This window comes from Melanerpes formicivorus, unplaced genomic scaffold (assembly GCF_026170545.1).
Source record: "Melanerpes formicivorus ecotype bairdi unplaced genomic scaffold, bMelFor1.0.p_v2 SCAF_1, whole genome shotgun sequence".
Taxonomy (NCBI): domain Eukaryota; kingdom Metazoa; phylum Chordata; class Aves; order Piciformes; family Picidae; genus Melanerpes; species Melanerpes formicivorus.
In genome coordinates, this window is record NW_027142353.1 from 27,291,074 (window position 1) to 27,435,252 (window position 144,179).

Below are 144,179 nucleotides of genomic sequence, written 5' to 3' on the forward strand. Positions count from 1 at the left end.
GGATATCTGATCCGCCATTAACCTCCATGGGTATGGTGGTTTTAGGCCATGCCTTTAAAATTTAGTTACCGGTTTTGAGCAGAAAAGTAGACAAATATAAATAAATCACTATTGGGTGTAAAAAGGAAAACAAAATATTATTCTAAACAAATTCATTGGATAAATATCTAGAATAAGGCGAGTTGTACCATAACAATTTTCTTCTTCTGTTCTGATCTCTGGCTGTTTTGCTTCGCTCGGGAGTGATTAATCTGCGTGCTTCAGCTGGCATTGGCTAAGTCTAACCCACTGCTTTTCTCTCTGCTCCTTTCTCTCTTGGGACAGGGGGCAAGGGGGGAGCAGTGGAACAGCTTCCCTGGTCTCTGACCAGCGGAGATTTTATGTTTGCTAATTGTAAATATCTGTATCATGTTGTAAATGCTGTATATCTTGTACATAATCATTGCATTCCATTGTAGAGTGTAGATTTTCCTTGTAAATACAATGCAGCTTCATTTGCTTCTAACTGAGTTGGTGTGGAAAGTTAATGCTGGGGGGGAAACTTCAGCCCACCACAATGGGCTAAAGGGGCACAGGAGAGGCTGAGGGAGCTGGGATTGTTTAGCCTGGAGAAGAGGAGGCTCAGGGGTGACCTCATTGCTCTCTACAACTACCTGAAAGGTGGTTGTAACCAGGAAGGGGTTGGTCTCTTCTCCCAGGCAACCAGCACTAGAACAAGGGGACACAGTCTCAAGCTGCACCAGGGGAAGTTTAGGCTCGAGGTGAGGAGAAAGTTTTTCACCAACAGAGTCATTAGTCATTAGAATGTGCTGCCCAGGGAGGTGGTGGAGTCACCATCACTGGTGGTGTTCAAGAGGGGATTGGACGTGGCACTTGGTGCCATGGTCTAGTCATGAGGTCTGTGGTGACAGGTTGGACTTGATGATCTTTGAGGTCTCTTCCAACCTTAGTGATACTGTGATACCATGGTCTTCACAATAGGCTACAAGAGAAATTTCTCTCCCACACCTACAGCTCCTCCTGCCCCTCCTTATCTTCTGGTTGCAGAGTTGTTTCTCACATACTTTAACTCCTCTATCTATCTGAAGTTGCCATTGCCCAGAGGAATTTTCCTCTTCTTAAATACAATATTCCAGAGGTCCTACCATCACTGATGTGTCCAGCCTTGACCAGTGGCAGATCCATCTTGTAATCAGCTGACACTGGCTCTATCAGACACAGGGAAAACTTCTAGCAGCTTCTTACAGAAGGCACCCCTGTAGCTCCTTCACTATCGAAACCTTGCCACACAAGCCAAATACACGGGTTGTCCCATGTTTAGCTATCTTAGTCGCACATTTGGAGACAGGTGGCTCATTTCCATTCTCCTTTGGGATAGGGCTCACAGTGATACCACTTACAGCTGGTCATCTGTTGAATATGTGTCCCAGAAGTGAGACTTCAGACCTATCTCAGTAGACTTTACAATATTGTTGAGGACATCTCTTCAGAAGAATTTAGGTGGGAGTGCTTCTAGTTGGGTTGTTTTGGGGTTTTTTTTTTCTGTATTAGCTGGCTTGCTGTGCAGCCCAGAAGGCAAGAAACTTAGAGCCAGAGGGAGTAGAAAGGAGTGCCATGAATGGAGCATATAAGTGTTCCATTCATCAAGAATGTGAAGCTCTGTTTTATGGTTCATGCTTGTCTACACATAATGGAAAAGCAGTACCTCACATTTGTCCTGTTTAGCTCTGCAACTCCTGATTTCTTGGCTGCAGCTTGCCTCACTTGAGCGTCAAGTATGTTGTGGTCCTCTCCATGACAGTCTCCTCAAGAGACCTTCAAACCCATACCTTAGGCTAAAGAGAACTTAAAACTTTCATTTCCCAAAGATTCCCAACAGCAAGGCAATTGCACAAAAGGTAGACAACAATTGTCACATTTGAAAGGAAGTGGCTGAGAATACTGAAACCAAAAGTGTACAAAACTATGCTGACATTGTCTTTTGCAGATGGAGGTGAGTCTGTTTTGTTCTTTTGCCAAGCCAGCTGGGGAACTGCTTCACTGTGTTTATCCTGAGCTAATGCAGCTACATAGCTTCATGTTCAAAAGCTTCTAGTTATCACTGTCTGCCCCAGAAAACAAGCAGAGTGGCTCTCAATTGCTGTCAAAAGCCAGAGAAATCCTATGTTCTGGTGCTGTGCACCTCTGGGTCAAATCTCGTTGTTGTGACCCAACAGGGTATGAGGTAGGAAGGGGCCAGACTGTGAAAGGAAATAGGAATAGTTCATCTGTGTAGCCCTGTAGCAGAGCCAATTCAAGATGTAAGACAAGCAGGCTGTTGCTTTTTCTGCCTCCTGTTGCAAAGAAACTCCAAACTAAAAAAAAAAAAAAAAAAAAAAAGCTCAATACCACTACTTTACTTCAGAGAGAGCCCAGTAAAATGAGGCAGAAGTCTGTCCTGGGGCAGTAATTGATGCTTCTGCTCCTTTATTTCCCTGGCAGGACCCCAGCCTCTGTCTTATTCTTCACTGTACCTTAGCATTTTCTACTGCAGAGGAAAATAGGGTCCAGGTCCTCCTCTGCAGGAAGGCCATGCTCTTTTTCATTTGAGCTAGCTGTGGGTAGGATGGTTAGACACATACAGTAGGACTGTACTGGTCACATAAGGAAGTCCCTGCTCAGCAACATACGTGTCTGGGAGTTGCTTAATAGAAATTGACAGTATTTTCTGTGTGACCCTCAGTGTGCACCTGCATTCTGCCTAAATTGCATTTTAGGGACATGAAAACCAGCTTGGGATCATGCCCAGATTCACCTCATAATTCCTTAAAACAATTCTACCTACATAAATGAGACTTTTTGCTTCCTAATCCCCCAGTGGGGGATCAGAGGAAGCAGGAATTATCCTGTGTTGTCTGAATAGCACAGCAGAACAAGAGACACAGAAAAGAGAAGGTAAACTGCATGGAAAAATCTCACCCCATGGAAGCCCATGGCAAAAATTCCACTGACTTCAACAGCTTTCTGTTCTGTAGCTGTGTGTCCTTGTATCTGACCACAGACCCCTTTCAGTGGCACAGTGTTAGTAAGTTATATGGCTGCTACGAAATGGCAGAATGCAACCTTCTCCATTTTTCTCATCATAGAATCACAGAATTGTCAGTACTGGAAAGGACCTCAAGGATCATCTAGTTCCAACCCCCCTGCCATGGGCAGGGACACTTTGAACTAGATCAGGTTGCCCAGAGCTCCATCCCACCTGGCCTTAAAAACTTCCAGGGATGTGGTTTCCACCACTTCTTTGGACAATTCGTTCCGGTGTCTCACCACCCTTATGGTGAAGAACTTCTTCCTAACATCTAATCTAAATCTACCCTTCTCTAGATTGCATCCATTCTCTCTAGTCCTATCGCTACCTGACACCCTAAGAAGTCCCTCCCCAGCTTTCGTGTAGGCCCTCTTCAGATACTGGATGGCCACAAGAAGGTCTCCTCAGAGCCTTCTCTTCTCCAGACTGAACAACCCCACCTGTCTCAGCCTGTCCTCACAGGAGAGGGGCTCCAGCACTCTGATGATCCTTGTGGCCCTTCTCTGGACACGTTCCAGTATGCCCATATCTTTCTTGTAATAAGGGCTCCAGAACTGGACATAGTGTTCCAGGTGGGGTCTCATGAGAGTGGTGTAGAGGGGGATAGTCACCTCCCTCTACCTGCTGGCCATGCTTCTCTTGATGCAGCCCAGGATGTGATTGGCTTTCTGGGCTGCAAGTGCACACTGGTGGCTCATATTGAGCTTCTCATCCACCAGCATCCCCAAGTCCTTTTCTTCAGGGCTGCTATGAAGCCAGTCACTGCCCAGCCTATATTGGTGCCTGGGATTGTCCCGACTCAGATGCAGGACCTTGCATTTAGTCGTATTGAACTTCATGAGGCTGGCTTGGGCCCACCTATCCAGCCTGTCTGCTGCACCACACAGCTTGGTGTCATCAGCGAACCTGCTTGAAGGTGCACACAATGCCACTGTCCATGTCACCAACAATGTTAAACAAGACTGGTATCAGTACTGATCCCTGAGGGACTCTACTTGTCACTGGCCTCCACTTGGACACGGACCCATTGACAGCCACCCTTTGGGTGCTCCTGTTTCCTTTCCGAGGGTCCCACACCTTCCCTATGGCACAGCACATGCACTCTGTGGAGCAAGCAGCATCTTTGTGTATCAGGTAATACAAGAACAGGATTGCATTATTAAGAAAATGTTTTTATCACAATGTAGGATGACTGGCATTGAATCTTTTCACTATTCTGTCATGTTCCTCTCCATTGTGTGCCATACATGTGCTGCATTCTCTGAATACTCCTATAGTCAGCCTCACCAACTTTTGTTTAAATGCATGGCTAGGGATACTGGCAGAGAACTGTGGTGGACTGTATTTACAATTGCATCTCTGATATTAATCCATTCAAAAATAACAAAACAGAAAAACACTGAGCAAAGATAATATTCAGCACTTTGCCAAGAGAGACCGTTGTTTTTCCGCAGCCACGTGCCAGCCATTCGTTAACAAAATTCCACACATCTTCTTTCATGGGTTCAGAGGGCACTTACCAAGTGTAATTTCCACCTGTAGGCACTGCTTTAGTTTTGGTTTTATGATTCCTTTTCCAGGTTTATAAGAGAATTTAATTAGGCTTCTTATAGATTTCTTTGGCAATTTTTGAATGTACATATATTTCTGCTTCTTGATTACGATCCCCTTTAACTCACTGGATGTCCCAAATTATAAGCTTTGCATGGAATCAGTTGCCTTTGGCTATGTTTGGTATTATGTTACCTTCTGTTCAGTTAACGGTGTGGAGATAGGCCATAAGCACTGGAAAAACCTCAAAGCTCTTTTCTGCTGTTTTGAAATTGAGAAAGCAGAAACATAATTGCTTTTGTTGGATCACAATCCTGAATAGCAAAAGACTTTTTAAACATCTGCCCTTCCTTTGATTGGCTTTACATCTTCTCTCTTTTTTTTGTCTACTGTTCATTATTCTGCATTTTATTCACTAATGAAAAATCCTATCCATGACAATATTTTCATATGCTGTAAGATGACTAGGATTCAATGCATTTAATCTGATCTAGCCCTACAGAAAACCTTAATAGAATGTGACAATATATGTTAATTCTGTGAGGTTTGTATTTCCTTCTTGCTTGGGTAATATCTGATCTGTCTTGCCTACAATCTCGGCACAATCTCCTGCAACCTTGACTTTTGGCAGAGCCAGACTCTGACTCCCAGGATGTATTTGCAAGGCCTATTGAAGTCAAACAATACTGTTAGCTATATGTGAAATACATTTTTCTTTCTTTGTTACAGGGGTTCTGTTCCCATTCAGATCTCTGGCAAATCCAGCACCAGCCTAAATTCTGCCAAGATCAGGCAGAATTGTTCTATTTTACATGGGATTCTCTCGGTCAGGAGAACTCACACGTGTCTCCATTTGCTGATCTCCTGCTCCCTCTTTACCATTAATCAAATTCTTGTAATGCGATGGTTTAACCCACCTACATCAACAAACACTTGGTTGAGCCCAGTTGGGGAAGCGAATGGAGCTGTATTTTACAAGCAATAATGGAATGCAATGATATATACAAACTATAGAGTATTTACAACATTGTACAAGTATTTACAAAAACAAAACAAGATGGAAAACCTCTCTGGGCAGGAGGATTCCACCTCGCCCTCCCCCAACCTCTCTCCTGACCCTTTTTCCTCTGTTAATTAGAAGAAAAGAGAAAAGGAGAAAAATGTTAGGGGAATTTCAGTTAGCTCAAAGTGTTGTTAGTAAGTCAGTAGTGCTTATCTCAGGATTTGCTCTCTCTGTCCAGGACAACATGCATGCCAGGAGAAAGACAACAGATGGAGTGAAACTTAGAGAAAGGAATGTGAGAGATATTGCTATGGTGCATCTCACATCTGATCAATGAAATTTGTTTAGAATTAATCTTTGTTTTCCTTTTTACACCTGACTGTAGATTTGCTCAGAATTTTTTTAACTGCACAGCCCAAACTGTCACACTTTATATGTCTCTCTTCCTTCTCTCTTCTTTCTCCTTTTCTCTACTGCCCCACCCCCCCCACCCCCCACCCCCCAAGCTGTCAAATACCTGTTATGATATTAGCATTCATTCCCAGGGAAATGTAGCAGCCAGAAATAATGTCAGTCCCTGCATGGACCAGAAGAATCTGTTCATTCTACAGGGAATAGCTATCCCTATTCAATAATAATAATAATAATAATATTAATAATAATAATAATAATAATAATAATAATAATAATAATAATAATAATAATAATAATAATAATGAAATTAAGAAATAACATTCTCTCTTTAACATGGGAAGACAATACAAATAATTGAGGAATTTCCTGATGTGTTTGCTATTAAAACAGTATCTAGAGGAAATCTGACTACACAGCGAACTGAAATGTGTCCTTTGGGGATTTTTTCCTGGTTGGAGCTTAGCGCTTGACATCAACACCACGAGTATTTTCACTGCTACCTGGGAATAAAGGGGAATGAAGTCTGGAGGCTTTTGAAAAGTCACTTCTGATTTTGCTCATTTAGGAGCTAAGTATTTCAAAAGCATTGAAGGCCAAATTTGTAAGTGTCGATGGTCCCCAGTTGGATCCAGATTTTCGGAAAGATTCCGTTCCCATTTACACTTCTCAGTAGAGTATTTTTCCACAAGTGCTCAGCAGCCAGCAGTTCTTTCTGGCCAAGGAGCCATTGAGAATGCTGGCCCTTTTTTTTTTTTTTTTTTTTTTTTTTTTTTGGTTGTTGTTTTTTGAAGTGCCTAAAAGAGAAGGGGGAGCTCCTTTGTGAATCAGATAGTTTCTTCAGACAAGTTACGCCTGATGAGCCTGTCTCTGAGGCAAGAAGTGAAATATAACTTTCCTCTCTGAAACCTCTAGAGGCAGCTGACATTAGAAAGACCCAGCAAGTGTACTGCTGGGCAGAAACAGCTCCAAGAGAGCTAGCTTGGCAAATGGAAGCAATGGAGAAACACCCATAATTCCTCCTGGAGCTTTGCAGTATATGAGGAAACAAGTATTTCCATGAATACCAGAATTATTCCAAAAGCCTAGTTTCCAATGGAGTTAGTGTTTCATGGCTGACTGACATTTTAAATGAATTATACTATTGCTGCAGTGTGAATTCTGCCCTTATCAGACACTGGAGAAACCATAGGGGAGAGAAGCCTTGGCTGCAGAATAGATTCCCTTATATCTAATAAGGTATAAGCTCTGACTGAAGCTTTCCTTCAAATACATCCAGTCTCTCTCCCAGGTGGATTCACTCCGTGTCAAACAACAACTGAGCGTGGGCTGCAGCCTTTCTGTTTGTAGGAAAGCTCCTCAGCTTTCTGTTTTCACTAAAACTTACAAACTTATCTCTGCTTATCTCTGAAACTTCTAGCTTTCTTCCAGGTTCAGCTACAATTGGCCAGTGGGTTCAAACGTTATTAGTCAACCATGTGCACAAGCACAAACATATTGCAGTTAAGTGAACTGTGCTTCCTTGTGGAGCCAGGCTTAAAACACCCACTGCTAAACTCTAAATAACTGCAGCCTGCTGTATCTATGACTGAATTGGGGAGGCTTTTATAAAGGACTGAGTGAAAAGAGAAATAAAATATTCTTGTATCTCCTGTCCCAGAAAGCAATCAGTTGCACATCCGCCTCCATCCCTAGCCATAGTGTCTCCCTGTCAGACACAACTGCCGCAGAGCTGTTTGGTGTGGAGCATGCTAGGGGGGCAGTCAGGGGAGCTGGAATCTTTCCTGGCTAGTCTACCAGTGTGAAGGATTGGCAGCACTTCTTGCAGTTTCCTTTCCCATGAGCAACTAGCAGCAATCAAACACAATCTAGCCCTCATTATTTGCCGTTAGTTTCTTTGATTGTGATTTGGAAATACGTTGCTAAGGAAAGCAAAAACCATAGTTAACTGATTGACAGAAAATAAGAGTCATAGAAAACATCTGGAGGGCCAGATGAGTACAAGCCATTGTTTAGTTTAATACTCTTGTAATATTTGCTGCAAACAGCCAAGCTGAAGGGTGGATTCTTCATCACTTTTATTATGTGCTTATTCCAAATTACTAGTGAATGGACTTTGACAACAATGTTTGAACCATTGGCCCTTTTGCCCAGACCATGTCTTGGCTTCCTGAAGCCGTGTAAGGCCAAATTATCAGAATATCATACCAAAATATAAGAATGGACATACTGGATCATACCAACATCCCTTTAGATTCTCCCCTCTGATGATGGCTAATAGCAGATGTTTAGGGGAAAATATAAAGCCAAAAAATTCAGCTGTTGTTCTCCAATACACCCTCCTAGCTTCTAGTGACTATAAGCTAGAGAACAAGCTGAGCCAGAGGTGGTATCTTTGTATTTGATATGGGTAGCTGTTTTTTTTTTTTTCTTCTGGAATTCTTCCCCTCAGCCTTTGAAGGTAGAAATAATGAATAGCTTATGTTTTGTCTAGGGAAAAATTCACAAGACCGAAATCCTTCACCTTGAAATTTCAGACTCATCCCTAAGAAATGGGCTCCATCAAGCTGTAGGAACATGTTTAACCCTAACTTGAAGAAAAAGAGACTCAGCCTCTGATTTTCATTCTGGTATTCACTCTTTGGCTAACTGCACAGTTGTTGAGCAGCAGCAAACAAGGAAGAGGGTAGAGAGAGAGGGGGAGTGGGACAAAGGGAAGCAAACTGCAACTTCCAAGAGCAGCTTCTCAGAGCCTCCCTTCAGGCAGGCAAGAGAAGAAAAAACCAGCACATCACCTGATTGACCACATAGCCCACCACCTGCAACCCTGGGAGCCAACACCCTGATTGAAATGTGTTTCTCAGATACCTTTAAGCAGGGGGGTCTCTGTGTACATATAAATAGTTGACAGAAATGTGGTTAATGGCCAACTTTCTGAAGTCTTTCCAAGTCCATTCCTATGCTGACTGTAGTTATTCAACAACTGTAGGAGGGGAGGGAAGAGGAAAAGAGAGAAGGGCAGGGGAGTGGAATAAAGTATGGAAGAAAAAAGAGGAAGAAAAAGAGATAAGAGGAGAAGCAAACTGTGGATGCATTTTATCTTTGCTGATCAAGTGATTTCCTTACTTCTTCAGGTTCACCTACAATTAAGCATGTTTTTTCTTACATATTTGCCATTGTTATGAAGTCATTAATATTCTAGGTAGTTTTTATACCTTAACATGATCAAAATATTGTTTTGCCACAAGTGTCTGCTAAGCTTTTGTTGAGGTCATGGCTCAGAAACACTGATTCATGAGCAAGTTCTCTGTTCAGAGAATATTCAAAAGGGCATCCACTGTAGCCTTTTTTAGTTTTGTGAGGGCTTTTCCTGCCCTTTCTCACATAACATTCATTTCTACCCATAACTGTTGTGGCCCTAAAGTCATCCCACTGAATCACCCTCCAAAACAGAACAGACACAGTGTAGTCCCTGCTCTCCACTATTCTATTAGACCTTGTTCAGCACATGTGAAAGGGCTTGCCAGCAATGCTACACTAATACCAGCAGAGCCACTTCAGTGGAACCATTTTGATGAACAAAATAATAAACCAACAAAAATACTTCCCCTTCTCCCCCCCCCACATTGTTCTGTCTACATCAGGCAACTGTTTTCATGCTTCTGACTGACACAGCAAAGGATGGCAAAACTCTATGCAGGCAGAAAATCCTGAGGGTGGGAACAGAATACTCACTGCTGGTTCTAGCTGTGTCTCAGTTGTCTCTCTGGGTTGGCTGCTGGCATGAGGAAATTTGCATTCAGAACTGTATAACTGAAGATTTGTGGCAAATGTCATTACTATTTCTTAATTTTGTTTATTTAAAAAGCGCTCTATGTTCTAGCATTTCCTCATGCTATATGAAATAAAAACTAGGCAAAAAAAAAAAAAGAAAAAAAAAGAAAAAGGTGCTTTGAGGGGGATCAACAGATAGCCAAAGGACCAGCAGTATTTGACCATTGGGATGTATTTACTGAAAGATCTTTTTTGAAGGACAGACTCCATCTGAGCAATTGTGGAAATAGCCTTCTGGAAGCAAGTCTGGCAGAACTGATAAGCAGAGCTTTGAACTAAGAAATGAAGAGTACAGAGTCAAAGACTTGAATAATCTCCACATGCTTGTGGAACACCAGAGGAGAAAGCCTAGGTACACGAGGGTATGCCAAAGAACAAAGAAATTTCAGTGATCAGAATAGTCAGGAATAGGAAGAAAGAAAGTGAAAACTGTGATGAGAACTGCTTCCAAGTCAGCAATACAGTGCCTGTCAGGAGCAGGTCTGAACAAAGCTGTGGTATGGGGTACAGAAATATTTAACAAAAATATTGGTACCAAAAAAGGAAAGAGCGTGAACTAAGCTGGCAGGACACTAGGCAGAACAGGTATACGCTGGTTACAAAACAGAATTGCAATCATGGCTGGAACACTGGTCTGGAAGCATATGTATTATTCAGAAAGACAGAGATAAAGGTGAAGGTGATGGCAGAGAACTGTGCATTAAGGACACAAAACACTGCAAAGGAAGATGTGCAGAAGGGATAGCATGCAAAAAAGCAGCATTTGTTCCAGTTAAAATCCCTTTGGGGAAGGCTGGTAAAAGGGCTCTTGGAAAATGCAAGCCCTCTCATTTGGCTCTGGTTATGGGTAAAGTCAATGGTAATGGCATTAGAGAGACAGGTTCTGCTGGGTTTGTGTCATGCAGGAAAATTTTACCTTCTCATTTACCTTCCCAAATATGGGTCAAAGAGCAAATGTGAGACAGAGCACTGGAATAGTCTTCCTTGAGAGGTTGTGGAATCTCCTTCTCTCAAGACTTTTAAAACCCACCTAGACACATTCCTGTGCAGCCTGATCTAGGTGAGCCTGCTTTAGTACAGGAAGTGAACTAGATGATCCCCAGAGGTTCTTTCCAGCCCCTACCATTGTGCAATGATGACAGAATCCAAATACTTCTAGATGTAGTAGTCAGCAAATTTCTTAATCAAATTTTCACAGAAACAGTAAAAAGTGATGCTGACTGAGAACTGGGGTTGGTAATTGATGACTTCAGCAAAAAATTGCCTTGGCTTAAGTGGTCAGGAACTGACACTTCCTAATTAAATGGAACAGATAAATGAGTCTGTTAATAAGCTTTTGCATTTCAAAAGGCAAAGTTTGGTAAACTCCTGGAACTGATTAGTAAAGTCAGATGGGTTAGAGTCCAGGCATTAAAATGTGAAAGAGGCTTGGAGCTTCTACAGGTCTGAGCAACTAGAAGTTTGGGGCATCTGCATTAACAGGTAACAGAGAAAGCCTGGTTGCATAACCTCTTCAAGAGAAGTACTAGTACATTAGCTTATGTTTTTTAAAAGAAGAACAGGTGTGAAACAGAGAACAGACTAAAATGTGACAGGAAATACCAGACCAAAGTTTTTCTAAGATTTCTTGAATGAGATGATATCCTACACAGAGAGATTAGGGTAAATACTGTCTATTTAAATTTCATTACAGTATTTGACACAGTAGCACAGAAGACATTATTTGTTAGCTGGAGCACTACAGAATAACTGTGTGTGTAACAAGGACTTGGCTCATAGCATACAGACACCACTGGAAAAAACAAAACAAAACAAAAACCATTTCAAGGCTGGAGAGAAGCAATTTAGAGAGTTCTTCAAACTAAGTGTTGGGACCAATCTTGTTTAATATTTTCATAAATTACATGACTTAAGTACAGACTTTGACATTTTTGATAACGCAATATTGAGAGGTGTTGGTGAAAAAAAAAAAGCAATCAAGACTGAAAGCAGGTAAAGATTTAAAAAAACACCCAACCATTAAATGCAAAATAAGGATTAGCAGTACAGTTTCACTTAGTTGCTCCACGCTTGTGAGAGCAGAAACACTATGCCTACACTATCCAAGGTGACTCCCATGCTACAGTCCAACCCAGCTTTCAAAACAAGTGACTAAAATCCACTGAGACAGAGATCAGAAACTGTTAATGCTTTAGCACAAAACCTGATGAGACCTTGTTTGCAGCTCTGAGCACCTGTGGGCAGGAAAGAAAGCTCAATTTCAGCTGGAAGCACTGTGCTGAAACATGGCTAACCTGACCAAGAGGAAACAAGAAGATGTCTGAATATCTTGGCTTGTTAAGATGGGGGGGGGGAAAGGAAGGGGAAAAAAAAAAATAAATAAAAGGAGCAGCAGAGGGGACTGAGGACTAAGAGGATAGAAGCTGGCCACAGGAAATCAGCAAATTAGAAAATATTTCCTAGCTGCTAGTCATCAGTCTTGCTGCAGGAGGGAGTGAGCACCAAGAATCTAATGGCTTTTATGACTGAATTTGACACACCATTGAAAGTAAATCCATGTGTTTGTGATAAGAGGAGGTATTGCTATTCCAAGTAGCCTTTTCTAATATGGTGACCTAATGTGTCTGAATATCTGAGGGAGAGATTAAAAGGAGAGATTAAAGGGGAGATTTGTCTGATGAGAGAAGACTGCAGACATCCTTCAATGTTTGATAAACCTTTTAGCTGCTTCTCAAATCTAAACTTTTGCTAGTTTGCTAAACATGAACTGAAAAAGGAAGACTTGAGTCTTGCAAAAGAATTTTTCAAGTTTTATCAGTATTCAGGAGTTTGAATGGTGAAAGAGGAAAAAATGGAATTCATACTTAATATATTATGGAGTTCATAAAACTGAGCAGGTGGATATTTTCTCCTCTGTCCACAGGGTCCATCTGCTTCTGCTGCTTTTCCACAGAGGCCCTTGGAGTGAAGTTTCCAATGAAGGTGACAGGGTTTCCCAAAACATGTTCTTGTGAAGAAACCACTTCTTTGTTATTTTCTTGCATCTGCCACTGTTAATCATCCATTCCTTATACCATGCACTACTTTAGAGACTCACCTGCCCAGCCCCAGTCTTGCACTGTGGTTCCAGCAACTTGCTTTTCTCCACTCCAGCACTGCAAGCTGTATCAGGCTAATGACCTTCCAGGATAGATGTGATTGATCTCACCACCACTTCACTCCAGCTGACACAAAAATCCTTGGAGCAAAATGCACAAAAAATGGCTTTGGGTTATGTATGTCTCTCCCACCACAGCCCAGCACAGCAGGTCCCTTGCCTCCATACATCCCAGTTCATCAGGTGTCACTAACGGGGTAGAGAGAGAAAATGTTAAGTTTATTGCTGTGTAAATCTAACTCTATATAAGCTATATGTGCCAGCTCTCAGTAAATAAGTGTATTTAACTCCAGTACAACTACATGAGAAGACATTCTTACGTTAATTTCTGGCATGTTTTCTTTTTGGTTTTTGGAGCTCTTTGTTTTGTTTTTATGACCTGTCTAATGCTATTTGGCATTTCCTTTAATTCCTAACTTCTAGACTTAAATGATTATGCAGGAAATATTTGAACAAAAGGCAGGGTCCAACTCATCCTGTCATGAAGAAAAACTAGAGGACCTCATACATCAGAGAAGCACCATAGCCCGGATGCCAAATAAAGGGGTGCCAAAGTAAAACCGCATTTCAGTTGGCATGATTGTAAATTCATCAAATGAGCTATGAATTGGTGTCATGTTTCCTGCTCATTTTGCCACTGGCTACAGTATAAGTCAGGCCCCCTTCATAAAAGGTTTTGTTTGATACGAGCAAAATGCATTTGCACGCAGTAGCAACAGTTTATCTTGACTAATCCTGAGTCCTGAGATTGTGCTGAATGCAGCTTGTCTTTGTCTGCACTGTCTGCAGGTAGGCAGGACAGTATCCATCTACCCTAACTTCGTCCATCTGGTCAGGTATGCTATAACTGAGCTAGCTGCTTGGCTTCCTGCTATAATAAACTGAGTGATGCAGGCAAACGCAAAAGGCAGCTCATCCTTCCCTTCAATGGGTTCTTAAGCTAGCTGGCATGAATCTCCCTCTGTCTTTCTCTACTGAATACAGAGGGAGCCTAGACTTGGCCTACACATTAACCAGTATATGGCTAAAGTTAGCAAAGATAAATCCCATCTGCAGTCAGTGCTGGATCTGATAACTCAACTGCTAAAGCCGCATTTGAAATGCAGACATTGCTTTTAGAAGTAGGTATCATAAACTTATTGGTATCAGATGTTCTCCATAAATGGGCAGCCATAAAGGGGGGATGGGGCAGGGGGAAGGATAGTAACCCCTTGATTGTGAAATTACATGATTACTAAATGAATATGATTCTTCAGCAGGCTGTTTTTAATGTCTAGGTTGTGTTTCTAATGAAGGAAAACATGTTGTATCACTGATCCATATCACAGTGCTCATGCTGTCTGCTATCAAGAGAAGGCAGGCTCTAAACACAGGATCTCTCAGATTTTTATTCATACCTGCAGAAATAAAACCAGAAGGTTGTTCTTTTTAAAAATCAAAATAGTCTCTGTGCAGTGTATCTGATTCAAACCATATTGCTAGCAAGGTGGAACCTTGAAAACATTAAGATTTTTCTATGGTAAAAGTTCAAAATTAGAGGGCCCTGAGGAAACAGAACACATGGGCCAAAAGTTTTAAACCCAAATATTAAAGACATTCGGCCAAGTCAAAATATTGGCATTGACATGAAGGTGTCGTGAATTACAGAGGGACCAAGAACCCACTGAGTCTACTTACTCCCTAGCACTTCTAAAAACTACTCCAATTTTAATTAAATGCCTTTATGTGGATTAAACTGCTTCAATTTTGTACAAAGGAATTCACGTGCTTCTTGCTTTACTGGAAAAAAACCACAAAAGATTTTGGTCCCTTACCTTACTATAGTGGAAAAGGATAAAAGATGAAAGAAGCTTTTGGGGCTGACAGGTTTTTTTCAGCTGATCAGAATCAACCTCCCCCAGAAAACAAAACACCAAAAAAACCACAAACAAATGAACCCAACATATAATTCACCTACAGCTCAGCAAAAAGGACTTTGGATGACCAGAAACCTCTTCCACCCGAACTTCAGCAAGTTCAGGATCAAAAGCTTAGGATGGGCTACCTATCTGTGAGTTGCACTAGGAAAGGTAGCTTGGACTTGCCACAGCTGATCCTGCCTACAGCCCTCCTGGGACTGACCTGCAAAATGCATTGCCTTTAGTTAGCTCCAGGAGCTGTTCTCATCTTTCAAGTATGAGAAAACTCACAATGCTGGAATAATTTCAAAGCCAAAGATTAACTTTTTAAAATTATAACAAAACCCCCAAGGTACTCTAGATTATAATGAAAGAAAATAGGTGTTGTGTTTTACATCAAATTGCAATTGTTATTTCTCACCAGATAGAAGCAAATACCTGCTACTGTAGAGCTAAAAGTAGCTCTCCCTCATCAATATCAAGAGTTAGAAGTTTCCTGAGCTGAAAGTTATGGCAGCAAAATGTGCCATCTGCCATCTTTCTGGACTCTACACTTTGTGGGGTGACTGAAGAACAACATGGGGAATCCTCCATCTGAAAGACATTGGGCAACTATCCTTCTATCACTCTTCACACAGAAGTTGAGGAAAAACTTTTCTGTCTTAGTTTAAAATATTCTCTCAATTAAAAACAGTAATTCACATTTCCCAATGTAACCACAAGCCTGGGCTTCGCTGCTGTTCCTGTCCTTTGCTAAACAGTATGGCTTTGGACAGGGCACAAAAGATTTGTCTGTACACACCTTCTCCATTCACAGTATAGTGAACCACAGTGCCAAACACAACATCAGGGATCCCAATCTCCGGGTAAGGCACTTAAAATTTAGTTGCCTCACTACTTAAATCTCAAGACCTGTAAATCCTTCACTGGATATACTCATAAACCTCCTTAGCCTATTTCTTCATAGCTGGCTACTGAACTGGAGTATGTCTGATTTTTCATGCCTATTCTGAGACATCCTAGCCTGACTAGCAGAGGTTGTCTATTGTCCATACACTCAAAAACTCATTCTTATTTCAGTGTAGATGGAAATTGCTCTTTCTTCTAATTACTCAACAAGATGAGCATTCCCAGCCTCGAGAATGAAAAACTGTTTCTCTCTGTGGATATACACATTACAATTTCTTGTTTATAAAGCCACTTCAGTAAAAGCATTCTAATTTATTTTTGTTGTGTGAAGTTCAGTTCATATTTACATGCCTTATTTTGATACTGGAATAATAGTGTGTTATTTTAATTATTAGTGCTCATAAGGTGTCAGAAGATTACACGGGACAGGGATTACAAATCACACTTTCACCTCTGAAAATGCAAAAGCCAATAAAATTTGACCAAGCAGCAAAGAATTGATCGAGCAGTTGTTACTGATGCATAATTGTCTAATTTATGTTAGCAGCCTGTGGTGCAGTCCAGTCAGAAAGGAGAAAGTCCTGGTCACCTTGCACTTCATACTCCTTCTGGTGTGTAGGAAGTTTTTGCTCCATATTATAAAGAATACCTAAAAAGTCTGTTTCTGACTGTAAGGAAACTGACTACAGAGTTAAATTTCAAGATGCAGGTTTTTCAGCGTATTTAGTTGTTCTCTTCAGAAGGCATAGGCAACCTAGGGGGATGAATCCCATTTCCAAGTCATGTGGAGCCCATCACAGGTGTTTCAGATGTTACATCAAAATAAAGAGGGATTTAGAATGTAAATATTTTAGTATGGGCTTTAAGACTAAGGTCCACATACAACAAAGGGTTTAGACCTGTAACTCTTGTTTAAGATTTTATCCCCTTGTTGGTGACTGGAGGAAGTCAGGACCTCACACAGGAGTTCAGAGTCTAAACCCTCAGTTTGGGCTGGGCCTTAAATGCCTTAGCAGTGGTAAACTTCAGAGTCAATAAATGTCAGTGATACTTAGGTACCTAATCTGCCAAAATCACCTTGGCTAATGTAACCCACCATACAATTTGCCACACATAGAAGTGATATCCAAGGGCACTGGGTGGACAAACTGGGGCTGAACAATAAATACTATATCAGTGGTTGATTTAAATACAGTTGTTGCTGGCCAAAGGATACACTGCCATTTGATGACTTGAGGAATGGACAGAAAGAATTCTGTGCTTTTTTGGGACTCCCTGCCAGCATTCATGTACTGAAGACCTAGGTAAACACAGCAAAATTGTCATGTGTGTATGAAAATGTAGCTCATATTCTGTATCTGTAACAGAAATATAGAAGCAGAAGAATCTATCCTGGTTCAGCAGAAGGGTCTGTATTCTGTAATTCTACCTGGAGCCCTTAGAGGTGGTAAGAGCCATCGAGGCAGGCCCCTCTGAAGACCAACTGAAATTTTACATGAGCCCAAACTTGTCCCATGGAGTCTCTGTTTCTTTTTTTTGCTCACGTCATGGGCCTCGGGTGAGCAGGCTTCTAATCTAGGTTCCTAATTGGTGCCTCAAACAAAGGGGGTGACTGGGTCAGCTGTCTTCCAAATTAAGTGCTACTCTGGCTGCAAATACAGGCATAGCTGCAGTGCCATGGAAAAAAATTATCATCATAATTTAACCTCAAAAATTAGCATATGCTTAAAAGTTTTGAGAACAGAGAGCTTCCCAGGACACCAAAGAAGCAGCAGAAATGGAGTCTTTAGTCACTTGTAAGATGCAGCATATGGAACCCTCCCTGACCTCCCAGAAAAGGGAAAGAAGTCAAATATGCTGGACTAGGAGGGCCTTCTCTCACCCAGCCTCAACTCTGGCCTTGCTGAGATGCATTCATTCCTCCTCCTGCCCCCATCCCCTGCAAAAAAAGAAACAAAAATAAATTAAAAAAAAGGGTAGTTCTACTGGATCTTCACGCCCACAATGACACTAAACAAGACAAAACAAATCAGTTAAAATGCAGAGGCTAGGGGAAGCTCCTGGGGGAACACCCTTGGCCAAATTAAAAAGCACCTTCAGGGCAGGTTTTATGTAGAGGATCGAAACCTTCTGCCACGGGCACCACCACATTCCCAAGGGCGATCTCCACCCAAGACCCACTCCCCCGCGGGCCACTGTATCCTACATGCCCCTCTCCACTCTGCAGCCTGTGCTACTGAACCTGCAGGGTGTCAGGGCAGCAGTCTGGGACCTGCCATTAAAGAAATCAGCGTGCCCTGCGGTTGGCCTCTGCTTTGCCTAGGACGAGGTGCTTTAAAAAAAAGAAGAAAATTAAAAAAAGGGGGGGGAGAAAATAAATATTTAAGAAGGAGGGGAAAAAATATTAAAAAATGAGAAGAGAAAAAAGAGAGAAAAATTTAAAAAAAAAGAAGATGTTTTTGGGTTTGGGTTTTTATAAGTAAATGCGGGGGGGGGGGGGATATTTTTAAAATGTAATAAAAAGGCAAATAAAAAGTGAGGGAGAAAGGGACGGAATAGGTACCCGAATCTCGGCGTTTCTGAGGGTTGGGAGCATCGGGAGGCCCCGGTAGGAGCCGACAGTGGGGGCAAAGCCCGCTGGGTAGCAGCGGCCGGGCTGGGCCGTACTACCCCCGGTCGTGCCCCGCCCTGGGTGGTGCGGAGCTTCTCGGCCCGGCCGCCTCCCATTAGATGGCGCTACAGACTTACAACCACTGGGGGGGGGGAGGGGGGAGAGGCTGCGGGGGAGGAGGAGTAATTTTAAAAAGTAACCCTTTTATTGTCCGAAACGCGGAGGGCCTGGGCAGAGGAGGAGCAGCGTCCGGCAGGGGGATGGCATTTCCCCGCGGGGAGCGCCCGGGGAGGCCAGTACCCCGGCGCCCGTGCTGGGCCCCTGTGGTCCATCAGGGCAAGACGGGAAGCAGGCGGGAGAGCGAGCGGGGGCTTGAAGGAGCCGGTGCACCTTCCAGGGAAAGATCTTGCAGGAGTCGGGGGGATGGCTTGCCACCGACCGGTGCCCGCCCGGGAGCTCAGCAAAGCGGGCGCGCAGATTCCCCGTGTACCCCCGCGTTACTTTTCCAAAAAGCTGCTCAGGGTATTTGCACCGGCTGCGTGCTCTCTGTTGGTTGATTGTTTCGTTAACACTCCCTCCGCACAATCACACACAATACATCGCTTTTGGAGGTTTGGTTTGGTTTTGTTGGTTTTTTTTTTTTTTTCCTAGAGACCCGTGTTTTCTTCGGGTTTAGGGGATCTCGCAAAATTTCGGGCAACCGGTCAGGGACTATTGCAGGAACCCGCCGGAGCAGGACTGCACTCAGTGCCCGGCTTTGCTTTTCGCCCATCCTGGCCGAGAAAGGGGGGACCCTGTGTCGGGGCTGCGGGGTAAAAGCGCTGCCCCGCTGGAACGGAGTTCCTGGAGCCAGAGAGCTATTCGCCCGCCCTGCTCCACCCGTCCCCGAACAGAGAGGCGGCCGGGTGGCCCTCCGAGGCCCTGCGCTGAAGACTGTAAACGAACACTTTGCAAAGAAGTTAGGGCTGTCCTGACGCAAAGGCCACTCCACCCCCGCACCCCCCCGTCCCGTGCTTGCCGTCGGGCTGTGAACTTTCCAGTGGGGTAAGTTCTCCTTTAAGAAAGCGAACTGTTCCTTATGCATATTTAAGGCCGTTTGTCTTCAGTACCCAGCTGACGCGAGGCTGGAGGCTCACACGCGGGACCTGAATTGTAGGGAAGTAAATCATCCACACTTTAAATGCGCCCTCTGCCAGGGCTCCAGTTGGGAGCCCCTTGCCATTGCTCTAAACACATGTAAGTCAGACCCGGAGGGGCTGGGGAGGAAGGGTGGGGGGAGGATGAGTCTAGTTAGGGAGATGAGTACGGTTTTGTGTTCATTCCCATCACAGGGAAAAAACAAAACAAAACAAAACCAGAAACCTAACTCCCTCAGTATGCGTGTATCCCTAAGGTAGCTGAGCGGTGGGATTTCGGGACTCCCTCCTTCTCTTTGCTGGATGCCCAAGTGTGCCTGTGAGGGTCGGAGAGGAACGCCAGGGGAATGAATGAACCCCTCGCTTCAGCCTTGGGGGGAAGGGGGAGAAGACTTCTGTCCTCGGCGTATCAGAGGGCTTCTCCGCTGTGTCGAGGTGGAATCCCTATCAGTCTTTTAGGTCTGCAGCGAGAGGGGGAAGCCCCCCAGGGATGCGAGCTCTTAGGATGAGCTCCCGCCCTCTATATGCCACTTACAAGTTTCTGTAGGTATACGAAGAGACAAAGTGTACCTGAAGGGCCAGGAGGACGATCTTTCCACTGCCGCTCCAGCGGGAAGGAGCAACTTTTAGTGCTGTACTCTTAGCGGTTTCCTGCCTTTTAAAGTGAACTTGTTTGAGTGTGTTATTCAAAATGTGGTTCAGTAGTTATGCCTTCAAATTAAGTTGCTTCTAGGTCCTTGAGAAAAGCAGACATGTGTCCTCAATTGTATAGTAGGGGAAAAAAATAAAAATCCACTAGGTACTTTATGATTCCATCTGGAGAAATTAAAAGCCCAGAGCTGTAATGTTTATTCTTACATAGTTTAAGGAAAAAAAAAAAAAAAAAAAAAAAAAAAAAAAAGGGAGGGGGTGGGGAATGTGTGAGACACATGTCTCCAAATATAACCAAAGTGCTTTCCCTTCTGGTTAAAAAAGTTGCATGCGAATGTTTTCATTTTAACACTCCCTGCCACCTGTACTTCTCAGGAAACTTTTCTTGGCATTAGTGATGAAGCACCAATAGTACTTATTAATGAATTAATTATTATTATGGCTACTGAATTGACTTAAAGTGCTTTAGAGGCCAAACGCAAACTAATCCATGTTAATCACTTACAATTAATTGTGTTTCAGCTGCTATTTTAAACACAGTTTCAAAGACAGAGGTAAGCAGGCTATGTATGGGGTGCAAGAGGGGGCGGTGTGAGCTCCAGGGGTCCTTCCTGGCCCCCAGCACAAAGCCCAGAAGTTTCCTTTCGGGTTGTGAAAACTGCACAAAGATGCGAGAGGCAACGTCTCCTGCTGAAAGCTGCAAACATTCAGGAACTCGTGGGCTTAGGAATAGTCTCGGAAGGAGATTCCCCTCTGGAAGGGTCCGGAGTTTTTGTGTTATCATTGAAGAAGAAGCACCAGTGGGCAGCGAGGATGAAGGGTGTTCCGCGGAGCGCCGAGGCCTTTCCAGGGGGCCCGGCTGCAGTCTTCACCCGGGGTTGGCGGGGGAGAGGTAGGAGCGGCAGCTGTTGCCGGGCTCTGTGCGTGCTGGAGAGGACAGGCAGAAAGCGAAGACACGAAGGAGATAGTTCCTTCTCCCTCCCTGCTGCTCCTTGGCCGCCCCGCCGCCTGCGGGACCTGGGCACTTGGGGCAGCGGTGAGGAAGGCTGGGGAAGGGCAAGTCCAGCGAAGGGAACTGAGAGAGTTGAGAAAAACTTGAGGAAGACCCCAGGGGCGACGGGCTGGGGAGGACGGGGGCGAGTCGCAAGGCCGCCCGTTTGTGCTCTGCTGCGAGGAAGCATCTCCTGCCCGAGGGGTGCAACAAGAAAGCAAAGCGGGCCCTGGCTCAGGTGGATCGGGCGCTGGCTGGCGTCCGCGCATGGACTGACCGCACCTCCGGCGGGGTGAGAGGGTTGGGCTGGCGAAGAGAGGATGAGGACCCAGCTGGCCTTCTAGTTTTAGGGAAATGGGAAACGACCCGCCTCCAGAAGTTAAGGATAGGAGGGAGAACCTTGGTCCCTCCCGGACGGAGCACCGCGCTCTGCCGGCTCCTAGGCCCCCCAGCATCCCCCGGGGGACGAGCCTGTCCGGGGACACCAAATGTCACGAAGGATTCCTTCTTCTTAGAGACTTACACTTCGCAAAAATAAAACTCTTCCCCCGCCCCAGCCTTCAATGTGATTATTATTATTGTTATTATTATTTTATGGCAGTCTTCAGAATGGAAATTGGGACACTGCCCTTCCTCCCACCCTCTCTAGAATTAGGTTGGTTTTGTTTTGCCATTTTTTTTAGTGATGGTTTTGTTTGTGGTTTTCTTTTTGTTGTTTGAGAATATGCCTCCCAGTCAGGCATATTCTCAGAGATTCGCCCACTTATATCCTTTTTTTTTTTTTTTTTTTTTTTTTTAATTTATTTATTTTTATTTTATTCCATTGACTTTGCTCAGACGAGCAAGCAAAAATACAAACAAGCCTCTTCCCCATAGGTGCAAAAAGACCTTGCTTGGAGGGCAGTAAAACAAACAAGAAACTTTTAGCTGCATGAGAAGGTAGTGTATTAACTCCCCCGCCCCCCTCCCATCCCGTGTCGAATACAGCAGTAATTCAATGAAAATTAAGGGAAGATATACATTTTCCACGTGGAAATTGAAAAAAATAAGGTGGAAACAAGCGTCCAGGTAGGACACCTCGTTCCTGCTCATCATTCGTGGAATCGTTTTTACAGCTGGGGCGGGTGGTGATGGTGTTCCTGGCAGAGGTGCAGGAAACAATCCCCAACTCTCCGTCACAAAACCAGGCTGCGTTGGATGAAATATGCGTGATAAACAGTCCCCGTCCCCCCCCCCCCCCTTATTTTTATTTGTTTCCCCTGGCTGCGGGATCTAGGTATTCGGGGAAAAAAATGCACTACCGTTTGTGATGGCACTTTGTCGTCGGGGCAGCACACCCGCATTAGATTATTGCCGGGGATTTATTTGCATGCAGCTGCAAACCCACAACCCCGCTGCTGACCGCTGCGCATAAAGGGCCGCCGGGGCTGGCCCCTGCCCGGCCGCCGCGGCTCCCAGCGGGAGCGCGGCCCAGGCGGGGGCAGGAGGGGGATCTGGTCGAGGATTTTCTCTTCACACAGCCCGGGGGTAGTGGAGGGTGGAGGGAGCTGTGTAACCGAGCCGGCAGCAGCAGGGTCCCCATCGCAGCCGGAGGCTGCAGGTGCGGGAGGGGCGGCAGCCCGGCCTGCAGCCCTCATTCGCGCCGCCCGGCTCGCCCCCAGAGGCAGCCGCAACTCCCCCTGGTTTTTTTCAGAAGCACCTCCGAGAACAGTTTTCCCTAGTCCGTATGTCCCCCCAAAAAAGAACCAGTGGTGCGTCCTTGGGGGTTCTTAGAGCTATTTTGAGTGTTTTGAAATTTGAAGTAATGTTGATGTTCTGGTTTTCACACTTCTCCGTTCTCTTCGGCCCAGTAGCATTTGACAACGCTTGACAAGGGAGATCTTAAGCTTTGGAACAAGGGCTTTAGGTTCAAAATGCCTCTTTCGCTTACTCTCCTTTATCACCGCACATTTCCCCACGTTGTGAGAATGGATTTGGCTGCCTCTGGGATCCATGCGTCTGTCTCCTAAGACCTCCCTCTACTTCAGGCTATGCCACCAGGTCTTCTTCAGCTTCTCCCACAAAGCCAGGCGAAGGTGCAGGGTTCCCAGAACTTGAACTTTCTCCCCTCCGAGAGCGGAGGGAACAAAAGGTGCCCCCGACGTGGGGCCACCTCAGGGCGAGCCCCGCGGCAGCGCTGCCGTGGCCTGCTCTGTTCCTCCTCGGGGACAGACCAGTCCGCCGCAGACTTGGGGCGGGGGGCTATCGTATCTCCTCCCTTTGCCCGAAAGGCCGGCATGGGGCCGGAGAAGAAGGGAAAGACAAAACTGTATGCAGGAAGCTTAATTACTTTGGCAGAGTAAAGAGGCGTTCACACCCCGTACAGGCTTCTTCCGACAGGCGTGAGCACGGGGTGCTGCTCCGGGTGTTTCTGCCAAATACAAGGGGCTACTGAGTGGGGTCTGCAAGACAGCGAGCAGGAAGGCAGGGCAGCGTAAAGTGAGCCCCTCCACGGGGAAAATCGCCCGGGGAGGGCGACGCTGGAAGGACAATGGAGATGCACACACAGAGTCATGGTGGCCCCCCCGCCTCCCTCGCATCGCCACCGTGGTGTGTGGGGATGTCGCGCTGTCCCTGGGCCAGGCCACGCTACCATGATGGGGTGAATCGCTTGCCTGCTGCCAGGCCGCGGGGACGGTCACGGCTTGGGTCGCTGGAGGGCAGCCCACCTCGCTGGGCCGCCCCGTCTAATGAGGACCGCCCCCGCCGAGTGGTACATGGCCGGGCTGCGGAGACACAGGAGCGCACAGCCCCCTCGCCCTCCGCTTCTCCCTTCTTGGAGCACGATGGATGGCGTCTCCAACACCTTTCGCCCTGGAAACTAGGGAGTAGGGGGACAGAGCTGCTTGAGCAAATTGGGAAGCTCCTGTGGGCTGCAGCGGACAGCGCCTGTTGGGAAGCGGGGCAGTTATGAGAGTGGCCAGAAGTGCAAGGGAAAGGCAGGAGGGGATGAAACCATTCGCAGACTCTGTGTGGAGCGGGGGTGTGCTGTCATCTTTGTTTTGGTTGTGTTGTTTTGTTTTCCAGGGGATTTAGGACAATAGCTGTAGTGGATTATTCATTCCCGTAGGCAGTACTTCACTGTATAGGCTTCAGGATGCAGTTGGAAGCTAGGGAACAAAGCGGGCATCTAATGTCAAGGTAACTGGTCCCCTTCCTTTGTTTATGCCATTGTTAATGACGGGGCTCGCTCAGCCCTGGTTTCAGACTGCTGTATGGCATTAATATGGACTTGAGAGAATAGGTAGGACAATTAAAACCCAAACCCCAGAACAATAATAGCATCGACCCCAAGCCCAGATTTTCAGGTAAAACATTACTCTTCTAGACTCCTGGGAATTATATTGTCATTTCATCTGAAATTCGCAGAAATTCACGTACCCTTCATACAATTAAACAGATTTGTATCCATCATTAATGGCCAGGGGAGACACAACAGCCTTATCCTTCAGTCCAAAATCAGAAAGGAGAGAATTATTGTCAAATATCCACTACTAGAGCACGAGAGGATTCTCGCCACGCTAAATAAATAAATAAATAATTAAATAAAATATTTTATTTACAATAATCTAAAAGTAGCAGAAACCTAAGCATTTACTGACTCATTTTTTTCTTCCTGAGGTAGTGGATGTTATTTAAAGTTCAATATTTCACACAGCTCCTTGTTTAGTTTAATTTCCTCAACAATCTAGGTGATTTCAGCAAACTGACTTAAGAATTTCGGTACACACTTGAGTATGGATCTGCATAAAATAGAGAAAGCAGCAGAATTGGAGAGAGGCTATTTTATTATTTTAGGAAGGGAAGGAAGTGTATGTTTGCATGTATGTGGGTATGTGTGTGAGAGAAATAAACAGGTCTTTGCACCATACAGTTAGTCTGTGGCTTTAATGGGGACACTTAAATAAATGTCTATTAGATTTCTCTGAGAAATGTCCCACTCTGGGCCACTATTTTGAAGGAGAGCTCCAGAAGATGAAATAAATGTATGTTACTCCAGCACAACTCTTCATCAGCCTATTTTCCCCCCTGTTCCCCTCCCCATCCTTTACAAAGATTAGTTTCAGCTCTGCTATCCTGGGCCTGTTTTCTGTCAGGGAAGGAACGTAATAATGATCAATGCCCAGCACTTCTAATTTCTTTTGTATTTGGTAAATATTCCCAGTATCTTGAACTTGGAGTGCAGGTGGAAAGATGAGCGCAAATTCAGCTTCGGGATGTTGCTGTCCTCTGGCTATCACCAGCACTCACACAAAAGGGAAAAAAAAAAAAAAAAAGAAACCAAACAAAACAAAACCTGAACAACCAAAGCAACCCACTTATAAGATCTTCTAGCCCACACCTCTCCTATAGCCATGTGCTTGCTTTTAGTATTTTAGTTGCCAGCTCAGTGAGGTGGTCTGAATACATCAGGCTACCTGGGTTTATGTGACTGACTCAGGGTGTATATTAGTATTCCAGTTGGAAATAGAGCCTGGAGTTGTTGAGCAAACAGTTCCCGCTCGACTGTAGCGCAGAGTGAATGCTGTATAGTCAGCTCTATGGAGCGCTGGCAGGGAAGTAGCACTAACCATTTCCAAAACTAATAACAAAAAGGTTACTATATATAAAACGTTTATACAGCCCACACTGCCTCAAGTTGTTTAAATTTTGGTTTGATGCACATAAATATAGCAGCCATGCAGTTCCCCATTAGCCAGTCCCTGCTTTTTTGCTTTTTTTTTTTTTTTTAAATCAATGCATTTCAATTTGAAAGAATGGCCCCTGACGCAAGATAGTCAACAACCCTTTGGCTTTCTCCTCTCAGAGTGGACCTGAGGAAGAAACAGCATCTGTCTTTGTCATTTCACACCCATATCTTCGAGCCTTGATGTTATATTTAAGAACAGGCCTACTACCAGAGGGGGTAACAATCCCTAGCTGGTTTCCCCATTCTAATCTATTTTCCCCCTTCTTGTCTTAAGCTCCTTCCAAAGAAGAAATGATTCTGCTGAGGCCCTGTGCCTGGACTTTGGAAGGCATGGCACAGTGGTCTGATCTGAAAGCACCTTGCAAGAAAGGCAACAAGAGGACACTTGGAGTGACCAGGTATCTGGCATCCAGGAACAGCAATTCATACTACTGCAGAGGAAAGTTTGTTTCCAAACCAAATATTTTGTGGTGCTCAGTACTGGTGTTGAATCCATTCAAACCATCCCAAGTCTAAAATAAAGACCTCCGTTGTGGTATGCCAGTGAGCTTGTTGTGCTAAACCTTCGCTGTTTGTGGGGAAGGTATCAAGCTGATGTAATGCTGTCTTTACACCCTGCTGATGTGCACAAAAAGAATACTTCAGAAAAGTTCTGTTTAGCTTTTCTACCCTTGTAGTTGAAGAAATGCAAGCTATCAGAAACAAGTCTATGTTTGAAAGTACACTTTTCAACATGTGAGTGGGAAACATATGTGCTGGCACAATTCAGCTGCTCTGTAAGGGCTGTGCTCAGATTTTGGCTTTTAATCTCAACTCTGTTAGAGAGAGAGAGACAGAGACAGAGAGATGCAAAATGAAAAGGAATGTGATTATTTATGCTGTAGCCTTGTGATACACATCCTATAACCGTTTGGGAGAAAAGCAAAATACTCTGATAAAGCTTTGGGTGAACCTGAGCTTCAAGAGGACTCTAGTCTTCACATGCTCTCACTTCATTGCCTTTCTTGCCTTGGTATTTGTTATATGGGATATATTTTATTTTATTTATTTTATTTTATCTTATTTTACTTTTTTTGTTTTGTTTTGTTTATTTTTCCAGTCTGCTGTTCTAGCTTTTAGAGTGAGTAGAAACTAAATCCTGCTGAGAGAAAGCTCCCTTCATCACAAAAGTTTGGAAAATGCCTACCCCCCTTGGTCACCCCCCTTCAAGCCATCCTCCTTCTTTCAGGGGAGAAAAGAAAACCTTGAAAGAGAGAAGGAAAGGGGGAGGGAAGAGGAGGGGAACCTCCTGATTCCTTAGTGACCTGCACAGCTCAGACAGACCTCCAAGTTTCCTTTCCCTTCCTGCAGAGAAGCCCTATCTAAAAACAAACAAACAAACAAGAAAACAAAACAAAACAAAAGAAAAAGACATGCTTAAACTTTCAATGTGGCTTGGGTTTTGCGAAAGTCAGGTTCAGTTTTAGCAGTTAAAAGAGGGGGGGGAAACCAACAAACTCCCCCAAAAAACAACCATGAAAGTAGAGAAGAAAGTTTGGATTTAACTCTTTATTGCTAAAAAAGCACCATAAATAACCCCTCAGCCATCAGTAAACCCCACTAGTGGCCAGTGCCCCATCCTAAAGGCAGCCCTTTTCAAGGGCAGTGGCCTGCACACAAGGGGAGGCAAGGAGATGCCCCTCAGTCCCTGTCTGCTATTGCTCTGTACTGCTGCATGTCCCAGGCCTCCCTCCTGCTGCCCTGCAGAGAGGGGCCACCCTCCCTCCAAATGCTGCGGGGGAAGTCAGCCCTGCCTGGAGGCTTCTGGGCTGGCAAGGAAGTTTTTTGGTACTGCTAAAGGCACACACACACAGATATATATATATATGTCACACACACACATCTTTATATATAGATTTATATGTAGGTGTCTAGTCTATGTTTAAATAATCCTATCTATACACACAATCCTCCTCTGATGAGGTCATTCTTCCATATATACAAGATTGGGTGCATGGTGCCAGAATCTAACACCAAGATCTTATCTCCACCGATTTAACAGCGATATAAAAGTAAATGTTAGCAGAAGGGGAAATAAATTTGGGAGAGAAACATTCAACAAGGTGGCCCGAAGGCTTCTTTCCTGCCCTCCCCAGCCGAAGTACCCACGCACTGTATGCCAAAGAGAGCCATTTCATCGCAAGAGATTTCTGTTTCAGGGCAAGGACAGGCTGCACTCTGATTGTGGGGCTGTGCCTGGCTGGGGTTTCACCTTGATATATTTAATCTCCCCCTTCCCTTTCCTGAGAGATGCTCACCATTCTTATGCTTTAGTTGGCTGCAGATTATATTTTTTTCACACACACACACTCCACCACCACCACCCGCCCCATGGCTCCAAATGTCAACATTTTTTGTTTTCAGGAATCTCAAAACGGAAGAGGAGATACTACTTGAAAGTGTGACTCAAAAGAAAAGGTTTCGCTTTAAAGCCATCAGTAGCACCAGGAGACAGCTCCATTAAAAAAGTAGTTTTCCACTGCTCTTGAAAAGCCGTTATTTTTTACATCACTTTTAGGAAGATAGATTAACAAAACATCACATTTCAAGCCACTCTGATCTGTAATTAAATGGAGGAGCCGGTTTGTATTCTCCTATGGCTTTTACAGAAGTTGCAGTGATCCAAAGTCAGGTTGCTGTGTCAGAGTGGCATTTTTATTAATGAGAATACAAAAAGCTTGCATATTCTTAGCCCGGCTTGAATTTAGTTGCTAAGCAACCGCTGTATGGTAATTCATCCGCGAAATTTAAATCTTTGAGAAAGGATCCTGCGTTTTGCTGAATGGTAGCCACGAGGAAAACAACTTGTGGGACCCGAAGCAGCTGCCGCTGAGGCACCGCGCCGCCCGCCCGCCGTCTCCCCTGGGCTGCCTGCCATCTCGGGACGCCCCACCGCCCGCTAGGAGCACCGGCCTGGCCGCCTCTCCCGGCCCCCTCCATCTCTCGCGCTGCCCTATAGGGGAGAGAGTGCGGCCGGGCATCGGCGGCCGCCCCGGCGGCGCTGCCCCCCACAGACCTTCCAGTCTTGGGGAAATGCGGAGGGCCCGTTTCCCCGTGGCCCGAATGCCCCCCGCAGCCACTCCCGGGAAGGGTGAGAAGAGGTTTGGAGGGCCAGGTAGTCCCGGGACGGCCCTGACCGGGGGGCGGGGAGTGGTCGCCCCCACTGTCCCGGCTGCTCCTTTGGCGTAGAGGAGGACGGGATGGGGGGGCGAACCTTCTCCCGCTCGGCCTTCACCCCTTTGCTTTTTTGTCTCGCCAGAGCCACTCAGTAAGGAAAAAAAAAAAAAAAAAAAGCTCCCTACCTCCCTACTGCTGTGTCATTGATACCGAGGGCTCACTCGCTACCTCTCTCTCCTGCCGCCCATTGAGGGCTGCGCCCGCTCCATTATTCCAAACTGCAACTGAAAATACCGGTGGGGTAACCACCTCCCTGCATCTCCTCCACTACTTCCATCCATCCATCCATCCATCCATCCATCCATCCATCCATCCATCCATCCATCCATCCACCCGTTCGTCCTTCTCATCTCTGGGGACCAAGACCCTCGCCATCCCTTGTTTTAGCAAAATCGGTCCCTGTCCTAAAGCGCTAGCTCCACGCCTGCCTCCGAGGCCGAAACTTGTTGCGTCCCTTTTAGAGTTTGATTAATTACCCTGGAACTTAAGCAAACTACAGTACATGTGGAGAAGCAGCTCACGCCTACGGTTTGGTCCTACAGCCTGCCAGCTTGAGGGGTAATCTTTATGCTCTCGTGCCAATCGGAACCAGTCTCTCTCTACACCACAAAAAGATATCCGTGTGTATTGGATATATAGAAGTATCGATTTTTCTGAAGCTTGAAGATGTTGATCATTTATTACAAAAATAAACGAATAAGTACAACAATATATTGTTGCTTTCGACAGGATATTTTACAAATATATAATTTAAAAAACCAAATTTAATTGTTAAAATTATTTAAAATATTACACTTACTGATAAAATTATCAATAGTATATACTGCATTTCATATCAGAACCAATTATTCTCTGAACGTTCCATTTAAATCCATTCATACAAAACAAGTTATGAGCATTGTAATGTGCAAACACGAATCACTACATTAAAGCATAAGGATTCTGTAAAGATCACTTTCCAATAGGAATCGCGTCTCTTTGCTAAATTTTGGGAATTATGCGGATCAACAGCAGTGAAGTGACTGTTTTAAATACACAGAAAAATGATTTATTATGTACAGACTCGACAGGGGAAGGATGGGATATGAGTGAGAAGGCTGGGGTGTAGTAGAGGACCGCAAGATATGAAAATGTAAACTATAAATAATCACATCTCGGGATTACCCAGACTGATCAAACGTAACTTTGTAAAACATTTGGCTTTCCTTTAGGCAGGGAAAAAAACCAAAAACAACAAACCAAAAGCAAAGCCCAAACCAAAAACAAAACCCAAACCGAAACAAAACAAAACAGCTCAAAAAAAAGACAGTAAATATTATGTGGACTCAGTTACCAAGCAAAGAACACTGATATTATAAATGAATACAATTACTAAATTCATTAAGAGATCTGGGGATATATAACAATATTTTCATTATTTACACGTGTAACAATATAACCCTTAGCGCAAACCATCTCAGTTATTATCTACCTCTTGTTATCTCATAGACTCACAACCCTGAAATTCCTAAATACATTCAAAGGATTCAGTTTCTCGGGGGCGGGGGTTAGAGGGGGGGAGAATGGAGGCGGAGGGGGAGCGCCCATGGCCTCACTTTTTGTGCATAACAAGTCCACGGCACGGGAACATTTTGCCCGTCCTTTCCACCATACGTTTCTCTTCCAGCGTAACCCCCAGCTTTTCTCAGGCAGCCGCCCGGAAAGGTTGCCTTTAATAGCAATCGGTGCGAAGCCTAACGTTAGCTCTTTGTTGCCGTCCAAATTCAGTAACCTAATACCGCTCCTAAATTTAAATAGACCTTCTCCGTGACCAACAAACCGCTCTCCGTCATGTATGAAAAGCAGGACCCCACCTCACGCGTGTGTGGTACCCTGTGCCCCGAGCGGAGCCCGGCGCTGCAGCCCCCCGCGACCGGCCTTTTCCCTCCCGGGATGCAAAATTAGCCACAGCTTTTGCTAAAACGAACAAAAGAAAGACCGTCCTTTACCCTTTCGGGTTTTCTTTCTCTTTGTTGAGTTGTTAGTTTGGTTTTTTTTTCCCTCCCCCCCCCCCCCCCCCCCCCCGTCAGTTGGGCCTTTCGGATTTCACAAATCAAACCGCCGGTGATATTTACTACGAGCTGCTGTTAAAATAATGCATCCCGGTGCACGGTTCTCAGGTTGGCTTTGATTTATGGACTGACACAAGGCCTATCTAAAAGGAAGAAATGTTTGTTCTTCCTACAGCAGTTTTCTGGGGGTTTAACCCCCTGCTTCTATAGCAAGTAGAGAAGGGGGGGGGGAGGAGGTGGCGTGGGGCGGGGGGTGGCGCGGAGGGGAGGGAGAGGAAAGTGAGGAAGGAGCCACAGACGAGATGGAGCATAAAAGAAAACCTTATTCGCCGGTAGACTGTCAGTGGGGGTGGGTGGAGGCGTTAGATGCATTTCTCTAGTTCCCACAACCTCCCCGCTTCAAAATGAAGAGAGTTGAAACGGTCATTCACTTGTCCCTCTATTGCAATAAATTACAGCAGATAAATATGACAAGCCAGCCAGCGCATCCGTGGGTATCTCCAGCGTTACCAACACATGCGTGTGCCTGCAAAGAAGGTACGGCAGCGCTACGGCAGAGTGGAGGAGAAAACTAGACTACACCACTTCACACCCCATAGAAAAACCCTACAACAACAACAACAACAAAACCAGCAACAACAGCAACAATAGAAACGGTGAACTAGGCTGACTGCACGCAGGATGCTGAAAGTATTATTCTAGATATCCTTTGGTGGGGGGGGAAGAAGTGCCTTCTTAAATTATAGAGATAAATTAAATACATATATTTATACAGACATAAAATGCATAAAAAATAAATTACAGTCTGGCCCTTCTCCTACCACCACACACGCCTCGCCTGTCCATCCTTCCCTCCCCCCTCCCCCCCCCCCCCGCAATCTCCCCTTCTCCTGTCCCCAAGGCTCAGTTTGAAAAACAAGACTGAACTTTTGGAAACATCCCTGATGTACCGGTCGTTCTCCGCCGGCGGACCGGCTCCTGCACCTCCCGCCCTGCTTCGCAAGCCTCCATCACACGGGCACGGGCACAGCCTCTTCTGCGAGAGGGTGCCCTTTGCTCATGCCTATTCTCCTCTACCTCCCCTACGATACGGGGGATCTGGGTTGATGGAAGGGGCCAGGGGCATCTGCCGGACGGAGGGGCGGGTGACGAGAGAGCCCCGCGGCTGGTAGCTGGCGGCGGGGTGCCTGGGGGCGGCCCGGCCAGGAGCGCGGCAACAGTGGGGGTGCCGCCAGTGAGTCGGGCCCTCCACTTTGCTCTCATTTCAGCATTTGCAGCATTCCCCTCCAGAGAAGTTTGGTTTTCTTTTCTTTTTCCCGACCACACAGTGTTTATGCATCAGACACAGACTATTTCATTCTAACAAATTTATTTTCTCAATCAGCTCTTACGGAATCACTACTCAAATTAAATTACAATCAAATTATCACATCAAAAGATACCCTTATTACCTAACAACTGTCCATATTTTCATTTCATTTTGATTTGTGCTCGTCTGAAAAAAACACGTAATACAAGATCTGGGGAAAAAATAAATTACCGTTTTGCAGCAGTTCATAGGTATTCTGAATAAAATATTAAAAGAAGTCATTTAATGAAAATATAAAGCAAATTTTTTTTTTTTTTTTTAGATCAACAACGGATCTAACAATTCTATATTGCCGTCTTTTTGAAAAGTCTGTTTATTAAAACCTACCAAAAACACTGCTTGGAAATGGCAGTATTATATAATCACATCCACAGCACCCATTCAATCAAAGTTGGCAACGGATTTAGGAGAGGAGAAGTTCAGATAAGTGCAGCTGCAGATGCTCAGTCCTTCTAAATCCCTTTATCTGAATCAGTCCAGAAATAAAAAATAAAAATATTAATAAAAAAAATATTAGCAGTGGATTTTTTTTTTAATGACTCTTCCATGATGATTGGCAGCCGTCAGGAGCAGGACTATGACAGCCCTAAATTATTTCCCTTTCTCTTGCTGGTTCCCTTAATTCATGCAAAGTCCTTCTAAAAGAGCTCAAACTTTAGGGACCAACAATCTCTCCTTCTTCCACCCTCCCTCCAGTCCCTCCCCTCCCTCCCCCCTCCCCCTTTCTCCTCAGGGTAATTTTTTCGGTGTGCGGGCATTTATTTCCATATTTTTGTTCTATAGCTATACCTATATATATAGATAAATATATATATATGTATTTGCTTCCCTATGCAGTCTGCTTGGTTTTAGTGCTGTGTGCATATTTTATTTATAATTTTTTTCCTGGAAAAAGTGGCCCCTTTCATTTTGCAGAATATATAGATATATAGACATGTATGTTTTCAGAGTGGATGTCTGACTTGCACCAGTAGTCTATGGTTTAGCCAAGAAAAACAGGGTGCTGGAACATAGCAGGCACCCTCTGACTACTTTGTTTCTGCTTCCTTTTTTAATTTTTTTTTTTTATTGCTCCCACTGAAAAAAAAAAAAGAGGGAGAGAGAAAGAAGAAAAAAAGTTTCCATGATTCATAGAAGAGAGCCCTTTTGGGGATAGAGAGAAGAGTGTGGGGAGGAGGGGAGAGAAAAGGTGCAGACATCAGTGGTGTTCCTCACTGTGAGAGGAAGGAAATTTGGAGAGTGAACAATAAAAAAAGAAGAAGGGAAAAAAAAAGCCCAAGCCCACCCATCTAAGCCTTCACCCCACAACCAACCTCCCGGCACATCTGCAGTTTTGGTGCATTACGCATCTCCACCCCATTTCCCCAACGCGGTCTAAATGCTCCGCTCCTGTCGCTCGGATCGACCTTCTCCACCGCTCCCTATTGGTATCGATCTTATATATATATAGATGCACGCATATATCCATATATATATAAACACAAGCAGTCTGAACGAGCCTGGATCGTGTGTGTGTATGTGTGCGTGCGTGTGAGTGTGTCTGTGTGAGCGTGCGGATGTGCGCGGCGCTGCCGGTGGTGGTGGCGATGCCCGGCGGCGGTGCCCGGCCCGGCCAGGCCCGCGTTGCCCGTCGCAGCCCCCGGCCCGCCCGCGGTGCCCCTCACTGTACGCTGGTCTGCAGTCCGTGGTGAGGGGGCGGCGTGTCGGAGTTGACGGTGCCGACCTGGGAGTAGACATCGTCGGGGGTCTGCTGTTGGATCCCCGGGGGGGTCATCCGTTTCTCTTTCTGCCTCCGATTGCAAAACCAAACCCTGACCACCTCCTTCTCCAGCTGCAGGCTGTCCGCTAGGTTCGTAATCTCCTGGGCGGAGGGTTTGGGGCATTTCAGAAAGTGGCTCTCCAAGGCCCCCTTGACACTCACCTCGATGGAGGTCCGCTTCTTCCTCTTCCTTCCCTGGGCGGCGATCTTGTCGATGCTGGTGGGGCTGCCCGTGGAGGAGTCGGCTTCCTCCAGCCACTTGTTCAACAAAGGCTTCAGCTTGCACATGTTCTTGAAGCTGAGCTGCAGGGCCTCGAAACGGCAGATGGTGGTCTGCGAGAAGACGTTGCCGTAGAGGGTGCCCAGCGCCAGCCCCACGTCGGCCTGGGTGAAGCCCAGCTTAATCCGCCGCTGTTTGAATTGCTTGGCGAACTGCTCCAGGTCGTCGGAGGTCGGCGTGTCCTCATCCGAGTGCGGGTCGTGGCTGTTAACGCCGCCGTGGTGCGGCGGGTGATGCCCGGGGTGCTGGTGGTGGTGGTGGTGATGGTGCCCGGGGTGCTCGCCTAGCTCCGGCGTCTCGCCGCGCACCAGTCCTGGGTGCACCAGGCTCTGCCCGCCAGGGGGGGGGCTCAGCATGCCGTTCACCGTGAAGCCCCCGGGCTGCGAGTAGAGGAGCGACTGCTGCTGCTGCTGCCCGCCGGCCATGGAGGGCAGGTGGGCGGCCGCCGCCGCCCCCCAGGCCGCCGGGTGCCCCTGGTGCGGGGGACCCAGGTGGGGAGGTCGGTGGTGAAGCGCCGCGCCCGAGTGCAGGTCGTCGCGCCCGCCGCTGCCCTTGACGTCGGGCGGCGGCGGCGGCTGCTGGGGGCTGCCCGTCATGCCCACGGGGCTGCCGGACCAGGGCGAGCCCGCTTCGGCGGCGGCTGCGGCGGCGGCGGCGGCAGCGGCGGCGGCGTGGGGCAGGGCTGTCACCCACTGGTGGGCATGGCTCAGCATATGGCCGCCGTTGCTGGCGGCCATGGCGCCCGGCATGAAGTCGCTCTGGACCATCTTGGCCGCCGGGTCGCCGCGGTAGCCTCCCGCCACCGAGGTAACGGCCACGCTACCCGGCTGCATGCCGCCGCCTCCACCGCCGCCGCCGCCTGAGTCCGCGTGGACGATGGAGCCGGCCGCCAGGATGCCGTTGCCGGGGAGGTAGGGGTTAGAGGTGGCCGCGGCCATCCCGCGCCCACCGCCCGCCGCTCGCCCCCGCCGCGCCGCCGCGCCGCCGCCGGCTGCCGGGCGCCCGCCGCGAGCGCCCTTGCCCGGCGCTGCCGGGGCCGCTGCCGGGGCCGCCGCCCGCGCCGCCGCCGCCTTCCCAGCCTCGCCGGGGCGCCGGGGCGCGGGGTTCACCTGCTAGCGCTCCGCGGCGCGATGTCCTCCGTCCGTCCGTCGGCCGTCCTGCCTCGGCTCCCCGGAGCGCTCTTTACAGTCGCCGGCTCTTGATGCGCCTTTTTTTTTTTTTTTTTTTTTAAATCGCTTTTCTTTCTTTCTTTCTTCCTTTCTTTCTTTCTTTCTCTCCTTTTTTTTTTTTTTCCCCCCAAAAGGAGAAATATTTAGCTGTACATATATTTTTCCTCCGCTGCCTTCTCGCCCGAGTTCGCTGCTCACAGGGAGGAAACCAAACAAAGGCTAAAAAGCGAAAAAGAAGGGGGGGGGGGGGGGGGAGATCAAAAAGCCCCCGTGCCTTCTCCCGTCCGCTCCCCTAGGAGTACATCTCCACCTCTCAGCCTTCTCCTCTCAGAGTAAAACTTTTCCTTTTCTTCTTCCTTTAAGGCTTTGTGTGTGGGTAAATTTCCTTTTTTTCTCTATTTCTCTCTCTCCTCGGCTCCTCGATCTCCTTTTGCTCTTTTATTTGCAAGTTTTGTTGGTGTCCTAAGAAAACTTCCTGTGATGATGATGGTGGTGATGGTGGTGATGATGCATTTCTCAAAGTTGTGCTGTTGCTGGAGCACTTTGTCCCCTTTGAAACAAGAGTCCTGTCGGAGCCTTCTTGCTAGAGTCACGCTCTGGATAAGACATTTTTTTTCTCTCTACCTTTCCTTTAGGCGGTTGGAAAAGAAAAAAAAAAAAAAAAAAAAAAAGAAGTAAAAGAAAAAAATTTAAAAGTTGAAATTTCTCGTTACCTCGCGAATTGTTTCTCTCCCTCTCCTGCTCGCTCTCTCGCTTGGTTTGTTGTTTTGGTTTGCCTTTTTTTTTTTTTTTTTTTTTTTTTTTGGTGTTTGTTTTGCTTTTTATTTTAATTCCAGCAGTTGGTCGAGGGAGGAGGCGGAGGAGGAGCGCCTTGGTGGAGAGGTGTGTGTATGTGTGTGTGCATATATGGTATCCTTTATACACTAACTCCAGCGGGGAAGTTGGCTGCCGGGCTGGCAGCGCGCACTGGCGGTGCCGGAGTCCCGCCGCTCGCCTCTCCCCGCCTCCCTCTCCCGGGCCGTGCCCGCTCCCTCCCCCCCCTCCCTCCTCCTTGCCTCCTCCCTCCTTCCTCCTCCCTCCCTCCCTCGTGCCGTCTGCCTGCTGCCGCCGCCACCGCCCGCGCCGCCACCGCCCGGCCCCGCCGCGAGGAAGCTGGCCACCGCCGCCCTCGCCGATTGGCTGCCCGCCCCGTGACGGACAGCCCGCCGCCGACCGCGCGGCCCCCCTTCCGGCCGTTCCGATTGGCTGCTTTTTAATTTAGGCAAAGTGGCGTCGGAGCTGGAAGTCGCCCCTCTTCCCTTCCCTCCCTCCATCCCTCCCTCCTCGCTCCAGCCTTCCCTGCCCTCTCTCCATCGCTTAACTCTTCCCGCCCGGCAGATACGCGCACCGTGGAGCTCTCTCGCCGCCGCCGCTCGGGCAGGGGCGAGAATGGGCGGTTATAATTAATAACCACAACAACAGTAATAACAACGATAACAACGGCGACGAAGCCGGCCGGGGGTGGGAGCAACGTTTGTGCAGGGGTGCCACCGCCGAGCACACGAGTCCCCCCCACCCCTGGTAGTGCCCGCACTGACACTGAGAGCTGCCTTTCCTTCCCTCCTCCGCCACTGTGCCCTCGAGGCGCCCGCCCCCCGCCTGCCCCCTTCTCCCTTTGTCCGCACCCCGAGGTGCGCCCAGGCCCCCGGCCGCCTGCCCGCTAGCAGCCGTCACACCGGGAGGCCGGGCCGGCAGCGCCATCGAAAGGCCGCCCCGTCGGCGGCGGGAGGGAGGCGGCAAGGGGAGACAGCGGCCGGGCTTGCCCTGCGAGCCGCGATCTCTCGCAGAGAGCTGGCCCCGCGGCATGAAGCGCTGTATTATTTGTCGTCCAGCGGAAAGAGTTAAGGGGGGTGGAGGGAAGACGCGGGGGGGGGGGAGGGGGGGGAGTGTTGGGGCGGGGGGGGGGGGGGGAAGCGAGGAGGGGAGATGCGACAGAGCGGAAACGCTGCTCATAGGCAACCCCAGTGAACCACGGAAAAAGAGAAAGTGGCAACAAAAACAAGGGCAAATTGAACGCTCCTCAGGGACTGCCGGTGCAATAACACCGTTCGGACATTCAAGGGACACTGCGCTGCTAATGACCTCCGTGCCGCCCCGTCCCACGCCCGCCGCCGCGACCACGCGTTTCCCTAACGGAGGGGCGGCGCGGGGAAAACACGCGGTGCGGGCATTAAAATGGGGAGCGTGTGTCGTGTGTCTGCCCCCCCGCCTAGCGCTGCCCGCCAGCTCCCCCCCCTCCGCACGCTGAATAATTGGGCCCCGGGAGGAGGCGAGCCGCGTCCCTCTCGCAGCGCCTTCCGCGCCCCTCCGCGTCCGCGGAGCAAGCCGCGATGGCTGCACGGCAGCCGGTGTTCAGGGCTCCCGACCGGCCCCCAGCTGTCACGCAGGAAAATACCATGGTAGGTAGGTAGGTTTAGAAAAAACATTAAAGTGAAGCATAGAGACCTGAAGGGCACTGGTAACTAAACCCCAAACATAACGATTATATATATATATATATATATATATATATATATATATATATATATATATATATATATATATATATATATTTTGTTCCCATGCGTCCTCCAAAGGTTTCTTTTTCTTTACATAAAAGATCCAACACAGATTTCATTGAATAAATCTGAGATCTCCAGGTGCAGACGTTTGAATAGTCAGTGCCAGAACCCCATGTTTTCCTTTCCAGCCGATTTTGCTTGGATCAGGCTCAAAAACCGAGTGAGTCTCGTGGTTTTGTTTACACTGAATGGGGAGGATAGGAACGGTGCCATGGGGCCGTCTTTCATTAATATACAGTGAGGATTTTGTCTAAATTACTGCTATGAATTTCACAGTACACGCTTTCAAAAGCCGTCTCAGGTGGCCTGATGAAACGTGATAGCGCCTCTGCAAACAGATCTACTTTCTTAATAAAAAAGGAAGGGGGTGTGTGTGTGCGAGAAAGCCCCCCACCCCCCAATAAAGAAAAAAAGTGTTCCCTCATAACAGCGACAACAAAAAATAAAATTCGTACTGGAGTAATGTCTTTTATTAAAAAAATGAAATAAAATTAAAACCCAACCAACTTAGTTCCCCAACTCTTCCCACCCCCCTCCTTTGCAGAGTGTGATTGTTTTGTCTGGAAAAAAATCCAAAGTATAACAAGGGGAGAACAGTTAGTGCTGATTTTCATTTGCATAAATTTTCATATATTTTGGTGAAAATAATAGACTAGTGGAGAGCGGGGCTTAGTGGAGTCAGTGCAAAGGAAAATCTTAACATGGATCGTTTCGCTGGAGTTGAGAACATGCTTCCCCCCTCCCCTCCCCCCCTCGTCACCTTATAAAAATCAAAAAATTAAAAAAAAACTCTAAATCCTGGAAGTATGATCGGTAAGTGTTTTACATTTTTTAATCTACTTTTGCTTTCTTTAAAGTCTGCTGGACATATATTTTCAAAAGCTTAGGACAGGACAGGGAAACCCATGGCAACTGCCTGGAAGGAAACAGGGGTTTTTTGTTTGATTTTTTTTTTTTTTTTAAAGGGGAAAGGAAAAAATAAGTCCCACCAGCAACAAAAAGCACCTTAGTGAAATATTACATAAAAAGCGTGGATTCATTCCAAAACTCAAGGCAGCAGAGCAATTCTTCAGCGCTGTAAAGTCTTTCTGGTTACTACTTCACTTTTCTGGACACTGTTAATTATTGTAACTTCAGGACTCAGGGAGGGCTTGAGGGGAGGCGGGGGTGAGTGTGCGTGTGTGGGGGTGAGTAGTGGAGAAAAAGGAAAAGCTCTCGAAAATATTACGGATTTGTAAAACAGAGGCGAGACAGAGATGCGGGCTGTTTTCAAAGGCTGCTTCTCGGAGGGGGAGTTGTCCCGGTGGGTGGGGAGGGGGCTCGACCGGTGAAGCGGGAGGGAGCTGGGCCGAGGCCGGGCCGGGGCCGGGCTGGGCTCGCGGGTGACCCCGGGCACCTGCTGGCAGCATCGGTACGGAGAGACGGGTGCGAAGGGGAGACAGGGGAAGGTGCGGAGCTGTGGTGCACGCAGAGGGTTAATGTTGTAACTAGGGAACAGACGGTTAAGCACAACATCTAGAGCTCTGTAGTGAAAGTCCATCAGAAAGAGTATAATCAATCAAAACTAACCAGGACATCCCTTCATTTTATTCTCCAAGGAGATTTGGGCTGGAGGATTACAGACCAGATTTCACTTTGTTTCTCTCTGCTGACAGTCTTGACTGTCTCTCCGCTTTCCCCGAATCCCGTCTAATTGAGAGGTGTAGGCTAATGATCTGAAACTCTTTTATAGCTTTTGGGTCAGTGTGATAAATAATGTGATAAATAATGTAGGATGAAATTAGTAGGCCAGATACTGCTCCTGAAAACTTTACCGAGGCTTAAATATCCCATTACTTGACTTTAATTTATTTTAATATTGCTTTGTAGTGTGCCTTTTTTATTTATTTTTTTAAATTTTTCTTATTTTTTTTTCTACCTCCTCTCTCCTCTCTGTCGCTGCTCTTTTGGGCACACAATAGCTGGTGATCATTGTAATTTCCTAGAATTAGTTACTTCTTTGGAAACGGTCGATAGTCAAATCAATAAAATGGCTTGTAAAACTAGGGAGGTATAGGTTTCAATTTGGGGGGGAGAAGAATCGCTCATTTTCCACTTCTTGTTGACGTGCCCAGCGTCTCTTTTGACTGGGGTTAACTCTGTGTGCTCCATCGGAACAGATGCCGTATAGAGCTGCTCCCTCAAGATCATTTGTTTCCTTGATGGGGGAACATTTCTGAGCAGAACATATTGGTTGCCATAGAGAAAGAAATAAAAGGAAGAACACTAGTCACATTAAGCTATATGTTTGTGCACTGGGCTTTAGATAAAAGGACCCCAGTTCAAGTCAGGGAGAACGGGGGCCAAAGTAGAGCTTCTTAGCTTCACTAAAACTAGCTTTATTTTGGTTTGGACTTTTACGGTTGAAACATGTAAGCTAATTTTATTGGCTGTCGTTAATTTGGTAAGATACGGCTTGCTGAGCAAAAACAACTTTCAGCGCGCTTCGCCAGGCGCCGGCTGCCCGCCAGGGGGCGCCATGCATCTACCCCCATCCCGTCCCTGCTGGTCCCGGGTGGCGGCGGCGGACTTGAAGGGAAGGTCTCAGACTTCTTTCGGTCCCCGGCCTCTGCCTCCTCCCCTCCCTAACGGCATACCCTAGCCCATGAAGCACCCCGGCCCAGGGTGAAAGCCCCCAAACTCCTAGAGCAGGCAGGATGGAAAGTGCCGGGCGACGGAGAGCGAGGGCCCTGCTGGTTCAAAGGCCGCCCCTTAAGTGCCCCAAGTTGTTGCAATACCTCCAACGAGGGAGGGAGGGATTGAAGGTAGCTAAAGAAACACAGGCACGGGCACCGCGGCTCGGGGTAACCTGAGGTGCCAGACGGATTGGTGTTTTTTGTTGTTGGTGGTTTTGTTCCCTCACCCCCTCATCCCCCTCCCCCGAAGATGCTTGAGTCTCTGGAGACGCCATAAAACGACTCGGGTATTTTTACATCACTTAATACTTAATCGCTGTATTAAATCTGGAAAAGGAGCTTCTTTTATTCTCCACCCTATCACCCTAGCCAAGGTGGCCACTCCCCGCTCCCGACTTCTCTCTCTACCTGAGAAAGCCTGAGGCAGAGCTCTCGCCGGGCCCCCTCCGCCCTGTCTCTTGCGCACACCGGCCGCACACAGGGCACCAGTTGCCGCCCTTAGGGACACTCACAGGAGTTAGCCTCAACTAAACCCAACATCGATGGCGGTCGCGGCTCAGCTCGATACAGCCTGGCTTTCCGTCCTTTCCCAAACATGCGTAGTCTCAGTCCCTTACCCAAAGAGTCCTCTTCTTTTTTCCTATTACCCTCCCTAAGGGGTTGCAAGAGGGAACAGGAGTGAGAAATTTAGGGGGGTTATGGTATTCCTGCCTAAACACGGCTGCTTCTCCCATCCCCTCCCGCCGGCGCGTTGCTGGGCAAGGGTTGACAAGCGTGGCTGCAGCATCTCTTAACACACCTGCAAGGGGGATGTTCCGGGCAGCCTCCGGCAGTCCCCGGCAGCGGGGGCAGAAAGTGGCGGCCCCGGGCGGGACGTTGAATCCACTTTGTTCCCCCGCATTAGAGCCCCAGCAAACTTTCGTGTGACTGGGAAAGTTTTATTCCTTTCTTCTAGAAAGGAAAGACCAATTGGAGCCCTGGAAATCACACAGCCCATAAATATGATAGATCCTGGCAAGATGAACTCCCCGCCTAAAACACCCAACACATACACACACGAACAAAAAAAGGAAAAAAAAAAGAAAAAAAAAAAAGGACAAAAAGACAAAAATAAAAAAGGAAAGTAGAGACAAGTAATCAAAGAAAGAAAACAACCTACAAGAAGATACACTCATACACTTTTCATTTAAGTGTTCGTAGGTCTTAATTTGGAAAACAGAGCCAAGTCTCTCTCTGTGTATTGACCATGAGGGAAAATGGTCGAGATATTTACATGAACAAAACTTTCCACTTACTGCATTTGGCAAAATAAACACTAGCAATATTCCAAACTAGTAAAACACATTTCCAGAGCGCAGTTCTCCTCAGCAACGTGGTCGCTTTACTTGAGGTTTGCCGTAGTTCAGTGAACATTTCCCTAGCCTTTGTAGCGGGCGGGATTTAGAGTTGAAAGAGCCCAGCAAAGTTCAGCATCCCGAGTTTGGGACTAAGCGGATTGTCCCCCAGCTTTCGTCTGCTGCCTTCCCCTCCCCGCCTTTCTTTTCTCTCAACCCTTCAAGAGTAACCTGCGTTCTATTTTAAACAAGTCAAGGATTAGCAGAGCAACTTTTCTGCTGTATACTCGAATCGGGCAGCAGCAAGCTTTAGGGCACCCCAAACGGACAGAAAATCTAACGCTAAAACGAGCAACAAGTTAACCCGAGAAAACTTAACTGATGGCTGCCTCGGGAAAAGCCCGGTACAGCCAGAAGCTGTTCCTGCAGAAGCTCCTTAAGTGTAAGAGTACTATAAAGAGATTTTTTTTCCCCCTTTTCTTCACCCCCCCCCCTTCTCCCCCCCCCCCCCCTTCTTTTAATAAATGCCTATTTTGTTTGAATGGACGCCTGTGAAAAATGAATGTAGAAGTGATGCTCTCTCGGAGGTAGGAAAAAGAAAGTGAATGTTTACCGTGTTTAGCATTTAGTTACTTATAGTGGGAAATGATTAGGTATCTACTAATATAACCGTGGAGACCAACTGCCTAATTAGCATTTACAAATTAAAATGTTAAACATAAAGACATATTCCATATACAGTCTGCTATATGTAAAACACATTCGTGCATAATACAGCAGTCAGCTGAAAATGTGAAGTTGACTGGCTTCCAGATATGTAGTGTTCTTGGCTAATGTGATCTGCTCTGGGTTTTTCAGGCTTACTCATAGCATATTTCATAGCTCTTATGACCACGTTGACGGCTGTGCTAGGGATACTAACCAATCTAGAGAAAATAGGAAAATATACAAATTACTTTTAGATAAACACAAAAGGCGGGCAGATAATTTCTCCACACCTTTTATTTTGAAGGCTTCATGCAGAACCTTATTGTTTTGAGCATAACAAAGCATTTTGGGTTCTGTAATAAATCAGAACAACAATACTGAACTGAATATGCAAAGCAGGACAGGTTTTAAAATAGGGGTCCTTTTTTTCCCAGCTGCAAAATTCTGGTATTATCCAATGTGTTGTGCTGAGGGTTCAACTCACACGGACTGTAATGAAAGTTGCCAAATCAATGGGACCTTCTATCTGTTGGCTTGAGCTCAACGTAGACATGATACATATGATGGAAACCTAATGCTCCCACTGACGTTAAAACCAGAGGAATATGTAGTTCCAGTCCAGCTTCTTGAACATGGTGATTTTTATTTATAAGAATAATTGTGCATGTAGTCACATAAAAAAGGGATTTGTAAGTTAGAGTCCTTTAAAAGAGACTGTGAAAATCTTAGCCTCGCTTTTATTAGACATGATATCTTTCTGATTTGCGTGCTTGCCATCTCAATAGCGATTCACACTTGAAAAAAAAAATCCATATGCATTACATAGATTTTCTTTTATGTGCATAAGGACTGGCAGTCTCATAGTGGATAAGAGGGTGAATAATTGTGATACACCAGAAAACGGTTTGTGCAGCTTGGCAGCTCTGGATTTTTATTATTAGGTTTTTTGACATTTGAACTTGTCTATTGTCTGAGGAGCTCAGTGCAGATTGCAGTAGGTCAACCTTAAGGCTGCTCTTTTTGGCACTGCACACAAACACGCACACGCTGTTTGTCCTCCTTGCATGAATGCAGCAGCTACAGTTTTACCATGCATTAAAAAAATGCATATGTATTTATATTTATCTAATCCACTTGGGGTTTTCATGGTCGTGTGGTTAGTTTGTGGTACACACATTCATTATTCACCTCTTCCTCCAATCTATATATTTGTCTGATGCTGGATACTTTTAAGCACTCAGTCGCTTTTACACTGTATAATTCCAGCATCACGTTTGATAAAAGCGAATTCGGTAGCCCTGGGATTAAATGACATATTTCCCCGCAGCTTCGCTCAACTCCTTCCACGACTCCTACAGTCAGAAGTTAACATTATTCGTCATCTCCTCGCATTTATTCCCTCCTCCCTTCTCTAAATTCAGCCCCACCATCAGACTTCTGAAACAATTTCTTGCCGCCTGCTAAAGAGCTGGGGGTAGGGGGAAAGGGGAGGGAGGGGGGAAAGGGCTGGAGAAGAGAAGGGGGAGACAGAGACGGGGACCCAAAACCCCGGCAGGGAGCCCGCCGCCACCTCGTAGTCCCCCTGGGGTGGGGGTGCCCTCTCCGCCGGCCCTTCCGCGGGCGCAAGTTGGGCTGCAGCCGCGCCAAGGGCTCGGCAAACACCCCAATCACCTCCCGGCCCCCGGAGGCGGAGAGCCCGAGGAGATAGAGACTGAGCTGCTGGTGGGAAGGAAAATGTGAAATAGGCATGGATGCCCCCCGGGTGGGAGGGGAAGGGGAAGGGGGAGTGGGAAAACTGGATAAAGCCCGGCTAGGAGAGTCAGTTTGTTCCCGGGAAAATCAAAGATTGTGCCTAAATAACTTTTCCCTGGAGTGATTTGTGTCTCTTCCTCTTTCTTCTCTGTTTTGGTCGGTGTTGTTTTAAATTGAGGCTCTTTCCTCATCCTGCCTGGATGCAGGGACTCAGACCGAACAACAGCTGACTTCTTCTAGCAGACTTTCATTTAAATATGTATTTGCATCCATGTATAAGTACACACGTATGCATATATAGGTACACACACACCTAGGTATGCACAGATGTATATACATCTAGATTTGCTCCTTTCTTCCCTTCACTCCTACCTTCCTTCTTTAACAAGCGCCTGATAACGCATTTAAGGCTTGTTATTTGAACTCTCAGATCAGTATGCAGAAATGTAATTGCATCGTTTTTCATCAGGAAAGAAAAGAAGGAGGAAGGGGGGGGCTTTCCCCCTTACACGCGCAGACACCCAGTGCTCAGTAATCGCTGAGTCACCGTATTGGGGGTCAGTGGATAAACACGAAGGAGAGAGCAGCCTCTTATTGAAAAACCCGGCACAAACCACATCCCTTCTCATCTCCGGCAAGGAGATCCCTCCCCTTCTCCTTCACCTGGATTTATTAATCTGGACTTGGAATAAAGTGGCCCGAGTGAGGCCAGAGCCCTCTTTTGGGGCTGGATGCCCTCTTCAGGCACAGTGGCACTTGCTTTGTTTCAGCAAGGTTGTGATACTGGGGAGCAAATCAATATTAAACTGCCGTTTGGGCTGAGGGTGATGGGCACCTTTTTTGAGGGGAAAGTGGAGAAGGAGGAAAGGGGAAACGTTGGGCAGTTCACCTAGGGATGTAAAGAAAGGGGAAGCTTTCTCTGTGGCTAGGCTCTGATCTGGGCATGTTTATTCCTGTTTAAATGCTATTGTTCCTGCCAGCTTTTGACACAAACAGAAGGGATGGGGGGGGTGGGGGGCGTTACTGCAACAAAGCTGCTCAAACCTAAGTAACCCCCAGAGGCTGAGGGGTACTTTTCTTTGCTTTAAAAATGTATGTGATGAGACTTTCTGTTTGAGGTCGTTCTCTGGATTCCCTCACCTTCCTCTGTGAGCTGAGCAAAGTGCCTGACTGTGATTCACTTACCTGGGCCAGTTTAGTACATGTGCCCCCCAGGTGGGTGCCAGGAAACCTCATAGAGACAGGTTCTTGGGCCCCTGGGCTTCTGGTGGGTTGAAGGAGCAGACCTGAAACTGGTTTGCAGCAAGGCCTAGAGTGGGAAACAAAGAGGCAGAAATGTTGGGAGCCCTAGGAGAGTCTGAAATACCGAGAGGCATTGAGCTTCCCAGAGGTGCTTCAGCTTCTCAGTGGGAGTCAGGACAGCATCCTTTTTGGGCTGGATCAATGCAGTTGAAGGCTGGACTATACAGCCCACACTGAATCAGAGGCATTGTGTGCAAATGAATACGTGCACATTGTTTTGAGATGAGGCTATTGTATTTGGGGCTGGGGGGAGGAGAGGGTTATATTTTTTGTGCATGCATGTGCGCAGGTCTGTGTGCTTTTGAAAGGTGAGTGCAGATTGCAATAGTTACTGCTCTGTTTTTGTTTGTCAAATAGGGCCCTTCTCTTGGGAGAGGGGCATGTGGCGGATCCCAGCCCAGGATTACATTAATCAAAGCATTATTTCCCCAGGGATGCGCAGCACAAATGATAGTAAATCCTAATAAAATTGGATCGCTGAGAAATTGAACGCTTAAAGTAATCTGCTCTGCCTGATAAAAACTTCAAATTTATAAGATATTATGCATCCCCACCCCCAAACACCTTAGTTATCATCACTATGTGTGTATTATACATCTGTCTGTGAGAGAGAAGTCACTGCTCAGTTAAACAGGCCCATCACTATTGAATATATATATATGTGTAGATGTAAACATGCATGTGTGTGCATTTGCACATGTATTGAACACACACACACACATGCAGAGTCATAAAATAAACTAAAATCTATATGCACATAATTAATATGGTCTTTGCATGCAACATCTTTGCTGTGGCAGGTGTGGTACAAGGCTGGGATGGGGCTGTACATGATTGTGTACCAGTGCTGTAATCTTGCCTGGGGACTCTATTTTATCTTGCTTTTTACTGATTCTCACCATGGGGCTACATAATGACACCTGCGATCTGAGTCCCACTAAGAGCAGCTTGACTTTTTAAAGCTGATACCATGGGATTGGTAGGGAAATAAAAATAAATAAAGAAATAAAAATATGTGGACATGAGCATTTGAAGATGAGTTTAGAAAGTCATTGAGAGGTTGAGCTTCAGAAGGAAACTGCCTTGGACTGGGTGGGCACAGTTGAAAGAAGGGAGGGTATTCCCAGGCCAGTTACTTTGTCTCATGTGCACCTTTCTGCACCCACAGCTCCTCCATGCATGCCCCTTGGAGAGGACCAGGGATGGCCAGGGTAACCACTGGCCACTCTCTACCTTCAGACCTTCAGTCTCAGCTACTTCCTCTCTGCAGAAGGAAAGTTAGTTTATAATTGCAGCTGTAGAACATGATGGTAGGCTCAACGAGACCAACTGTCCATCATGGAAAAAAAATAAATTGTTTTTCCCCCCGCCCTCCTCCCTCTAAAAGACTGCTGTGCTTTCCAGTGTGAAAGGGCAAGAGGCATTTCCACTCACCCAGCTGAAACTCTTTGAAAAGCTGCGAGTTTCCCCCGTGGTCAGAAATGCCGATCATTTCTCCTACCCCCGCCCTCGAGGAAGTCCGTCCAGCAGTGGGACCCCGTCGGAGCTGGCCCGGCCGGAGACTCCCACTCGTGACCGTGACTGGTCCTGCCCACTGCCCTACGGTGGACGCGTCCCTGTACACCTCTCCCTGCCCCTTCCTTTTCTGGCAGACCGAAACCGGTTTGTCCCTTCCCTTGGCGTGGGATTTTCCTGCCTCATCTCTGCCCCGGGAGCTTGTGGGGAAGGGAGGGGGGAGGCGGTCCCGGCGCCGCAGCCCCCCGCTGGTAGGGGGACACCTTGCCCTACCGGTTGCTAACCCGCGGGTCCTCACTGAGCGGGGCGAAAGGGGAAGCTGAGCCCTTTCCCAGCCCCGAAATGACGCAGCCCCTGCTCCAGCATCTTCTTCCTTCTGGGCTGGCTCCATTTCAAGCAATCCGTCTCCCCCCACCCCCTTCTTCCCAGCCTTCTTCCTTCCTCCTCCTCCTCTCCTCACCGTCACTCTCAAACACCCCCCCCTCCCGGCTCCCTCGCTCTCCCCCGCCGCCCCAAACTCCTTCCTCAGGACCGTGGGATGCTGTTGAGCTCTGATGAGAGTTGCCGGTCTCCATTTCCAAGCGGGGAGCCGCCGGGAGCGGTGAGGCAGCCGACGGGGCGGCGAGGGGAGGACGACGACGACGTGGGGGGCGGGGGGGTGGTGGTATGTGTGTGCTGTGCGGGCAGGGGGAGAGCAGCGCGGGGGGGTGCGAGAGAGACGATGAATAAAGGAGGGTTTAGGGGTCGGCCCTCAGCCCCCCTCCTCCCTCCCCGTATTTGCAGCACCCTCAGCTCCCGGGAATGGGCATCCCTCGCACCCCACCCGCCCCTGCCCGCCACGGACGCGGCGAAGCAGCGGCTCCGCACCGCTCCGCGCCCCTCCGCACCTCTCCGCGCCCCTCCGCAGGCAGCGCTGCCCGGGCGGGTCTCCCGCTGTCGCTCATACAATTCCCCCCGCCACGCCGCGTGTGCGGAACGTCCGGGAGGGGACCCGCTCAATCCGCCACTAACGGTGCTTCTTGTCCTCTATCTTCCCCTGTTTTCCTAGGAAAAAACCCGACCACTCCCCCCCTCTCCCCCCCGCCCCAAAAAGCCCCAAAGCAACTATTCATTTGCATACCGTTTGGCACCCGCTGTCGGTATTTTCTCCCCCTCCCCGCACTCTTTTTATCCTCCCTCCACCCCCGCCTAGGTCTACTCTTCTTCCCTTCCTCCTCCCGCATCCCGGGTACAACCGGATGACAAAAATCAAAGCTGGTTCCAATTTACCCCAGTTGTCTTCCTTTGAGCATTCGTAAGGTAGGTATGGTGGGATACTGCGCTCCCACTCCCCATGTGTTCAGTAAGGTGCCTTCCTGCTCACCCCACCCTCCTCTCCCCACTTTCTGTTCCTTAATTGGCTCTATCTTGATGTGCACTTGTTTTGTTTAGCCTGTTTTACCATTGCGGACAAGATAGGCAGAAAAAGGAGCTTTTGACTTGGTATGTCTCTCTGATTTTTCCCCCCACTCCCCTCACCCCCCTTTCCAAGGCTAATTTGCATTTGAGGTCTAATTCATATTTCAAAATCCTGGTGTTTGAGAATTGTATAGGAACAGGGCATTAATTTCTGTGTTTTGAGGAGATGGCTCTCCTGTATTCACTCTTCTCTGCATAGTTTCATTGTGTTCACAAGGGATTTGCACCAGTTATTTTGCAATTGATTTTTTAAGAGTTGGATCAAATTAAAAAACATTTCTTTTTTTTTTGTTTGAAATTACAAAGGGAGCAAATACCAGGCATTAAGAAGGGTGGTTACATTACCAACAATGATGCAAACTTGAAGTTTAAGGCACAGACTATATATTCATATAAACATATTAATCTACATTCATTGGAGTTGGATTTCTAGCCCCTGAACATCTGATTTTGATGACAGTGAAAGAAAGTCTATTGTACAAATACTGAGGTTTATTTATAATTCCTTACATTTATTTACAGGTGATTTTACTGCTCTTAACTCTGCTGCTAGTCTTGCTCCAGCACTTTGTGATTGTTTCACTCTGGAAAGGCATTGCATAGGATTAGATGCTGCTTTACTCCTTAAAGATTGCCAGCCTGTCCAGGTATAGCTTCCATCCACATCTCTGGAAGTACCTCTGCGGCCATGTGGACTTTATGGAAATACTATAAAAGATACGTGGCCATACAAAGTTATTCTGTTTTATATTTACATTTTTTTCAGTTCTTTGGATGTGACGAAGAAACCATCTAGGTTTAGGACCTTTATAGGTCCTTTAAGGACTTCCTTCACACATTTTATTCATATCTGTAAACCAAATTTTATTTATATATATAATGATTACATGAATGGCATATGTTGCATAATATGCATATGAGGCATTTCAAGTATTTCTACACATGCACAAATTTATTTTTCACAAATGTATATGTGTGCTGTATACATGCGTGTTTATACACGTGTGTGATGAAATACATGGCGGAAGGGAAAACTACCCAAAATAGAAAATGTTCATAAAGAAAAATCTGTTAAGGTAGTTCACTGAGAGTTCGCATCTGGCACCTTGTAAAAGTCACTTAAGTTACAGACTTTACTGTAAATGTCTACATACGCCCTATCTCAGCATAAAAATATTTGTCCTTCTAGAACTAACTAAACAGGGCTATGAATTATGCCTAAAAAGATGCCACAGAGATAAAAAAACTTATAAAATTATAATGGTATATGGAATTTTATATAATGGTAACAACTTTAGTGTGATTCTTGGCATAAGCAATTTAGTGCAATTTCATTTGTCTGAATCAGAATGATATTACAAAGTGAATTAATAGAACATTAGTACTGAAAAAAAGAAACACTTCTTCCTTTGAAATATGAAGTGCCACTAAGTTGAGATGAAACCTGAAAGTCAGTGAATAATATATGGGGGATATTAATATTTTAAATGTATCATATTTAAAATTGCTGTGAACTTAAACAAGGTTTCATATCAAGAAAAAACAAGTAATTCATTTTAGGTTCCAATTTCGTATGCAACATTTTACAAATGAAGCAATTCACTAAAGAACTGAAGTCAGGTACATCAGCATATTTTGGATTTTTTTTCCACATTAAATGCAACCATTATGGAGTATGAATTTAATTTCAGAAATTATAAAAAAGAACATGACAAAATTTTTTTTCTGCTGCACTGCAAGGAAAACATTTTAAAGTAGCTGATTAATGAGATGAAATGAACGGATACAGCCCATAATACCTTCATGGGCTTTTATACCTTGTGAAACCACACCACAACATCACTTTTATAAAAAGTCAAATAATGCAGTCATATTTTAAATTTAGACCGGGAGTTGACACAGTTCAGCTTGGTGTTGTAAAAAGTGAGCCCTCTGGCATTGGACTTTACATTATTCAAAAATCACTCCTGCGAGGCAAGTAAGTAGAAGGAGTGTGGTGTGGTTAAATCCCAGCTGTAAAAGGCAGGGGCACCTGGCTACCACCTGCCTTGCTCTTGGTTTTAGTGGAGAGAAAGTGTAGCCCTTTCCTTAGTGCAACATCTACTGACTCCCCAATTTGACAGCCCTGCTCCAATGAGCAGGTGCAGCTTAACCTTTAGAAACCAAACCTTGCGCTCCTCAAGATGGGCCAAATATTGCTTGTCCCATTCATTGGTCGCCTGCAGATCTCTCTCATCAGAATAAGCCGGATGTGGTCGTCAGTTCACTCCCTGGTGTATCTGCATTGGACCTTCATATCAATGGATATTTTTGCATTTATTTGTTGTGGATGGACTTTTGTCTGATGGACACATTGACCTTGCCCTTTTGCCTAAGTCATCTAAGGGGCTGATTCTACTCACTTTGGCTCTGGTGAACCAGGCCAGAAAGAACTGCAGTCACTATGTATGATATATAGAATATATATGACTGGGCATTTTGAACAGTTGGGAAAAAAAAAGGTGTCTCTGCACTGATGGGAAGTGCTGGATGTGCATGGGCTTAGTGAAAAGGGCAGTTGCATATTCTGGGAAAGACTCCTGCTGTCATGAAGAGTATAAGTACTTAGGAACTGTCTTGTTGAAGGACAGCGAAAGTCTGGTTAGTCTATAACCTGGTTCCCACCAGGAGCTAGTCACAGATGCTATAGAAAAAGACAGGTTGTTTGTGGTGAGGAGGGGACATGCTTGTCACCTGCCACAGAGCAGATCTCTTTCTGTCCACTTTTGCTCAGAGCCCTGGGACGTTTGCTAGGCTTCCCCCTGTTATCCCCATCAATTTCAGTGGCTTGTGTTTTCATTACAAATGCACAGTGCCCTTCTGAAACTCACTGCAGATACTTTAAATTCAGTATAACTGTGATGGGAAAAAACCCACGCTTTTCCTTTTTAAACAGTTTTGCCACAAGTTGTTTGAATATACACTTCTCTGCTGTGAAATAACCTTCCTTTCCACATTTATACCCATATGCACAATGCTAACTCATAGCAGAAAGAACATTTTAAAACACTGTGTCATGCTTATAGGATAATTATTAATCTTGTCAGAATAAAAAGCATACTAAAAGTACTCTATACAAAGGTTTGTGCCTCAATGTTTTTGAAAGTGGGTTTGTTTTTTTTTTAAGTAATCAGAGATGTCATAACAGTGGGAGAAACTGTACTATATATAGCACGTAGTAAAAGTATATGACTCCTACAGGACTATTTAGAAATACACAAAGATTATTTTTTCTCCTTTTGGTTAGCAGACTACTTGATGAAAAGGTATGCTTTTATTTTTATTCCTGCTTGTATCTTACAGTTCTATGAAGATGATGTGAAACTACAAATTCCAAATTTTAGTGGCTATAAATGATATAAGAATAAGGAAGAGAAATATTCCTGATATGTATCTGGAGGGGTAAATACACAATAATCATGCAATCTGATAGTAGAAAGAATAGCTATTTGACAATAAACCCAATGCTAAATACAAACAGAATAATATCGTTCTAGTGAGAAATATAACAAATAAAATGATACAACAAAAAGGCACTTTTGAAACTCTCTTTCTCTTTAGATCTTTTCCAACTGCATGTTTGTTTCTAATGCTTTGTTACCACTGCAACATGGTTAGTGAACAAGTTAGTCAAAACTTCTCTGTCTTGATTTTCATATCCCACTTATACAAATCCCCAAACACAACCTGTAGCAGCCCCACGTAACTTTAGGAAGGTGGTTTTGCTGTTCTTAGATTGGGTTTTGCTTGAGATCTGATTTTGCGTACTGAGATTCGTGTACTGAAATTGCTGGGGCATGTGAGCAGTGTTTGCAGGGTCATCTACTTATCTTGTGCAGGAGAGACAGGTTTTTCATACTGCGGGTTCACACAGACACGGGAAAGGGGACTACTGCAGGAAAGGGACTATTTTTCAAGGGCGTTGGGCATTTATATTTTCATTTGACTTCACTGAAAACTGAAAACTCCATATTAAAAAAAAGTGCCAATTTTTCTTTAGAAAGTCAAACATGGATATAGAAATCTGACTTCTGGTGTCTATGGCTGAAAAACAAATGGTAAAATGCTATCGTTGGAAATTTCTGGGTATATCGTTGTATAGGTTTAGCTTTGCCTTATGACTATAATGCACAAACCTACCTTTCCCCTTGTGATGACTGTTTGCTTTGCCTTCTCTTTCAGAGAGGTAGGAGAAATGGTTAAATCACTACAGACCTAAGACAAACCAGACATCAATAATAATTGTTCATTACTTAATTGAGAAAACAAGAAGTCTGTAATCTGCATCAGGTGAATTATGATTTTAAATACTGATGTTTTGACTTTCTGAAATTAGGATCATAGTGCTGAACTCTTCCAGCTATTTCTTACTACTATTAGGGAAGAGTAAGATACAAATTATAAAGCCCTGTTAGAGGGACAGCTTTTTTCACTGTGACAAGGTGAAAACTAAGGAAAATATAGCAAACATTTTGAGGAGCAGCCAGTGACAAGGGGGAGGCAAATATGCTGTAGAGTCTACAGTGCCAGAGAAATCTCATAGTAGGTTGCAGCAACCTGGTATTATGGGCTCCTCTTCAGAAGCAGGAGAAACAAAACCTGTGATCAGTTATTGGTCAAAGACCCCTCAGTGCAGCATCACCAAATGTCAGGATTTTGGCTGGGTGGTGTCAAGTCGAAAGTGGGAAAGGGACCCAATCCAAAGCTCTGCACCCCCTTGGCACCCATATTTGGGATAATTTCTTTGTCTGCAAGTGGTGGGTGAAACCATGACATTCCTCTCAGTAAAACCAGGGAGAAACCAGCCCCATGGCCTCTGTCAGGAGCTCGCATCCCTGGAGTGGGAGTGGTGTCCCTCTTTGTTGTACTGTAACTGTAAGGATAGGGCTTGCCTCTGAATCCCAGCCCCAACTTCACTCTTTGGTTTTGTCTCTAGCTGTACCACTAGGTTTTTATTTTATTTTAAATCTTAATCTAGAAATGATTGGACTGCGCTCAGCACTGGCTGTCTTGATAGGTTTAAAATTCCTGAGAAACCTCAATACTGGCATTTTATAAACACAGTAAGCAAAGCACACAGGAATATTAATGAGTGAAACACATTTTAAATGAGCACCACTGCTTTGCAATTTCATCTGTTAAAATATATTGGAAAGTGGCAGTTTAGGGGAGTTGCAGCAAAGCTACAAGTGTTCTTCACAATTTAAAGATTCTGCGTTTTAATGATTTCTTTTTTTCCCCTGTCACTGTGGAAGATCTCTGGAGACAATAGGGGCTGTGACACTGAGGAACAGGTTATTCTGACTGCACAGGGAATGCTCCAACTGCCACAAAATGGGCATACAGAATAAAATACACTACCACAACCCTTTCCAGTTTCTCTATTTTTTGGTGTTTATTATCGTTATGTTGTCTCAGCAGTGGGTAAAAAGGAAAAAACAAATGCAGATGAAAATGTGGTCTCTAAACTGATAGAGCTTCTTTAAATTTACTTGAAGAGCCATCTCAGAATAAATCAAAACCAAAACCAAGCAACCCAAAAAACCCCACAAACCAAAAAACAATCCCCCCAATAAAAAAAACACCACCAACAAAATCCAAACGAAAAACCCAACCCACAACAACATACTACACGGTTCTGGATTTTATTTGTTTAAATGCAAATTTATGGAGCTGGACACACACCAAAAATTGGAGAGTTTGTTGCTGCAGTTGCTTTGGTGTGTTTTTCAGCATTGTAATGGGCTACAGGGAGACAAAGGAGAATATGAATATATGGCAATTGATATTGGGATTTGGGTGACATTTTTGCTTGTTGTAGCTGTCATTTTTAAAAATCCATTTTCCTTCTATCATGCTATTGAATCACAGCAGACACCAATATAGAAAACCTGGAATTATTTAATAACCAAAATGAGGAGGGATTTTTGTACTCTGTTTCCCATTACTGACCTCTTGACTGATGAGGAATCCTGGGGTCCAGGCTAAACTTGGTCATGGGTTAGAATGGGCCATTAAAGAATGAGATGATAGACAGACCTTTCCCTCACCCCCTAAAACTGGTTTATCTATACAGCAGTAGAAAGCAAACCCTTTCATAAAGCATCGAAAGGCAAGCTCAAGCATGACACTACCATCACACACCTTTTTTTTTTTTTCCTTTTTTCTTTTTTCCCAGGAGCCTACCCCTGGTTTTAGTCCAAAAGAACTGGTTTTGGGAATTGTGTGTCCAGCTCTGGCATTTGCCTGTTGAGGAAGAGGTATGCCCTTTGTTCCAAGGCAATCACTTCCCAGTGGGCTGCATTCAGAATGTGCTTTTCATAGCATTAGTACAGAACCAAGTTACAAAAGAATATTAATCTAATACATTCCAAAATTTAAATATATGTGATTAATAAGCATTATTATCTATAAATAAGGCTCTAATGATACTTTGGCAGTGTTGTAAACACAAAAATCAGATGCAATTATTGTGATTATTGTTCTGCAAGTACTTTCCATGAATACCAAATGGATATTACTGTCCAGCTCCTTGGCACATAGAAATCCTGTAAAGAAACAGTTGTCAGTCAGCAAGGTCTGGTCAGCTGCTGTCAACTACACTTGTCTAAAATACAGAGTACCTAAACACAAAGCATGAAAGTTATTGAAAGCAAGACGATTGTTGATTTAAAAAATAATTCTTTGTCTTTTTCAACCCCTCCAAATGATGTTAAATAAAGCCTATGAGAAAGTTTTCACATGCTGTGAGATGAACTGTTTGTGTGATGGTTGTGATTAAAAATGGAAATGGATTCTCTGCCAAAAGAGCTGCCCTTCTTTGTGTGAAACTGCTGAAGGTGAGAATGTCCCAGCTGAAAGCTGGTGTGAAAATAACAACAAAGATCTCCCCAGATGTTTGAGGTAACCCATGGCTAGTTTCTAAGGACCTAGGATTAAAGGGGTATTAGTCCTCGTCACGTTTACCTCTTCCGAGTTTATACAGGTCCCGTAGACCCAAGTCATGATGGTGGCCATGTCCCACTCACTGTGACACCCCCACTCGCTTTCCTTTGTCAGTCTCACCTCCCTCACCAAACCTCACTGCTTAAGATGGCGCCAGCCAACAGCAGCATTTTGTGGTGGGTGTCATGTTGTTCTTCAGATGCCAGGGTGTCATCGTGAGCAGGAACAGTGTGGGTCTGATTCTCTGAATCTGCAGAAAGAATAAGAAAAGAAGCAAACCCAAACCCCAAACAGTAAGCTTTACTTTCCAAATGTGTTCAATTCTTCTTTCCTCTCCTTGATATTTGGGGCATGCAGCACCCTATACCATGTGGTTTAACATTTTGTTCTCTATTTGTAGGTCAACATTTCCATGACTAAACTTCATCCTTTATTCAGCCTGTTCTGGCTAGGCTTTGCAGCACATGTGATATAAGCTGTTTTCACAGCTAGTAGGCCAAATCTTACTCTGGATGAGGGAGCCAAACATATGTGACTGAGTCAGACACTTAAATCAGCTCCCTGGTAAATGGGAGATAACTCCAGGTGCGGTGTTGAACACTGAGAACCTTAAATGTGAGAAGGGTGGCCAGCATTCCACCATGTGGGAAAGTAGACGTCTTATGCACACAGACAGTGAAATCATAGCCCTGCCCAAATTTTGCTCTCCCACGTTTGCCTGAGGGTATGGAGCCCTCCATACTGAAGTCATTGGGAATTCTTACATTGACTTTGGTGGGCTCGGGTTCAGGCCAGCCTGGGGCAGGCTTAGCTGCTGCTGGTTATGGGATGGGCTTGAGCAGGAGAAGGATGAGGTGGGAGGATCAAAGCCCTTTTAGTAGGGCTAGTGTGCACTAGGTGGTTGCTGTGGGGACACACAGCACCCCACTAACAGCACTGTGCTTCTTTCACTCGGCCTCTCTTCATTACTCTTGCATATTTGGATCATTTACTGACGAAGGTTTGTGATCCTTCTTACACTTAGTGGCAGGTGCCAGTTGCTCTAACATGGGGTTGGACCGGGCAACTTCTCCTTATAAATCAGTGGAGCAGTTCCTGGAAGTGCTGGCCACCCACAGTAAGTGTTGCCTAACCCAGTAATACTTGGTGCGGAGGATTTGCATTAAAGGACTCTTGTTCTGGCCGTGTAGCCAGTAGCCTTCTTCTGTCCTTCTCTGCTGTTGTCTGGTGAGTACAGGGAAGCCTATAGGGTTCATTAGATGCAGACAGAAGTGCTAGATGAGCAGGCAGGTGTCATATATGAACCAAGCTGATATGTTATTGCTGTGTGACATTCCTGCATTCACCAAGGCTGGGCTGGTCCTGGCTCTTGGGTTGCTACACAGCAAGTACCAGGGTTGACAAGAATAAGAGAGGACAATGCTTCATCTATTATTTGGTGATGAATTGTGGCATAACAGAAGGGAGAAGGCAATTAACCATTTCCCTTGGGAATAAGCACTTGGGCTGACTCCCTTAGCTAAAGGAAATACTGGCAGTGTAGATAGCAAGATCTTCAGTGATGTTTGCTTTTAACAATTTTTTTTTTTTTTTTTTTTTTTGGTACCTACCCTTTAGCTTTTGTTCATTTGCTTTGATTTTTTTTTTAAGTAGATTTTTTAATTTAGAAAAAAGACGTCTCCTGTCCAGCAGTAAATCTGCTGGCTGGATCTTCAGCAGATAAGCTCAAATAAGGAATACAGTAGCTGCCTGAGCACTGCATTACCCATGGTTTAGAAAAAGAAGTCCTGTTAACACACGTGGTGGCAGTTAGAATGAAGCAGATGCATTATTGTGAGGCTTTGAGGACCTGCATCATGGTTAGGCTAATCCCTGGGCACGCGTGCGCGCATCTGATCAACCTCCCTGCTGTTGCATTGGGAAGAAAAGCCTGCTAGCTACAAGAAGAAAGTTGCTGAGGACTTAGTACAGGGCAGGTGCCTTCAGTGCTTGTCATGCTGTTAGGATGTGCTGTCCTGAAGTGATGCATGGAGGTAGATGATCTGGTCTTGTGTGTCTGGGAACATGAAATAGTGCAAGGCATGGGGAGGAATTCCTGGATACTAACAGGGAGAGTACCGTGATTCCACCCTTGCTGGCATGAAAGTTAATCAAGAATATGCTGAAATAAATTCATATGTGCTTCAAAGACATATTGGTGTCAAATTAGTGGAAAGGAGAGGAGAATTCAGGCCAGCAAGATCTACTGATAGGGTCAAGTGGCCTCTCTGTCTGACTCTGCCTTTTGCAAACACAAACTGCACTTTGGTTTCACTTTTAAAAGTATGAACCAAATCTTGATGCTTACAGAAAGCTAGAGGAGTAGAAAATGGGAAAGTCCTGTGAGCAGGATGAGAGGAGCACACCATAGTACAGAAACATGGAGCTGAGGGAAAGTAAATTCATCCTTTTCTCTGAGGTTATTTAGACAAAGAAAGTTAAGTCACCATTTTCTTATGCTTTTCTGCAGTACAAAAGATCTTGGGATCCCACAGGAATGAATCAGGACTTTGGTACCATATGTAACTTCACGTTAATGAAGAGATAGTGTATTTTGTATTGTGTTTTTCTTGTTTCTGATTGTCCTTTTTTTTTTTGGGTGTGTGTGTGTTTGATATTACTATAAGTAAATATATTTGTCTTTTGTTTAATTTTCCACTTGTGACCTATTTCATTTAATTAGAAGGAAATGCATAAGAGGAAATGAGTAGCATCACACTGCGCTGCATCCAAAGCCTGTGAAATCATCAGGAATCCTTCCTGGGCTTTTCATGAGCATCGGATCTAGCCCAGCAGAAAAGAGGAGCTATTTCCACCTTATCTGGAAAAATGTGTGCTGCCAGTGTAAAAAATATTACAGTCTTCATTTTAAGATCTGGCCCAGATACTAGGGAAAGATTTTGATACTGCATATGCTTCTCTGTGCCACATGTTTCACATCTGTGGCAGCACATTCAAGGATAAAGGTTCCTAAAACCTTAACTCCAAATATACATATAAAAAGAAGATACAAATTAAGGAAAAGATAAAAGATATTGATGGAAGTACAGGAGATGCTCTTTAACATGCATATTATTGACTCGATAGATTGTTACGGCTTCAGAGCTATTAGGGTCTGCTGTGTCAATGTGTACTTAGGGACTGTTTAATATGCAGATGGTTGACATGACAGACTGAAGCCATTACAGTCTATCATGTCAGGGAGGATACATGAGTATGCACTTTGCCAACACTGTAAAAAGTCCTTTTAAAATACAGTTGCTGTGCATACTTTGCTGCTTTTAAAAATAATTTAATAGGGTTGGTTCTTTGGATACCCAGAGTCTGGATTTATCAGCAACAAAATTTATTTCCAAATTAAGCCGTTTTCCATGTGGAATGTGCAGTCAGGGGGACAGGGTGTAATGTCAGATATGCAGCTCCTATCAAATCTTGTAAAATTAGCTACTGCACTTGTGCATGTGTAGAAGAGATCAGAATCTATTGGTAGGCATGTGTCTTTTTGAAGAATATAGTTTTGTCTTTTTGAGGGGTAAGGGAGAATGTAGTTTCTTTTTTCATTCAAATAATCTTCAGTAGCAATTAAATAGCTTATGCTACCTAAGAGATCACTTATTACAAGATAAACAGCATGACAGTTTGAAGAAACTGAATAAGTCTTTGATTATTTACTAAGTTTTGATATCTGCTATTTGCCTCAAAATGCTAAAAAGTGAAGTATAAGATACAAACATGAAAGGCTCATTTGATCATCATAAGGAAAGGAATCAGTAGTTTTGCTTTTCTTTCCCTCAACAACTTATTTTTTATTAAAATGGGAAAGCCAAGTGTTCTGTTTAATAAGATATATTTTTTTCATTTGAATATCAAATGGAAAAATACAATTAAAAGATTTCTGCTTTTACATTAGTCGTAGGCTATATTTCAGCAACGCATTTATCTAAGAAGTTCAGCGTACACATTTGGTATATATTAGATGCTTCTAACAGATGCCCAGACCTCTCCCCCTGATTTTTAATGTTCTTTTTTTATGGCAGTGATCCAGGGACATTTTAATTTGCAAGCCTGTGAACTTGGAAATAATACTTGTAACGGGGCATTACATCTAGTCCATTCCCTCTAAAATTATTGTCATGTGTCACCTAGCTCTGATTTTAGCTGACTTGCTGGACTGAGGTGCACCACGCAACGCCAGCACAAAATTGGGAATAACAGTAACCATGCAACATAGTACAGATCTTTCCTTTTATCTGTGGGGCAACTGAGGGGCAAATCCTGCACAGAACTTCATTTTCAGCCAGATGTGATAGTTACTTTTCCGATGGTTCCTTTTACCACCTGGTGCCAACAAGGAGTCCGTTACGGTAGTCAGGATGTGGTGGTAATGGGTAGGGACAAGTGCCAGGGGCTAGAAAGTGTGGAGAAAGCATTTCCTATAGCTCGTCACACACATGTGCCCCGAGTCTCCTGTGAGTTTTCTGAAGTGATACAGAAAAACCTAAGGTGGAAAAAAGGGATCCAGAAAAACTTACAAGTTGTCTGCTTCTCACAGTGAATGAATTCACCCCGTGCTCCAGGAGAGGTCCCTAATGGGAGATGCCTCTTTCTGTGCTGAGTCACCTCTGCAATGAGGAAAGACAAAGCAGAAGGAGTCAGAGCTGCAGGAAAATGTATCATAGCCTCAAAACCCACCCATGCTCTTGGCAAGGATGCACTTTTCTTCCTCTCTGGCTCTGGGAAGGTGAATGCATCCCCGTGGTTACCTCTTGGAAACAGGTAGCCACAGATGTAGGAGCAGCAGGCTCTGCCCGCTTTCCCGTTCTACCTCTGGCCATCGGGGGTGGTCGGGAGAGCACATCTGGCTCTTCAGGGCTTTGACCTTCTCCTTTCCTGAGGCAGCTCTGGGAGCTCCACATCCCTCTCTGTGTACCCAAGTGCAGAGAAACTTCAGCTGAAACAGGCACGGATGAGAATGTGGCGCAGGGCACTGTGTTACCTGATGCCAATCAATAAAGCAAAAATGTAGCTTTTTGACAGCAGTTGTAATTTTGACTATTGCAATGGTGTGCCATTTCTTTGAATGCAGTACACTTTTGTGCCCCATTAAAGCATAGCTGGCATTGCTTTCAACTATTCACAAATGCTGAGATGTTGAAAAATGTAACATTTAGGAAAGACACATCTGGTGTATATTTACAAGGCTCAGGAATCATCTAAATAGTGCCTGTACCATCACCATATTCAGAGAAAAGTTAGTCCCGGCCTCACATGTAAAATCAGTAGTCAGATGTGTATTGTTTGAAATTCCACTGAAACACTGTTTTGGAGTGTTAAATGTGAATATACCATACTAGATTTAATACCCAATGAGGTAAGTATAAACTAGCATAACATATGTAATAATTGCCTTTATGCATCTGTATCAAACTATAAGAAGAGAAGTGGATTATGGGTTTTGACAGGCAAATGCTTTTGTGGTTTTGTTTTTTTTTTTTTAATTAAAGAATAATCTTTGGGTTATTGCACGAGGTCATCATATTTTTTCTTATTCTTCAATAGGGCTTGTAAAAACTACCAAGGAATCAAGGGCAGACATGCCGAACAACTTCTTTTGTATCACATAACATAGTGAGGACAAAAATGTGTCTGTCTCCTCTTGACAGTGCGATACCTCTTAAGCTACATTTGAATACTATTTTTTAATTAATGCAGCGGGTTGTGTTTTCACCACACCAAGACAGGAAATCCAAGGTAAACAAGATACCCCCTTTCTCAGTTGCACAAATGTGAATCAAACGTATAGCACCAGACTTAATTGCAATTTCTAGGTCTGTAATTGAATCTAGTTCAATGTGAATTTTTTTTTTCTGCCCCATCACATTGATATCTGGATGTTAGTGACATTATTTGAAGCAACAAATCAACCTATAGGACTGTGTTCAGCTATGCTTTCTTTATGTCATTTGACAGTAAATGGAATAGAAAAAAAGTTACTTTTCTCTAGGGGCAGATTTGTTAAAGGGTTTTCATCTTTTGTCAAGATATTTAATCTTGGAATGTTAAAAAGAAAAAAAATTGCACAGTTTGTACAAGTGCATATTTCTGCATGCACAGTTTGCCTGATTGCTAACTTGGCTGAACATGCTTAGGCTTAACACAGGCAAATGAGAGAGGAAAGGAAATTTTTGCATATATCTTCTGAATCAAGTGTGAGTCCTTGGACATTAAGGGAAGGAGGTATCCAATTTGGGGCTGAAGGCCTTCGCCCCATACATCAGTCTCTGTTCATGCATGCCAATGAGAACAAATCCTAACAATGAGCTGTTGAGTGATGCCAGCAGAAGGGAATGTTTCTGAAAAGGTTCAGGAGAAAGCAGCTGAAGCCTGAAGCCTGTTTCTACAGCATTCCATGATGCTGACTGACTTGAGGGAGGGTGAGATTTTGAGGAGAGCCTCCCACGTAATGGACAATTTTGAACACACCTTTATTTACCAATGGGCTGAGTAAAGCTGACGTAGGACTACATAACCAAGCCAAAATGCCCAAACAAGTCATTTCCTCAGAACAACCTATCCAAAATTACTAGCACTCCTAGTAATTATTATAATTAATTCCTATTGGTAAACCTGTCCCTCTGTCACGTTAATGATCACGTGCTGGGATATCTGCTGCTTAGGACACCTACACCTTTGCAAGTGGATGATTGTTTAATTGGTAGATTGTAAAGATGGGTTGACCTATTGCCTTTTCGTGTTTTGCTTTGTTTCATTTGCCTGGACTCTTGCAGCTCCTTAGTAGCTTTTCCAATCCATCATGTCAGACTGGCAGCTGTGCCTCTGCACTCTGCCTGCCTTCCCACCACTAGCCAGATTTTGATCTTGGATGCATGGCATACCCTCCTCTCTTGCTGTCCTCTCACCAGAGAGCTGATTGTGCCTGCAGCTCTATTAAGTGGCTTGATTTTAATGGGAACAACTGCTTTCTCCCACAGGTCCTCTCAATCCAGGGCACTAGGTGTGCAAGGACAGAGGAGGGCACATTCCCAGATGTCCCTAGGTGTGTGCTACGCATCCAAGATCAGATTCCCACCTGACATCTGTGGGCTGAACCCCCCACCCACTGCAGCGAATGATCCTTCTCAGTACTGTAGCCATTTTAATTTAGAAATATTTCTCCCACGCTGTGTAACTTCTTCCTTTACTGAGGACTCCCTGCTTCTCTCAAGTTTGTCTTTTGTGTGGCTAGGGAATGAACTCCATTTTACATTGGTCCACCTGGAAAGTTGTCCTTGGAGGTTCTCCTTCCCCCCCCACCCCCCGCCTTAACACCAGGAAAAATGTTTGACATTTTAAAAGCAAATTGTCAAGAAGAAACAGATTTTCTCAATACCAAGCTGTATAATAGGTGTTTTTGAGAGGTTGTTAGCTTCAACAGTATAGTCAAAACCAGTGTTACACTCCGCACTGCATCCTTCGTTAAGCAATTAAGTTACCGATAGGCTTTTACATTTATTTACCTTGATGGAAAGATATGTTTACTCAACCTGAGTACAAATCAACATGAGGAGGTGGAAGTTCAGAGTAAATTTGACTAACAATGTTGTGTTTTCATCCTTAAAAGAAAGAAAAAAAAGCCTCCCTGCTTTTGATGCTATTTTATCTTCATTGGAAGGGATCCGAAATGATCCCAACTGTCATGTGAGTGCTCGGGTAGGCTCAGATCCTCTTTGATTGCAGCTGAACATCTCTTTCTGTTGGCTCATGCCTTCCTTTATATGAATACAGTGTACAGCACTTCGGGTTGTTTATTGAACAGCTCTTTAACTCTTCTTCTGTGGATGCTCACATGATTATATATCTTTAAGCAAAATATAGGCTGCAGCCATTTTTGCCCAAGGAGATGTCAGTGCTACTGCACTGCTAATGTGAGGGAAGAATTTCCGTTTGGTTTCAGAATAACTTCTAAAATACAAACTTGACTGATATAAGTCACATTTCCTTCAGTGAACCTTAATTATCTCTCCTTTCATTTCAGACTCACTCTCTTCTCCAGTCTTGTTATGTGAATTTCTATTTCTCCAAGTAATTCCTCAGCATCCCCTTGAATGGCATCTACTGCACGTGAGCATCCGCTACTGTCTCTGAGATACTTTTGTTGTTTTTCTTTTTTGAACATTTGTTTTTTTGAGATGACATTGATAGACATGAGGCCTAAGTCTGCAGATGTTCTGTGGGTAGAACTCACATTTATTTTAGTATGTTGAGCACTTTTAAGATCTGATCCATATTGAAGACTAGCATGGCGTAATGAAGCCTGGGCATATAAACCAATATGTGTTCTAACACAGCTCACTCAAAACAAATATGTTCCCTTCTCCTTGCCTGGTACAAACAAACAATCTCCATTGTGTTCAGTAAGGGTCTGCTGCACCGCCTTGCACACAGCAAGAGCTTGGCTTCCCAGTTCAAAGATTCATAGAACGGTTTGGGTTGGAAGGGACCTTAAAGATAGTCTAGTTCCAATTCTGCTGCCATGGTCAGGGACAGCTTCCACTAGACCAGATTGTTCAAGGCCTCATCCAGCCTGGCTTTGAACACCTCCAGGGAGGAGGCATCCACAGCCTCCTTGGATAACCTGTTCCAGTGTTTCACCATCCTTTCTGCAAAGAATTTCTTCCTAATATCCAGTCTAAATCTGCTCTCCTCAGCTTCAATCCATTCCCTCTCATCCTATCACTACAAGCCCTTGTGAAAAGTTCCTTTCCGACTTTCTCCTATGCCCCCTTCAAGTACTGGAAGGCAGTTATAAGGTCTCCTGGAACCTTCTCCAAACCGAACAGTTGCAATTCTCACAGCCTGTCCCCACAGGAGAGCTTCTCCAGCCCTCTGATTATTTGTGTGGCCATTCTCTGGACCTGCTCCAGCAGTTCAATGTCATTCTTCTGTTGGTGGTGCCAGAAATGGACACAGTACTCCAGGTGGGGTCAGATGAGAGCAGAGTAGAGGAGAATTACCTCCGTCAAACTCCTGGTCACATTTTGTTTTGATGCAGCATAGGACACTGTCGGCCTTCTGAGCTGCAAATGCACTTTGCTGGCTCATGTTGAGTTTTTCATCAACTGACACCCCTAAGTCCTTCTGCTCAAGACAGCTTTCATGAAACAGAATCACCATCCTGCAACAGGGATCTTCCCACTGCATGCCCAGACAACCCTGTGAGTTAGGACACTGGCCCTAAATGCTGACATTAGGTTTGGTGTTAATTCCTAAGTGTTTTATAGGGAGAACTTTTCTCACTACAGAGAGATTTGAAGGGAGTCTTTTATCTGAGTTCTGTGCTCTTCAGTCAGCCAAAACTGACTCTGGGTTGCAGAACAGTTTTGCACAGTGGGAAAGCTGAGGATTGGTGTGATAGTTATTGCAAGATACCCTCATGCTGAACCTCAAAATTGTCACTGATATTTAAATATCCTTGTAATAAAAATTGGAGGCCACATGAAAGATTTGTGACAACTCCGGGTGAAAATGCTAGTAGTGGCTAGTTCAAAACTCATGTGTGAGATTCTCTGCCTTTGTGAAGTGCAGTGAGTTTGAACCCAGGTGTTCCTCCTGTGATTGAACTCAGACTTTCATGCCATTCTGTAAAACCATTACCCCTTCCTATAACTTGTGCTGGAAGCAGAGTGAGCTATTTTGGCACTGAAATGATTTCATTGTTAGGCTAAGTGTTACACAGATGGCATTCTTAAATGTAAAATTCTTTTTATGATTCTTTTGAATTCATATTTATTTCATTAGATCATTATTTATGTTAAAGAGACTATCAATATGAAACATGCTCAGCTTGCAAGAAAATGGTGTCTGTTCAGGTATCTGATCCTCAGTCCTTTTGTTTTTTTGTGTTTTGCATTTTCCTATTTAGAGTGGGGATTTTTTGTATCTCTAGGTGCTATATGACGGATCCACACAAACAACAGAGGGGAAAGAGCCTCACTTAACTGATTAGAGGAGAGAAGCAGTGAAAGGGAATATGCACGAAGCACTGCCAAATTCACAGAGCAAACTTAAAGATAAAAAAATAGAATAATTTCACCAATATTTAATTTATTTATTAATTAATTATTATTTAGAGTAATACAAGATATTTCTTATACTAGCAGCAGGGCAACATTTTTTCAGACAAAAAGGTAATTTCTTAATAAAAAGTCTCCAATTTAAAATATACATATTTAATAAATAGTAACTATGTTATCTGCAGCTGCTAATTCGTATCAATAATTTATTCAGAAGTTAACTATATCAACATATTAGCACTTATTTTTCCATTTAATAGACTTGATATAAAATACATGTAAGTTATCATAACCATTCATATCCATATGCTGGGAAAGAAAAGTCACCCTAAACCAGATGCATATTGTAGGGGGGGGGGGTGGGGTGAAGAGTGGGTAAAGATGCTCTCATGCTCTCTGCATTGTAGATGTCAACATAGTGAGGCTGAGTTATGCCAGATGAGATTCTGGTCAGTAATTTTGAAGAACTGGATGTTTTAGAGTTTTCCACTGAAGCATAGACTGATTTATTTCTTCCAGAAGAGTGATAAATATGATTTCTTTCAGTTTTAATCAGGAAAAGGCAATAAATGTGACCAAGAAAATTCTAGTTTGAAGATGTTTATATGTGGAAACAATAGACTGTTTGCCTGAGTGGTAGGTTGGCTCTACATGAGCTTGTGTGCGTGGAGCTGTATTGAGTTTTTCTTATCATTAGTTAGCCAAATCCTATCCTAGCTTGCATCTTTAACTACCCACCTTGTTTTGTCAGTTGGCAGTTGTTTTTATGCTCCCTAATCCATCAGCACTCCCTGAGCAAGCTTTGTTGAAAATCTTTCTTTCTGTCTCCTGCCTGAGTTCTGGGGAGTGGTGTCTGGAGGCTGTGGAACACAGTTGCACTTGTTAGAAAAAAATCTCAGTTTTTGATTTAGGCATAGGGAAGAAACAACGAAGGGCTCAGGCCCTGGTCAGGACATTCTGCTGTTGCTAGAGCATCTCAACTATTTCATGTAGATCTCATCTCACAGCTTTTATTGTTGCTTTTGCTTTCAGTGGGTGAGGACAGAGCTTGTGACAGGGAGTAGCGTGTCATCACCCTGCGTGTTCTGCTCCTGTGTCCAAGCCAGTGCTGATGGCATACCCTTGAGGCCTCATCATAACCATAGGGCCCTCTTGTCCTCTGATGAGTTCAGCACAGCCCTTTTCCTCCCTCACACAGAGCTCCTTGTGTTATGCCTGAAAAAATAAAGCTGCACACCCCTTCTTCCCCTGAATGCTGGCAACAATGCATTCAGAATGTCTCAAGGCAGTGTCTGCAGCCATAGTGCTGTAAGCATGGCATGGGTTAATCCTGCAAAAAGGTCTTTTTACAGCCTCACAAGTGAATTTTTCCACCTGTGAAATTATTGTGTTCCTATTCTAAGGACACTAGCGGTGTTCCAGCAGTGATTTCCCTGTGTGTGTAGTCTGTGGTGCACCAGGATGTAGGGCTACAAGGCAAGAAAGTTAAGGTGACACTTCACTTCCCCACCTTTCCCCCCACCCCCATACTCTAATCTCTGCTATGTTCTGTGCTGTTAACATTCCTCCACAGTTTCTGAGGAGAAAAATGATTTGTGTTGTTTAATTTCCCCCATCCTAATAGAGAGGAGACATGCTTTTTCCCTTCTCTGGTGTGGCTCTGATTTAGCACTGGATGAAGCTCAAAAGGAGGATTAGTGTAGATATACTCCCATATGCTTGGATGCATTTCTGAGCTGTGTCTGTATCATCCTCACTGCTTTTGATAGAAAAAGCTGGGCTATAAACATGATGAGAACAAGCTTCTGTGCAAGATGTTTAGTATTTCCTGCTTCCGTTTGGGCCAGGAATGGCAATCTATCCATCCCTTTTTGGCCTTTCAGCTCTTGGTCATGGGCTTGCCTGAAATTCAGAAAATCACAGCATCAGAAAATGAATGGGGGAATAAAAAGAAGTTGATTTTTTCCCTCCACTTTAATAAAGTCTAGATTAGGGTTTAGTTCCAGCTTTGTCTGAAACTTTGTTGGGGATGAACACAGTTAGAAGGTCTTTATTTTAATGCAATAAGTTCATCCATCTTGCACATGGTCATACTGGAGTGCAAGCCCATTTTTATGGTTCTAAGTAAAAGAATCTGGGCTACTTTTTAGGAGTTGCATCTTCCCAGGAAAGTTAGGGCTGGTAGTAAACCTCTGTCTGTATTGTATTCAAGAAAATTGTGAGCACAAGAAGAGAAATAAGAACAGAAAGAGAGAAACAGAGATGGAGGGGGTAGTTTCCCACGGGTATACTGCTACAGTGAGTCATCTTATTCCTTGGGTCCACACATGGGGTTTTCACTATGCCTAATACCTGGTCATTTTTTTCTAGCTGGTAATCAAATTGTTAAATAGTCAAATACCAAGACACATGGAAATGGACCCAAAACCTGCTGCTCTACAATAAATTGGGGGCTTTCTCCTTTGGCTGTTTTTTAAAAAAGAATTTTCTATTAGTGCTTTCATCAGCTGACAATCTTTTGCTGGTTCTCCTTTTCCCATTGCAAAGGTTTCTGAGTTTATGAATGAAAGGCTGGGGATTCTCAGACAAACGTTTCACTCCTTGGTCTATTAGTAAACTAAAGTTAACTTGTGAGATTTGACTGAAACCTCAGGTTTTGCCAGCTGTATGCTTGAGGAGTCCAAGATGTCTAGGTAAAGAAGCACCTATTTCACAAGGCCCAGTCCAGCTCTTGCATTGCCCCCAAATTTCTATCAGTACAAAGGCTGACATTGTCTGCAAGGAGCAACTCAGATTACTACCCCTTCCAGCTGTGTTGCCCCTGACCCTGATCCTTCCCCAGGCTGCCCATGCTCTGCTCTCCCCACATGCAGAGACTTCAGCTGCAGCCCTGCTGCTTGCCAGTGTTGAGTCTTGAGGGTGGCCTTGGATGCATTTTAAAAGGCAGCACAGATGCTCTGTGGGGATAACATGGAATGATTATTTTAGGGCAGATTTTCCCCTAAAAAAATAATAGTTCTACATGCACGCAGTTTGATCTTCACACAAAGGATTTCTATAAGAACTCAGTTCTCTCTGTCAGTTACAGAAAAAAAGCATGCTGGAGGGATTTAGGGAAGTGTGCAGGCTAGAGGATAGCAGCAGACAAAAGGGAGTTTTTCTTCTGTGAACATCTGCACAGCTGGAGCTCTGAAAGTTCTGCAGTTAGAAATCCTAGGTGTTGCCTGGCCAGGAGAAGAGACAGTATCTATTTGACACCCTTCTGATGTGCAGGTTTGGCCAGCATCTTAAAGCAGTCCCCATCCTCTGCCATGTAAACACAGATGTATACATGTTATTTTGCCATCACAGACCTGTTTTGGGGAATTTGCCACTGTGGAGGTAAACTGTATGTAAATGATCTGCAGGTAAGGGTGGCAGAAGAAACTGTGATTCCTTGACATGCTGAAATAGATGTAAAACAGAAAGTTTGCCCTATATCTGAAGAACAGAACTGCTCCAGTGGCTATAGACCAGCACAAACCCAGCATCCTGACTCCTAGATGCCTATATCTCAGGGTGAAAAGGCTTAGCAATGGGGTCTGCTAGATAAACAGCCTTGGTAACCTAGCAATGACAGCATCTGCACCCCTAAAAGCCTTGCTAAGGTCAGGTGGTCACCAATAAATGGAGCACTGATTAGTCTGCCCTGTATAAGTGTGAAGTTGCCTGGTTTTTTTTGGTGTTTCAGGCTGGTCCCATTCAACCATCTCTACTCTTCCTGCAGAATGAGTTCCAGATACAAAGACAGATCTTAACAATACAAACTGTATGCTTGCTTTTAATACAGCATGATACTTGAAACTGAATATACGCAGGGATGAGGCTTTAGATCTTCCACAAATCTCAGCGTAACTTGTCGGATGGTGCCGAAGTGAGAGATCTAGAGTAGGAAAATTAGTGAACACAAAAGTCATGATATTTACTCAGTTTATGCATTTTCTCTCTTTTTTTCATAAAACCTGCATAACTGGCATGTAATTGTTTTGCTAAGTGAGCCTTGAAAGCAAAAGTCTTGATAGCTGTCACATATCTTCTTTGTAGTACAGTGTGTTGTCCTTAGAAGCTAATCAGTAGAACTTGCTGAGAAGAACTTAATCAGCAGAACTGAGCACATTGTCAGTGCTTAACAAATAAATTATAATAATAACAACAGTTCCTTTTGACACAACCTATCAAACTTTTGCTTTATTTCCAGGAGTGCCTTACTTACCTCTAGTTAGGATTTAATAACTACAGCTCTGCTTGCTGTGGTTGAGAGGACTGGTGATACAACCTAACAGGAGGGAAGTATTGATCAAAAAGAAATTTTGACAAATGGCAGGAAAAGAATCCCTAGAAAGTTATTGGACTTTTCCTTCTCACTTATGAGTTTTCCTTATAAGACTTAAAAATTGACTTAAAGAGTAGATTCAATCTGTTTGAATCTTAAAATATAAACTGCTGTGCTTACAAATGAACTGAATAATATTTGAATTTCCTGGTAGTTTCTTTTTTTTAAATGACAGACTCCAAAAGCATGTTTATTATTATTATTTTTATTACAGGGAGCTTGGATGGCTCAGAGAGTTGTTAACATATCTGGGGCTATCATTTCTTTGTCACCATTGTAATCTGGCACAGGCTAGGAATTGCTGGCGATCAATTAATTTTCTGATTGTTTGATGGTTTATATGCAATTAGTTGGTGAGTTTTATTCACTGTCAACAAGACATATATCCGTGTTATAAAGAAAACCACTGGGTCAGCTCTAAGCTGCTGCTAATTGTCACAGGCTTAAATGGAACTGTGTCAATTTATCCTGGTTGAGGATCTGACCAATGATCACAAGTGGCATTAATTAGCAGATGTGTTATCAGACTCCGTGGAGATGTCCCGGGTTGAGTGACAACAGAGGCGCTCAGTCTCTGTGGCCTGCGGAGCCATGCCAGTTTGGCAGCTGGTGGCACAGTGCCCAACGCCAGCAAATGGAAAGTCCACGTCACCCCCTGATGGAGGCATGGTGGTGGCTTCTGCCATCCGTCCTCATGCAAAAGGAGCCCCAGAGCACTGACTGGACAGTTGTATTAAAACAAGGAGGGAAGGCGGGAAGGAAAGAGGGGAAGGATGCTCCAACACTAATCTGAGTCCTTCCGGGAGTTGGGTATACACCAGAGATTGTGCTGCTTGTGTGAAGCAAAAGCCACCAGCAAGTGTGATTGGGCTCTTGCTTTTCAAGTGGACCATCTGAACTGACATTGTAATGTCAGTTGCACTTGTGTGACAGAAGAGTGGTGGAGACACCTTTAAAAAGAGAGGATCCTAAAAAGCAGTGTCAGCTACTGACACTCACAGTGCTGTTATGACTGTAAACTAGGAATTTGGACCACGACAAGAGAAGTATACTTGAGCAGGTCATATAGGTGAATGAAGAGCAGGAACATACCAAATTTGAGAAGTTACACCTTCACCAGGAGAAAGGAAACACCTACTGTTCTCCCTTCACATTTATTTAAGTGTAGCATAGGTTAAAACCAAGCTGATAACCATGCTTAGTAGCAGACACCTCATCTCCTTTCTCATGCCCACCTGCCACCAAAGGAAAAAGATTGCAAGTCAATGGTATGGGACCTTTGTAAAGACTTCTGGACTCTCAGCATTTACAGGACAAATGTGGATCTCATATTTACTGTGAAATCTTTCTGCTGTAACCGAGGAAAAGAAAACAGCAGGAGAGTAAGAGTTAAGTAGTACGGGGAATGGAGAAGTCTTTTTCCTGGTCCCAGGCCTCTGACCAAGCTGATGGGAAAATGCAGAATATCTGAGGAAGGTACAGCAGCAACCACCACTTGCAAGCATTGCCATTCTTTCTGCACATTTCTCCCACCATCTTAAGCAAGATATGAAAAGATGTTTAGACACTTATTTGCTATGACAAATTTAACTAATCAGTCCTTCTCTAAACAACCATCTCCGGACCCAAATCCACAAAAGGAAGTGACTGAAGAATATAGATGAAATATAGATGTCCAAGTCCAGGATCCCAATCCACACATCCCCTAAGTTCACTACTGCATTTTTGCTAATAAACATCTTGAGACACATAAGATCCTTCTGCTCATGCCTTTTGGACAGACAGACAGACAGACACCAGTTCAGATGGGCTGAACTTCTCAGCAGCTAACCCTGATTCACCTCCTCAAACTATGCCCTCATTTTGCCCCCGTGTCTACAAAGAGTGACCTGGCAAAGCTCATGTAACACATGACCAGGACTGAGCAATACACAAAGTACAGCAGTTTCCTTCAGTGTCATTTGAAGTAACCACCTTCAAAGTCCATTGGAGCTGCAGGGAGTTCGAGCTCTTATCTCTTATCTGCAAAGGGAGCAGGAACCCTATCCAGGAAGCTACAAGCTAAATATTCATAGGGAAAGATATTTTCCATACTTCCCTGCAGAAGTGGTGCTGATATGCATATGGTTCTCTGGGAGGAGTTTAGAGCAGTAAGGTGGAGAATAAGATACCTTCTCCAGCCCTACCATGCTGAATTAGCTTGCTCTACACCTATCTGTTTTGGACTGGTACAAGATAGAGGATCTTCACTATATTCATCGGTGTGTAATGTGTTTCTAAAATATTGTCTTCACAGCCTAATGAAAATACAGTGATTTTTCAGAAAAATCAGTAGAACATAGGATTATTGGAATTTTAATTAAAATAGCAGGTAAAATAAGTATTATTACGGTGTGTTATTATTTCTAAGATAACAACAGAATAAAGGTGCCTATTTCTTTCTGGAGTGTAATTTTCTAAATGAAAAAGTAAACATTAATATCTTCAGAGATCTTACCGGTCTTGTGCGATAATTTAGAAAAATATCTCTATTAAGGATAGTTATATATGCTTTTTGTTGGAAATGCAATCACAGGATATGCACATAGCTGCAATCTGTAGACAGATTAAGTAAATTAAATTACTCAATGTCTTTTTTTCAATAGCTCTAAAGCTCGAAGTAATTTGCAAAGAAAATACTCCGTTTCAATTGGTTTGTAATATCTGTTAATGATCTTTGGAAAAATTTCTGATAACATGCTGGAATTCCCTAAGGGACAGGGTTGTGAATAGGTGGATTTTTTAAAAGTTGAGATGTCATTAACTAGTGATTTTTTTTGAAGTAAAAAGCTGTTACAGAATAAATTGCAGAGGTACACAAGTGAACAGGACAATAATTTTTATGAATAATATAAATATTTTTCACTGTACTTTCTGTTCCTTAAAGAAATAATTTAGTCCAACTTGATGTTACAAACATCCTGGAATCACAGAATGTGTGTGCATTTTGTGCTGATGTTATTTATATGCTTTCACATTGTATGAAAGTGCAGATTGTTGATGTAAACCTGATAGTGTAATGAGCTGATCTGCTCCTTGTAATTTTCCCCTTCCCTTCCCTTCCCTTCCCTTCCCTTCCCTTCCCTTCCCTTCCCTTCCCTTCCCTTCCCTTCCCTTCCCTTCCCTTCCCTTCCCTTCCCTTCCCTTCCCTTCCCTTCCCTTCCCTTCCCTTCCCTTCCCTTCCCTTCCCTTCCCTTCCCTTCCCTTCCCTTCCCTTCCCTTCCCTTCCCTTCCCTTCCCTTCCCTTCCCTTCCCTTCCCTTCCCTTTCCCTTCCCCTCCCTTCCCTTTCCCTTCCCCTCCCTTCCCTTTCCCTTCCCCTCCCCTTCCCCCTCTCCATCTTTTTCCAGTAGGTAACTCTTCCAGTTGAATCAACTTCCCATAACTGCAACGGCTGCAGCACGGCTATTCCCTAGAAGACATCCACTCTGGTTTATTATGGAGCATATAAGATAGCAGAAGCTGTCGGTAAGTGCTATCAAGGAAAAGAGGGCCTCAATTCTTTTGGTATCTTGTTAGCATTTAACAACCTTTTAATAGCTCACAAATGAACAAGATATTTATCATGCATCACCTCTGTAAGGTAACATTTCTCAGGGCAAATGAGATCTCCTTGTCTCTGTCTTCATTTGAGGGCACCTGAAGTAGAAAGAGTGCCAGAAGCACCCTAGACTACTCCTGCCTTTGGGGAACATTGCTCTGCTTCTGAGGTTCAGATATACAGTTCAGCAATGAGCAGCTGAGGAAGTGCATTATGTCTCCATAGGGTCCTGTGGGTGTGTCTGGGTTTAGACAGGGACTGGTGATGCTCTGAAGGGAAGCTGGTCTGGGTAATAGGGTGCTAAATCTCCAGGGCATACTGTCACACACAGATCAAAAGATAAGGCTAGGTGCAGGCATTGAACCTTTGATTTCCTCACCTTTCCCCAAATTCCTTTCGCCCAAGACTTTATTGATTTTGGTCTGCCTTTTTCTGTTCTGCAGACAGGGCTGTAAGGCACACCACGCTAACCTGAATATGACCTCTGCCTCCAGAGTTCCCACACAGAGTTGTCTGGCTCTAGAAAGAGATGTGAGCAGCCACCAGTTTGAAATACTGCCTAATCTTTCCTGATCCTCTGAAGGCTAAATATAGGAATTCATAGCTACCCTGATAATTCATCAGTAGATCAGACAGCCACTCATTTCCCTTACACAGATATTCAATGATGCTCTGCAGTTACTCTGAGAGTAGTAGGACTCCTGCCTGTCTGCTCCTTAGTCGTCACTATCACTGGTCAGTCCTAAAATGCCTTGACTTTGACAGAAGCCAATAGCAGCCAATATGGAGGGACTTACCCTCCTCACTGTGTGTTTTAACAGTGTAACAGTTTACCATCGATGAAGATACCTTCCTGACCCTGTCTATTGACTGCCATATGCCAAGAGTTGCTGGGGTGAATAGGCATTATTATACAACACCAGATAGTAAAACTCAATGATTTTTACATTTTTTTTCTTTTTATTTTTTTTTTCTTCTTAAGGCTAGAAGCAACCATTATTATCATCTAATCTGATCTTCTGCATAATGCATGTCACTGAATTTAACCCAATCTGAACTTTGTGTGAAGATTTGCTTTTATGCCTAAAAATGCCTCCTCATTTACAAATACAATGCTGTTTCTTTCAGTACCATCCATGCAGCAGCAAATTCTATTAATTAATTGCACATTGTTTGGAAAAGCAACACCTCTTACCCGTTTGAAATGTGATACCTCTTCGTTTCACCTTGCAGGATAGGAGAGGTGTTTATTTTTTTTTCCTTTACTACTAATTAGGTTGGAAGATCATGAGGATGAAACATTATTTATATTGTGGTCTTGCTTAAGTAGAGCTCTGATGAAGCCTGAGTATCCTGTTGCACAAAGTGAGGGAGATTATGCAAGTCCTTTGGGACTGAGACAATTTAAATAGACAAATGGCACATTTTTGAGGGAACTGAGTGATTTAACCAGAAAGATTGCTGGCAAATCAATGGATTTGTGCCTCTGAATCAAATATGATTTTCTGAAAAACTAATCCAAAGTTTGAAAGAATGGTATGGAAAAGATAAATTTCTAAAACTGAGACCAAAAAATGATTTTGGGATATAGTCAGTGAAGGAAAAAATGTGTTGTTGATAGGTAGCTCTGTGTCCTGTCTACTCTCCATAGGTCACATTGACCTCCAATAGCTGAAAGTCCTCTAAGGGAACACTGAGGAAAATATCTGCACAACCTGCATTATGTAAAGCCTAAGCCTTTCTAGAAGAACTGTTAGTGTCCCAGGACATCTTCTCGATTATCTCAGGCAGTAGCACTTGTTCCAAGTTTATGGAGAGGCTTCATGTATGATTTTCAGTCCCAAGAGGATGAATCTTCCCTCAGAGACAAGCTGGTGCTTGTGTTCTTTATCTTTTCTTAAGAAATTCCCCTTCTTTTTGACTTTTATCATTTTCATTGCCATTCTCTGGACTCGTTCTATTTCTACTTTCTTTTTTTCAGGGATGAAGTGACCAAATTTGAAGATAGTGTTCAAAGTGAGGGTGTGCTACTGATTTATATAATAGCATTAAAATATTTTCCATATTATTCTCTAAAACTCTTTTCTTCATACAAACCCCATAAGATTCTTTTTAATTCTTTGAACTACCATGCCTTTTAACATCTGTAGTTTACTCTGATCAGATTTTGACAAAGGAATAAAAGGCTCCATTTTTCACATAGAATTTTATTTATTGTTTGAACTTTAGAGGAGAAATTGGTTAAGTTGCAATTTAAAATTCTCAGTAATGCAGACCATTGGACAAGGATTTCATTACAAGTACTCCTACACTTTCTGCGGAATTCTGAGAGGTTGAAAGTTGGTGTATAAGGTCCTGGCTCAACACACTTGTCTTTTGTTTCACAAACACAGCCAAAGACTTAATTTTGATCTGTCAGCATCCTCAGAGGTGTAAGAAACACTGTTCACCTGTACCCCCTTCATGATAAAACAAGCCGAAGCCATGCATTTTACATACAGTGCACATATACAAGCGGTACCTCAGTTCTACAGTCTCCTGTTTACTGCAGCATATGACTCCACACCAGGTCAGGGGAAGACCCTCTGAAATTTAGGAATTTGATGACTGCAAAGGATGAGAATCTTGCTTTTCTGACATAGCTGGGTGTTATGCCTCCATCGGGGTATTAGAAAAGGCTCAGGGAAAACAGTTACATCTATTCTGTTACCTAAGACTCTTCCTGCAGCTGTTACCTTTCCTCAGAGCTACCAATCCAAGTGCTGCTCCTGCCTGACCCTACTTATCTTGTAAAAGCTGACAAGATCACAGCATGAAGCAGTATAGCCACAGGCTCAATACTGGCTACCAAAATGTCTGTTTAGTATTTTCAAGAAACACTGCTCTGAAGATTTACAATACAAGCAACTAGGTATATGGACAATACCAGCACACAGCCCTGACCCCTGAACACTCAGCCCTACTTAAAAATAAATTTGCGCCTCTCAAGGGGCCAACACTGAGCTGTCACAAAATAGTGATTCCTTACCTACAAGTGAGCTGGAAATTAAGCATTATATGATTACATCCCCTGAGATATTGGGAAAAAATACTTGTAAACTATAGTGTTGAGTTCACAATTCATTGTTAGGTTATTTCATCAGCTGCATTACTGTTCTAGCAATAGAAAGAGCTTTGCTATTTCTGTGTTATATATATGTATTAGTTTAGCATAGAGAATCTGTGACCAAAGCAGTTTTTCCTCAGAAATTACTGTAAAGTACTGTAAAGACTGTAAAGTTCTTCCCTAGCAAACATTTTAGATCCACTGTATGAAAGCTAGTACATATTTTTGCAAATATCTCTAAGAATATCTTACACAGGTTTAAATATCCAAAAAATATTAAGAGACTGATCTGATTTAGTTCTATATACATTCAAGCACAATAGACATTAATAGTTCTTGCAGAGTGGTGTTGTTTTTGGTGTTGTTTTGGTTTTTTTCTCTTTTCTTTTTAGAACAGCAAAGACATGGAAAAGACAATGAGGTCCTACTGATCCTATCGGAAACTTCCACAGACTACAGCATGAGTTGGATTTGGCCCAGAGAAACCAAATACACACAAGTAACAATGAGTTGGCCATATAAGCAAGGAAAATCACAGATAACAGGTGCACACAAATTAGCAATGTACCTTTTAGGTCATCCAGTACATCTCCCTAACACCGGGAGATTGTTTCCTATGCCATATTTTCAGTTGTTTTCTGTGCCTAGATTAAATGTCCTAAATGAAGCCGTGTAGCTAGGGAGAGATTGTGCTACCTAGAGTACATAATTGTTAGAAGTGTTTTTCCTTTCTTAAAACCATCATATTTCCCCTAGTTATATCCCATTTCAAATCTTCTTTTTCTTCACTGATGCTTTTTGCTTTCAGTATATTTTAACTAGTGTTATGTTGTGTTTAGTTATCATTATACCAACCTGTAGCTATTTAGCTCATTTAATCTTCCCTGACAAGTCAGTCTCTTCAGTCTCCTGGTTATCTTACGTCTCCTCTTGTCATACTCTGGCCCATCAGTATCTTTTTCTAGTTATGAGATTTAAAAGATATGATGTATTTCTCTGAACAGATCTGCTATAGAGCTGAGCACCCTCAAAATCTCACTGAAAAACCCTCCTGATAGGCCCCGGGGAAAACTGTCAGTGCTGTGGACAGACACACAGGTAGAGTATCCTGCTCAAACCACTTCCTGCATGCTATGTATTCTGTTTGCCCCCCTCCCCCCCCCCCCCCCCCAACATATTAAAACTGTTAACCTCATAGTTCAAAAAACAAGGACATGTTATCATAGATTTATTTTATTTCCCACAATGATGGGACATAGAGTAGCAAAGGTAAAAAAGATCTTTGTTATTGTTGTTGAGATTTTTCTAACTCTCGGTCATGGGCATCACAGTTTAAAATTATGGAAGACATCATTCTCTATAGCTATTTCTGAGTGTTAGGAGATTACATTGTAGAAAGTAATTATATACATAGTCACAAGCCTAGCTGCTCACTTCAGGCAATAAATTCTGATCAACAAACAACACTCCTTTTGTGCTAAATGAGATCTTGGCTGTAATTGAATGTCTTTACCTTTGTGTTCTGTTGGATTGGAGGAATATCATCTTAATCTTCTCTCTTTAAATTTTCATTAAGGAACATTTCAGCAACCTGCAGCCTCATCTGATGATGTTTAATGATATCAGCTAGCTCGGTCTTCTGTGCACCAGCAGGGGCTTCTTTAAATTGGTCTTCTGTATAGAACATTGTTTTCAAATTAATGTACTTGGAATCAACCTTTTAAAATAATGGCATCTCTAAAGGCAGTTTATATACACAGTGCACATGCATACACACATGCATTTAAATGTGCATATGTGTGTATGCATATAGGTACATGTAAGTGCACACATGTACAGTAACACTGATCCTATTTACCTTCTTGAAATCATTTCAGCTAGTATTAGCATAAATGTGTTAAATTGGCAGTGTCATACATTTTTGTTGGAGTTTACTTCTGTAACATAAAATCAAGAAGATAAGCTGTGAAACTCATGCAGCTGATGACATAATGTTAGGATCTTGTGATGCTGAATCTCATAATTCTGGGAGTGTGGGATGGATGTTCCTTGCTGAAATAATTATACTGCCTATTGCAATATATGTTTTCTTACTTTCCTGTGGGCACTGAGATGTCCAAAGCATTAAATGTGTGTGGTATAATGAGTCCTGTGTTCCTTATTTATTCTAAAGAAGACATTTACTTTCTATAGTTGTTTTATTGCATGATTAAGCCAACTACTCTGAGAATATGTGATGAACATAGCAATAATCTGTGACAATATGCATATTTACATTTAATAATGATGTCCAAATGTACATATGTGCATATAAATATGCATATATGCATATACAAACACAGAAAGAGACATATACACAAATTAAATGGAACCAATTAGAATGTGGCATAAATAGATTCAAAGCTTACCTGTTATAGCTGTGTTAGGGATAATTTAAGCTACAAAGACACGCAGGAAAACATAGCTCGATACACTCCATTGGCTTGTTCCCATTATGCTCAACAGTGACAGGCTGTATGCTAAGACGGGGTACCAGCAGACATTCGTAATGACAGCTGGTTCAAAACAGAGCTTTCAAAATAGTGCAACACCCCTAACTTCCTTCCAAATCATAGTGTTTGCCAGCACTTAACTGAAGCTGGTTCTTAAGGTCAGATGTTCAGATAAAAGTTACTCAGAAAGAATCTGTTTCTTTATGTTTGAGCTGTAGCTATATTCAACATATAGGCTCTTTGTTTCCCACAAATTTGCATTTGAGCTCACACATGGATTATGCTTGGCTACTACTTGCAAAACTGGTGGATTTTTCTTCCTAATACCATGTCCTACTTGCTTCATATTGTCCTTTTTTGAGTTCTTCACTCTTGTGGGCTACTTACATGGGAGATCCAGATAGTAACTGTTTCTTCTGGGACAAAAAAAAACAAAAACCCAAACCAAAAACACCCACCCCAGCCTCTCTGTTGAGAAAGGAGGCAGAGTGACTTCCTTTCAGTATCATTCACACCACACTCACTATGCTCAGTCAACTAGGAACACAGCAAAGAACCCCATACTTAAGTTTTCTATTTGGGTTTTCCTAGTGGATGAGTATAGAATCTGGAAATAAACACATTCCTTATTTGAAAAGAAATGCAAAAAGGTTTCATATATTTGTATTCAAACTCAGTGGAAAACAATGAGGCATAGAAAGCAAGCTTGAAGATAGGACATGAATATAAGTAAAGCTAAATTTCACTAAGCTAAATTCAAATGAAATATGCCACGTTGTTATAATTATTACACAGAATGCGCTATTCAATTGCTATGTCATGCTGGTAAAATAGTTAAGGATTACATATGGGGCAAATAGAGGAGTTCACCCTGTAATGCTATTGACTTTGCTGAGAAGCCAGTATGTGGGGAACATGCTTTGAACAACCTTGGAAAAATCAGGCTGGTGAATTGATTTGGTCTTAGAACTTACTTTTCAGGGTGGTTAGAAAAATATTTAAAATCTATGATAAGTTTTAGTTGTAGCACTGGACTAGTAATGGTGTGCAGTGTGTTCAGAAGCAGCTTTTCATTTCCCATATAGCCTGGTGACCCCAAGTGCCAAGTATCAGAACTTCAGAGTAATTCAGGCAGCTGAAAGTGCTGCTGTTTGGGGCTTTTCAGAACTGCCCAGACACATCTCTCCAAATGAAATCAAGGACACCTGGGCATCAGAGCACTTTAGAAAAGCATTGACCATGTGCCTATCAGTCTCCTGGGGAGCTGCACTCATTTCAGAAGTGTTGCCCCTGGAAGTGCCTCTGGGGAGATGCTAAGAGGAACAGGATATGTCTATGCTCATTTTTGGGAAAGGAACGGTTCTCTTGCAAACCAAAGACTTATGGCAGGGCTTCTTCTCTGTGGCAGGCTCGCTTGGCTTACTGACACCCATCCTGCTTGCTCCAGCATGGCCCATGTGAGCAGTATTGGCCACGCATTCTAGCTGGCGATTCTCCTGTTTGCCATCAGCTTTCCCTCCTGGATCAGGGCCTCTGCCGATTGCTGAGGGGTGGCCAGGATCAGTTCCCTCTGCTGAACCTCTTTTGTGCTTTTATCTCTCTCCTCTTGGCAGTAAGCTGCCACTGGCTCCCAGCCATAGCCCTCTCGCCCTCCCCAGTGCCCGGCTTGCATACTCAGCCAATACCTACATCTCTTCCAGCAGCTGGTCCTACTATTCCTCCACAGCTGGCTGCTGCCCCCTACTGTGGTAATTATTATTTATTATGGCTATTCAGTGTACATTATGTGTCCAGAGTCCAGTACTGTCTGAATCACTACCAGGGTCTCACTGTGTGGGCAGAAACATGCAGCAATAGTTATTCCACATTGGTATTCAACAGACTCTTACACAGGGGGAGACTGAGGTGGAAGGAGTGAAGGTGGCTGTTGGCACCTATTAGCACTATCTGATGTGACACGTACTCTCTGTCCTGTGTTACATGACTCCAGCAACAGCACAGCTGAGTGCAGAACTACTTCTCCGCCTTGCTAGTGATAGCAGGTCTCCTGCTACTCCTGCTATCTAGCATGAAACACCTGAAGTGTTTTCCAAAAGTCATGGTTGCTGCTCAATCACAGTTTAACTCCCTGTTGCTATGAATGCAGATATTGCTTGGTTTTCAGATGCTGTCAAGAAATAATGTCCTTAGAACATAGCATAGCTATGTAGGGTGTCATTGAATTTCCTGCTTCTTTCCGCTACCTTCTACTCTGGGATTCTCTGTTCATGCTGATTCCTTTGTTCCTCTCCTTGCATTTCACCCTTCTTCATCTTGCCTCCCTGAAGACGGCACCCTCACTTGAAAACAAAGAAGCTTTAACTTAGTGCACAGGAAAAAGCACCTGGAGGAAGAAGCAGCTTCTGAACATTTGGAAAAATGCAGAATTGTAAACATGTTTTCCACTTATATGTACGTATGTGAGAAGCAGGCTTTCAGCTGTGGTAGCTAGGGTTAGTTCTACTCAAGAAGATGGAACAACACTGCTTCACGGCAGCTGAGGATCTGTCCCAGTATGTAAATATCTATTTTTACAAGCCCTCCCACAGCTTGCTTTAAAAAAAAAAAAAGCTTTCTTTTCAGACACTGAAAGCATGCAAGCAGTCAGAAATGCCCCACTTTCTATATTTTGTCAAATTCCTACTTCTGACTTCCTTTGAAAGCTCTCAAAATCTAATTAATTCAAAAGAGACAGAGTGAATTGAAACTGAAGTAGTTTTGCCTTCAGTGCACTAGACCTGCAGGAACTGAAAAAAGACAGGAAAGAAACTGAAAGGGTATGAAACCATGTAAATCTAGATAATTTAAAATGTTTTTAAGCAGGCTTACCAAACCCAGCAAAATTCCTGCTGTCCTATTGCTCATAATCATAAAATCTCAGAATCACAGAATTTTAGGGGTTGGAAGGGATCTCTAGAGATCATCCAGTTCAACCCGTGTGCCAATGCAGGATCACCTAGGGCAGGCTGCATAGGAACGTTTCCAGGTGGTTTTGAAAGTCTCCATAGAAGGAGACTCCACAACCTCTGGGCAGCCTGTTCCACTGCTCCTTCACTCTCACAGCAAAGAAGTTTCTTCTCATGTTGAGGTGGAACTTCCTGTATTCCAGCTTATACTCATCATCTTCTGCCCTTTCAGCTAGTTTCAGCAAGTTAATGTCAAGAGCAAACACTCATGTACAACAGTCTCTACATCAGAGCACTTTCAGCCACAAGTAACTTTTTAAATTGTTTTGAATTTACATTTAATTGATTCCTTCGCATGCTCTGTTTAGACATGCTCTCCTCCCACCACCCATATTTCATATGTAACTGTCATGTAGGCTGGAGTTACAGTCTTTGGATATGGAGTATTCAAACCTCAGAGTTCCAGGAGTTTGAATACAGGAACTGATTTGTCCTCTTTAAAGATGGGAACCACATGTGTAACTTGGATCCAGATCTGGGGTGGATTCTGGATACATTAGCTTGAATGCATTAGGATTAGGAATTCAGACTCATTTATTTGTGGTGACACTAAGTCCTAATACCAACTACTGTTTACCCTCACAAGAAAGAAAAATTCCCATATTCACTTCCTCTGTACCAATTTGTGGTTAGTTTCAGAAATGAATCATCTTCAAGGTATTTTTATCATTTTTTATTTTTTAATATCCTCTATTATAATTGCTTATGAGTGACCTCTGAAAAAACTGTTGAATGCTTGCATCACTTAGTCATGTTCCTCTGAGAAATCCCGTTTGTCACACTTTCCCTCTGAAGGATGCTCCACTATTTTTTCAAAATACTCTGATACTACAGGGAGCTACTTTCCCCCCTTGTAACAGCCACTGTGGTTTAAGAGACAGAACAACACCTGTCCAACAAACTCTTTCTTAAACTGCTGTTCAGAACAAGTTTCTTGGACTCCCTAAAAATCTGGTAAACGTCAAAGCTATGCAATTCCCAGGATTTCCTTCATCTCCTTTTGAAGACAGGCAACATAACAACATAACAGGGCTTCCCGGCCTTCTTGTGCCGCTGCATTTTTCAAGGGAAGGAGGCATCCCCTTGTCAGTGTCTTGGCTTTTTCTCACTTTATTTCCTCTCAGAACTCCCAGATGAACACCATCCAGTTGTGGTGATTTACTACACTTGAGTTTCTCAAGTTACTCTACAACTTCCTCCTTAGAGACTTCAGTCTGTATAAAGGCCACACTGATTTTCTTTGCAAAGTGCCTTTGGCATAGGAATTTCTACATGACTCTTAGCAGCAGACATGATGCAAGAGATTCATTTAACTCCTCTGCTATCTTATTGCACTCTTCTTCTGACCTATTTTATACGGATTTGTGGGGATCTCTGGGGTGTTTGGTGCATAACCAAGTATAAGTATATTCTCCAGCAGGTGAGGCTTAGGTCTCAGCTGGTATCCTCTCACTGCTCTGCTGAAGGATATTTTTGCACGTGGCTGCAGCCACTGTCATGACATCTTATTTGGAGGGTTTATTAATCCCTAAGCCATTTGTCTGCACTACATCTGTCACAGGTGGGTTAAACTTTATCTCATACAAACTAATAGGAAGACGTTCAGGTGAGGAGCCCTGTCCTCTAAAGCTACAACAAGTAAACCCATGTTGTCCCATGGCAGAGTCTGAGTACTCAGCACCAGAACCCAGGAATATAATATAATATAATATAATATAATATAATATAATATAATATAATATAATATAATATAATATAATATAATATAATATAATATAATATAATATAATATAATATAATATAATATAATATAATATAATATAATATAATATAATATAATATAATATAATATAATATAATATAATAATATATAATATAATAATATATAATATAATAATATAATATAATATAATATAATATATTAGAATAGAATAGAATTAACCAGGTTGGAAAAGACCTTTGAGATCATTGAGCCCAACCTATCATCCAACACTATCTACTCAACTAAACCATGGCACCAAGCACTCCATCCAGTCTCTTCCTAAACACCTCCAGTGATGGTGACTCCACCACCTCCCTGGGCAGCCCATTCCAATGGCCAATCACTCTTTCTATGAAGAACTTCATAGAACTGCATCTGCAACCAGGTCTGTGGCTTCATCCATTAATGAGAAAATTTCTGGTATTGCTGAAGTTGTCCTAGCTTTCCAAAAGCATAATGCTTATCCTTCACTAGCTTTCTTACTTCAAGAGGAAAAATCTGACCCCAAATGACACTACTTTTGCATTGCCTTTTGGGAATAGATGAAAGACCCTAACTTTCTAGCCTTTGTAGACTTAGATGTGTATCAAGATCTATAAATCTAGAAGTTTCTGTCTATGAAATCTATGTCATGATACAAATATGTCCATCCCTTACACATCTGTTTAAACAAATTAAAAATCTTCAAAATTAAATTGGTCCCAAATTTCCTAAAGTTGAGGAATTCACATACAGGACAGGAGTCATTACAACTTGCTGTGGCTGTCTTAGAATTAGCTGTTGAGTTTCAGGCAACTCTTTTCTTTCTCTGTTTGGTGCAGGTGACACCTCCATATCTCACTCAGTTCCAATATTTAATGTCATCATTTCAGGATCATATCTCAGATGGCTGTAGTAAAATAGGCTTCTGCTAGTGGTGGAGTTTCTTGACTATAGAAGAAGCATAGGCAATTGCCTTAGACTGAACAAATAAGGTGACATTATCCCATTGTTATTGTTTTGGTTCAATGCCATTTTTAATTAAAGTTAATTTACTGGTATTCTGATTTGATACATAGTTTTTCTTTTATTGTAGTCCACAATAATGATGATTCCTCCCAAATATCCCACCTCTAATCTATTTTTATGAAACATTTTTCAGATTTTCTGCTTTACACAAAGAGAAATACTCTCATTTTCATCACCTATAGGTGTTCTCATTCTACCTTTCAATATTTTGACTAAATGTAGTGATATGCTAGGATACAACTTAACAGTGCATGAGCAAAATCTCAGCAAATGGCCTTGTAGAGCACTACAAAGATACAGAAAAAGAACTGCAGAGAGACAGCTATTAAGATGTGTCTTCTAACTGATAAGGTAAATTCTGTGCAGTTGTAATATTACAATGACAAATATATCACAACACATTTTCAAATTGGTTTGAGTATCATCTCAGTGGCTAGAAGAAATATGTGGGTATTTATAAAATATTGTTAGCAGTAACTAAGTGAAGTAATTGAAATCTCATAGCATACCACACTTAAGGAAATTTCTACTTGCCATTTTTGCACCTTGCCTTGTCACAAAACAAAGAGGTTACACAGCTCTGAGAGTTTCTGAGAGATTAGAATCTTTCAGAGACCTTGAGGAATGTATACTAAAGGTATACAAAATATTGAAAGAAAAGTATCTGTTCTTGTTAGTAAAAGGAAGACAATGGTCCTAATGAAGAATCTGGACAAGTCTTGATCCTTTATTTTTGTCATGCTTCCAGGGTTTGGAACGCCAGTTACATGGCTCTACTGGTGGCAGAAAAGGACCTCTTATTGATAAAGCTCTTGGCAAGGTGCAAAAGGAGGCCAAGATTAGCCTTGGGTTTTGGGTTACATTTGGAGTCTGCTCAACCTGTAGAATATATGCGCCATCAGTATACAGAATATATGCGCAGTCAGTATACAGAATATATGCACCGTCAGTACACAGGCAGATCCCTTCTCAAAACCTCTGCATTGCTAATTATTTTTTCTCATTAAAAGTTGTATATTATTCTCTTTTTCTATTCCTCACCTTCATCTTTAGGATACTGAAACCATTGTTGCTGGCTCAGGTTCTGGTTTACCTGTTGATAGTCTGATCATCCTCAAAAGAAGCTTTCTGAATATTGTTACATCAGCTAGCCTTCTTACTATACTTTATCCAGGAACATGCAACACCTTCCTCTAGTCTTCATGTGATTTTTTTGCTGGGACTTTACCAAGTTTTGCCTGACTGCAGGACAAGATAGGTAGCATCTGGAAACACTGCCTTCTGTGTCAGTCAGGCTCCACCTTTTCTCCATGTTCTCAGTATGGCTTAATACATGGAGCTATAAGAAAGGTAGATGTGTTTTTGAAGAGTGCCTTCTTCACACTGTATTCCTTTCACATGTGTGCAGAGTTGCTTGCAGTAATCCCTGGTTTTGTATTGGATGTGCAGAAAGTATCCATAGACAAATAACAACCAGCATCTTCTTTGAGGATACCAAACATGGTTGTGTATGTGAACTGGGACAGAAAGTTTATTGTAAAGTGGTGAGAGTTTCAAACCAAGAGAAGACTATTTTGAAACACCCCACAGTTGGGAACATTTGCAGGGATGATTGCCTCATCGATCCACAGTACTCAATATACTGCTCTCCTCTGTTAGGAGGGCCTATTTTCTGGAGGAGTACTACCTAGTGGAGGAAATCTCCTGTAGTGTAAGCACAATTGTTGAAGCAAAATGAGTGATTAGCAAACATCTTTCATCTGGTGTTGAAAACAGAACTATGTAATAAAGGAATCTTGAACACAAAGAAAACTGTTTGGTTAGCGTTCATTCTACCACTGGGGTGATTCATGATTGTCTTGTATGTGCGGAATTTTCATCAACACTAGAGAATTTTGCCAAAAATAAGATGATTTCAAGACCTTGACTCAAAATCTGTTCTTTGCTGATGTATTTGAGTCTGGACAACAGTTTCTCATTTGATGAAAAAATCAAATTTTGTCTGTTATGTCTGGAAATTTTAAGATGTAAGGAAAGTTCTGCCACAAATTTAGATATGGAAATGTGATCTTAATGACAGATGCACATACCTCTGTGAAGAGTTATGACACAACCTCAACTTGCTATTCTATGCTCTAGGAGGAATTTTGATTAAACTTCAGATGTGAATGTCACAGTTTAGGGCCATTTATAAAACCTGTGAGTCTAGCAACTGGCTCTGAATATTAGTGTACTTGGGGAGACCCATGACACTCTGTGTGATCTCAAAGTGGCATCTTAGAAGAGCAGTTTTTTGTTCTTCCTTTTCTCTCTGTAGATCCTTAAAAATATGCAAATCTATGTGATCTGCTTCTCATACAAAGAGTTGCAAATTCAGCTACAGATCAAAGATTAGAGCATGTGCCTATTATTGTGGCTGCCAGTTAACCAATCCAAATGTTTAACTCTTTAAAGAAGTAAGAGGGTGAGAAGCTTTCTGAATAGCTGTTTCCAGACAGTCTTCTATTAGTTGGATTTCTATATCATATTTAACTTCAATTGCAGTTGTAATTTATCTCCACTCTTCAGACTTTACTAAATTCACATGTTAGTATTTGAGTCACTTATGTTTAGACAAATCCAGTGCATGCTCCATGACCATTGTTTGCTTTTTATGGTGACTTACAGATTAAATGAGAAAAAACAGTACTGTCTAAACAACTGTCTCTGGCCTTTTGTTGTTCTAGGAAGTGCAGAAAGGAAGAAAATGGGCCAAAAATTATGTAAAAAATAATTCAAGTCAGGATGTGTACTAATATTTTTGAAAGCTTGTCATCATTTGGGTTTTGACAGTCAGAACAGGAGGTGTTTTACTAACAGCAATGGTTGTCAGTGTAGTGCCATGTTGTGAGAGTACACTTCTTCACTGGATCACATTTCCTTGCTTTCAGTTTGGCCTTGTCTTCTGGACAAAAAAAGTACTTGTTGTCTTTTGTTCCACCCCAGTTGGCACTGTCTCACCCTCATGCCTGATCCTGTGTTGGGGCCAGCAGAACCAACTGTGACTTCAGTACTTTCTCCTGGAGGCTCACTGACCATCATTTTCTGCTTGCTCTTGACTATGCCATTGTGCTTCACCAGCCTCCTTCCATCTCAGTGCAGTTGCAAACTAGCTAGTCGTTATCTAAAGAAAATTTTTACTTTTAGACAATGTTAAACTGAGAAATAAAACACATTGCTATTCTGTTCATATTTTAGTTTTCTTCTGGGCTACTCAATGTTAGTAGGTCCTACTGCTTCAAATGACCAAGCCTCAAGTTCAATATTTTCCTCAACAGACACTTGATTTTGGTGAGGAGAGCATGTGTGAACTTAAAATAAAAATGGCTGAGGGGACAAAATGGTTAAGTACACATCCTAGACTCTCAGTCTCTCTTCAGGAGAAATGATAAACACCTCTCTTTGTCCAGGTCTACTTTCTTACACCTTTCTGAGGAGAAGAAATGGAGAAGGCTATTTATTATGTGTTGGGATGACGGTAGGGAATGTTTTCCACTATTAAAAAAACAAAATCTAGAATTTATGGGAGTTTGAAAAGCAATTTCCTTTTAAGGTGCAAATTCCTAATTTGCCACATAAAAGTACAGGAATTAGGTGCTAAATCCTTCTTTGCCAGTGAGACCTGTGAAAGGAGGTATGAAAAAAGAGTTACTGTTAGGTTCCTATTCATATCTCCTGAAAGCCGATGTATGCAAAAGTGCACTGAAACAGCCCTGATTTTTTCAAAGCCTTCCTGCCATCCTGACTGACTTTTAAAAAATGAACCCTTGTCTGGCTTTATTTGTGTGGTGGGTTCTGATTTTGTTCTGTCTGTACTGTATCACTTTTCTCTCCTCACCATTAATCTTCCATGAATGTTCCCCAGGGCACAGTTCTCTCTTTTCTGCATGGAGAGTTTCTATTGAAATTAATGGACGTTCTTCTCGTGGGTGGAGGGAAGAATACTCCCTTATATTAGCCCTGCTGCAAAAGAAGATTATTCATTGAAAGGAAGTGTTAGTCTCACTCCTGAAAGCCCAAGGTCTAGTCAGGCAGATTATAGTGGGAGATCCCAACAGGAGGTCTGGAACAGAAGTGAGAACTACTCGTGCAATAGGAAAACAAAAACCAGAACAGACAACTTTTTAAATGTTGGGAAAAAAAACCATGGAATGTCAGTGGTGATACTCTGTTATGAAGCATACTGTCCCAAACCTAGATTTAGAGCAGATCTATGCAGTGGAATACTGTGCAGTGAAGCTATGCATAAGTGACCTGCAGAACCAGGCAAGGTCACTTTGCCTCTGCAAAGAGGTATTGCATTTTGGCCAGGGATGCTGGGCCATGCAAATAAGGGTATATTGTGCTGTGCAGATGTATCACCTCATTTGGAACTTGGGCTTGGGAGCTTGGGCATCTCTAACAGAGTTTTGCATTGCACAATATAGACAAGCTAGTCAGTCTCATTCTCCTTAGAGGCTTAAATGGAAAAGTCTTATGTTCCTTCACAGAGAACCCTTTAATGAATTTAAGAGGGTGCTGACAACCTTCAAGCCGAACTGCATAAATTCTCCTAAGAAAGATAGTAGGTGCAATGTGAGGTCTTGAAGCAGGCAAACGACCCTATAAAAAACACTATAATATCTTAGTACACCAAACATAGTATATTTAAGTAGGCTATGGAAAGGCAAATACACTTCAGGAACAGCCCAAAGCAGTTTATGTTACAGTGATGGTATTGTCATGTTTTGGATAGACCATTACTGTAGACACTATAATCTAGGGTTAGGAGATAGAATTTAATTATGCAGAGAAGAAAGTTAAATAGAGGATAAAAAGCACTCTAAGGAAACTTTACATGAATGTGTCAGACTACTCCAATATTTTTAATTCTTTGGGGTATTTCCTAAGAAGTCCTACTTGCAAGGATGACTCCTTCCACCATTCCTGTTTACTTCTTGTGATGCTTTGTTCCATGAAGGAAAGAGTGTTAAAAGTTGGAGAACTACAGTGGTGGACAGAAAGGGATTTCTTCTGTATTTATGGTTTGTTAAACCTTGATTGTTGTATATCAGCATGTTGGTTATCCTTGGATTTATGTTTTGGCAACCAATGTGCTTTTAAATGTTTAAATTTGATTTAAGTGTCACTGCTAAAGCTCTGTCATTCACTTGTGCATATTTGCATTTTGGTTGAAGATTCTATCTATCTATCTATCTATCTATCTATCTATCTATCTATCTATCTATCTGATTACTTTAATCAGTGCTCTATCTGCTCTTTCCACCAAACCTGGAATGATTACTTTAAGATCAGCCTTGTCAAATTTACTTAAAGAGACCAGACAAATACATACAACTAATTTTGTTGTAGGCAAAATTAACTAATGCTCTTTTTCGTGGTGAGATGCTGTAATGATTTTATATAGCAGTCAAACTATTTAAATACTAATGCTGCCTTCATGCTGTAATCACCATTCAAGTCAGATGTCATTTTTAGTAGCCAATAGGGAATTCCATCCCTTAATTATTCTTCAATACACAAACCAAGCATTCTTTAATTGGTGTAAATTGAACAGTGTTCCAAGGCAAACAAGGAGAGGACAAACTAATCAATGATTCTATGCATGTCTATTGGAAAGCTATTGCCATTAAGTCAGGTAACAAATCCTCAGCTCTGTTAGCTTCAGAGGAATGGTGTGGGGAAAATACTGCTAATGCTACTGCTTGCTACCAGAGAGAAAAGGAAAGCGTGTAGAAAAATCCTACATCAGAACATCAGCTTTTCTTGAAAGTGCTCATGGAAATTTAAGATTTGAAGATACTCTTACTTCAGAGTCCCCAGCCATATGTTTTGATGGGAGTTTGTCTGGAAACAATGTGTTTTTATCCTTTCTTGCCTCTAGTCCTGTGGTCTGTTCTTTATTTTTCTCTTCTAAACAAGTAACTCTTGAATGATAACATAACTTTTTACAACTTGCCAGGAAATTTTTGGTGAATTTTTTGTTTCTTTTAAGCTATGCTCCATACATTCAGCTATATTCACTACTGCAGCACAGCAGTCTTTTTTTTTTTTTTTTTTTTTTAATTGTGATTTGGAATAAAGGTGCTGTATTTAAGAAACAAGTGCAAAATTTGTCTCATAAATGTGTCATACTCAGTTTTCATTCTTGCCTCTTTTTATCAGTTTTCTAAAACTGATTATTTATCACTGGAGAAAGAAGAAGAAAAAAAAATTAAAAGGCCCATTACAAACCTCTGGCCCAGATCTGCCAGTTTTACAATTTTAGTTGCTGTGGAAAGTGAAACTGTTTTGGAAAGAAATACCCTGGCTATGGATGTTCACTTTTTAGTCTATTTGTTTTTGATATAACATGCTATTTGCTGTTTAAAGACCTTTCATGTTGGTTTAAATTGAAGCTTTTAAAACCAGTCTAGCATAAAAAGCTCTAAGTGACATAGACTGGGTAGAGAAACACAGGATCTTCTACAGACAGCTTTTGTTCAGCACATTACAGTTGAAAGGAGTGTAGAGCAGGCTCAGGAGATAGCCCACCTTAAAACAAGAGGAATTCTAATTTCCACACACCCTAATCGCAGTCGCAGTACTTCCTTCTCTGTACCATACCCCTCAGGGCTGGCTTTAGGTTTTGCTGTGAAGCCAGATGTGTGGGGCCTGAGGCACTTTGTAAATGTGCCTGCAGCTTAGGAGTGTATGTGATTTGGTTTTGGTGTGGGGTTTTTTTAGTTCCCCCCCCCCAGATTCATATTCTCTAGCTGGTTCAGTTATCATGGGTGGCTGGCTTGGGCAGTAAGGAAGAATGCAGCAGTATGGTAAATCACTCTCAAGATTTCATACTTTGATGTTTGCTATGAGAATGAAGATGTTGCAGTATTTGTTTTCTGAAGGGAAGGGAGATCTTCCCTTTGCCTCCTTTCCCATATAAATGTGTATGATTTCCAGGTAATCAGTTCCCCTCCATGTCTCTATTCTTGCTGCTTTGCTGGTTGGCTCTTGTATGTAAACTATTTCTCAAAAAAGTAAAATGTCCTACCTGATTTAAGGCATCTTTCTTCAGTCTGCTACTCTTTAATATCTTCAGTGTGAGCTATAAAAGTGGTGCTGATTCCAGCAAGTAGTCATGACAATTAGAGTGGGGGTTTTGGAGTACTCAAAGGGATTTTCAAGAGTGGTAAGATGCCCCTTTGCTCCTCACTCTACTAAGACCATGTTCTGAAAAGCAGGGGATACTTTGGAATTTGCATCTGCTCTTCCTTGCTTTGGAGATTTGGACTCTGAAACAAAGGGATATGAAGTGCCTGGGGCCCAAGAGACGCAAAGAAAGCTTGTGGGACCACTTTGGGATGACACCAGACAGTCTGCCACATAATGCAGAATAAGGACCTTTTACATTACTATACTCTGCCAAAGAGCAAACTTAATCAAAGAAGAATGTTAGATAAGATGTTTTTAAAAAGTATTTATCAAATCAAAGTGTTTTGTAGAGCTTGTGAATGACACTTGTTTTAAAAAGAGTTTTAACGCTGTTTATGTATGCAGGATCAAGTCTTACTGGAGTTGAAACAACACAGGAAAGGAATCAGACGAACTTCAAAGCTACTCTTGAGGTCCAAATGACACCACTGGGAGGATTTAGAGAAGCAAGTTTACCTGTAGCCTTAAGAGAAATATGATTTGGACTATAAGAAATGGCAAAAATTTGTCATCTGATATTTACATAAAACTAAGCAAGGCATTTTTATTTTGTTTTTTTGTTCAAAGAAAAACTCCAGATTGCTGGGAGAGGTTCAGTAGAATAATTTCTTAATCACCTTTATATTCTTAGGCATATCTGGCCTTCAAAGTCCATATTAAAACTCCCCACTGATTTCCTTGGGATTATGCCCTTCAGAATAGATGACAGGAGGAACAAATACTTGCCAGGCCTGAGCCATTGCCTGGCAATCCCAAGGGAAATGCCCCTCTGATCCCCACAGGCAATCCTCAGACACCATTTTACAGGATAAGGAAAATGCTGCTGTTCCCTAGGATGACAGAAAGAGAGAAAGACAGACTTTGTGAGGTGGGATGTGTCACTCCCTGTTTTAGACAAAGAGACAACGATAGCACAGAAGCATCCAAGGGAAAGGAAGCCAGCAGAAGGCTTTTTTTTAAAGCAGCTAGAATAATTGGGGTTGCTTCAATGTAAACAGATACAAATGCATTCATAAAATATCTTTTAATGTCCTAATTTTAGAGTGTGACAATATTTCCAGAGATCATTCTATTTGAAAGATTTGTGTTTTAAACAACATGACCTATGAGGCATTTATTAGTTTTGTTGTGTGGTTGTTTTTTGTATGGGTTTTTTTTTTGGTGTGTTTTATGGTTTTTTTTATTCCTAATCTAAAAGTGAAGTGCTCTGTCGATGTGAATTCAGTTTATATGTTTGTGTCAAATAAACAGATCCTATCTGGAAGAAATAATCATTCTCACTTGAACTTACATTGTTTCAGTTTCATTCTGCATATCTTTACCTAATTGCTCTCCTATCATCATTGAGACAGAATCTGAGATTCCTTCGACTTACGCCACTCTGCGTTGTCACAGTTGTAGTGACTGATCTAAAAAGCTGGTGAATAAAGCTCAGGTTCCATGATGGATTTCTGGCATATCAACTTATTTTATTTTATTGAGTTTAATGCCAGCTTACAGATCACTGAAAGCTTTTAACCATTATTATTACTATATTGAAAAAAAATTCAATGAGCTCACTTTTGATCATGCAGACCATTCTATCTATCCTACTTCTACAGGTAAATCTCATTTACTCTCATTCATAATGGCACCTCTGCTGGACATTCATTGTATATTTCTCACTCAGGATTAATTTAGTAGTTTATTTTACACTACCACAAAAGTAGGAGTTCCATCACTGTCTTGAAGTCAGTTAAAAATATCAATGCAATAACTGCTAAGGGTTTTTTTTATTTTTTTCATGAGAAACTATAGTCACATTTTTTGGAAAGTAGTTTGCCCAGCCAATTCTCAAAGCTCTTCAGCAAAAGGGATTCCAAACTATCCACAGACAATCCCTTCCACAGCTTTGATGTCTTCACTGTCAGAAAGGTTTTGCCACCTGACCTGAATATCTCGTTTCAGTGTAGGGCTGCTACCTTCTGTCACATTGCTGTATACCTGAAACACAAACTTTTCCCTGTCTCTTTGCAGAAGGCTTTTTCAAATGTGAAGCCTGTTGTTTACATCCACCCATTCTCTTCTTCTTAAGTTGAAATCACCCCAGTTCAAGTTTTCTTGCAAGTTACATTTCTGATCTTTCACATTCCTCTCCTTCAGACAGTCTTGAAGGCAGCTGCATCTTTCTTGAAATGTGGAGCAACACAAATACAGTCTGTATCTTATAAGAATACTTCTGTCTGCAGATCTCCCAACAGCTTAGCTCTCTTGTATCCAATTACATTTCTCTTTTTCTCTCCCACAGCTCAGGGGAAAAAGAAAGAAGTTCTCTTTCATTCAAAATGAAGCTTCAGCATTGTGTCACCTGCTCTCACCTGCTGAAACCTCAGAAGTACTTCAGGTTCTGCCTAAGATGGAAAGATGGTCCTGGGTGTAACCCTTCAGGGGAGATTGGAAACCCAAGCTTTGTCTCTGTAGGTGAGATACAGAATTTTGACCCCACACAATTCTCCTTTAATTTGTCCTTCTGAAATTAAAGAGTCTTAAAATGGCAATGTTTAGTCTTAACTTTCTTCTGAATATTTTTTTGTGTAATTATTTACATTAATAATTCAATAAACAGTGATGAAAAGGTTACAATTTTGGACATCATCATAATAATAATAGTAATAAAAAAATAAAACAACTATTTTGACTTTTAATTTACTTTATAATTCTCCCATCCTAAACGGCTTGCATAGCTAAGCACAAAACCCATGGTTTGTCATGATTGTTTAAAACTTCATCTTAAGGTAAATACAGATTTTGTAAAAAAATTCTCACCCAATTCTAGAGTGGATGCTTTCATTGCTGACTTGGATTGATTAAGCAAATAAACTGCTAGAAAATTCCACTAGAAATCTATGTCACATATATGAATTTCTCCAGATTTTATATCAGTCTAGCTGTCTGGGTGTGTTTACAGTGGTGTATTTTGAATATTTTCTAAAAAAATGGCAATATTTTAATTATAGAAAAGTTAGACTTTAAGGGGGACTTCCTTAAAGTCAACAGAAAACTCTTCCAAGCTTCCTTTGGACAGGGCTGTGTTTGATTAATAATAAAGTTCCCAAGATAGGCTGTTAGGTAGGTTTCTTTGCACCACACTTGTAGCAATATTAAACACGTTTTTCTTTCTGACATATCCTGGTTTCTTAGACTTCTGACTTTGCTGCCATGGTCTGCTTCTAGTCCTCTGATTTGTCTTTCTGTTTCTAATTCTTGAAGGTCTATAAATATTTTGCAGCATAAATGTGAACATCTCTCTCTCTTTCTCTCAATGAGTAGTTCGTCATTACTTTGCTGTTTCTTATTCCATTAAATTTCACTACGCATGATCAGTTCTAAACAAATATTTGCAGTCAACATTTGCTAAAAAAGTCCAACTCAACCTAGTGAATAAAGCATTAGAAAATATAATTTTGTTCCTTTAACCAGCTAAATCCATTAAGACTTTAACACAAGTAAAACCTAAAGACAAAGGGAATTTCTTAAAACATGAAGGCCTGTAGCACATTTGCATTTTTAAATTAATTGCTGACCTAATTATTTGTCAGTAGTAGGATAAGTTAATCAAATATAACTTACAGTAAAGCTTCTAAGCACCCACAGGGTTTTCTTCCCCAGAGTAAATTGTCATAGTGGTCCAGTTTGACAATCCATTCTCACTGTCATCTTGTGACCAAAGGAAGACTATCTGGGAAATGGTACCATATGGAGACACAAGAGAGAATAAAATACTTAGATCTCCTGTACAAAGGCATGATAAGCTAAAAATCACCAGAGGAAGTCAGGAGCAAAGAAGCTTTGAAAAAAGAGAAATACCCACCTTCTAAATCCATTTAGATTTATTTTTATACTGTGTCAAATTTGGACTAAAATACTCTGATATTAAATATGCATATAAAATAGAAAATGAACATATTGCATAATGTTTCTAGCACATCTGTGGATCTACATTCCTTGCTTAGTATCCATTTGATGGAAAGGGCGGTATTTACTAGGACCTCTTCTTCTTCATCTTAGGGAAAATGACTGGGATAACCACAAATAATATGTTGCAACAAACCACTTGATGACCTGAGACTAAAGATGAACAATTTTATTTCAAAACTCACTTGAAAACAAAATCTGATGAAACCATCAGGTAACGTGACCAATGCATTATATTCAAAAAGCATACCAAGGCATGAGAGTTAGAAATACCTCATCAGCAGTAGCATGAACTACTTCATCGCTTCTCTTATTACAGTACTGCTTCTCTCCTGTCATCTGCTGGCAATGGCAACCCACAGTAAAAGATGTTTTTCTGATCATTTTGCACTCATTAAATACAGCTGTCACAATAGCGGATGCAAGAATGCATACAAAACTTTTATGCCACGTCAAAATAAAGCAGAAACATTTTAAAAAGATCTGAAACCTTTGAAGCCTTTTCTTGAGAAATATTGAAATATTGCTTTTTGTTGTTGTTGTTGCTGTTCTCAACAACTGAAATTGTTCCACAGCGACACGCATTAAAACTCACTGCAGAACAAAACATCATCCATCAAAATTAAAGAAAAAGGAAAAAGAAGAAAAAAAGAGAAAAAAAATCAAGCTTGATCTTTCAGAAGCACAAAGTGTTTGGTTTCTGAGAGTCTGAAGTTCTGGTTCATCACCTGATTTCTGGGGCTGAACACATATTGTGTTCCAAAATCTCAAGGGAGCTGACATTTACTTCTGGACCATGGATGAAATCTGCCCCATAAAGCTTCCAGCTGAGCAAAAACATCTTCCCAAAGTTGCCCATTCTTAGAAACTGCTCTCTTTCAGGCTAAGCAGCAGTAAAATCTGTGTTTGTTTGACATTGTTGTCATAAAAAAATATTTAAAAGGCCAGCCTGAATGACCCCAAAAGCCATTCAATAACTGGTGTGAACAGAAAATCCCCTGTGGGTATTGTTAGTTAATATTCTAGTCTGCATACAATTGTGTTTATAAGACTTGTAACATCCAGGGTGACCCACTCCAGGCTTTGGTCACCCTGAGCTGGAAGAAAGAATTTGTACATATCTTGCACCTCTTTATTTCAGGATTGCATGATTATTTTTGAAAAAGTGTTTAACTATGAAGCATCTCCTTGAGTTGATTACTATCCTGAAACTTTGAAGCAGATACAGATTTTCAAAGATGAAGATTTTTCAAATGACACCCACCTTGTGAGTAAAATTGCTACATGTGAGGAAAACAAGATATTCTGGATGCCTGATCTTAAGCTTTAATCAAGAGACTTCTTCAATGACTGGACCACACAGGTATAAACCTACTACTTCTATTACTTTAATTTCTTTTGTTATTATAATTTAGCAAAAATGGCATGAGCTCCATTTCCATGCCCCGTGTGCAAGTGCATGTGTATATATGCATCTATGTGTGCCTGAACGTACCATTACTACATGCCTAAAATGTTCTTCATGCTCACAATCCTGTCCTAACCTTTGAGGCTCTCAAAAGCTGTCTGGCCTGGAGCAGCCCCAAACTGTTTAATTTCTCCTTTAAAGTGCAAGCAGGTGATGGCTAAAGGGAGGCAACTTCTAGCATCCGTGCACCTGGCACCTGTGTAATGCAAACTGCTCTCATTACGGGAAGCTAAGTGAGTCTCAAGGAGATATGGGGACACTACAACTGTTGTATGGAGATACACTGATGTCTCTGACTTTCTTTTTCCTAATGCCTACCATCAACCAGTACTCCCAGGTCCCTCTCTACCTGGCCGCTCTCCAGCCACTCTGACCCCAGCCTGTAGCACTGCCTGGGGTTGCTGTGGCCAAAGTGCAGAACCCGGGACTTGGATGTGTTAAATCTCATGCCGTTGGATTCTGCCCATCTGTCCAGCCTGTCGAGGTCCCTCTGCAGAGCATCTCTACCCTCCAGCAGATCAACTCCTGCCCCCAGCTTGGTGTCGTCAGCAAATTTACTGATGATCGACTCAATGCCCTCATCCAGATCATCAATAAAGATGTGAAAGAACACAGGGCCCAGCACTGATCCTTGGGGCACACCACTAGTGACTGGCTGCCAGCTGGGTGTGGCACCATTCACCACCACTCTCTGGGCTTGGCCCTCCAGCCAGTTCCTAACCCAATGCAGTGTGCTCCCATCCAAGCCATGGGCTGACAGCTTGGCCAGGAATTTGCTATGGGGGATGGTGTCAAAGGCCTTGCTAAAGTGCAGGTAGGCTACATCCACAGGCCTCCCCACATCCACCAGGCGGCTTACCTGATCATAGAAGGAGATCAGGTTGGTCGGGCAGGACCTGCCCTTCCTAAATCCATGCTGGCTGGGCCTGATCCCTTGGCCATCCTGTAAGTGCTGTGTGATTGCACTCAAGATGACCTGTTCCATAGTCTTGCCTGGCACTGAGGTCAGGCTGACTGGCCTATAATTCCCTGGCTCATCCAACTGGCCCTTCTTGTGGATGGGGACTACATTGGCCAGTTTCCAGTCATCTGGGACCTCACCTGTGAGCCAGGACTGGAGGAAAATGATGGAGAGTGGCCTACTAGCACATCTGCCAGCTCCCTCAGCACCCTGGGATGGATCCCATCCAGTCCCATGGACTTGTGGGGATCTAAGCAGCTGAGGAGAGCTCCAACCACCTGCTCATCCATGAGGGAAACTGTGCAGCTCCCTGGCTCTTTCTGCCAGCTCTGCAGGCCAGCTGTCTGGAAGATGTTCTATTCTGCTAGTAAAAATTGAGGCAAAGAAGGTGTTAAGTACCTCTGCCTTTTCCTCATCCTTTGATGCAACGTTTCCCTCCATGTCCACCAAGGAGTGGAGGTTGTCCTTTCCCTTCCTCTTGCTATTAATGTATTTATAGAAGGACTTTTTGTTGTCCTTCACAGTAGAGGCCAGTTTAAGCTCCAAATGTGCTTTTGCCTCCCTAATTTTCTTCCTACATGATCTAGCAACATTCTTAAACATTCTGTGGGTTGCCTCCCCTTTCTTCCAAAGATGATACACACCCTCTTTTTTTCCCTTAGTTCTATTAAATGTTCATTACCCATCCAGGCTGGCCATCTGCCTTGGCGGCTCATCTTCTGGAATGGGGGAAGATGGGGGGAGCAATTGGCAGCCCTTGTTTTTGCCAGGGGTCCTTGTGTTGTTTATGAATTGTAAATATATGTAAATATTGTATATTTTGTACATATTCATTGCATTTCATATTTCTAGATTTTAGTTTGCTTGTAAATACAGCTTCATTTGCTTCCATCCCAATCTGAGCTGGTCTGGCAATTTTATTTTGGGGGGTAGTTCTCCAAATCAGTTGTGGGGTAATTTCAACCCACCACAATGAAAAAAGTTGAGATGAAGATGGCAGAAGCATGAAACAGTGGAAAACCCCCAATAATATTTTTTACAAACACATGGTGACCACAGCAGGCACAGAGGCTGGTTGAAGATCCAGTGAGATGTCTATACTTCCATGTTCCAGGTAAGGAATGTGGAGTGGGCAGAGGCCCATTCTTCCACTGAATGGGCCTGGAGGCTTACTCCTCTGCTGATCACCCATCAAACGGCATAAGTGATTGTGCAACTGATAAAGGAACAAGGGCTTGACCACAGTTGCACTCTCTGTGCTCTGCACAGTAGTAGATACAAGGTATAAATATCACCCTGATTTCATATCTAAAGTAAGGCTGAGAGGAGAATTTCAGCATCAAAAAGCAGGGACAGATAGATGGTTTTGCCCTCCTTGCTCAGCTAGAAGGGACACCTTTTGGTAAGATTCATGATCTTGGCTATGCAGAGTACTTCCCCAGGAGATTAAGTTTGAGATTGCAAGAATATTTCAGAGCTATAGGGCTATTTTGCTGTTTAGTACATTTATCACTGGCAATCTTATAGAATCTGTTTATGCTGCATGTAAATAAACTGTACTATTTTGTGCACCTGACTCTGTCTTTGAATGCTGCTGGACGTACAGCAGACAGGCTGTTCATGTATCTGGTGTCAGGCCTATAGTCATGGCTATAATTGGCATATCTATTAAGGGATAAGTCCAGCTGCCCCATCCCCTCTAATCTCTGAGGAACAGCTAGAATGCAAGGGGATTCATCTCTTAACAAATTTATTCTTTACTAAATGCAACAGAAAAGGAGATAAAAATGCATGAAACATTCACAAACAGCATCCAACTCCCCTTGCATGAATTCCCTTGCATACATCTTCTCACCAGCCTGCAGAGAGTGACTTTGCTCTCAATGCCAGAGCACTACTGCTGGCTTTGGGCCAGCCAGGACATCCCACTGATGTCCTAGCTCCTGGCCCTCCCTTCTGGGACCCGTGGTGCTCACTACTGACACATGATGACAAGTCAGTATACTTGAATGCCTGGCCAGAACCTGTTTTATGGCTTTTAAAAGTAATTTTCACACTGGTCTGTAATCTCAAAATCTGCCTGACATGGTACAGTATAATCCCAGCTCAATTTTAAAGGTCAAGTTCCAGGTTTTGCTCAGTTTTGACTTATTCGCACCTTCCAGCAACTTAAAAAAAAGAAACACCATGACCTAGATAAGGGAGGGCAGAACTGGGGCCACAGTCAGATTTCCAGTATAAAAAGTGACTTTATTCTCAGATGTCTTCACTGTACCTGCTGAAAGGTTTCACTGTTCTATTTCTTTCATTGAAATACATGGTAAGTTCTGTGCATCAAATACATAAAAGATATGACTTTTAATTCTTGCCATGTATTTTGGTAAGAGGAATTAAATGTCAAAACACAAAAGCAATTATATACTTAATGGTAAAAAACATATAATCAAGTTGGGTTTTTTTTTATTTTCAAATTGCAGGGATTGAAATAAAAGGGCAGGGGGGTCTGGCTTTGACATTACGTGAGATGGAAAGGCACATTTGTATCCTTTTTTACCTTTTACAAACTGAATATGGCTGTAATCAGACCCATTCATTTGGAGAAGGAGATTGTGCTTTAGATCTATGGTGTATTTGTGAGGGTGTTGAGAAAGTATCTAAGTAAAATGTGCCATAGGAAATCAGCTCTGGGGAAATGCAGTTATTCTTCATGATGATATACAACTAGCTGGGCATAACACTAGGGGTGAAACAAAGCCTGCTGGGATGGGAGAGTCATTGCTGCGTATTTTACCTGCCATCATTACAGCTAGGTAGGCAAATTTTTCTAGCTTGGGAAGCCCATGAGCTGCAAATTGCTGGAGGCTGGGAGAGTTGTCTAGAACATTCTGTTATGATATTGTTCTCTTCTGTAGCAAGCTACTTGTGGCCACTGTTGGAGTGAAGAGCCTGGTTCTTAGATCTACCCTTGTCAGGGCAATTTTTATGTTATGCTCCTCTATGTACCTAGAAAATTCAAAGGATGGAGAAAGCAAAGTCATGTTGCTGCCTCTATATTTCTATGATATTAGAAACTAGTGGCTAGCTGCTAGTGTATTTGCACAATCCTTAATGCAGCAAATCACTGGTTCTACCACAGCAAACCACTGCTCCTAACACTAGGATGGTATGTACCTCTCATATTACATGCAGCCAGCTATATAGGTCAGTGCACCACTTGTGGCAGCATGTCCCACAGTCCCAATGAGCTGCTCCTTCTCACTGGGCACAGAACAGTGTGCATCATAGCTCTCTCTGGCTTGAGTTATGTGGATCTCCTTCCCAGAGACTGGGGATGACTGTTCCATGTTTTCAGGCTGATCTGTCATTTCTCTACCATAGATGCCTCCACAGCTGAGATAGACTGAAGGTGCAGAAATGGACTTCTATGAACTTAGTGATAACATAGTCCTGGAATGGCACTTTTCCACTTCGGTGGTGGTTTATGAAGTAATAGAAGTTCTAGTAGTGACAAATATTGCTACATTACTGCAATACAGCAATTGCTTACAGTCAGCATCAATCTCTGTGAATCAGTGGAGGAAATTCCTTTCTACTGCTTCAAAACCTAGGAACATCTTAACCAGAAATATACCAGATGTAAGGTGTAGGATCATTCTTCTGTTCCACAGACTAGTGCACTCAGATTTCTTTGGAGCAAGATCTGATTCTTTCTTATGATAATACTGCATTCCTGAAGCCGTGCAAAAGGGATAATTAATATGAATGTACCTGCCATGTCAGTAAAGATATGCAGCTGAATGGCTTTGGCATGAGCTAGAAGAAAGCTCCGACAGTACAAATCTGAAAACACGACTTAAAATGCTCCAGAAAAGAAATTCAAGATGAATTACCTACCAGTTCACTGTTCTGTCATTCTAGATGGGAAATACTTCTGTGGAATGTGGTGATTTCCAGTACACACAAAGTTGGAAGCCTTCTGAAACCTCATCCAAATAGTCAAGTTACAGGAAAGATTTCCTTTCTATGGCATTACACTGGTAACCTGTCTCAGACAAAAAGTAGGTTATTTGCCATGAGGCTGGGCCATCTAAGGCTCTCTTTCAGTGTAAGCTCTAATTCTTAACTTAAAAAATAATTTTGGCACATTTATTTCTCTGTAAATAATTATGTATTTTCTCATTGCCTTATACAGTAGTAGCAGAAAGACTGAAAAAGCAACCTGCAACAAAACCAACAAAGTAATAGCATTAATCAGTTGAGGAAGCACAATAACATTAGCCAGTTCACCAGGAGAACTACTACTTATTTATCCCATTTCATGTGTATAGAGGTCTTAAGAAAAAAAATAATAAAGATTTTAAGAGAATATTTTTTGGTGAATATTTTATGTCTAAGAAATGTAAAACATTTATTTTGTGTGCCAAACCACTATAGTATATCTACATTTAGCTTTTACCTTTAGTGGGTGTTATCTGTCAATGTCTATTTTGGGGAGTTTGGAAATCTAACAATAAACTGTGGCATTTTTCACTTTCTGAAAAGAATGGGCTTTTGATAACAAGAGAGGTAAAAAAAGACAACTTGCTAAATGATACTCACAGAGGAATAAGATTCTTCCAGGGAGGAAAAAAGCCATCACACATTTAAATTTTACTTGTGGAGCTACAATTTTACAGGGAAGAAAAAATAAATATTGAAAATTAATTTCTCTCAAATGTGGAGAACTGAATCCCACCATGTCACCTTTCCATATAGTGAAATTAATGACTGGTATAGGAATTCTCTGAAACCAAATTTTTTTGATGAACAATGCTTTTCACACTTTTGCCATCATGGCATACAGTTTCCTGCCACATAACATGCAATAATTGTATGGGTTTTCCCCTATCCTTACTGAGGGAATATTTCCTTACTTGAGTGAAGGGGCCACAGACTACTAGTCAACCTAAAAATTCTGTTAGCATTACGTTACGTCATATATAAAGAATTTGGATCACTGCCTTGTTAGATCACCTTTATTTCTAGCTTGCTGAGTAAAAAGAGCATTTTTTTTTCAGCCTAGTTTGATAAGTAAAAGGTGTCTTTCTTACCTGCGTACACTTGGAATTGTCACTCTCATTCTTTGTTCCTTTGCGTGTGGTTGTTGTCAGCTCCTGAGTCACAGAACCACTTGCAGGAATGGCTCAGGAGAGTTTTGGAAGAAAGAAAAGAGGAAAAATGAGCTGCATTTTTATTTAACAGGAGAAGGAGAACATAAAGAAAAGAAAGGTGTTCTCAAGAATGTAGCCCACAGCCTTGTCAGGTAGCATTTCCTCAGATGTTTTTTTTTTTCTCTCCCTTTCCCTCACCAAGATTTCTCTTCATCATTTTTTTAAACATCTCTTCTGGGACAGGGACATGAAAGTGAATTGTGGGTCAAAGGCAAGAATTAGGGGCTGCTGGGGCTGCTTTCTGATGGCTTTACTTTATCTTTGTGTCCAAGCTTTTGCCAGTCAGCAGGTACTGCAGGGTTATCCATTCCAGTCACATCATTTTCTGCCTGATGACAAGCATCACACCTTCATCCATCACATTTACATTTCAAACTGCCACACTGTTCTATTGATTAATTATTTAGCAGCTCTTGGCCACTTGTGAGTGTTTCTGCACTCATGTTTCACGGAGAAGGTCTGTTCTTTTTATTTATGTGCAGTTTTGTAAAACAAAAAAAATATGTAAAGCCTTTAACATACACACATCCTAATAACCTGTTCGTGCGTGCCAGTATATATGCATACATGTGTGCATATCTACCTGTGGGTGTATGCCTGCACTGGTGCAATTAGGTGCAAACAGGGAGCAAAAGCAGGTAATCTGATCAATAAGCACATGCTTGCACTGATAATTGATTTCTGAGTTTTCAGAGCACTGAGCAGCAGATCAATGAGACCTTGCAGGTGTGCTGGAGCTTGGAATTGCATCAGCTACTTCACACTCCCTACAGACTAGTGGGGAACACGCACATTGTCCTTTGGGCTCTGTCAATTTGAGCTGGAACAGGTAGAGGAGCTTTTGCAGGTGCTTGATAATGGCTATGTTTCTTCCACATCATAGGCAGGAAAGGGTAGCCCCTGGACAGGACAGAGGATCCAGTTGCACCTAGGGCTCTACTTGCCCCAGCAAACTGCTTCATCTGTCTTTTCCTCAGTTCTTCTTTGGTGAACTAGAGAATTAGGATCTAATATTATAGACCTTTTTCATACTCGATTTTACCTGCAAAGTACCCTAAATCCATTGTAAGAATAAAATCTGTCTGGGCAAACTAGAAATGAAAAAAAAAAAAAAAAAGGTTAGTTTAGAAATATTTGTTTGGAAGAGTACTGTTTGGCTTAGCTTTTTATCCCTGGGGTGCTCCTGAACACTCCGTTTTGGCTGGACATTTCTCTGATCCACCAACACTTCCCACTCATCAGCTCCCATGAGAGCAATCTGGCATTCCTTAGTGTATAGGTGGTGGTGTGCTCCAGACAACTCTCTGATATTTATAATTGATTGCCTAAATATAACCTGTTTGTAGAAGGAACAGCTGCATGAAGAAAGCAAACTGAAGTATTCAATGATGGAAAGAGGAATGTTTCCAGTAAAGCCTTTGAAAAAAATGTGCTGGTGTTTGTGACATCATGTAGTTACGCTGGAGCAGTAAATGAGGTCATCTTGAATTCTAAAATAAAGCTAAACATTTGGATCTGTTTAAATGTTTTCCACTGTTTTCATTTTTTACAAATCTATTGTGGATATAACCCATCAAATGTAAACAGGGTGATCCTTTTTCCTGCTATTAATTTTCAATAATTTCTGACTTATGCAAACCCTATTAAAATCAAAGGGAGTATGTACATCAACTTAATAGGCTCTGGATGAGACTCTCGAAGAGGAGGGACCACATGTTTCTTATTGCTCCATCTCTTGCATTTCTTTCCTCATTCTTCCAATTACAAAAGCAAATGTAATGCCACTGATTTTTTTAATGGATGGGATTTGTGTCAGAATTAAGCTCACAGTCTGAATGGTGTTAGGTTAAGATTGGTTACGATTGGTCAATAGTTTTCTGTCTGAATTACTTCTCTTATTATCAAGTACATTGGGAACTTGTATAAGGCAAGGGAATATCCTGCATATATATTCACAGTAAAATATTATAGCAATCAGTCAATAAATCAAAACCATCTGTTTGGTCTATTAGGAATGTTACCACACTACTTAAAACACAGAGAATATCTGACTGGCTCCTTTCTGTGAAAAACAGTGAAATAAAAAATGAGGTCAGCCTCAGACCTGAATTAGGGGGGGTGGGATTTTGTTGTTCTATCAAACGTAGTCTCCATCTCTGACTACAGTTGAAGGAAATATGTAAGGTGTGTCATTTTATCATTTCTTCCCCTCCTTCCTCATTTAGTATCTTTCTGTCTCTCTCTCGTTTTACAGAAACTTCCATGAAGTGCAATTTAATTTGCTGAGTTTTCCTGTCTTTTTCCAAAACCTCTGCACCTCTGATATTCAGTGCCAGTACTTTATGCTGAGAAAGACCATATGATGTGGACAGACTCAATGTCAGGCAGACTGAGCTTTCCAGTTTATGTGTGTATTTGGCCATCAGGAACAGGCCTGAAGAAAGGCAAGATGATAGCTTCTGGGCCAAGTGCATTTCCTTGCCTTGGGTAAAGGAAGTAATGGAAGACAGAGCAGCTATTCCAGACATTCCAAATATCTTCTCCAAGGTAGCAGTCTTACATGGCACCAAAATTTATGCCTGATAAAAAAGACCACTGAATCTTTAATCCCTGATAATAATGGAATCAGTTTTCTTGCTCTGGTATGTAAGGGAGGAAGGGTATTTAGCATGGAAGTCCATGGGCGGGGGGGAAGAAGTGGAACAGATATTTTTTGTCAAAAGTCCTGGCCTCTCAGCATACTATGAATATATAGAGAAAATCTGTTATTTTTTGCCTCTTATCCCAAGTGGTTTACACTGATGTAATCTCTGCATGTGAAATGTCATTGAGGCAGTACTGACTAATAATCACAATGATTAAAACTTAAAGTAATTTGAAAATCAGCACTCTCATGGTTAAATAAAAGTGATGTTATCTGTTACTTCTACAATTAAAGAAGTATTTTCACAATGCAAACTACGCAACACTGAAAGATGCCACAATTTTCATTAACATTGGAATACCCAGACCTGGTTCAAACACAAAAATGAAGGACCTTTAACTTGCATGATAGAGTGGTTTCTCTCACATGAGTAATCTCAACAGGAAAATGGCAATACTAGTGCTATGACAGTACTTGATAAGATCAAGAACATCATTATCTAGATCTCTGTTCCACTGTAAAGATCTGAAATTAAAAGACCAAATTAAGCTGCTTCTGTAATGGTGGCATCACATAGTGTCTGAAAAGGTATTTACATGTCTTTTAAATGTTGTTTCTTTATTTCCTTTAAAATAATAATGTCTCTCTTGCATGGCTATTCACTCATCAGTCCTAAAACTAGGAGCTATTACAGTGTCATAGATAATACAGCTGCAAAGCTCTTCATGCTTCTCTTTGTTTTGTTTTTTTTTTTTTTGCTTGCTTCGCATCTTTACATTCACAGTTAACAGGTTTGCTCAACCCCCCTAATAATTATTTTGCCATAGGTGTGTTTAATTTCTATTGTCACAAATAAAAAGAAAAAAGAACACTTCATCTTTCTTTTGGGGCTTAATAATATCAGAAAAGTATTTTTATAATTGAGAAGAGAGACTATTTTAAATAAGATACTTCTTAGGAAGTGAGAACAATGTAAAGTAGGTACCTTCCAGTGAACTATTCTATAAAATGGCAAACATGATAATAAACAAAACCAATTAGATGATGAGTGGACTGCTTACTGTACAAAGATTAAAATACATAAGCATAACAATTCTGAATACTTGACGCGATTACATAGGCACTAATTCTATGTTTCTGACTGAATAAATACTAACCAGCATGTTGTGCTACTGTCAGTAATGAGAAGGGTCCCAAGAAAGCAGTGATAAGAGCGAAAAAATAAAATAGATCAACAAGTGGTTCTTCACTTTTTCTGCAAATGCAGCACTACTTTACCATTTCAAGAAGTACAAACCTGGCTATTGCTGAGAAGATGGTCAGTCACACCAATAAGTGATCTGATTTCCACTTTGGTACCTTGTGCTCATTAAAGATGAATATCCACATCTTATTGTAAATTTTTTTATCAAAAGAATTATCGTTAATCAATTTTGATATAAAGGTCAAAGAAGAAGAATGCTACGTCTTCTGCCCAAATCTGGTCATTCAGTCAACAGAGAGAGCAGGTACAGTATTTTCCAGAGGAATTAAAGAGACAGACAAATAAACAAATAACCAAGCCATGAAATCACAATTCATAGATCAAGCAAATAGTGCAGTGATGCTGTCCATGGAGAACAACATTCCTGCCTGACCTCACAGAGTGTGGATCACTCCTCCTTACTTTATTAGCCAAGCATGTCTCACTTCTGCCTTCCCAGTGTACACAGGAGTCCCAGGAATAGAGGATTAGTCCCATCTATTATGGTAATATCCTTAGCAACTACTCTTTCCAGCCAAAGGACCTTATTCATCACATGGTCATCTGTAACAAAAAAATCCCATAGGTTGACTACATGCAACACAACTAATTTCTTTTTATTTCCTCTAAATTTACTATCCTACAGCATTTAAGTTCCCTGACTACCCTCTTGTTCATAAGTAGTCTGACAGTAAAAAAAGAATGTCATGACTTGTGGTTTAATTAATCACACCTTATTAATCACACCCTCAGGAGCCTCAAGTAGGTACAATATTGAGAAACAGACTTTCCTGTCTTTTACATGGTATCACTGATACAGAGAAAAGGGAGTGTGCTCCTGTCCCTCAGGAGTGTAATTCCCAGCCACTGCTTTGCTGGGGAATCACTGCAGGAGGTATCTTTGGGAAGCAACCATCCCACTAGACTGCACATTTCTAGTACATTCTTGCCCTTTTGAAAGAAATGCTGGAAAAACCTGCAGAAGCCATTGATCCATAGGTGCATAAACCTGTTCATTTACACAGTCTATAGTATAACTAATGGGACTAAAACAGGTAGGCAATAACATGCCTAGACTTGTGGGATGAGTTCCTCTCAGGTAACTGCTCTCTACCTACACAGCAGGAAAAAGAAAAGATAATTATAGTACCTCTTTTGTTTTTCCCAGCCCAATAAACCTTAAATTACCTAGACCTTCAGGGAGCTAGCTGTCAGTCTCTTCAAAAAATTCTTTTGGGAACAAAGAAAAAATAACTGGCACCATAGTTAGCTGGAGTGCAAGGTGCATGGGTTCAAGTCCCTCTGGTTTACCTGTCCCTAGAAAATGGGAGCTTCTGGAAGAGGGAAAGTACTCTAGACTCTACTGATTCTTTCATTGCTTCATTTTGATGCAAAAGTGAAACATCCTGCAGTCCAGTATTCTGATGGGATGGGAGAAATTTTTCCTCTTGATCTGGAGCTCTTTTCCCTCTTCAGCTGGAGTTCTGACTAAACTCTGAGCTGAATTTCACACTCAAAGCAGTGATCCAGTAAGATAGTGACTTGATGTTTGGTGGTTATCTTGATTTGGTAGTGCATTGGAAAATGATTCATACTTCACATGAATGACACAGGCACAGCTATGTGAAAAACCCTGTGGGAGCAGCAGTAGATGCATACAGCTTTAAGGCTAAGGATTAGCTTCCTGTAAAGCAGGCTGTTCTCACTAGATTGAGAACTGATTGAAGTACCTTCCTGTCTCTTCTTTACCTCAATCAATAATTTTTACAGTTCAAAATAATCAGAGTGAAATATTCATGGGAACAGTCACACAGTGATGAATTACACACCTTAGCCTGTGTAAGTATGAAAGAATAAAGAAAAATTTTGAACAAAACTTGCTATACTAAGGAAAAATAAATGTCTCTGCAACAGACATATGTGTATCTTTGCTGCTTTGCAAATCATAATATTTACTGGGAATAAACTCTAGTAGCACAACAGACTTAAAAATCAAACAAACCAGCCCAGAACTTGGTGGTATGTGTCCTGTGTGTGCCTTTAAATACTGCCAAAATTGAATTTGACTAGACTTGCTCAAATTAGACCTGTTATCAACAACACACTCTCTCAAGAGACCAACATTTGTCCAGTTAGGGCTTCCTTCATTAATCGTCCAGCATCAAGCAAGCCAAATCCAAATCTGTGGAGGAAAAGCAATTAGATATTTTAAGCAGTGATAAGAACACCACAAATAATCAATTTCTATGGCATTAGCAGCTACCTAGCCTAGCAAAAGTCTATAAAAGCTAGAATTTATTGCAGAACACCAGACAGCTTACAGAGCATTGATTCTCAGTAGTATGCATAGATTGCTAGATATAAAGAAAAATCCCTGATGGTTCTTGCCTTTATTTTATTCCCCCACCCCCCACATTTTAGAGGGAAAACAAGGGAAAAAGTGTTCATAAGGCAAATTGCAGCAAAACAAATATCCAACGACTGTTAAATGGAATATGTTTACATTTTAGGTAAACAGAAGACTACCATACCATTTGATAGCAATTATATGCAATCTGATGCATAAACTTCATAAGAGATGAGAAGCGAAATGCAATCATAGTATTCTGTGGTTGGAAAAAAAAAACCCTAATTGTGCTTATTTTTAAGACATTTATTACACCTGAGAAGCCAACAGACTAGAAATCATTTTTGTGTTTGTTCAGTTTGTGAATCTTTAGACTTTAAGTCCTATTCCTCCATAATGATCTCATACTGGTGTATTTTAATCTGCAATAACCTTTGTGATTTTAAACTATTTATAAAAATGAGACAAGAGGCAATGCAAAATTTTATTGTCTGTAGTGGAAAACACAATTCTGAAAAATATTTCATGTTAATATTCCCAAAAGAAAAATTTTCTCCGTAGAAGTTATACCTGATCTTTACATGTGAACCAAAACATAGCTGAACTCATATTTCTAGGCCAGCAGACTCAGAAGTTGAAAGGGACTTTGGCAATCATCTTGTTTGACCTCTCATATATATATATATATATATATTAGAATCTCTCCCCAGAAGCTGGATTAAATCATGTCTTTCAGAAAGATGTCTAATCTCATTTTAAAGATTCCAAGCTATGGTGAGTCCATCTTCTCCCTGGGTAAGCTCTTCCAGTGTTTAATTACTCTTAGTGCTAGGAAATGGTGTCTTCAAGGTTGAATTTGCCTAACTTAGCATTCAAATACTGAAAATGCAGAGTATTTGAGAGAGAGCAAATATAAGTGACATTTTATACTAATCCTAAATCAAAAGATTATGGAAATACAGAAAACATGACAACTAAAGCTCTAGTCTGGCAAACATTTATGCAAGGGGGTAGCTTCCTGCATAGGAAATAGTTTCTTTCAGTTCATCAAGCCTACACACATGTGTAAAGTTACACCAGGGCTTGAAATACAATTTAAAAAGAGACACTTAGAGTGACTTTTGCTGTGAAAAATATTAGGCATTAATTAATAGTGACAACCTCCCTCTGCCTCTATGCTCTCTCAGAGCAGCTTTTGAGGTGGGATACTGTAAATTACTACTAGAAGGTTAAAAAAAAAAGTGAGAAAAGTTCCTATTGCAGAAATCTGATTGCTGCTATACGGGGATGACTGCTGAAATCCAAACACAACCCAAGGGGGAAGGAAAGAAAAAAAAAAAGGAATCAATAAAATAAATAAAAAAAGAGAGTTGTCAAGATAATTAAAACTTTGCAACAATTCAGTGGTGGTGCTGATAAAAACAGCACTGCTGGCTGAATGCAAATAAGATGGTAAAGGCCCTGTTTGGATTATGGTAATTACTCAGTCTGAAGTTAGCTCCAGCCACACACACATATGAGCACACACATACACACACAGCAGTGGAGTGGAACCTGACAACCATACTTGGCGTGTGATCATAAAATTCCCTGGCACGCTCTCAGGGTGCCATGTGGAGCTATTTGTACAGTTAGGTACGGGACTCTGAAGCACAGGAAATACCAGCGGAAGCATAGCTGACTTGCCTGGCCTTCAGCGAGAGCCTGCCCCCCTACTTATCGCTGGCCTGGATTCAAAAGTGATCTCTAGAGAAGGCAAATCAATCGAACACATGTTTGGTCTAAAAATGTCATTTTGGAATATGCTAAGATATTTCCTTACATTAGACCATTTTGTTTGCCCCAAAGATTTGTCAAGTGCAATTGAATGCATACACATCACAATGTGTGCCAGTGCCAGAACAAAATAATTTCAATGTGTCCTTTAGTACTCTGATAAAATGCAGGCAGTCAGTGTTGAAACGAGATGCCCTGTGAAAGTCTTGTGCGCACTGGCATCTGCGTTTCTTCTAGGAACTTGTTTCTTTAAAATTTGGGATCTGTCCAAATGAGCAGATTTTGTGTAAGAATGAAAAGGGGGACCAGCTCAACCTCTCCTCTTGCCCTCTAGACGGAGGAGTTGAGGCAGGTTTATTTATGTGACGAAAAATCATCAAAGAAAGTACAATTTCCAACTTAGATTCCTACATAATAAAGGATTTTAAAGCATTTATCATTATAAATAACCCTATTAATCCATTGATTCAGCTTAGGACAATTCTGATATGTGACAAAGATGTGTTTCTTCAACAATTTTCACAAGGTAATATTAAATAATATTGGCACACGCATAATTTTTATTACTGAGTTCTCTGATTTGTTCACCCTGTGCAGCCTCTGCAGCTGCATGTGTTATGACATACCCATTACAGGAGAAACTCCCATTAGTACCAGCACACAGTAGAGGAGATGTGAACTTTGCAATCAGCCTTCTGATTCTCATTCTGATTTTGGTTAGCAGTGAGCAGATCAGAACAGTCACAACCTGATCACTGTGGCTGAAAGTGCACCTGTATCCTAGAGGGCAAGCTTCCCTGCCTAGCACCTTCAAAGTCTGCAGAGACTATAACTAATCCAGATTTATGCACGACTCTGGATGCCAAGATACACTCCTTCCTGAGGGAACATACCTATGCCCTTTCCCCTTCCCCTTCCCCTTCCCCTTCCCCATCCCCTTCCCCGTCCCCTTCATAGTATCATAGTATCATAGTATCATTCAGGGTTGGAAGGGACCACAAGGATCATCTAGTTCCAACCCCCCTGCCATGGGCAGGGACACCCCACACTAGATCAGCCTGGCCAGAGCCTCATCCAGCCTGCTCTTAAACACCTCCAGAGACGGGGCCTCGACCACCTCCCTGGACAACCCATTCCAGGGTTTCACCACTCTCATGGTGAAGAACCTTCTCCTCACCTCCAGCCTGAATCTCCCCACCTCCAGCTTCATTCCATTCCCCCTAGTCCTATCACTACCTGAGATCCTGAGAAGTCCTTCCCCAGCCTTCCTGTAGGCCCCCTTCAGATACTGGAAGGCCACAATGAGGTCACCTCGGAGCCTTCTCTTCTGCAGACTGAGCAGCCCCAACTCCTTCAGTCTGTCCTCATAGGAGAGGTGCTCCAGCCCTCTGATCATCCTTGTGTCCCTTCTCTGGACACGTTCCAGCACGTCCACATCCCTCTTGTAATAGGGGCTCCAGAACTGGACACAGTACTCCAGGTGGGGTCTCACCAGAGCTGAGTAGAGGGGGAGGATCACCTCCCTCGACCTGCTGGCCACACTTCTCCTGATGCAGCCCAGGATCTGATTGGCTTTGCGGGCTGCAAGTGCACATTGAGAGCTCATGTTGAGCTTCTCATCCACCAGCACCCCCAAGTCTCTCTCCTCAGGGCTGCTTTCCAGCCTTCCCCTTCCCCTTCCCTCCTTCACCTCCATACTCTTTCTGTCTGGGCATTGACCTAGTGTGGTTGCCATAACACCCACAGGAGCATCCAAGTGCCTCAGTTTTGAAATCCTGTAAGGTGCTTTGGTTGCTATACTTCAGCAGGGACACTATTTAGGTGTGCTTTGACTAGCTGTGTGCCACTTTGGTGATGTTTTTTTTCTGTTTTTCCAAGGAATGCTGCCTTAAAAGAGTACTCTAACAGCTGATAGGCCAAAAATCAGTTCTGAAATTATGGCAGTGAAATTTACATGATGTTTGCATGGAAATTTTTATCTTGATTAAAATAAATAAGTATAAAAGGGGGGAAAAAAAGGGGAAATTAAAAACTGTCAGGATCTCAACTCTTACAAATCACCTAACGGTATTAATTCCGGTCTAGTGACTGTACTACAGGGGGAAAAATAATTGGTTGCAAATATGTAATTTCATCTTAGAGATTCAGTTTGATGGGGTTATCATGAAAAGGGTGGTCAATATAAATTACACACATATGACCTTAACACCATCCTTTCCACTTTCCCATATTTTATGCATATTTAATCACCTGTGGTTACATTTGACAAGATGCAAAAGTTGGGCTATGATCTTAAAGCAATCAAGAATGTTGAGCAGTTCAGAAATGGCACAGCATTACTTTGCCATAAAAGGTGGACATTTATGAAGGATATAACAATGTATTATAAAGGGAAAAATGAAATAAAAATCCATAAAATATTGCTAGGTGTTAAAGGAAGTCTGATAGAAATGCACATTTATTAATTTGTTCTAGGCAGAAAGCACTTTATAACTATATAGCATTGCCATTGTGATAAGTGCAGTATTTGTATCAAAGCACTCAGTTCTTCTCACTGCTAAGAGATATGGGATTATGTGTCTTAAAATTGAGGAATAATGATAAGACTTAAAAGACAAACTGAGGACTCACGAGATCTTGAATTTGTGTATTATATATACATTTCCAGAATGAATAATAAGTTTCTGGACCCTTTAGTGTTTTGTACTGCATGAATTTTATTTTATTTTTTTTATTAGTATGGACAAGTAAATTTTATTTGATAGCTTGTTGTATTTAAAGACAGTGTAAAACTCTCGTTGCAAACAGTTGTTTACAGTGCGCTTTTCAGCACAAAGCTGTTTTAAAGCTCAATTGTGCATTTTGCAGATAAAGTGGGAAAACTAACTGAAGGCTGTATTGTAAGCAGTGGTTGCCGTGGAAACCCCAGTTTCAAGAGCTGGTTCTCCATTACCACTTAATTTAGGCTTCCTAATTGCATTCCACTAAATCGGTAGCGACAATATCTGCAGAGCAAAACTGCATGCCCAGTCTAGCGCAAACCTCTTTGAAACAGGCTTTTTGAAAGCCAGGAGCTATAAAAACTCAGCATGACATGGAGCATATGAGAAACCTGTAGTTCAAATGTACTGCTGCTTGCTTTCTCATCCTTAGTAACTTCAGTGTGCTCCAGACCAATCTATTAGTTCAGTCTACCTTAAAGATCATAAAGCTCTGCCATGTGGAAACTCATCTGTCCACCAACACATTGGTGCAAAATAGATTTAATTGTACTCCCAACCCAGTATCATGTCCATCTTATTTTACTACACACCAGCAGGTAGCCGGTGCAGAGCCTTACTTTCCTTGAACTGCCCTTGCTCCATAATACAAGGAGAACAATACTTTCTCAGTTTAAATCATTTGCCACTGTTCAGCTGTGCAGCAAGCCAGACCGCCCATATGTGACCTAAAGAGAGCCTTGTCAGAACCACTAGACATAAAAGCATTCCAATTATCGACCATACTGCTTTAATAGAGGAGGCAACTAATATGATAGTGTAAGTGATTCTGCCACTGAGAAGCTCTTCGTCACTGTCAGATTAACACTTGAGTTAAACTCTTGTAAATCAGTCACATTATGCTGTTGGTTGAGAAATAAACACAGACCTATTATGCTTAGAATTTCAGAGGGATCTCCCTACTATCCGAGTTGTGCAGGATGCCCCTATTAATCTGAATTTTGTCATGTTTATTATTTTGCAATTACTAATGTGCATAATGTTGGAAAGATTTAAGTTGTCTATGATTAGATTCTGAAATGGATGTACATGAGTAGCAAAACCTCCTGCAAGAGAAATGGGGAGAAAGAGAGGGATACAGGAGACAGCTTATGTGTAACTTCTGACTGGAAAAAGCCAACAGACTACCAATTTAATTAAATCCCATACCTTTTTTTTTTTTTTTTTTAATTTATTTTTTTTTCTTACAAAGAGCATTTAAAAGCAAAATACTTCAGTGTCTTCAAGCACAAGACCTCCCACAAGCTCACAGCGAAATGCATCTCCTAGCCACTAATGTGGTTGCATTTGAGTCCTCTAATATGTATCAAATGAATGTTGAAATTGACAGTAATAAGTAAACAACTTCTTTTTCAACCCTTTCTTCCCTCCACCATATTATTAAATGCCAGTAAAATATCTTTAAGTCACACATTGTCTGCTCATCATCAGCTCTTTTATTTCTGCAGATTTTTCTCAAGTTTCTGAATTGTCTTTTTGTCTACCTGGGCTGCTTTGAAACCAAAAGTGTCTTGGATGTGAAGCAGTGCACAGATGAAGAGTGCTGACACGAGCTGTGTATTTATTTTTAGTGACACATTTCTACCTGTTCAGTGGAGCCCCTTCAGGCAGGTATTGAGCAGGGGGTAAAAGACTGCCTGTTGAGTTTGTTTGGTCTCAGGTTGCTTCAGCCAGATAGACACTCCTCAAGGTTTACAGTCAGATCATCTTTAGATTTTAGGAAGCCTATCTGACACTGAGACAGATTTCCAATCACCAATGTATACAAAACTTACTGAAAATGCTGATCTGCAACGACATGTCAGTATGTACCAGGGCAGAAGCAGCAGCCACAGAGAGATTTTAGGCTAAATAACCTTTTCATGCTACCATCTTTCCTCAGCAAAGTAGAGAAATGAGCCTTCATGTTACTGTTTTTTCTTGTTTCTGTAAAGATCTTCTGGGGAGACAGGGAGTAAGTGCTGTAAATAAGAGGGATAGGAATAGGAAGGAATGGGCACCATTCAACTAAAACTCTGTAGAAAAACGTTTGTGAAGTTAATGTGGTTGGAAAGTATTAATCTCTATATTTCACTTTGCTCTTCAAAAGTGCTTTAAAAATGGTGTGATAGAAGCCAATAGAAAGCCAGTAAAACTACATTGTAAGCTGAGGAAAGCCAGAAAGGACACTTTTACACCGTGTCTATCCTAGAATCAGAGAATGGTTTCAGTTGAAAGGGACCATAAAGATCACGTAGTTAGAATGCAGTTTAGCTTCTAGTCCCTGGAAAAGTGCAGCCTTCAAAAGGTTTTGTGGGAACATGAGAGTGGAAATCCTTCACTCCTTGTCTCCGGTGAAATGAGTTGGTGCAGAACTTGATCAGGGACTTCTCTAGGCATCATCCACAGTAGAGTAATCTTTCCTTGGGTAGGTCTACAGGAAAAGATTGTAAACACATTACTTTCTCTCTAAAGTGGGATTTAACAGATTTAAAAAACCCTAAACCAACCAAACAAAACCCCAACACCCCCAAACAACAACAACAAAGCAAAAAATTGCCTGTCAGAGACACATTATATTGGGGAGAAGTTTTTCAGTTTAGGTAATTCATGTCCTAGAGAACAAGAGAGAAAAAAATTAAAAAGCTGTCAAGAGACAACGGGTTCTATTCTGTCCTCACATGCATGGTTTATCTACAAGTGGGCTTTGAGCCAGCTTCTGTGATTAGCTACACACATGTGATTTCCTTTAACCTAAACAGAACATGTATTTTAATTGGTGGAATCTGTCCTTTTTTGGGAATAATTCTGTATGGGAATTACTACAATTTATTATTTGTATGGTATTATAAGGATCAGGGACTCATTGTTTTGATCTTTGAGAAAACAAGGCTCCATGCTCTTTCCATCAGAGAGGTTACAGTCCAGGAGAGCCGACAGTATATGAAGAGTGTGGGCAGCCTAACCAACAGTCCTCTACAGGGTAATATTCTACCCAGTTATAAGGATGTGTAAGTAAATTTTAGTGACCTAGAAAATAATTTGCTTTCTTGACATGGAGTGAATTCAAATGACTAATAAATTCTTGGCGTACCTTTCCAATCACTCCCTGCCCCCAGCACAACACTGCTTCCCGTACCCGACTTGCTGAACTAAACTTCATTCTTAGAGCTGATTTACTCTGGACAGGTTCTTGGTCTTGTTTCAAGTACCTGCTTTCAACAGTGTCTACACACATCTGGAGTCAACTTCTGTGCTCAGCTATGCATATGTGGTTTCCTTTGACTTACAGTGTATGTTTTTCTGTGCAGACCCTTTTCTTCTGGGTATGGTTTTACACAGACACTGAAGCCTGTATGGCTCACCTTTGCTTGAGGCTTGTAAATGACCTGGCAGAGGCCACAGAGGGAAGGAATTTGAAGGAGCAGAGGGCAGTGGCCTTATTTCTCTGTTCAGGGAACATCCCACATGGTGCTGGTAGAAATAAGAGGATATTGGTGGGTGGGAATTATGCAAATCATCTCTGTCTCTGAATGCATCTCTGTATGCCGTGCATGACTGTTCAGGGATCAGCACAGTGCAAGCAAGAAATCAGATGGACTTGTGGGCTTAATCCCCCCACTCCTGATGGAGGTGAAAGAGTAAGGTTGGGACAGAGGACTTCAAGCCCTCTAATGTGTTTAGTCTACTCTGTGTGTTGGATGCCTATTTACACTGCAGTAAATGCAACTTGTCGTCTTCGGGTTTGGGAGGGAAGGGTTTCATAGGATCATAGGATGTTAGGGGTTGGAAGGGACCTTCAAAGATCATCAAGTCCAATATCCCTTCCAGAGCAGAACCATAGAATCTAGCACAGGTCACACAGGAACACATCCAGATGGGTCCTGAGAGTCTCCAGAGACGGAGACTCCAGAACCTCTCTGGGCAGTCTATTCCAGTTCTCTGTGACCCTCACAGTGAAGAAGTGCCTCCTCCTCATGTTGAGGTACTCACTGTGTTATAGTTTATATCCATTTCCCCTTGTCCTATCACAGGACGCAAGTGAGCAGAGCCTGTCCCCTCCCTCTTGACATGCAACCCTCAGATATTTATAAACATTTATTAAATCCCCTCTCAGTCTTCTCCTCTCCAAACTAAAAAGCCCCAGGGCTCTCAGCCCTTCCTGACAGGGCACGTTCTCCAGTCCCACAATCATCCTGGTGTTGTCTGCTGGTATCCAGGGAAAAAAATCACTCTTGCAGAACTTTTTTTTTGTTGTTGTTAAAACTTGTTATCTTGATCTGAAAAGCACAGATTTCCAACCAAGCAAAATGATATTTATGGAAAGGTTTTATTGTAATAGCCACCATTGTGCTTTATTTCATAAAGTATTGGTGGGTTTGTTCTTTCTGCATGGAGGTAAACAAACCATGAAACTGCAGTTGTGCATTATGGAAGATTTATGGAAAATAAAGTTATTTTAAAATCCCCTTCCTTCACCACCACCTCCCCTTTCCCACCATATCTGCCTGTTTTCCACCCCACTCACACCATTTCCCCCCTTTTTCCCCTCTAATCCCAGAGCACCTGGGCTCTGTTAGAGTCTCCTCCCACCCCAGGTGTGGCCACTTGGCCCTCCCCACCCACTCCCCTTTTTAATATCCCCCAGGGAAGGCAGAAGCCCTAAGCTAAGCCCATCTGGGCTGGGGGATCCTCTGTCATCACTGGTGAATCCCCATGGTGAACACTAGCTGGTGGTGGTGATGATGATGACGACAAAGGCTGGGGGGCCACTAGGTTAGGTAGGACTAGGGTTGATGGCTACTCCAATATCATCCATGGGTGCCAGCTGGGCCTCCTTACTGGGGCTGAGCTCCTCTTTGTGGTGTTATCTTGGCTGGTTGAGGGTCTTGCCCCTGGCTTTGGGATGGGTGCATAAATGGGTGGTGGTGGAGCAGAAGCTGTTTAGGCAGTGTGGAGGATGGTGTAGAGGGAGCAGGAGGTGCTTTGGAAAGATGATGTGGGGTGGTGTTGGGGGACAAAGGCCTAGTGGCCCCCCGGTTAGGTAGAAGAGCTTATCGAATGGAGAACTTATTGAATGGTTTCAGGTCAGGGAAAAGAGCCAGGGAGTGACTGCTTTCCACTGCTCACCACCCCTGGCACTTTTCCTAGTGGAAGTCAGAGTGGGACCTAGCACACATGGAACTGGTACTGTTCCAAGTCCCCAAGAAGAAAACAGCATTTTTTTCAAGCTATATGACTCTTGTTTGTAGCTATGTGACACATTACTTAATGACTGTGAAATTTTGTGTTGTTCTGATTTTGAGGATACATAGAGAGGTTCTCCTAAGGTCTCATTTTTCGAAATGCTTTTTAAATGTAACATTTACAAACACCTTAATTTTCTTGTTGTTGCTGGCTCACTCATTGACATTTTGAGCTAAACAGCATATGGCTTATAGTGTTGTACAAGAAATTGTATACAATTCATAAGCACACTTTCTGGAATTAAAAAGCCTTGAAAACAGGATAAAAATTTTCAGAACTACAGGTTTGTTCTTAAAGCTAGGAGATCTATGAGGTCTATTCTTAATTCTTACAGTTTGTTCCAAGTGGCCCAGAAAGAGTTGTTGAGGGCATTCTGATTTCCTGGTTGCAAAATAACTAACAATACAGGTGAATATTTAATTTCCATGTGTGTTCAATGTGCTTTGTGATCTTCAGATGCAAGAGTATTACTGGAGTGTAAGGTATTAATTATTATCAGCATCTAAGACATCTCTTGCTAAAGATTTAAAGCAGCTCCCCCTGGAAACATAGGAAATAGGTCTTTTAAAATCCTCCTGTATCAAGTTCAAACTCCAGCTTTTGCTGTCAACCACACATTGCATAATTGGTTTCGTGTAGTGCTCAAGTTTCATAGTAGAACCAGTAAAGTTTCTTGCTCCCCCTGCTCTTGTTGGAGGGCTGCTCCAGGATTTCATTCCAGTGCTTCCTCCTAATTTCCTGTTTGAGTTTATTCATGGCCATCTTATAACCATTTGTTCTATGTCAACATTGTCCTTTAAATAGCTCTTCTCCTCCCTCCTTGTATATTTAAACAACTGTTATGTTCCCTCTCAGCCTTTGCTTTGTTTGCATAAATAAGTGAAGCACTTTTAGTTTCCATTATTAAATAGCTTCTCCTCCCAGTACCCCTTCTCAGAGGTTGTCCCAGTATGAATTAATTTTCTTGTACATGTATGACCCAAGTGGTACACTATAGCTGTACTTTGTGTAGAGCAAAAGCTTTCAAAGAAAACCAGAAACCCCCTCATCTTTACTAGATAATTCTCTCATCAGTCTTTTGTTTTACAGGCACAGTATATCTCAGACTCACAGTGATGCTTTATTAGCAAGGAGTGTCATCCAAATTGTTTAAATACCTGATTCACATGTCTCTTTTCAGCCAACTGCTGAAGCAATGCTGTCCATCTGTATTATGTGTCTAAACGCCCTTCTGAAGTGTATAATCTTGAGGCTCTACTAGATTTCACCTGGTCCCTTCCAATTCCTTTTCTTCCCTTTCCCCTGCTTGTACTATTACAATTCACTATTGGTAGCTTTTCCTGATTTTACATAATCAGCAAATCTCTATAGCTCACACTTCCTGTTCTGCAGTATGGTTATTAATGCAAATATGACTCTATGAAATGGTTAGTCTATGCAGGACTCCACTATTAATTTCTGGCTATCCCAATAGATCCGCTTTCAGCACAACCCATGATGATTTGTTCTTCAGTTAGTTCCTTAAAGTTCTTCCAATTGATCTCTGCTTTTTCCAGTTTAAATATTATACCTACCTGCTTCAACTCCCTATAATGTGATTTATGAATGCCCACAGGAGTGAGAACTATTGTATTTCTTTCCTTAAAAAAAACCCCACACCCATTATTTATGAATGAAAGTTATGAGACCAGTATGGTGTGTTCTATTTTTGGTAAAAACCTGTTATCTCAACGCATCTCCCATTTCCTTCAAAACTAATTTTAAAACCTGGCATGCAATGAGAAAATATTATGAATCTGAATAAATGCTGCAGCAGTCGCATACTTGGTACTAGAATGGGTTAATTGCTGCAGTGCAGGAGGCTGGTAGAAAAACCACAAGAAGGTGCATGCCTTAATGAGGAGTTGGTAAGGAGCCCTGGGGCATGGAATAGGGGCTAATATAAAGGAGAAAATAGTAGGATAGAAAGCCAAGTAACCCAAATAAAGATACATTTGCTCTTTACTTGTTTATGCTGCAATTACTCTCTTGCATAAACACTGAACACCAGATAAAACTCAGAAACACTGAAGTAATTAAATGAGGTGGATGTGCTTATGGCATATTTCTGTCCCAGACTTAATTTTCTATGTTTTAAGGTTTTGCTGGCACTTCCTACTATGTTTTCTCAAAACAGTGGTGAGCTACCAGTTAAACTGAAAACACAGACTAAAAATTTCACTGTGAAGCACTATTTTGATTGGTGGACATACTGTTCTTGCAGTCAATACTTCTGATTTCTGGGGAGACGCTCTTTGCAGGCTATGTTTTTTAGGAGTAATTTTTGAAAGTCTTCAAGTTCACTTGGATTAAGAACAGTCAAGCAATTGTTGGAAAGGAGTAAAGTTCAACACACGATTCAGAATAGCTGCACTGCAAATATAGTGACCTTGGTCAACTTTGTACCGCTTTGCTCAGGTTTTCAGATGAGACTACACCCAGTTACAATTTCAGATGGGCCAGTTACATGGAAAATATGAACTTTGTCTTAATATTTTTGCTGAAATCAGTTGTTATTTCATTCATGGGGGTAGCTGGCAGGAAGGGAGGGAGCCTTAAAGGAGATAAGGATCAAAACCAAAGTTATTCAAACCTCAAGAAATATTTAGTTTATCCTGTTTAAAATGGTTGCTCACTCTTTTGATATCCCTTCTATTTTATGTATTAGTTCTATATATTTTGATAATATTGTCACCAATGGCCTTTGGTGCACAAGTAGTGGGTTTAATAAAATATAATTAACTGTAATGGTACATGGTGTCTGGCCTTCACAAATAGCTAACTGCTGGATGCTTCTTTTGAGGGTTAATTAAAATCAATTAATAATACTGTAAATGGAATTGGGGGGAAAAAATTCAGACTTACTGTTATACTGATAATCACCTAGGTAAACACTGGAGGTAGCTTCCAAGTGAAATAACATGATCCTTAAATGCATATTTCTATAAAACACGGGTAAATACAGGAACAAAGTGAAAGAGCAGCTCTGGCCTTTTTCTTTGCCACTCTTTTATTCTCTTAGGTGCTTTTTTTTCCCTACCACACTTTTCCTCTTGACCCTGCAGCTTTCTGTTTGCTCCTTGCTCTTTCCTGGAGAAAGTGCCACACAAAATCAGATGATAGGTCTCTCAGGTCTAACATTCAATCTCCCTAACAGTACTAGGATACCTGGTCTCTTCCTTGTCTTTAACAGACTGACCTGAAGCATGGAATTAATATCCCTCTTACAAAATATATATATAACTACAAGTACTTTGTGCTATCTTTATCTTATAGAGTACTTGGCCTCAGTGTCACAGAAGGGCAATTATCACAAGCTAATCATATGGCTGGGGAAGGGAAATACTGTCTTTTCATCATTTCCAAATGCCATCTTTTACTTTCAGACTTACCCTCATTTAAGGATAGAAGGAAGAGAATACAAGTTCCTGATTGACCCCTACTACTAGTTTGCAAATATTTATCATCCCAGTTACTATTTCCTTCATTTATTTCTGAAACATTCCATTAATTATCTATTACTAGCATTGTTATGGCTGTATGGCCTGCGTTTTGAAGTGTCTCTGTGCTAGGTACTTAAGTGTCTAAAAGGGCAAAAAATTGCTCTGAGCAGCTTATATCCAACACACAAACTAGCAAGGGAGCAAAAAGTAATGCAGTCCTTAAGGAGCTGCTGTGCCGGAAATGTGGCACACACATGTGCGGATGTGTGCCCTGGAGTGGGATGTCCTCCCAGAGAAGCAGCATCAGTTTTACACCACCCCTGGCAACATCCCCCTCCACAGATGCCTTGACATGCAGTGCTGTTGTGCTCTGCGCCCTGTGGTTTGAATTGAGGAGCTTGTGGGTGGCAGGGAGTGACAGAGTTGTCAGAGATCCTAGTTCAGTTAGGAATCTCTTGTATCTCAGAGGCAGGATGCCACACAACCCCCAGGACAGAAAGCCCAGCATGAGCTGCTCCCTCTCTCAGGGAAACAGGTCCTCAGGAACAGAAGGGAGAGAGATTCCTGGGGGTGGAAGAGGTAGGAGGAGAGCACTATGCGGTTCACCGGCTATATGGAGAGTGTATGTGTGTGTGTGGAATCTGGTAGTGAATAGAAACAGATGGATAAGTTCACAGGAGAAGAGGAAGAGGGGTGAAAAAAAGTCTTTCTTTGGGAGGGTGGTGGAAAGGAAGATTGGGGAGCTCAGAGAAGATGAAGTCCTGGCAGGACTTTAGGTTCTTTAATCATAGCTTGATTTACAGGACAGTAAGTCTGGCAACAGACAGAATACACCTTTTTCAAAGCAAAAAAAAGGATCCTAGCCCAGAACCTGGCAGGGCTAGCTGAAAAAACTTTAAACTAGATAGAATGGTTAGGGCACAAACTGGGCTTGCTAGAAACAAATCTGAGGGCAGCACACTGATATTTGAAGGATGGTATGCTAGCAAGGTCTGTTGATCTGTGTTATTGACTGCAGGTAAGGAACGGAGACCCACACAACGGCAAAGATGCAAGGGTCATTGATGGATTAGTAACCACAGCAGCACCTGAGAACAGTCAGGTAGGAATTAGGACTCCTTCCTGCAAAAAAATGGTGGGATAATTAGATCAACTGAAATTAATTTACACTAACGCATGCAGCCTGGGAAACAAGCAGGAGAAGCTGGAAACTATCATACATCAGGAAAACTATGATACAGTGGTCATTGCAGAAATGTGGTGGGATTTCTCACATGGCTGGAGTGCCACAATCAATGCTTACAAACCCTTCAGAAAAGATAGACTAGGAAGAAGAGGTGGTGGGATGGCCCTGCATGTTAGGGAGTATTTTGATTGTCTTGATCTAATTAATGATGGTGACAGTGGGTTGAGATTTTATGGGTAAGAATTAAGGGGAAGGCCAACAAGGCACAAGTCCTGGTGGGAGTCTTTTATAGACCATCCCACCAGAATCAAGAGACAGATGGACAATTCTTTAGGCATTTGGCAGAAGTCTCATGATTGCTGGTCCTTCTTCTTGTGGTGGATTTAAACTTTCTTGATGTGTCCTGGACATATGATACAGCAGACAGGAAGCAGTTCCAGAGGTTCCTAGAGTGTGTGGAAGATTACTTCCTGACACAGCTGGTGATGAAGCCAACTGAATAAAGAGCCCTGCTTGATCTGCTGTTTGGGAACAGAGAAAGAGTGGGTGAGGTAACAGCTGGAGGCCTTGTTGGGCACAGCAATCACAAAATGATAGACTTCCCAGTTGCTGAAGAGAGGGATCAGTAGAACTGCCACCTTGGACTTCCAGAGGGCAGACTTTGCCCTGTTTTGGAGACTGATGGACAGAGTCCCTTGGGAGGCAGCCCTCATGGGCCAAGGAGTCTAGGAAGTCTGGACATTTTTTCAAGAGGGAAGTTTTAAAGGTGCAGGAACATGCTATCCCCATGTGCTTAAAGAGAAGTTGGCAGGGAAGAAAGCCATCCTGGTTGGAGACATTTCATTGCAGGTCAGAGAAAACAGGTGAGTTTATGGTCTTTGGAAGAAGGGGATGGCCAATCAAGAGGACTATAAAGTTTTTGTGAGGCTATGCAGAGGGAAAATTAAAAGGGCCGGTGCCCAACTAGAAATGAATCTGGGTTCAGCTTTTAAAGAGAACAAGAAATGCTTTTACAAATACATGAACAACTAAAGGAGGACTAAGGAGAATCTCTGTCCTTTATTGAATTCAGGGAGAAATGTAGTTGTCAAGGATGAGGAACAGGCTGAGGTACTCAATACTTCCATTCTCTCAGCCTCTAGTAGTAGGACCAGTTGTTCACTGGATACCTAGCCCTCTGAGCTGGAAGATAGGAATGGGGAGAAGAGCAAAGCATCCATAGTCCTAGAGGAGATAGTCAGTACCCTGCTGTACCATTTAGACATACACAAGTCTGTGGGACCAGATATCATATACCCAAGTATACTGAGAGAGCTGGTGGAAGTGTTCACCAAGCCAATTTCTGTCATTTACCCTCAGTCCAGGATAACTTGAACTAACTGGAGATTGGCAAATCTGAAACCCATCTACAAGAAGGGCCAGAAGGAGGATCCAGGGATCTACAGACCTGTCAGTCTGACCTCAGTGCCAGAGAAGGTTATGGAACAGATCATCTTGAGTGTCATTATGCAGAATGTGCAGAGCACTCAAGTCCAGTCAGCATGGGTTCATGAAGGGCAGATCCTATGACAAGGTGATCTGCTTGGTGGATGAGGGAAAGGCTGTGGCTGTTGCTTACCTGGACTTTAGTAAAGAATTTGACATTGTCTCCCACAGCATCCTTCTGGAGAAACTGGATGCTCATGGATTAGATGGGTTGACTCTTTACTGGGTAAAAGAACTGGTTGTGCCTGAAGTGTGAATGGAGTTAAATCCAGCTGGCAATTGGCCACACATGGTGTTTCCTTTGGGAACTGGCTCAGTGTTGGCTCCAGTTCTCTTTAATGTCATTATGAGTTACCTGGATGAGGGGAAATATGTGTGTGTCATCAGCCCCTTGAAGATATTACATACTTTTGAGGTAATATAAAAGACATGATTAATTTTTCACTAAGGTGACAGTAGGCACCTTGATGTTTTTACCAACAGTTTATGCATATCTGATCTCAGTGCTCTACTGTATTTTCACACCATACTCAGCCACATTCCACTACATCCTCAAGAATGCAAAGAGCGCTTGGTTGCCAGCAATAGGGAATGGTCTAAATGCTGTACACTCAGTAACCATGAGCTATCTCTCAAAGAATTTTAGGAAACTCCAAGTAAACAGTCTACATAAAATCATGGCAGCAGTATATCTGTATGGTATTGAATGGAGAATTAATTCCCACAGAATAATTTATCATAAAAAATGTTACCAAAAAAATCTTATCAAACTATCCTTAAAATTTAATTCAGCTAGAGCAGATCTGCCTATAAACTTCTGTGGAAATGACTAAATTGGTACTTATCTCTATTATCACTATGTTGTTTGATATCTGTGTATGAATTATTATTTTGCTATAAATTTCTCTTTTATTAAATTATTTCCTTACTCTAATTAGTTATCTTTATTGCAAAGTAGGATCCAAAGAGGAACTTCAACCAAATTAGTAATAAAAATGCTAAAACAAAAGCCTGTACCATTAATTTGGGTTAATGTGGCATGTAGAAAAGTTACTCCAAAGCAACCCAAAAGAAAACTTATTCCTGTTCATGTGCAGTCACCATAGGACTGACACTACTGATCCTGAGCAGACCTCTAACTGATTAAATCTGTTCTTCAAAACTACAAGTCTACCATAAGTTGATTGCTTCTCCTGTAGGCCTTCCCCATCTCTTGTATGAGTGAAGAGAGAAAAGAAGACATAGCTGGCTATGCTATCAGGAGTAATGTTCAAACAAGAAAGTAATGTACAAATACTACTTTAAATCTCATCCCATCAAGAAGCTGCTGAGACCTCTAATTCTCATGATGATACCTTTGGGAACTATAGGGCATCTTGAAAAGATTGCTGTGTGTCACAATAAGTCTCTAGCAGCATGTGAATGATAGAATTGTATTGCAAGAATATCACAAGAAATAATCCATGTAGTTGATAATTTCCCTTTCTATTTAACCATCAGTTTGATACCCAGATACAATTGTTGCTGTAACATGTATGGAGATTCCATAAGCTTTAATTTGAGATGACAAAGTAATTTGAGAGATGAATTTCAAATCTCAGCTAAAGGAACTCACTGAAGTACTGAAGCATAAATATATCTGCATGGGAATCCGAGGAAGTAGGGAATTAGTCTTAGCTGACATTGTATTTTAAAACACAAACCCAAAGCTGTAAAACTTCATAGAAATATAGACACTTTTATCCAGGATGCAGCAGACTAATCAAGTTTCTTGAGATGAAAATATTATTTTTATTATCATTATTGTCTATTATTTTCATTGTGATATGCCTTCAGGCCCTGGACTTGAAGCCAGGTTCCATTATAATGGATAGTGAGTACTTAATGAAAAGATAGCCTCCCCCTTCGAAGTGTTTTTGAGCTAAATTTATATCTATAGTGCAGTCATAATACAGAAGTGACTGCATGCAGCACAGAGATACCGGGCCAGTTTTAAGTTAGGCAGTGTCATAACCTAGCCCCAGGAACACAGACTTGGTGAGGATTAATTACCACCCTTCTTTCTCAGCAGATTTTGCTGAAGTGATGGGGAATAGAGTGAAGAAGGGAATCTAGAGAGGAAGAAGAAAGTGTAAAGAGAAGGGAAAGTTAGTAATGTCATCAGAATTTGCATATAAACAAAGCACTCAGGAGCACACGAAGTAGAGGGGAGGGAAGGTTAGAGGCAATTACAGTTTGGAACTCCACCCAGTCTAATGGCAAAATTCCTGCTGGAGGTAGCTATGCAAATTAGCCTGCCATCTTCACTGTACATAGGATGCTTCTGTTGGAATAACACACAGCTAGCATCGTTCAATGCCACTAGGGATTAATTGAGCATAATGTCTTCTGGAAAGTAACAGCATTTTCTTGGAAGGCAACAGGGAAAACTGATACTTTTGCTGTGGCACTGAGTTTCATAATAAAATGTTGCCATACAGCAAATCCTTGGTGACTCATTACTCTTAAACCTTTATTTAAAAAAAAAAAAAAAAAAAAAAAAAGGAAAAAAAAAACAAAACCCAAGACAGCTCTTCAATTGTATTACTTAATTGTTTCATTTGGGGACTTTGCTGCAAATTCCATACCAGATCTATGTCTGGCCTCTCTTAGATGAGACAGCACAGTACTCGGAAGACAGGAAGTTAAGGCTGAATGGACCATTTTCCCTCCTGTTCTCAAACACCTTGTGACACAATCAAATTATACTGCTCATTACTGTTTCTCTGGTTTGACATTTTGCAGATCCTTAAATAAACAACTTAACTTGCAGCATTGATGTGTCCCTAAGTGCAAAGCCATAATGTTATGTTGTTCTTCAGTTTTCTTCAGGATCCAAACGTCATTCTTGAATAGATTCTAGGACATTTTTAAGGTAAAGAAGTGCCATCTTACATAAGGCCTGTGTCCAACAGGTTAAACCCCCAAATTTTTAACTGAGCGTGAACGGTAACTCATTTTCAAATGCTTATAAATGACTTATTTAACAGCAGGGAGTTCTAAAGTGAGGTACAGATAGATAGTGTTTTTTAATTCAAGTTGTTGGCCTTTTTATATTTGACTGCTAAAATAAGTTTCAACAATTTTTAGTTGTGCATTGCTCTGTGTGTGTTTCTGTTTTTGCTTTAATGGGGGAAAGCATCTACTCCAACTGTTACTTGAATCTCTACTGATTGAAAAATTGAATCATCACATCTGAAAATGAGATGAAGCATGGTGAATTCAACCCTGTTTCAAAGGATGAAGAGATCTTAAAATCATCAGTTACCCAAAAAAAAAAAAAGTCTGCATATTTACAGCTACTGTTTTTTTTTGGTCAGTACTTTCTCTTTTACTTGATTTTGTTGTGATTTGTGATTTGAAACTTTTGACTTATGCACCCCTAACGAAAATACCTGTACAAAACTTGGGCACTCCTAAGCTGCAACACACTTCATAGGGAAAAGGTAACAGGAACACAAATGATAGTACAGCAGGCTCCAAGCTATTCAGGCTCTCCAGGAAAATTCTGGGTGAACACATCAGGTGAAATCTTAGTGTTGCTGACACAGATGAAGACCTTGCTGCATCTTGTGTATCTAGAAGTTCACGTAAGAATATCAGTGTATGAGGGTGCCTAAGAAACAACAGCTTTGTTCTAGGCAAGGCTTAGGTGTTCTGTATCTCCTTCAATACTGATACCATTGCTGACTTTAAAATCCATTCATTCTGCAATTGTTCACATACTACTTCTGCCAATCAGCACAAAATATGAAAATTGCCTGTCTTGACTCATTCTGTTATCCCTTAGTGAAGAAGATGGAAGAGAAGAAAACAAGGATAAGATAGTTTTGCCAAAAAAAGGAAATTAATTATTAATATCTATATCCATTCTTTTGTATCAAAGTAAAATTTGAAATTTTCCTTCACATACACTGGAACCAATTTACCTCTCTTAAAAGGTCTTTAAAACTAATTTAGATTCATGCTGGCTGGCTTAACCAGTGTTAGTTACTATCATGGTACATATGCTCTAATTTTCTCCTAATTGCTGTCCCCTTTCATTAAATAACCAAAGGCATAACCTTTCTGCATTGGTAGAAATGTTTCTGTAGTAGTACTATAAAACTGCAGAAGTCAGTCTGGCCTAAACAAATAAGCTTCTTCAAAGAAGTTTCTTCTCCCTGACACCCCCCCAACCATATATTATAATGGCTTGAGGTGCGTATCTTTCTGATGTAAGAGGCATTTATCCATACACAGCACAGGAACTTTTCAAGTCTGTTTACTGTTTTTGAGTAGCTTACAAGTAATTAAACCATTTGCCTTAAAACATCCTTTTATACAAAGTGTCCTCTGTGGAAAAAAATCAGACTTTTTTTTGTTTTTGTTTCACAGGTGCATTCATTCTCTCCTATCCATCTTGTTTAGTATTAGCATTATTGTAGTTCCTAGTATTCCTAGTCAAGGGCAGCACTGTGATAGCTGAGGTAGATAGTACAGAACAAAATACGTAAACTCATTCTGCAGAAGCTTGAAAGCAGTACAGAAATTCACTCTCTATGATCTTAAAAGCTAGGCCTAAATTAAGGTGACAACAGTCAAAGAGGTAGATAATTGAGGGCATATTCTAAAGTGGCAGTACTGGTGAGTATGTTATGTAGTATGCAAAGGAACTAAAGAGTAACTATAAATTGCCGCATGTGTACCAATGGATTGCTCAAGGTAAACAAAAAAGGTTTCAGTAATAACTGATATTAAAATAGAAAATAAATAGCAAGCATATGAGCATTATAAGGCTCTAATCTCATAAAGGGTTCAGGTGATCCCATGACAGCTTGGCTTTGCACAGATAGCTGCCCTGATGGACACTGGCATCCTTGCTAAACCTAATGGAAATTACCTGGAATCTGTCCAAACATCCGCAGTGCTGCCTTGTGTGAGAGGAATGTGGTGGTTTGTGTGTTTGTTTTTTCTTTTCTGTAACTTGTGCTGTTCAATGGAATTAGTCTTTTGTACTCGCACACTTTCCTCTTATTTATACATAATTCTGACTCCACTCCACTGTATACTACACATGCTTCCTTTGACACCAGTCTTTCTGTACCTTGGGCCCCTAAAAACTTCCCACCAGTAAGCTTGTATGTCTCAAGCCTTGATGGTTTGGGCAAAGAATCGATTATGACTTGTCTCTCCTCTGTGTGGTAGACTTGCTACTCTATATGAAGTTGCATCTGAACTACAGGGCTTTTTCACGGTGGTTAGATGTTGAACGGAGCATCCCATAAATTATGTAATGCCTCTTTTTTAGAAACTTAAGAGGAGAGCTCTGTGAAACATTTATAAGGGAACCTTGTGCCATAGAAAACCTGCATTGTATGAGATCTCAGACAACTCTGAGATTTGTGAACATCTCTGAGAACTTTGTGTATCAGTAAGCAAGGTTTAGACAAACTTTCAGGAGTGTGTAAGAAGGTTCTTCATTGCCCAGCATGTTTGTAGGTAACTTCAATCCACTGAGGACCTCTCTCTCAAGTCACATACAAATAAGTTTCTTTCTACTTGTCCATCCCCAGTGGGGAGAGAGTTTCAAACATAGCTTATCAAGCTTTTTTCATGCAGAAGGATAGAAATGGAAATCTTGCAGTGTGTCCATGCTGCCTAGCTTTTAGCACCTGACAATAGAGGCGGATAGCCTCTCTTCAGGGGTGATCTGAAGCAATATTCATTAACAACAGAAACAGATTAAGCACACAAATCTCCTGAATAAGTATGTGACTAGATTTGGATAGTGTTAATACCTCATACCATATGTTTCTGACTTCCCTATGGAAACAGTGATAAATAAACACCTGTCCCCTGTTGCTCATGAAGGTGACACAAAATGTTAAAACACTAGGTGAAGGGTGACAGAAAATTCAAGACACCTGTTAGTTAAGTGTCATGTCTACTGGTTCTACAAGAGCTCTACCTGAAGGCCGCCAACTAGCAACACAGTGTGCAAAGCACTGTACAAACAGAAATATATAGCCATCAGCTCAAAGAATCTGCTGTCCAAATAGAGAAGAAAGATGAGAATAGCAGAGGAACACATAAGGATATGCTGTTTCTGAGATTTGCTTCAGTTGTCTTTACCAAGGCTGGGGTTAATGCTGAGGGAAAAACCCGAACAATCCTTTCATTCCATCAGATCCTTCAGCAGATAGTCTTCACTGCAACCTTTCAAAATTTTTCTAGTACTGGGCAGGCAGTAAGGCCTTTTAATGAGAAGATGCTGAATACCTCATCTATGTTTCTAGGTTCCCAGGCTATGCAGCTATCAGTCAGCCTGGCAGAATTTGTAATTCTGACATCAGCACTACCACTTGATTACTATTTTGGAGGTAGCAAAGAAGCCCAATTTGACAATAACAGTTGTGAAAGAGTTAGTGAATGAAGAATAGAAGGCAGGCAGAAAGATGTAGTGAGGAATTATATAAACTATGAATTGCCCAATTTTATAATTTTACATGTTTCTTTTCTGCTAAAAGTAGGATATTATACAAAGCAGGCCAGAATGGTATATCCAAATTGACTTAATCCATAGTAAAATAGTAGGTACACAGGAATTAATAGTGTAGTAATCATAATAAAATGTCTTAGAAGAAAAAAAAAAAAGAATTAAAAGGCTTTTAGCTTTTGAGAAAGGGAATCCCATTGTATAATTAGATCATGAACTAGGGCCTTTCACTGCTGCAGATTCATACTGTGCATTATTTAAGTGCCACCTCTTGAGTTTCCTACTGCAGCTTCTAATAGCAAACCCCGTTCTGCTTTTCTTTGTGCAAACCCAATCACATCACATCAAATTATACAACTAATTAACACAAACTCCTTAAAAAATTGCATATTATTTTGGCAAGCCAAATTAACGTCAGTCCCCTGAAACCATGTTTAGTAATTCCCACTGACTGTAGTAACGCCTACTACTGAGAGAAGGGCTAATCAACTACAGGCTCTCCTGCTGATGAGCTGAACCAAGTAACCAGATGTTTCTGCCTTCAAGGCTAATGAAAATGTCATGCACGTTTTTCTCTCCACCTAGTTGAAGAACTAATTCCACCATGGCCACCACTAGGTAGTTTTCATTAGTCCAGTGTGGTGTCTGATAGGTCCTGATAGTTAATCCTGAGCAGGCACATACAGCCATGCTGAAGGTGCTCTAGTTTAGAGCCAGCTAACCCAGCCCACTGAGGCAGCCTGCTCCTAGGGATTTCTCACATAGTAATACGGAGAGCAGAGGGAAAGCTGAGGGATATCACTGTGGAAAAAAAATATTTCCTTCTTATTGTAGTGTATATAAAAGCTGGGAGAAGTATTTTTTTTGTGTATTGGTAAGAGGTCCCATTGGCATTAAATTAGTTAATGAGATGTCTATTGCAATTAAAAGAAGCATAACATTTATATTAACATTTTAAAGCTTGCTTATTTCAGGAGTGTCAGTTTACATGAGTCTAAATAGGCAATAATGGACATGATGAAGTATTCCATATTAAAACTGAGTACTGTGTAACTGTCTAGTAAAATCTTAATATTAAATTGTACTCTGTGACTTACAGGGCAGTATAAAAGCTTCACATTTAGATTTATCCCGTCTTGAACCTCAAATAATGGACTTGTGATTAAGTATGAATACAAATGAAAAAAAATGCATTTGCATGTAATCTTAGAAAATACATTTACATGATACATTTATTTAAAGAGTGTACAGTATGTTTTGATGGATGATACAGTCATTTTCAGAAACAGCAAGCCATAATTTAAAGACACTGTGTAGTTGTTTAACAGCAATATTTCTGAAGTTCAGTTGAATTGTACCTTTCATGTTAGTGCTAGACTAAACCCCAGTGTATCAGTAGACCCTACTACTCTAGACGCTTACCTGCTGAAGAAAAAACCCAATATGTGGCACATTTGAAATGCTGCTTAAGGAGAAAAGGAATTAGGTCTACTCATACAGCTTTGATTTGAGCAATGCAGTGAATGTGTTAATCTCAGACCCACCCTCTGCATCTAAGTATATTCTTTATTTTGCTTTTCAATAAATCTGCAGCAGTATATACAGACTGTAAGCAGAAGTTAGTCTTTTTATATTTTAAATTTCCTTAACATGCTCATTGCTGTATTAACATCTGTTCTGAAACTCCCACCACCGCAGCAAGGAGGCATCAATTAACATCAGTTTGGAAGTGACAGATATTCAGTCAAGGAGGAATAAAACTCTACAGCAATTTTTGCCAGCGAAGTCTCATCATGTGTGCAAAGATGCAGTCTACTGGTAGCACCAATTTGATATTTGAGGAGATGGATCACTGAAAGAATGAGGTTTGCATCTCATGAAGAGACATGCATGAGCTCTTATTCTAAATTCAAAGATAAGGGCACTGAACTGAGAATGACCTGGCTCTAGTCCCAGTAAGTTGTCTTTCACTGGATTTATTTTCTACAGCAGAAAATCTTACAGTGTGAGAGGTGGTCTTTCTGGCATCTAGGTTAGCAGAATGCTGTCATTTTCCCAGGACACTGATTTGCTAGAGCAGACTATGGACTATCTGACATTTGGTCATCCTGTATTGCTTAATGTGCAAGGTAGTAGTTACTAGTACAGTGGAGGTTTCTGGCTGAATTTCAGGACTGGCTTCAAGAACAGTGAGGTTGAAAATGCTACTGTTTGATCACTGAAAAGGTATGGTGCTGTGCAAAAATCCATGTTCAAGAAGTGAGAGAATGGCTTTGGGCCATGTTGGCAAGTGTACAGCTTCTCCGGCATCTTCCTTTGCTTTTGCGCGCCACTACTTTACAAACTAGAATATCATTGAGAAATTAGTGGAAAATGAAGAGTGAAAAATAACGTATGTACTGTTAGCATGTTGCCTTCCATGACAAATAAGAAATAAAAAGCAGAGAAAGAGGAGTGAAACTAAACAAAAAGGTTTATTTGGAAGACAAATATTTCAGTTGGAAGGTAGTTAAAGATTTTAGAGAAAATCTTCAGTGAAAATGTTTTCCTTTCCAAAAAGCTATCTGATGGCCCTCTTTTAGTGAAGGAAAGGTTACTTTTATAAAGTATTTTATATTGATCTTATCAGCATTTCTGTGATGAGATGACAAGAATTGAACAAACATTTCTGAACTGTGAAGAAATTTGGCTTAAGTCCAATAATTTTGGGTCCAGGAGCAGCTGTCATGAAGGGTGAGGGAATTTTTCAGGAGAGCCAGTGGTTGCATGAAATACACTAATAACAGTTATTCTACTGATAGAGACAATTTTTCAATATAAAAGAATGATTCAAAGTAAAATGCAAAATATGTATACACAGAGAGTGAGAAAGAGGAACAGTCTAATATTGTCAGGCAGTTTGGGAAACATGGGAAATTAAATATGTATTTGGAGAGGGTATAATTGAATATTCTTCATTGTCTAGTGGATTCTGCAAAATGAAGGAGATTTTGTTTCCTTACAGAAGTATTTCCCTATACACTGTTTTGTGCCAAAAGGAGAGAAAAATCACTTTGAACAACTCAAATTAAACCAAATAATCCTAAACCAAAGACTGCCATGAAAATCAGAATATCCCACACCAACATTACTTTGACCCACACACTTTTTAGGAAACAAAGGGTTGTTGGAGACTCATGCATTCTAGTCTACAGTTCTTGATTTTCTATTTGTGTAAGGTTGGAGAAGGAGTAACAAAATTTGGTCCTAAACACTGCCTTGAGAATTGGGTTTATCCAGACACAGTTGCATTCAGAATATAACCTTTGATTACTGCAGTATATAACAATAATGTGAGTATGTTCCCATGGGGTTTTTGGGTAAAGTCTAGAGAAAAACAGCTCGGCTGATCCGTTGAATCAGAACTGGGAATTAAATCAGACTTCTGGGCTATAGATGCTTGTTTACGTATTGCTAGCTTCAGTCTGTCCACATTTTTGTCATTCCCTCTATTCACTGCTTTCATAAACTTTTCTGTGAGGTTACTTGCCTGGGCAGTGAAAATAGGTAAAGGCTTATTCACATTAAAGATAATATAGAGGAAGTACAGTAGATGAGAAACCCTGTTCTTGGAGAATAGAGCAAAATGATCTAGGATATCACACAAATGTATCCATCGTGCTAAATGTCTTCTAGCATGAAGGAATCCTGTGGCATTCGTAATCATAGGAATGCTAAATTTTATCACACTGGAAGTCCATTTGGTGCACTGTCCTGTGAACAGTGATCAAAGCCACAAACTTCAAAGGAAGGTGCAACGAAGTATGAACAAGATACTTACAGAAATATCCAGCTTTCGATTTTTTTTTCTTATTCTAGACAACCAGTGCTTGTGCTCTGTAGCCAAAGAATTTATGCTTCTTCTAGCTTTAATTTTTAAACTATCATTGTATACCTTCTTTTCATGTACATTTTCCCCATTTCATTAGAATAAAATTCAGATTAAAAAACTTATTGCATGAATTTATCTCCTTTTTGTCAATAGTGTGTTATTAACTTTCTGTGTTTGTATTTACCTGCCTCAGTGGATACAGTAAACTTTTTGCCAGTCCAGTAGCATTTGAATGAATTTAGTGAGCAAGTTGCACCAATCTGTTAAAATAATTTTCTCCCTTTTTCTCCTTGTAATGTAAAAGCTTCAGATAGACTTTGCACACTGCAGAAGTATTCATTATTTGAGCTCATGTATGCACTTCTCATGCAGGCAGATTTTAGCAGATGAGCACCTTCTTAGGTGTATTTGCTGTGTTTATGTGCTAATTCCTTAATAACTGAGCAAGACAAAGACTCTGATGGAAAAGGTAGTTTCTAGGGTGGGATCATCAGTACCCTGAGATAGCTAGGAGGTACTTCGACGAACTTGACACAGTAGGGTAATTCCTGCCCTTTCCCCAGCTATTCCAAGAATAATAAACTGTGTTGAATTTCTTCAAGAAGGAAAAAAAAAACAACCCTCTTGTTTGGGCACAAAAGCTGCACTGAAGTTTTTGAAGGAAAATGTTTCTTTGTTTGCACTGTAGTTGAGGATTTAAAAAAAACCCTTTTCCTGACGAAGCCTTCAGAACAGCTTTCTAGATAGTTCTTATTTGATTGCAAGAATGCAAGTACTAAATGCACCTGGATTTAAAAATTGTTTTCCATTTCAGTTGTGTGGATGGCTTCTCCTGACAGGTTTTTTTCTTACATGAGAATAAGACCAAATAATGTCCTGAATTGTTCACCACTGGTATGTTGAATTTTGGGAGCAGATTGTGCAAAAGTTTGTTGGGGGTTGCAAACTTTTTAAAAAGAGAAATCTGTAATCTGACAGCGATTACTGATTTTTCTGTGACCTATGATTTGGGCTTGGAAAAGAGCTGTATTCACCCCTTTGGGTTTAGCTGAGGTATCAAGTGTGAACAAGGGCACAAATCAAAAGCCATGGAAGAAGTCAAATTTTGGACTGGCATGCATGCCATAAAAGTAATAACAAAGGGAACTGAAAAGCCACTGAAATTAAAGACTGTGATCCACTTTAGGTCCACACATGGTAATGCATTATTGAGCAGTTACTTCTCAAAGTTAATCATTAAATGGACTCCTACACTCTTAAAAACTAACATAAGGAGTGCTTTTTGGACAGAGAAGCACACACAAAGGATATTTGAGTAAGAAGCATGTGAATCAACAAAATTACAGCTCTCTGTTCTTTTTAGTTCTATATTCCTTTACAACTAGGTTGTTTCATTATTAATTCCAGAGCATTAGCATGTATTGTGTTATTCTGTACAGCTTGTTGTACAGAAACAATTCAATAAATGAAAAGTCTGAACTCTAAGTATCATTATTATTATTTTTGTTAGGATTTGCTTTGTGGTGCAAGATTCTTTTGATTGCTTCAGACCTACAACAATCCCCTGTTGTTTATCATAAATAACAAGTTGGTTTATTTCTCTGGGCTTGCAAGTTTAATTTTCTTCTGTTGCTATAATTTCTATTCATTTTTAACATGAACACATTTTCCTACAGATGTGGTAGGTACAGTACCTTGTGATTTGTTGGCTGTGAAAAGCATTCTAGTTTATGAGAAAAGGGTGGAAATCATTCCACCCCCTGACCAGAGTGAACTGAACTTTCTAAGGATGTATTTTTGTCCTTTTTTGAGAGGGGATAGGTAACGCCCTGAATCCTTTCTTGCCTACTTGCTAGACATCTTTCTAGATTGAATTCAGAGACAACATAGTGGTGATGTCATTAACCTTATTTCCCACAGAATTCTCATTATATCAACTTGATCAAGCACTGAAACAAATAATGCATTTGTATGAAAAGCAGTATTATAAGCAGCATAGCTGGTCTTTGTTTGCCCAGAACCACCAGTTTTTCAAATTCTTTGAAAACTGCACAGTCTTTCTTCTAAGCTGATCTTTTCTGTTATGAACAAGAATCATAGAATGGAATCATAGAATTATCTGGGTTGGAAGGGACTTCCAAAGGTCAACTAGTCCAACCCCCTCTGCAGTAAGCAGGGGCATCCTCAACTAGATCAGGATGCTTTGAGCCCTGTTGAGCCTCACTTTGAATATCTCCAAGGATGGTGCCCTAACCACCTCCCTCCACAATCTGTTCCAGTGTTCCACTATCCTCATGGTGAAGAACCTGTTCCTAACATCCAATCTAAATCTGCTCTTCTCTAATATGAAATCATTACCCCTCATCCTATCACTACAGGCCTTTGTAAACAGTCTTCACCATCCTTCTTGTGGGCTCCTTTCAGGTACTGGAAGGCTAGTATTAGGTCTCCCTGGAGCCTCCTCTTCTCCAGGCTGGACAACCCCAACTCCCTCAGCCTGTCCTTGTAGCAGAGGCGCTGCAACCCCCTGTTCATTTTCATGGCTATTCTCTGGACCCTCTCCAGCAGGTCCATGTCCTTCCTATACTGAGGGCTCCAGATCTGGACACAGTACTCCAAGTAAGCTCTCACGAGAGCAGAGATGGAATTACGGACTTTCTGATAATAGCTTATCTCATTTATATCTGTTTCTTTCCTAGTGAGAGCTTGTCATATTTTCCATGCTGAAGGCTGAATAACAAGACTGTCTGACACCAATACTGTAATTTTTAACAGTGGTCTTTTAACCACATTTTTCACAGTTAGAGCCCTTTAGAGCCTGTAGTTGGAGATTCACTAGTTTTATTAAAATGGACTTGCTGGATCATTCTGATCATCTGTCCACTTTGCCATTCTGCACTAACACAAGAGAGTACACATCATTTACTTCAATGAACTTCTACTTCAACAGTTTTTCAGTGTTTCTCCTGCAATCTTTAACAAAGATGTGATCAGTTATTTTGGTCTTCATTCAATTGGGAATAATGTGCTAAGTGATAGTATAAGATGACCAGACCTTGTCTTACTGTCAAACTAGTAAATCTACGTAATCAATTTATAGTGTTTTTCTAACTACAGTAAAATGAGGTACAGATAATAGCATGCTTCTGATAAGAGTCTATTGACATTTTAACTCATTAAGACCCATTTTGAACCTGCAAAATGTAAATCTTCTAGTGGCAGGGGAGCTGAAGGGTTACATCTGTCATTTCTTCTGGTCAGAAATCCCTCCACCACAACCACAGTGACAGCCTCATCCGACAGGCAAGGGTTTCCCCACTGGAGGGGCAAATCCATCAAATAACTGAGCACTTCCTATTGAAGGCACAGAGTTTCTTCAGGAGCTCAAAGGACACACTCAATGTTTCACAAGTCATAGCCAGCACCTCCACTGAATCCCCAAATCATCCTTATCCTATTCATATTGTTGTTCTACTTTTGTATTTTGGAACATATGCCCTCTTTTTTCTCTACAAGAAAGATATGCTTTGGTCTTTGCAATATTATGAACATGCAAGCAAGGAAACATCACAGGCCTTCTTGTGTACTCAACAACCCCATTGTCTTGACTGTGTCCCTTTGAACCATGCATGAAGTTGGGGATTCCTCCTCTTCCAGAAGTTTCTTCAGCATTTCTGATCCATCAGTCTTCACTGGCATGCCTCTCAACAAAATCTGTCAAGCATTATTGTTGCTTCTAGAGCATAATCCATTCATGTCTGATTCCATATGCTTACTTTCTTAGTTTTCTATGGTCTTTCTCCTCTGACCTGTTTTAACACTCTAATATATCTTCATTTATGCTCTCTTGGATCCCTCAACACTCCCTCCATCTTGTGTGTGAAGATCTTTTGACTCTCTCTGGGTTTTTTTCTTTCTTTTTCCACCCTTTTAAAATTACCTTTGGATAATTCTGTCTGCAAATAGAAATGTAGTTATCAGCCAATTTTGGGCCATATTGATATCTATTTTTGTCAAATCTCCCTTCTTTTGAAGTAAATCCCTCACCTTTACTGGTCAACGTATCCTCATGGATGTCTAGCCATGAGCTCAAGGTCAGCAGAGCTATTTTCCAACCCCCGTCTGTTACTGCATATGTAGTGTTTATTTTCATTGGTGACTCACACCTGCTCCTGATCTTTCACATTCAGGCCATACCTAAATTTTGCTGACTTTCTGCAATGCACGTCTAAGATGAATCTTTCTCTCTGTCTCCATCACTTACCTAAAACTCACTTTAACTAATAATTGGAGAATTGCATTTTTTTTTCCTTCCAAGCACTGACAGCTGCTGTTGTTTCCTGACATCTGTTGAAAAGACAGCATCAATAACCATTTTCCAAGCTCGTGGGATGGTTACCTCAAGTACCTATACTGTGTTTCCTTTTCCGATCACATTGAATGTTACGTTGCTTCTCTTACTGACTTAACTATATTTGATAGTGTTGTTACTATTAGAGTCTCTAGCAGATGTCCACCACCTACCGATTAAAGTTCAGATATTTTGTCTGTGATGCCCTCCTCCTTTGGGATACCATCTTCACCATCTATTCTAAAAATCACCTCATTAACTTCTTTCAAATGTTTAAATATATACATCTTTCACTAATTGCTTCAGACTTAAGAAGAGCTCTGTCTATCTTATGTAGATGTCTGCATCTGATCTAGCTTTTTTCTACCCTAGTAGAAAAGAGCATGTCTTATTTTGTAACTTATCTGACTTATTTCAGGCATCTGCTACAAGGTGAGATGAATCTCACTTTACAAGAAATTATTATTTCTTACTGACTACCAGAGGAACACATGGAAAAACAGCACAGATGTAGATGATTTTGCAGCCATTCCAACTAAATGACCTACTTATCTAACAAAGGATAGATAGAGACTATGATTATAGGTATAATCTATACCTATACATAGTCTACACCTATAGACTCAAATGCTTAAGTGTCTATAGTGTAGGTGTTTACACATGAGGCAGGGTCTAAGTTCTCATTATATCAATGGACATGTAGTTAGGACAGTTGATGGAGCCTGAAGAGCAATTCAGCTGAACATATATCTGCACCAGAATGAACTGAATCATGCTCTGACATCTTCTAAACATTTTTCATGGACTACAAATGAAGCTTGGACATCTACTCACATGTAAACATCTGTATGGGGATTTAGATACTTTTGCCTTAAACTGAACCCTGCCCTTGCTCTCTGAACTGGATGCAAATCCTTAAAGAAACAAACTTTGCTCTAAGAAAATCATCTTAAAACCTAATGCTAGTTAATGAGACTTCTCCTGTTGCACACAAAAGAAATGCTATTGCCACCTGCAATTCCGCAGGATATTTTATAAAAGATCCCCTCCCTTAAAACAAGGGACAACTTAATCCTTTTTTTCCCTTGATTCCTCTGCTTACATCTGGCATGAGCTCTTGTATTTCCAAGGTGTAGATCCATCTGTCTGACAATGTAAAAAAGAAACATTTAGAGAGAAGCACAGCAAATTCAACTGTCTTTTCCTTTGGACAAAGATCTGGACAAAGGTTTAGACAAACCATATGTTTAAAACAACTCATGAAGAGTGTGCAAGCTCTTTTTTTTCCTGCATCATGAGCAATAAAACCATAACTTCATATCCTTTTTTTCCCCCAATGATGATGTGCAGTCATGAACTTGAAAACTGCAGTTCTTGAATTACACATTCCTTTTGTGATTTTTTTTTCCCTTTCCCTTTTTCTTTAAGAAGGCCATTCCCCCCCCCCAGCTTCATCCAGCCAGATTTCAAGGACCACCACTGACATAATTTTGATGAAAAAAGAGTGGGTTATTTGGTCTCTGGACTTCTCTGCTTCAGTCTTTGGAAGAGTAGCTTTCAGGTCAGAAAACTCATCCTGTTTAAAGCAGAAAGCTGTAACTTGGCAATGTAATCCCCACATCTTTGGTGATGGTGGGAAGGAATTTGCTGTGGAGCAGGGAGTACCTGTGTGCCCACCAGTCAGTCCCCACTTCATCTGCACTAATAGTGTAGTTCTGGAGAGTCAAAAGGGAAGGAGTTTGAAAAGTTATCACAATACCTTTACAAAAAAGGCTTATACATACCAGAGGATAGCAGGGAAACCGTATGCTTTACTACAGGTGGTGAGACTGCCTGTTGGAATGTTGCTGGTTTTAGCAGCAGTCTAGTACCATATAAGTTCTCAGAAATGTGAGATTAAGAATAGACAAATACAACAGTTGGGTGGCGGGCTACAAATAGATTGTGTATAGAGCTTGACTTTATCTGACATTATATATCCTTGCTTACAAGGCTGGAATAACATTTCAACTATATGTTATTGATGTTGCACAAAACTTCTGCTCAGGAACACATGCACATACTCTCCCTTTGACCCCACCCTATGCCTACAGATGCATATGAAAGTGATACCATAGTTGTTCATATCTTACAACAGGCCATAGAAGTCTGCATAGCAGTAAAAAATGTGTCCATATTGGTAGATAATTAAGGCTAGCTTAATTTGAATATTTTCAATGTACTCTGAACTGTGGGATATCAGACATCATCTGTGTTGTTTTGGGACTGTTCTGGCACCTATGAAATCAATGGGAAAATTCCTACTACATTAGATGATTCACATTCAAAGAAAGAGGATGTTGTATAGGCATTTTGCAAGAACACATATATATATGCATTATACATTATAAAATGTCTCTTAAACATTCTCTACTCCATCACTTGAAGCAATATTCTTCACAGATTTGGAAAAATCCCCCCTTATAAACTAAAAAATCAAAAACTAATTTGAATTGTACTTTTCTAAAGAAAAAAAAAGGAAGTTAAAAAGCACCCCTTACAAGGGTGTGCATGTGTGTGTGCATGTGCATGTGTTTGTCCATATTTTAAGAGAACTTTATTTTTGTGCCCCCTTTCAGCAGACTGTCCAGCATGGGATGAAAACATTGTCATACGGACATAAGACTAGAGGAAATTGCATCCAACTGGCCTGAGTTTTCTCATCTGTTACAGATTTAAGATCTTTAGGCCCACAACATTTTGAATTTCTCAAGACCTGAAAACCTGAGAGTGAGAACTGTGCTCAGGAGAAAATCTCCTTTCATCACACTGGGATTATTTTTCTATCACAGGTGCTTGAGACTGGGCTTTCTCTTAGTCTAATTGATAACCATCAGGCTCCTCCCCTTAA

The 144,179-nt window shown here is 42.0% G+C and overlaps 1 protein-coding gene and 2 long non-coding RNA genes across 19 annotated transcripts; 1 reads left to right on the forward strand and 2 right to left on the reverse strand.

Moving 5' to 3' along the window:
• Positions 1–17,046: 17,046 nt before the first annotated feature.
• Positions 17,047–18,450, reverse strand: LOC137440341 (uncharacterized). Its single transcript, XR_010987175.1, has 3 exons — positions 18,394–18,450; positions 17,713–17,769; positions 17,047–17,130 (listed from the first exon to the last, which is right to left on the reverse strand). It is a non-coding gene; the product is annotated as an uncharacterized lncRNA (long non-coding RNA).
• A 14,850-nt stretch (positions 18,451–33,300) lies between these two features.
• On the reverse strand, positions 33,301–46,106 carry POU3F3 (POU class 3 homeobox 3). 2 transcript variants are annotated; one of them, XM_068137836.1, is made up of 2 exons: positions 46,047–46,106; positions 33,301–36,421 (listed from the first exon to the last, which is right to left on the reverse strand). In XM_068137836.1, exon 2 carries the CDS (start codon positions 35,559–35,561, stop codon positions 34,245–34,247), a length of 1,317 nt encoding a protein of 438 aa, XP_067993937.1. In that variant the 5' UTR covers positions 35,562–36,421; positions 46,047–46,106; the 3' UTR covers positions 33,301–34,244. The 2 variants fall into 2 exon arrangements, with proteins under 2 accessions (XP_067993937.1, XP_067993948.1); XM_068137847.1 differs by lacking the exon at positions 46,047–46,106 and adding an exon at positions 37,457–37,528.
• Positions 39,103–98,744, forward strand: LOC137441046 (uncharacterized). Of its 16 annotated transcripts, XR_010987322.1 has the most exons (9): positions 47,984–48,279; positions 64,195–64,280; positions 73,995–74,109; positions 77,681–77,833; positions 78,293–78,386; positions 95,076–95,248; positions 96,836–96,956; positions 97,884–98,105; positions 98,539–98,744. It is a non-coding gene; the product is annotated as an uncharacterized lncRNA (long non-coding RNA). The 16 variants fall into 16 exon arrangements; XR_010987315.1 differs by having other exon boundaries at positions 97,884–98,744; XR_010987320.1 differs by having other exon boundaries at positions 95,076–95,244; positions 97,884–98,744.
• The last annotated feature ends 45,435 nt before the right edge of the window (positions 98,745–144,179 follow it).

What these genes read in the sequence shown, in the direction of transcription:
- POU3F3 (XM_068137836.1), bottom strand. Translation starts at nt 35,561, where the DNA reads ATGGCCGCGGCCACCTCTAACCCCTACCTCCCCGGCAACGGCATCCTG.